The sequence below is a fragment of the Cyprinus carpio genome, chromosome A3, assembly GCF_018340385.1.
Source record: "Cyprinus carpio isolate SPL01 chromosome A3, ASM1834038v1, whole genome shotgun sequence".
NCBI lineage: Eukaryota > Metazoa > Chordata > Actinopteri > Cypriniformes > Cyprinidae > Cyprinus > Cyprinus carpio.
The window spans coordinates 34012238-34156416 of NC_056574.1; the positions used below are offsets into that span (position 1 = coordinate 34012238).

General features: G+C 38.1%; 2 protein-coding genes, 1 long non-coding RNA gene and 1 pseudogene across 9 annotated transcripts in view; 3 read left to right on the top strand and 1 right to left on the bottom strand.

The window, feature by feature from the left end:
* Positions 1–939: 939 nt before the first annotated feature.
* On the bottom strand, positions 940–3413 carry LOC122138483. The gene is made up of 2 exons (XR_006155615.1): positions 3159–3413; positions 940–2924 (listed from the first exon to the last, which is right to left on the bottom strand). It is a non-coding gene; the product is annotated as an uncharacterized LOC122138483 (long non-coding RNA).
* Positions 3399–85464, top strand: LOC109111143 (BAH and coiled-coil domain-containing protein 1-like). 7 transcript variants are annotated; one of them, XM_042731207.1, is made up of 29 exons: positions 3399–3677; positions 5848–6152; positions 39851–40033; positions 50466–50588; positions 52591–54747; positions 55049–55163; positions 55254–55456; positions 55613–55768; positions 60476–60720; positions 61291–61636; positions 62337–63197; positions 63494–63663; positions 63902–64038; positions 65133–65246; positions 69941–70055; positions 70335–70545; positions 70944–71138; positions 72373–72546; positions 72634–72893; positions 74451–74531; positions 74750–74879; positions 75007–75124; positions 77116–77191; positions 80026–80134; positions 80246–80356; positions 80800–80937; positions 81100–82313; positions 82919–83155; positions 84209–85464. In XM_042731207.1, the coding sequence occupies exons 2-29, from the start codon at positions 5981–5983 to the stop codon at positions 84416–84418; spliced, it is 8361 nt and encodes a 2786-aa protein (XP_042587141.1). In that variant the 5' UTR covers positions 3399–3677; positions 5848–5980; the 3' UTR covers positions 84419–85464. The 7 variants fall into 7 exon arrangements, with proteins under 7 accessions (XP_042587141.1, XP_042587126.1, XP_042587133.1 ...); XM_042731192.1 differs by having other exon boundaries at positions 3400–4769; positions 50463–50588; XM_042731199.1 differs by having other exon boundaries at positions 3400–4612; positions 50463–50588.
* A 47075-nt stretch (positions 85465–132539) lies between these two features.
* On the top strand, positions 132540–139523 carry LOC109077495 (annotated as a pseudogene).
* Positions 139524–143139: 3616 nt separating this feature from the next.
* LOC109077496 (GRB2-associated and regulator of MAPK protein 1-like) overlaps positions 143140–144179 on the top strand; it is a 2461-nt gene continuing 1421 nt past the window's right edge. The window contains 1 exon segment of the mRNA XM_042733292.1: positions 143140–144179. This exon segment is cut by the window's right edge and continues 594 nt beyond it. Within this exon segment, the coding sequence (XP_042589226.1) occupies positions 143354–144179 (826 nt within the window). The 5' untranslated portion in view covers positions 143140–143353.

Below are 144179 nucleotides of genomic sequence, written 5' to 3' on the forward strand. Positions count from 1 at the left end.
CATACATAATGGCTTAAATTTTAATTGGCTATTTTAATTTTAAATAATGATTATTATTATTATTATTATTATAATTATAAAGTGATAATTCATTTGGATGTTAAGGCCTTATATTTTTTCTAACTGTTATATTAAACACTAGTCCATGCAGCACAAACTTTGTACTTATACTGTACGATGTATTATAGTCTCGGATATGTATTATATATAAGATAATGTTTGAACGCTGTTGCAATCTGTAGCTGTTTATTGTTGTATACCATTTCAGATGGATTATGCTTCATGATTTTGTGTCATCAAAATCTCAAAAGATATGAAAGGGTTTTGTCCAAATCCTGTCAGCACTTCAACACACAATCCATACAATTTTATTCATTTATTTAAATAAAAAGCACAGTCTGACATTTAATGTATTATTTCCAATCAAAAACCAAGTACATTAGTGTGGAATACACATAATTTTTTTTTTTTTTTTTTTTTTTTTTTAAAAAAAGTATATATATATATATATATATATATATATATATATATATATATATATATATATATATATATATATATATATATATAACATAGATACTCATGGCAACAAAGGGGTTAACTGAGACAGTTATTTGGGGGTTGGTAAATTTTAAGTTACAGAGAGATTATTTGTACCATCCATCTAGGATTTATAAATAAATATTAAATAAAGTTTTCAGATGATCAACACTGGTAAAACTCATCTGTCATATGCAATCATATCTGATAGATCAATTTTATATCACATGCAATTGTTATTAAAGCAAGCAGAACACTGGTCTGTAAGAAGGCTTTCCCAGAAATGATTTGCCAGATGGTCTGTCCATGTTGATATTCATGTTTAGCATATAAGTGTCAGGTTATCTCAGTGGACATCTATTATTCACATTTCAACAAGAATCATGAGTGCAAAAATAATCAAATTAAAGTATTTATTGCATCCATGGTTACATATTGTATATGATAACTGCACGTAGATTTCCCACCTCTGTAATATCACACCAAATACATTATGTTTTCAACATTTCATGTTTCATCAACCATATTTTCACTGAAGAGTATAAAACAAACATTATTTATTTATTTATTTATGTATTTATTTATTTATTTATTTCATTTATCAGCAACCAATGTGGACTAAATTACCCCATGCTACATTTAAATTCAGACCTAACACAGAGAAATTATCATTTGTAAAAATGGCTTTGAAGTGGCATCATCAGGAAATCCTTTTTTCCTCTCTATGCACTTTAGAGCAGCCTTTACCAGACGCAAACACTTCAGTTAGGTGTTTGGGCCTATGCAGTCCTCTCCATTGTTTTTTTTTTAATGCATCCATTTTTTAATACAACCGACATGAATGGGACACAGACACACACACAAACATTGCTCTCTGTATGCTGATTTTTTCTTCTTTCTTTCTTTTTCTTTCTTTCTTTCTTTCTTTCTTTCTTTCTTTCTTTCTTTCTTGTAGTAACAGATCTCTGTATTAACAGTAACAATGAATTACAGTAAAACACACAAAAAAATCTGAACTGTAAAGACAAAGCAGTTAAAACTAGCTAAGCAAAGACAGACAAAGCAGGTTTTTATTTTATTTTATTTGATAAAAATAATTGCATTTGTTTTGCATAAACTCAAAATGGAAAACAATGTTCGGGCTCAATTTCCAAGGTGGACCTATTGCATGATGTAGCATTATTATTATTATTATTATTATTATTATTATTATTATTATTATTATTATATCTTAATGAGTGATTTGTAAAAAGCATTTGGTATATAAACACAAAAACGTGGTTTACACACACACACACACACACACACACACACACACACACACACACACACACACACACACACACACACACACACACACACACACACACAAACCCTTTTGTGTTTCAGAGAATCAGTTCTTGCTTCCTTGAGACAGAGCTGGACTGTCAATCAGAGACCTGTCATTTTCTTGATATTTTCTTCTTTCTATTCGTAAATTGCTCATTCTGTATCTACATATATTTTCACTACAATTCTGTACATAATTCATGCTGACATATGGTAACAACAATGGAGAGAGAGAAAAAAAATACAAGTATTAAATGTTTCTCAGTACACATATCTGTATACACGTCACTACACCACTCTACAAGGTCAGATTTGGTAGAAAAAAAATAATAGAATTTTATAGAATTTTGCCCAAAGAGCTGTGCATGAGACAATTTTATGTATCCTGTAAATCTCAAACATTATTAAGCCAAAATTAAAATAGTCTACTATATATAAGCACATTTCCTCTTAGATAAGAGCACATACCTTTCAACGAAACAGATTGAAGTAAAGAATGTCAACACAAATGATACATATTTCCTTCCCCTTTTTTTGTAACCCTTTTATATATCACAATATCTTAGCGTAGCGTTTTTGTGTATCCCTTTTTCGGTTCTGTCGGGCTTTATGCTTAATTCATCTATCGCTCAGAATAAAACGGTTCGAGTAAAGCTGATCCAAACTCTTCTTTTTCCCGTTTTTCTTCATTCTTACCGTTGTGCTCCGAGATCCGCCATGTGACTGTTTCATGTTTATCTGTTCCAGATACTGCGCAACAAATTTGAATCCTTCAGCACATCGAACATTTCTTTCTCTACGTCTTCTCGCGTCCTCCGAGTACGGCTCCAGGGCCACAGAGGGTCCGCCTTTTGGAGCGCCTTGAAACAGTTCCTTCTTATCTGTTTTCATCATTTCTAACCTGGGACGCCTTGAAACCGCAGATCCAGTTATTTCTTCCTTTTTTTTCCAGATAGCCCAATGAGGACTGGCGAGCAGCCAATCAGAGTCTTGTTTACACTCGGTGACTGACAATACACTGGCAACGTGCCAACCAATCAAATCCTCCTCCTCTTCTTTTTTTATAAAGCATGTTCATAAACCCACACACAGGCTGTTAGCGTTAAATAAACTAATGCAAACTATAACATTCAGTGCAGTTGCAATCATTTATACACTTAAGGTATATTTAAGGATCTGTCGCACTTATACAGTAATTTTTGAAAGCTCTATTTTGTTGACTTTAATAGTGTTTGTTTTCATTCGTCACATGCATTGATTAATGGCTTATTATTAAAGAAAATACATACCTGATTGACGTTGTTAAAGACCTCGGCCACACAGTAACTGGCTCCAGGTCGGAATCCTGTGCTAGCTTGCAAAGGAATATTTACGTTTTTAAGACATTGTAACCAGTCTTTGGTATTTTGCTTGAATTTGCCGCTCGCCTCATTGCTCTCGCTCTCCACGTCGGATTCCTATTGGTTACTGATTTCGACCAATCAGAACGTGGAGTGACCCCGGGCGAGCGACGCCAGCTCATTATCCTCCGTGAGTCTGACCAATGAGCGTGTGTGTTTACTCTCGCGGAGTTGAGAGGCACGAGCGGCGCCGGACAAGAGACTCGCCGTTTGGAGACTCGATTCGCGACTTCAGTGGCCTGTATAGACGCCCGATACCGGCGAGCGACAACTGCTTTAATCGCATGAGGGGAACTAGGACTGAACCACTGAAATATGCTTTTTAAAATAAGTGGCATCATTGCGCTGAATATTTTTCTTGATTTCTAATTAAAATTATTTATTGTTATGCAAGGATATAACATACCAGTAAGTAATTCATTTATTTTTTTATGCCATGGTTGTGTCGCCTTAAGCCGAATAAAATCTTCAGACACCTTCAAAAACATAATGTTAACTACCGAAACAGCACAAACAATTAAGGTTCAGCATCCAAAATGGAAATGAAAAAAAAAAAACCTATAAATGTAAAATAATTAATTTAATATATTCACTTAATCACCGTGCTACAGGCCGCATTAATACACTTAATTTAAAGATTCTAATTTATATTTCTAAGGCATTTTACGAAATGAATATTTCTCAGTTAAAGCTTGTACGGCCTTGTTAAATTTACAACTGAAATTATAAGTGATATTTTCATGAATTCTGCAATCACGCACATATTTAAATACCATCTGTATTAACATAGTTTTTGCGCATTTCTGCTCAATATTTCTACCAATGAATTTTTTTTTATTAGGCCTATTGTTAAATTAGAAATATTTTCTCTAAAGATACTGCATCGCAGTAGCTATCTGATTTGAAACATGACAAGGAAAAAATAAAAATTAAACATGCCTTATCCAAATTTCCATTTGTCATTTATTATCAGATTCAAATCGGTGTTTTACTTCGCTGATCAATGTTTATCTGTAATGATCAATTCTGATTTATTTCGGATCTGCGTGAGAGAGGCTCGATTCACTGCTTGTGACCGTGCAGCGTGTTCTCCCAGCCGAATAACACTACCGACAGATAAGCTTTAAAAATAATGTGAATGGCTTTGTGAGTTTCTATCCTTGATGAACACAAGATAGCCAGCAGAGTTATGCGGTTTGCTCACTTTGACATAGAAAGACGTGTTTTCTAGCATTTTACTTTGTGCATTGTCATGCACGAGACAAAAACAACTGCTATTTGCGTCAGGATTATGCAAAATTGTAACAACATTCACGATTCGGCTGTGGATACAAAGCATTAAGGTATACAACTGCATGCAAAAGCTAAGTTTTTAAACAAAGCATGCAGCGAGTGATTGAACGTTGTGTGCTCGAAATGGACGGCTGTTGTGGAGTGCTGGAGCTGCACGGTAATGGCTGACGGAGAGCAGTCCTCGCACGGAGACAAAAGCTGCTTGCTGTAAGGCCACCTTGGTTTGTATGCATGGCCTGCAACAGCGGAAAACACTGGATTTATTTCATTTGTATCTTTTCTGAAAATGCTGCAATTTATAGTAGTCTGCGCATTTCAATTAAGGAGCCAATTTAAACAATTCATTTATTGTGCAATTTTCTTCAAATCTAGTCTACAAGAAAGAGAGAGAGCGCACAAAAGGCTTGTTGAAGCGAACAGATAAAACAAACGAATATTAGTAGGCTGGAACTCAACACTAGATATTGTGTGTTAGGTTCTGTTAGATTTAATTGCTCCACATAAAAGCTAAAACAGGTCAAGCAGATGAAAGGAAATTGCAGTTCTTTTTATGCGCACGCACACACTAACACACACTCATGTCTTTCAGTGTATTCTGATAAAAACCAAAAATTACTTAAAATTGATTTCTGTTAGCGTGTTATTTACAGTTTATATGTTGTTGCTTTTTAATAGTTTGGTATATATTGCTATTACAAGTGAACCGATGCAATGTTTATTCAAAGTGCATGTATCTCACGATAGCTAGGCCTATGTAAAACAAAATTGACATGATATAAAATTTAATATATAAAATATCACAATTATTTTTCATATTAATTCATCATATGCATCTAATCAATGTCATCGTTTTATTTTTCATTCACACCTTGCACATGTCTTAAAAACTATGTGATTTTTTTTTTTAAGTCAGATTTTACTAATAAATGATTTGTAACAAAAACATCCAACAGACGGGGCTGAAGTCGACATCGATATCCTGGAAACAATATAGCGATGTCACTTGTCATGCTCAGTGCTCGCATGTCGTTTGTTTGCCATCATATGTGTGCATGCCTGCGGTTATAAAACATGAAGATACTATCTCATTTTAAAACATAATTGTTCTCTGTCCTGGAAAAGGTGTGCATCTTTATCTAAGGATCGGTCTCTATTAGGCCTATTCCATCACTGCCATCTATGGACTTTTCACATTCTGAGACCACGAAGCAGATGTATGTCCGCTGTGGTGGGGTGCCATACTGAGATTATAACGTCTCTTCTTTCTTTCTTTCTTTCTTTGTAGAAAAGATGATTGAGGACTTCAACCTGAGCAGGAGAGGCGCGCTTTCCACTGAAGCAAACGCAGACGGATTACAGTACATAGGTTTCATCTGATTTCCGCTTGATTTTGGATTATATCGGCTGTTTTCTTCGGAATGGAGGGTCGTGATTTCTCCGCTCCAGCACATCTCCTCTCAGAGCGGGCCACTCTAGTGCATCGCGCCGCCTCTCGCATCTCCTCCTCCGGCCACGGCTCTGTGCAACATGCGCCTCATTTTCCACCCGGGAAATATTATCCATCTCACTTACCGATGGCGGCGCATTCAGGTTTGTTGCCTTTTCTTTGATTCGCTGGCATTTCTGTGGAAGCTCAATATATAGCCTACTTTACACACTATTTCAGAGAATAGTCAATGTTCATGTTTATATCAGATCTGTATTTGATTAGGCTATTGCTTATTTTTTCTGTTAGGATTTCTTATGGTAGGCTATACACTGCTCTGAAAAACATAAAAGGTCACATCAAAGAATACACATAGCAATTCAAGAACCACTTACAGAATGTTTATTTGTTTATTATTTTTATTTTGCTTATTTTAGGTGCTACAAAGAACCTACATAGATAGATATCTATAGGCTAGATTACATTTTTTGTTTGTTTGTTATGCTTATATCCTTGCTGATTAAGTCCAGACGTAAGACTTAAAATCCTTGTGTCTGCATGAACCGAACTATGGAGGTGTTAATGTGATTTTGATAAATATGAGACGAGCACATCTCGGTTTTTAATATGAATTGTGACAGTCAGCGGTTATTGGGCATATAGCTAACAGCAAATGTTTTCTGTAAGGTATAGCCTATGTCTATAAATTGCCCTTGAAATTACGATTTAAGAACGTATTAAAACAAACGCTTTAAATAGGCCTACCAGAATGCACGTGCTATCTTTTAAATATATCCTTTTTTTTTTTTTTTTTTTTGTGCATTATAGGCCTATAGGCCTATTTATTATTTGAGTATTACCGATGGTATGTTTTAATGTTTAATGCCTAAATTCGAACTTTCCGATTATTTTAGCAGAATACAGTATTGCAGTGTTACTGTAGGAATGAGCAATTCGATTTATTCCGATGCAGTTTTCTTAATACTTTACACCATTCTTGAAGAAAGATCCACATGATCCATTTTACACTGTTCATCAATAAGGCAAAACTTAGGTAATTCACCATCAATAGACAATAATACATCTAAATCAGTTACATGAAGAACATACTTGTTTTGCACCACTGAGGCCTTAATGTTCCAAATCACAGAAATACTGCCTTTCGGTTTCTTGCATTTAGATGAATTTGGGAACAAACAGATTTAGATTATGATTTTACAATTATTTAGAATAATTATTAGGCTATAGATTTAGCCTGCTTAAATGCTAATACCCATTTTGTTACTTCTGAATCAAATATATGAGAAATATCTACAATAAGGCATTGTTTCAGAAGTTTCCATACACTCATGTACACTTAAATTTATAGTGGTAGATGTGTCCATTTGGTCTTTGGTAATGAGTATTTAGGCTAATGTTAGCTAAAGGGTGCAGGTGTGCTGTTAACCGGATATGACAGTGTCTTTTGGTCGTACACTCACAGCTTGCACCATCATGCAGCCGTGCCCTTAACTGTCATCACTGTTCAATGATTGAGACAGGTGAGGTATTGTACCTAGAGATAAAATTCGCAGAGCTCAGAGTTTTATAGCTTTGTCTGGAACATTACCGTCTCAACCATGTCTCCTGCGTGATTCATGTGGTGACATTCAACCTGTGTGTTATTACCACACCACCACTGCTACACCTTCATTCTAGAAGAGGATGGCGGAGGGCAATTTTGCATTGTCTAAGGTTGATGAAAAGCACAGGTTTTTACACTGTTGTTAGTAGAGGATGCACATTAGTGATAGAATGATATATATATTTGAGATTTTGAAATCATCGGTTGACAACTGTGCTATTTTACAGTGGACATTTTTCACTTTTCATATTTTAAAGTGAGTTTTGTTTAAATATTGTATAATATATGTGTATAAAATATGTAAATCATCAGCCATTAAAGGCGAAATGTGGAATCAAACAGATACCAGTTGAGCTGATTGGGACGCCCAAACAATGCAATGCTTTGATAGCTTAACAGTGTAATCAACCTATTATTGTGGAGAGTGCGCATATTATTCAGCAAAAAATATTTTAACCAAATAGTAAACACCTAAAAAAAAAAAAAAAAAAATCCCAAAGTAGTTTACCGCTAATGTATATGTAACTAAACAAATACCATTATTTATTTAATTAGAGTTAAGCTAAGAAATGCAAACCAAGCTGGATGGTCACCAAACCAGTTTTTTTTCTCGTTAAGCAAACGGACCGGTCAATAGTGTCCCACAGGCGTAAAGGGGGTGTAGCTGCATTAGTGGATTCTCTCTATTCCTCCAGGGACTGCCTCCCTCACGGCCTCACATGAATTCTTTACAAAGAACATGAATATTTCAGGGAATTGATGTACAAATGCATTCAGATGCAGGTTGGGATCCAGGCTCAGTGAAAGACCTTCTGTGGTGTCTTTCAGTGGCTTTATTATTCAGCTGCTATTGGACTCTGAGGCTTGTAGAGACAGAGGCTTCTGTCGCAACGCTCTCTTGGCTTTGAAACAGCGATGTTCCTCAAAGACTTATGAAATGTGGCCTCGTTTTGGAGAAAGCTCTCAATTTCACTTCTCCTCTCTCAGTTCTTTCGGTTGTTCCTTTTGGTTTGATGCTTAAGCTGGGATTGAATTGCACTTTTGTGCTCATCTGTGGGCAATTTTTATGGTGTAGCAATAGCACCTTACCTGTTACAGGAGAAGACATTAAATTAATCTCAACTGAGTGTTAAAAACGTGACATTGTCATGGTTTGGTCTTTGGAATCCTGTGCATTTGGAACTGAGATGTTGCTGATTATCACTGCTATAAGTTTTACTATTGTGCATTCTTAGGGTTATGGATTTGAATTGTCATGGACCTACATTAAAGGAGAGGCCATATCTAGAGGCCATAGAATATCATACAGACTTGAAATGTAATGTATCACGGTTAAAATTTTTCCAAAAGAGGTTTTCCAAAGTGATGCCATTAAAGAACCATTTCGGGTTCCGCAAAGAACTTTCCGTGAACAGTTCGTAAAAGAACCATTTTTTCTTAGTGTGAAAAACATTTTAATGATCTAAAGAATCTTATTCCACTATAAAGAACTTTTTTTTGCAATGGAAAGATTCCATTAATGTTAAAGGTTCTTCATGGAAGTATCAATGCCAATAAAGAACTGTATGTTTAAGAGTCTATGCTGTTTTGTCTTGAGACAATAAGCAAAAAACATAGCAACCCACTTTCTTTTTTTTCTTTTTTTTTTTTTAGGAAAAGCCAAAAAATCTAGCTATTTCTACTCTTTATGTGGCTTAATTTAAACTGTTTGAACACCATCATGACTGGTTTGTGAAGTTGTTTCACGGATCCTTTCTAGAAAAAAAATCTAATTTTAAAGCATTATATTGTTATTGAGACAATAAACATTTGGTCTCCATTTCCTCCAAACCCTTGAATCCCCTGTTCTTCTTACCACGTCTTGTCTGGGGGGTTGAGTTGGCTTCCTTTCTGCAACCCCCCACACCACAAACACACACACACACACACACACACACCCCCCGACCAGGACCATTGTTTCTGATCACAGCTTTGTGTGTGTTTTACAGCATGTTGCTCAAAGATAAAAACACACCCTCCCTCCTCTTTTATTGTCTTGGAGGGGCAGAATGTCCCTGTCTGTCCCCTCATTCTTATATCCTGTCTGGATATCCCAGCAACCCTGCTCTGTTTACAGGTTAACCCTGCTGACTGCCGCTTGCCCTTGTATTTTACTTTCCAGAGGGGAATAAATAACTGTACTGAGAGATTTTATTAAAGGGCTCATTGCATGAATGTCTCAGAAGAGGGGGTATGGGGATGTAAAGGCAGGCACACAGGTGTTTAGTGCTGTTATGAAAGCATGTCTGGTGTTTACGGCAGACCTGATGAAGGGGTTTGTTGGGAGGTATGAGGTTGGCAAGCCATAAAGTCTCTCTCGCTTCCAAAACAATCTGAGAGATAGCGGTTTTAGGGCCCACATCAAGGGCTCCAATGATATTGTTAGAAACGGTTTCTATTCTTATCCTGCATGCTTTAAAAAACATGACATCAAAATGTGCCCATTTTACGTAATACACTCACCTGCTCTCGGTGTTAACAATTCATTAGTGCACATTAATAATAAAAAAAGGTTGTCTTCATATTAATCTTTCATTAACATGTATAATAACTTGCTTTGCCTCTACAATAACTCTCCTCTCCAAACACTGTGTTTCAAATCTGCTATATAACAAACTTATCACAATCCAGTCATGAGGTGCACAAGTCTATTGATGTTTTGTTTGTGTGTATTTGTTAAGGACATGACTAGAGAGCAGATTATACAGATTATCATGGCTCTTCTATAGAAAACCCAACCTAGCTGAAACCAGCACCCCGATTTAAAGGGATAGTTCACCCAAAAATGAAAATTTGATGTTTATCTGCTTACCCCCAGGGCATCCAAGATGTAGGTGACTTTGTTTCTTCAGTAGAACACAAATGAAGATTTTTAACTCTGTCTATCAGTCATATAATGGAAGTGGATGGGAATCACGGCTTTGAGAGTCAAAAAAACATACAAAGTCAAATCCAAATTAAACCCTGCGGCTCGTGACAATACATTGATGTGTAAAGACACAAACGATCGGTCTGTGCAAGAAACTGAATAGTGTGTATATATATATATATATATATATATATATATATATATATATATATATATATTTTTTACCTTTAATTCACCGCAATGTCCGAACTGTCCTGAGCGCATTCTCAACAGCTGGTGTGTGACGCGTCTTCTTCTTGCTTTACGGCGGATCAAAGACTTATAAGCACATTACCGCCACCTATCTCTCAAATGGACCATTGACACTCTATCTACAATCTCAAATAGGAGATTATAATGTGTGTTTTACTTACTTAGCTAATTTGACAAAACGCCCCTTTGATGACATTTTGGGACATTATCATTTAATAATAAAATAGGACTATACACGTTAAAAATCTGTAAAAATAGGGCACCAGTGTGCTGTATTATCATATTTAGTTTGTTCATATTTACTATATTTAAAATGGCACTGTGCCACACAGCCGTGGCGTCCCCTCACGCTGCGGGTCAGGTGGGCACTGCAACCCTACACAAAGAAGACAAGTATCACATAACCTGTATCACATTTTACACTTCAGCAGAGGAAGCTCACACTTCCCTTAACCTACAGCAGCTTTCGAAGAATAAGCCATTAAACAAGACAAGCAAAAAAGATGTTTAGTGGACCTGCAGGTGAAGGGACCCATCTCTTTCTCCCCCTCCGTCTGTCTTCCTCTCATCAGGCGGCCTCGGGCCAGCCGCCGCGTGTGGTTGTGCTGCATGTGACAGCTGTTAGACATTATAAACGGCTCAAGCAGAAAATCCAGATTATTTGTTTTTAATTTCAATTTTATTATTGTAATCTTTCTGAAAAAAAAAAAGAGCAGAGAAAAGCATATTGTGTTTTGGATGGAGGTGGATTGTGGGTCTGTGTGTAAAGGGGTGCTTCCTGACCTCAATCATGTGTCTGCCTCATGATGGAGCTCTGAGAGCTATCATATTCATCACAATAATGTCCCATTAGTTAACAATAGTTGATGCATGAACTAACAATGACCAAGACATTTTCTTACAGTATTTATTAATCTTTTTTGATGCTAGGAATAAAAATGCAGCTGTTCATTAGCTCACGTTAGCTCAGGTCCATTAAATAATATTCACTTTTTAATTTTGCCAATGCATTAGAAAATGTTGAAATTACCATTAACTAAGATTAATAAAAGCTTTAGAAGTACTTTTTCATCCATGTTAACTAATTTAGTTAACTAATGTTAACAAATACAACTTTATTGTAAAGTGTTACCATTATGGTATTTTAAAACAGAAACAGTTTACTATAAATTTTATAACTTACACAAAGGAAAACTAACAAGTCTGCTGTTTGGTCAGTGGCAGGTAAAGTTACAGCAGGAGTCCGCGTCTCTCTCGTCTCCCCTGAGCCCATTGAGTTATAACAGACCAACTTAAGCGTGCTTGAGTTTGGTGGGGGGTAATTGAGAATGAATGGAGGAGAGTGACATGAGAGTAGGCAAAGCCTCCATCACCATTTGATTTGATATGACTGGTTATGTTCGGCTGTGAATAGTTAACTATTAAAAAGAATAGCTGAATATAAGTTCTAGGATAAAATATATTGAATATTAAAACAAAGTTATTATTTGGAATAAATGTAAAATGCTTAAAAGCACTTCATGAGATTCATACTTCGCTTTAATAAAAAGAAAATTGATTACATTGTTAATGTAAAAATACAAAATAGAAGTGTTTTTTTATTTTTATTTTATTTTTTTCTTAGTGTATGTAATGTTTATTTAACCAGAAAATCTTAACAGGACAACGCAACAAAACCTAAAAAAAAAAAAGAAAACTTTTTCAACTTTCCCTCCTCATTTCAGAACACCACGGCACACCACTGAGAGGTTGATTACCTCAAAAAAAAAAAAAAAAAGGTAAATAAATAATTATATTAAAACATAAATTCTTAATATTTTGACTCAACCCTTAGTTTGTACAAGAAAAAAAATCTTGACAGGTGTACGCAACACAACCTATATTGTCCCATTGAATTTAGTATTTTTATTTGTAAAGTATTTGTATTTGAATGAGTCTTTTACTAATTGGTTGTGTGTGTCATCAGAGCGACAGACTTCACTGATACACTGTACTGAGTAAGAGTTGTACCGTTAAATATATATGCTGCATTCTTTTCAAGGATGTGTCGGCCCTATTGTGCAAAAACAAAGATTAGCATCAGAAATTCCAATTTAATCAGTCTCGAGGGAGGCTGAACGCAGCTGCCTGTGTCTCAAATGCACAGCGACTTGTTGCACTCGGAGGGAGTGTGTAGAATGCATTGTCATTGCTTGTCACAGACACCTTGTTTGGAAAAAAAAAAGAAAAAAATGTTTTTGTAGTTTTTGCATTTAAAATAAGAATATAATCTGTGGAATGCTTATAATCATACTGACAAATAATTTTATACTTAATCGCCTGAGATTAATTCTGATGAATAATCATGTAAATACAATTGCTGTATAATGCATTAATGAACAGAATGCTTCTGTAAAACTTTCGATTTACTGTACATTGTTGTAAATCATCTGTATCCATTTATGAATTCAGAAAAATGCATACAGTACATAGTATACATACTGTATACTACATAAATCGTAATATGCATATCCTTTGTCCTCAGTGTGCCCTATAGTGCACACTTTGACCACTAGGGTACACTGCCTCCTCTTTCTCTCTCTCTGTCTCTCTCTCTCTCTCTCTCTCTCTCTTTCTCTCTCTCTCTCTCTCTCTCTCTAGCTCAGATCAGTAAGTTTTGTTCTGTCAGATGGGAAGTTACAGCGTCGTTCTGTTTATAAATAACAAAATGCGGGCAAATCTGAAATAAAGCCTTAGTTACATGTTTGTATTCACTTGTTCAATATTCTTTATTTCTATTCTGAAAACCTTTGGACAAATAATTTTACACTAAGATCATTTCAAAGCAGCTTCACATTAACAAACAGAAAAAGAACAGTGTTAATGTTGAAAAATTCATCAAATAAGAAACAAGTTTGAATTCATTTATAAGAAGCTCTATAGTAGACAATAGTGACATTGTTCAGCTCAAGCCAGGTTAATGTTGATTTAATTCAACGTTAAAATGTTGTTCTCATCCCATAGTGTCAGTGCAGTTAAATTGTTAATATTACTCAATATAAACCCCTCCAGTGTAATCCACTCCAATTTTCTTCCTGAAATGTAAGAATCTAGTAAGATTTCTTCTTGAAATTTGCAACAGTGGTTTAGTTTGAGACTCTGAGCTTCTAGGATGTGTGTGAAAAGCACATAGTTTAGTGTGGAGATGGTTAAAGAGGTTAGTGCGAGGGATTAGAATTGTATAACATCGATCTAATATTAAAGAGACAGCTGCGGTGCAGGAGTTAATCCTGTGCTATGGGGCAGGAGTGATGATGATTCCTCTCTGGAGGCCGTGGGGAGATCTAGGCTGGATTTATGGCTCTGAGGGTGTAACGTGGTGGGAGCGGCCCGTGCCGGGCCTGCCTGGACTGATCAACAACCCCCCAACCTCTCCACCTCTAACTCACTGTGGCAGGTGTTTTCAGTAAACGGCTGCGGGTCCAGGCGCAGAGCCCACTGTACACAACGAGAGCCAGGTGTCAGCAGCTCCCTCTATCTCTCTGTCCACGATTATTTGACATATTTTACAATATTGTCAAAACACCAAATACAGATTATATAAGATTAATTAAGTGAATTAATATCATGCGAGAACGAATACATCTCTTCCGCAACTTTGAGGAATTGCACATATTTTTAATTTTTAGATACACCAACCTCAGGTTTTTCATTTTTAAGAAAAGGAAATCATAAAAAAATGTGTGTGTATGTATATATATATATATATATATATATATATATATATATATATATATACGCGCACTGCAGTTCAAAAGTTTGGGATCAGTTTGGGTTTTATTATTTTTAATGTTGTTTGCGAGGTTTCTTATGTTTATCAAAGTTGCATTTATTTGATCAAAAATACAGTAAAAATTTTAATATTGTGAAATACTATTAGAATTAAAAATAATGGTTTATATTTTAATATACTTTAAATTTATTCCTGTGATGCAAAGCGGAATTTTCCTCAGCAATTACTTCAGTCTCACATGATCTTTCAGAAATCATTCTAGTATGCTGATTTATTATCGGAAACAGTTGTGCTGCTTAATTGTTTTTTGGAACCTGTGATACTTTTACGAAGTTCTTTGAAAATGAAAAAGAACAGCTTTTATTTAAAATATAAATCTTTTTAAACAATATACACTACCATTCAAGAGTCTGGGGTCAGTACGTTTCTTTCTGTCCTTCTTTTCTTTTTCTTTTTTTTTCTTTCTTATGGAGACCTGCACATGACATGCAGGAAAAAAATAGTAGGCTAAATCGTGCGCATGACTTACTATTTTGTTCCCTCGATTTATAAATCGTGCGCACGATTTACTAATTCATTCCCTCGATTTGCTAAGTTGCGCACACGATTTATAAATTGAGAGAACAAATTTATTGAGAGAACAATTTATTTATTTTTTCTTGCATGTCATGTGCGGGGCTCCGTACTTTATTTATTTTTTATTTTTTTAAATAATTTTTTTTTTTTTTTTCCAGCAAGGATGTGTTAAATTGATAAAATTGATAGTAAAGACTTATATTGTTAGAAAAGATTTCTATTTTGAGTAAATGCTGTTCTTTTAAACTTTTTGAACAATTAAGGAATCTTACAAATTTATCTTAAGAACTTATTTTTCTAGAAAGCTTTCTTTGAATCCAGTTCCTGATTTTACAATATTCATGAAATTGGATTAAAAAGACTAAATTACTGTTTATTTCAGATGCCATCTCACAACAATGTAGCATTCCACTGTTTGAAACATGTATCACTGCATACTGTTTCACTCCCTGTTTTTGAATAGTACTCAGTATACAGTGTTTACTGTGTGGTATTCAGTAAGTAGTCAGTTAGTATTCCTCTTCAAACATAAGCCTGGCTTTGGGAGGGACAGACACTTGCTTTTGGTCTGTTTGTGTTTGTGTGTTGCTTGGCTCTGAGTTGTGAGTTATGTATTAGTCTCAGGACAGCGGGCTGCTTCCTGTGAGATGGCGATAATTGCAGAGAGGTCATGCTATGATTACAGGCTGTCTGATGCTCTGATGTGTCGTCGTCTTTCTCTGGCGGTGTGTCAGTAGCTGAGAAGTGGCTGAGAGCCTCTGGCCATTCCTTTGTAAAGATGGGTGTGTGTGTATCTATTTGCGTGTGTGTGTGTGTGTGTGTGTGTGTGTGTGTAGTGTTTTGTTCCTTTACAGGCTGTTTCATCTCTTCACTTTTCAGCTTGTTGTCCCACGTAGCCAAATCTTTGACTGAATGGTGAATAGTCTGTTCCATATTACAGCTTATTCTGGCTCATTTAGACGCGAAGATACAAGTGACTGACATGGAAAACGAGCGATCAGTCACAGTTGGTTTTGTTTTTATTTGCTGTTTATGGGTGGATTTATCTGAGGTATATTATTGCACAATAAAAGACATTTAAATAATGATGCAGCAGTTTACGCAAACTATTTATAAGACTCTTTTAAATTGACAATAAGTGCAGACAACTTCATAGAAGAGTGTAGAGTTATAATATACAGAGTTAGTTTCCATTGTATCTACCTAGTTAAAAAAAAAAAAGTTTGCCTGTTAAAAAAGTTACATGTCTTACAATTAAGACACTCAAAAACTGACATCATCATGGGAAGACAAGTTCATTTTCTCAAAAACTTTTTAGCTACCAAATTGATTGTAAAAAATTAGTATATTTTAATATATTATTATTTATATTTGATTATTTTATGCTTACTGCAGAAAATAACAAGATCACATGAAATGTGTTTTAAATTGTTTTTAAATAAATTTTTGCTGTGGAAAAAATGGAAACACCTAATATAATAGTAAAGTAAAAAAATATACAGCTTATATAATATTAAGTTTGACTGTTCTTTTATTCTTTAAGAGTTATACTGTTTCACAGAGAGTACCTTATTCTTTCAGCTTTCAATAAAAGTGTGTGTTTGTGTGTGTTTATATATATATATATAATATATTAAACCCGTTCCACAGATTCTTCCCAAAATAAGTCTTCATATTCTGTCTGGGTCAGTTTATCAGTTGAGACAGACTTCTGTGAATGAAGTAGCATTAACACATCTCTCAGAATGACACGGTTCACCCTGTGAAACTTTATGATATTCCATCAAATTTTGTGATCAGAATAGTTACACAGTGCTTGATCCTTTCAGAAAATGCTTGTCTCTACCTTTATGAGAAGGCTGTAACTTTAATGTGAATTAGACCTGACCAGTAAAGTGTATTACCTACAATCATTGGCTCTCTGGAGAGATCACAGGCAGCTGCCCAGGATCTTGTCCTGTCCCCTTTAGAGGTCATTCCACAGCAAAATGTGTCTTTTAAAATTTAAACACAAAAAAATGTGACTGAAATCATTAGCAGTCAGATTTTTGGTAAACTGAACTAAAAGACAAACCTTGTTAAAGGGACAGTTCACCCAGAAATGAAAAATTCTGTCATCATTTACTCACCCTACACTTGTTCCAAGTCTGTATACGTTTCTTTCTTCTGTTGAACACAAAAGAAGATATTTTGCAGAATGTTGGTAACCAAACAGCCATTGACTTCCATAGAATTATTATTATTATTTTTTTTTTTTTCACAACTTGTTTTGTGGGTGAGTAAATGATGACTAAGGGTCTGAGGCACACAAATATTGGATAAAATACCTTTTTGGCATTAAATTAAATACATTTATGTAGGGAACATTGCTCTCCACAGCTACCATGAACATCATAAATATTAACCATAAAGAAAAATGATAGCACTTTACAATAAGGTTCATTAGTTAGCATTAGTTAACTACTTTAGTTAACATGAACTAAGAATGAATAATACTTCCACAGCATTTATTCATTCTTAGTTCATGTTAACTAAAGTAGTTAACTAATGCTAACTAATGAACCTTATTGTAAAGTGTTATCATTTTTCTTTATGTTTAACCACTTGACCAAGGCCGATGGAATTTGGCATTTATTCATCTTAGTTATTGTAAATTTTAACATTTACTAATGCATTATTAAAATCAAAAGTTGTGCTTGTTAACATTAGTTAATGCACTGTGAATTAACATGAACTAACAATGAACGACTGTATTTTCATTAATTAAAATGAATAAAGATTAATAAATACTGTAATATATGTATTGTTCATTGTTCATTCATGTTAGTTATTACATTAACATTAACTAATGGCACATTGTTGTAAAGTGTTACCAGAAGAAAAAAAAAAGTGTAAAAATATTGCACATGCCAGATTTGAAGCTACATCTCCGCATGAGCATCACTGCTTAACATGGATCTGAGTCAATAAAGCAATGTTGGCTTAACCCCTAACATCTACAATACTGGTAAAGCATACAAATCAGTATAGAACAGAAATATTTTATTTTTTATTATACATAATAAAAAATAGAATGCAATGAAGGTAATGCTTTAGTTTAGGGTCAAATTCTCACTATTAACTAGTTGCTTATTAGCATGCATATTACTAGCATATTGTTTGTTTATTAGTTCTTATAAAACATGTATTAATGCCTTATTCTGTATGAGCATATTTTAGATCCCTTAACCCTACCCCATACCTAAACTTAACAATTACCTTACTAACTATTAAGCAGCAAATTAGTAGTTTGTTATAGTGAGATTTGGTCCCCAAACTAAAGTGTGACCTAAAGGGTAAATACTGCTGGTGTTTCATACTGTCCTTTAGTCTGAACTGCTTAGTAGGGGCTTTTTATCTTACAGAGTCATACGTCTGTAAGTCTTATTCTGTGATCCCTCGACAGGTTTGGTGCTGTTGTAGATAGTGGTCGACTGATATGGGATTTTTAATGGCCGATGCCTATGCCGATATTGTGAAATCAATCTGGCCGATATAATACATGCAATCACAGTTAATGAGAGACATGCAAAAAATTTGGTGAAACTAAATTAACATGTATTATGCATAAATATTTATTTAAACTTAATTAAAAATGTAAACAATTGTTGTAACAATTAGTGCAACCTTTCCCTTTCTTTTGCTAAAACATCTACCAAAAAAAAAAAAAAAGTTGTTTTAAAGGTTGTTTTAATTATAGTATGGGATAGTTGGTTAATAATAAATATACATGTCTCTGATCTGTTTCGTTTTGCTTGTCTGTTTCATTGTAAAAATAAAACAAGCCCGAATTCGTGTAATTACATGCTTGGTTATCAGCATATAGCAATGTTAAATAAGACCGGAATCATGGGCAATCAAATACAGCGGATATTCCTGAATAAGCATATAAAGGAATTCAAACATATTATTATTATTACTTGACATAGAGTTCTCATGTCGACCCAGCTTTCATTATGGAGTGCACCAACTTTTGAGTCCACCAGTCTTGTTTAGAAGCACCCAAGAACAACACGCTATCTGAGGAAGAGCCAGTAGCGGGATTTTTGATTGTTTGTGTCTGTTGTGTCATCTGTGTCTCCCAATGGAGTCCAGCAGATCTGATGTCTCATGGTACATTTGAATAAGACTTTGCTGAACGCCGGAGTGTTATTGTATTTAATACAACATAGCCTCACGTTAGAAAGTGAATGACGATTGGTCATTTTACTGTCTGTCAGGTGCTGGCTTCAAATCTGAGTGGCTTGTCTTAAAGAGGAAGCATAAATGCACGATATGGTGTCATAATCTGTTTTTAAAAACATTGACCACACAGAAAGACTTATGGGCAGATGCCGATATTTTAAAAAAATCCAAATATCGGTCGATATATCGGCTGCGGTGTAAAAAGTGTAAATGTGTATGTAATGTGTATGTAATGTTTCCGCAGATACTGACAGTCACATTGACAGGTGGGATGTGTTTGGAAAGCGAGAGCTTACTGGCGTGCAAGTGTGTCCATATATATATATATATATATATATATATATACACATACACTCACACAAAGATCTCAGTCAGTGTTTTTCAGTAAGACACACTTATACTGCCGCTGAACAGATGGCCTCCTAATGAACACTCTTATGAAGTGCTTCAATTCTTTATCATTAGTTTACCACATGGCCACAGTTACAGTGTGACCGAATAATAAAGAATCAAAACATTTTTAAACAATATCTAGGGCATGTTGTAGTCCAGATTAAAATGTAAAAAAGTTTGAAAATAAATAGCCGTTTAAGTGTAAGTATTCAAGTATTTAGTGATGTGGTGAACATCATAGCGAATACAAAAAAACTGAATGGCAGTTTAAATCATTTAAATACGTTTCAGAAAGTAGTGCAGCATACAGCAGTGTTTTGCATTTTAACCAGTTAATGGGAAAAGTATTCTTTAAATGCATTAAAAAAATCTGAATAATATGTAATAAATAATTATTCACGGTATAAGTACCCACAATAACAATATTTCGCATGTTCATTATCATATTACCAGCACATATGAATACTGCATTCAATTTCATTAAAAATCTGACCTGGGATGGATTGGACCTCTGTCCTTCTTGTGTTTGTGTCGAAGATGCAGATGTATTTTACTGTGATGCTTTCTACTATACATTTTTAAAAATAGAGGATCTTTATTGGCATTGATGGTTCCATGAAGAACCTTTAACATTAATGGAATCTTTCCATTGAAAAAAAAAAAAAAAGTTTCTTACACTTTACACTCTTTAATTAAAAATACATGTTAGCCTGCAATGCCAAGGTCACGGGTTTGATTCCCAGGGAATCACACATACTGATAAAAAATTTACACACTAGAATACACTGCAAGGTGCTTTGAATAAAAGTATCTGCCAAATTAATAAATGCAAATATAATCCATGAAGGTGAGTTGCATGTGCAGTATGTGACATCTGTGTCTGTCACCTGAACTTGTAACGGTTGCTTTTATGTGACAGCGTGTGTGTTTGAAGACGTGCTGCTCTGAAACACTGCTATAACTGTGAGTGATTTTACGAGTGTGCCAGAACACCCCGCCAGCTCACGGTTTCCTGGCGGGCCGGGTGGCTGTTCCAGCACGCTCCATCTGGGGAGAGTGTGCATCATATGCTGTTTAAATCAGTGTGCCTTTACAGTTTGTGGTGTTTGTGTGTGTGTAATGGTCATACAGTATTTTGTGTTCTTGCAATCGTCAGTCCCCAGTCCCCATTTGGTGGCTGATTGGAAAACTTAAAGGGTAATTCCCTTTAGAATATGAAGTTTTATGAAATGTGTTTTGTTCCCTGCTATTTAGCATCTTTTTGTTGTGCACATGGTATGCAACAGCAAACAGTGCTATATCCAATTCACAAGTGAATGACTCTTATCAGCCCTTTCTTTTAAATGAGTCATTTTTCAATGACTGATCACCTTGAATCAGTGTAACCATTGACTCATTTTAAGCTTATTCAGGCCCAGTTTATTTGGTTATTAGGTTAAATTGACTGTAAAGAAGAACTTGTAGCGTAGAGTGGGTTATGTGACAGCATAAATTTGTACCTAAAAAACATCAGGGCTGTTAGTCACTTAATAATCATGTTTGAAACACACATTGACAAAATTTACCCATATTACTATTCTTTTGGGGACATTTGGTCCCCATAATGTAGGAAATACCAGGACCACACACACACATTGTACACAAGTGTATTTTAGCAGATCAGTAACTCTGTTTTGATCAGTCAACACCCAGAGCCAGAACTATCTGTTATATAAATAATACATAACCAGTAGCTTAAAGTTTAGGGCTGTGTGTGATTTAGTGGAGGTGTCTATCCACCATTTGACTTTTCTTGTCACATTTGCTGCTTCTTTCATGTTAGGACATCTTAGAAGGTCTAGTTCTGCTCAGTAGCCTTATATTACCCTGAACACTCATCCTGCTGCTGCACAGACACTTCTGACTTGACATGAAAGGCAGCTGAAACATGTTGTTCTGCTTTGCTGCGTGAGAAAGCTTGTAGAAATGCTACATCCCCCTCACCACTCATTCTGCTCTCCATCTCATATTCCCAAGATCCACACCAGTGCTTTTGCTTTCCTTCCAAACCCCCTGTCAACACTCAGCCAGTTCAGCTGACATGTTTTATGGGAATAAGGTCTCCATGTAAAAGAGGCTCAGCTAATACATGCTAAGCCACACCTTCAAAGCTCCGCATTTACTGTAATGCCTGTGGAGGGAGACAAATTATGATTTAAGATAAATGATGCCAGCTCTGTGAGTAATCATCTGGAAAAGTTGTGTTTTTAGGGTCTGGGTAAGATCATTTTAAAATTAAAAGTTTCTGGAGAGAGCTCACACCTCAGCCATTTATTTGCAAAGGGACACTTTCATTTGCAATCCTTTTAATCATAAAAAAGGATCAAATATAGATAGATCATCTTTGTATATCTTTGTAATTTCATGATTACTTTGTAATATGCTTAAAGTGTAAAAATATAATTAAGTACTTTATATGTGCTTTAGTAACACATTTAAATAAGTGTATTTTTTGAAAGCATGACAAGATTACAACATGATTTAAAATGTACTCTTAATTAAAGCATTTCATTTGGCATTGTTGCATGTTATTATATAGTTGAGTGTGTTAAGAAACAATTATGAAAGTGTACTATCTATTTGTTTCTGCAACTACAGTTTTTTAATAGACTTTCAAGATTTGAAGAACACTACAGTTGCGCACAATACAATTAAGTGCACTTCTTTTCAGAAGGGATGTCATGATTATACTGGTTAGATATTGTGGTAAATTATTAAAAAACCCTACTGTGAGCAGTTTTAGGGAAAGTTACTTTTAAAAGTAATGCATTATGTTACTTTTGCATTGCTTTCTGTCACCTGGGTTGGGCTTGCAAATGTTTTTATTAACAAAAAACCCAAAGGTTATATTTTTGGCAACTGTAAAGGCCCTTTCACACTAAAAGTGAAATAAATAAGCCACAGTATGAAGGAAGTGCTTCTGCCTCGGCAACTCACTCCCAATTTCTCTCAACACGGGGACAGGAGAGGTGTCAGTGAATTAATGGGAGAACAAAGTAACTTGCATTACTTAGGCTATTTGAAAAAGTAACTCAGATATGTTGTAAATGTAAAAATAATGCATTACTTTACTAGTTACTTGGAAAAAAGTAATCTGATTACATACCTCAGGTTACTTGTAATGTGTTACCTCCAACACTGACTGTGAGTGTGCATGCAGTGTTCATGTGACGCTCAAAGTGGTCTAAGAGTCTAAAATAAGTTGCTTGGAAAATGGATAAATGGATGAACCATTCTGCTGAAATTAATAAGACACTCTGAACAAACTTTTAAGAATAGTGCATTTGCTCAACTCGGTTATGAGGCTTCCCAACACAGTGTGACACTACATCACTGCTTATCGGAAGAAACTGTGTGTGTGTTTTAAATCTTTATGCTTTGATTGCAGTAGCAACCTCTATCCTCAAGCACAGATGTACAGCATCTGTGTTTTGCTTTCTCACTGTCTCAAAGGACGTTGGCTAGAAACCTGTTCATTCTCAAAAAGAAACTCTGCAAAAACATACAATAAAAATTGCTGAAAAGTTCACACAAGACACACAGCGTGAGGACATGATTGTGCGCTGACATCACAGTAGGAATCTGTCAACTTGTAATCAATAAAAGGAAGAACTTAAGTAACTCAATGTGATTATAAATTCAAGTCAATTCAAAAACTTTTGAATTGAAATGGAACCGATTGTTAACCCTGTAACTGTGATGTAAAATTAAATTACTTGCAGCATGATTTTAGATATCTTGCCCACTCCTACTGTACCCATCTAGAGCAAAAACCTCTCAACAATGGGCCTGATTTATTATTATTATTTTTTTTTAAATTCACGCAGCCTCAACCAAAAGCACTACAACCGTTTTTACAAGCAGGACTGCTTTATGTTTCTCTTCATTTGCTCCTCTTCCTGCTGCCATGACCTTCTATCACTTCTACAAACTGCAGGAAACACTCCTAAATTTGCTCATCCTCCAGGCCCTGTTCAGGCAGATGTATAACAGACTCTAGAATGGCATTCCATGAATGACCAGCATCTGTCCATAGGCAGCATAACTCAAGTTTAATGCAGGTTCTGGCAGATGCAGCTCATGTTTAGTGTGTTGGCTGACCTTTAGTTAGTCACCAGGCAATGGGTAGAAGAGAAAAGATAAAGGTGGGGTGTGCTAAGTCATACATGTTCATTAAGGAATACAGCATCAGAGAGAGTGTGGAAATTGGTCATATTATACTAAATTACGATTAGCCCCTGCCTGAAGATTTTGTAACTACACAATTATACACCAACAAATCCATGTCTTTCTCATTTCATTAAATGAAAGTAGATGCAACTGCAATGCAACCATTAGCAAATATGGCAACATGCAGGGGAAATACTTTCATGGGTGCTCAATTGAGCAACAGCCATCGAGATGAATGGGAATGCTAACGGATAGCTCTCCAGACCTTGCAAGAAACCTTGACTATAAGTGAAGTGTAGGAGGACAAACTAAAGCTGCACGTTACAGTTCTTTGTCGTACTGGGACTCTGATTTATGTGGATATGACAATAGAGTCTACCAAGCCTCTCTCAAACTGATGAATGAGCCAGCAGGGCCCAATACAATGAGAGAGAGAGGCATTTGTAAAGGAAAAGGACTTTAAAAGTTGAAGGTTGATAAGAAGGAGGTGGAGAAGGGAGGACAGGAATGGGAGATGGAGAGAGTAACAAAGGAATTATGTAGTGGAAAACTGAGCGATGGAGTTGCAGAAGAAAAAGACACATGAAAGAAGTGAAGAGGAAACATAAAGACATTAAAGAGTAAATTAACCTTGAAGACACAAGAGCTCACAGGAGTAGTGCAGAGTAGATTTATATAGCGCTGCTCCATGTATCATACATTATCCATACAACAGCCTCTCTGGAGATTTTTACATTTAATAAAAACTAAAGTGACTGCAGCTGTGTTTATGTGGATGTTTGTACGCTCAGTTTAATCTCATGAAAGCCGGTCAAGAACTGTCAAAAACAGTCAAGTCTTGCTCATATGTTGCCCCAAAATCAAAAGGAAAAGAAAATATATAAGAAATAGTTTTTTTTGCATAAACATAACTGAAGCCTATAGATTTTTACACTGCAGATATGATTTGTGAGATTCACCCACTCAGTCTATTTTAATGAAACTGAGTTACATACAGCAGTGCAAGCTGTCTGGTTGTCCAAGGTTACCAGTTTTCTTAAGCTTATTGGTCGCACAGCTGAAAAAGACCACCCAGTTTTTGACTACAGGGGGACCTTTGATGTGGTGAGGGCAAATGTGTGGGCCATGGGTTTGAAGCCCTCTTAAAACACACTTTAACAGCCTCCAGAGTGGCGTCAGTGTATGTAGTCAAAGGCTTGAGTTACACACACGACTCTATTACATTGCACTTTTCTTGCACACATTCAGATCATCTGATCAGTTTATTGGAAGAAAAATAAGTATGCAGTCTGTACATTACACTAATATAGTCTATTTTTCAATTAAACACAGTTCAGGAGTAAAAACAGGGTAACACTTTATTTTAGGCTCTCTTAACTAGTTGCTTATTAGCATGAATATTAATAAAATATTAGCCATTTATTAGTAGTAATCAAGCACATATTAATGCCTTATTGTACATCCCTAATCCTACCCAATAACTAAACTTAACAACTACCTTACAAACTATAAATAAGCAGCTAATTAGGAATTTATTGAGGGAAAAGTCATAGTTAATAGTGAATAAGTGTTCCCTATTCTAAAGTGTTACCAAAATAGGTAATGGTATTTCCATGGGGCTCCCACACAGTTGCTGTACCTCGACTCTAGAGATTCTTCCTCTCTAAAAATGACATTAATTCTCACCCCCGCATGCAATGAGAAACTGACAGATTGAGCAACAGCAGCCGAAACAAACCAGATCCGTTAAAATTTCCCGTACTTTTTCCATACTAGTCATGTGAAGTCCCGTTTGGGTGGAATAAGTGGCTGGATATGGGAGCTCTGTCAGTATTGAATGCGATGACTCAAGCCCAGCTCAGTTCAAACAGACGGCAGCTCTTAACAATGGATCAGAGACACATTCATCTCTTGTGTTCTTGGAGCCCCAACTGAGAACCCACACCACCTACATAGCACTACAGCCGTGCCTTCAGCTTCAAGTCACGCCTGTGAGAAACACACCTGACAGCAGTTTACACTGTTCATCTCTGTCCAGAGCTGTGGTTGTTCAGGGTGAGCATGAGGGTCTTTAACAAAGGATTATGGTAGTTGCCATTTCATGACATACTCTGGGATGGTTTTCACCTTGTTTTGAACGATTCCATGAAGTCTCTAATATCACTGCTAACTGTGCCTTGTCATTTGATTTGGTTTAAAGCAGGGATATTCCATTGAATTTCCATGAGGTACAGTCTCGAAGACTCCATTCACATCTGGTATTGGGCAATCCAATCAACCAAAACACCAAAACACAGTAAAGGGCTGTCTATTTATCTGCCAAGCCATTGCGCTTAAACAAAAGGTGCTGTATGTAATTTCTGAACTATACTAAAGCATTAAATAAACCATTATATGTTTGCAGATATTTAAGAAACATGGTAAGTTCACATACTTGAAAAAGAAAACAATGCTACGGTCAGTTATTCAACTTTGAAATGTGTTTTCCGTGTTGGAATGTCCGTTTTTGCTTTGGTCTTTGTGATTCTGCAAACTGACAATTTACCCAATAGTAAAAGCCTAGACATCCATATAAAAAGCTCTATAACTGTAGGCATATTAAAATGTGGCATATTAAATTAATTAATTGACTTACAATGTGTAAAGCACGTCACCATCCGTTGTCAAATGTCCTCAATCTGAGCTTCAATGAGGAAGTGGGGGTGGGAGAAACAACGTTTTCCAATATTTTGAATTTAGACTGCAGTACCCATTTCAACTGCTAGCTGTCAATATTACATACGGCAGCTTTAAACATTATTTGTGGTTTTAAAACTAGATAACCACCCAACTGAAGACTTCACACAGCATGCAATGACAGCATGATATAAATAATTATTATTATTAATATTATTATTTTTAATATTAAAACATATAGACAATGGAAGGTCTGTTAAAATGTATATACAATGCAAGAACAAATGCACAGATTCAAGATTTTGAGATAATGCCAGATATTTTATGTCACCTATTTACATTCTCATTGTGTCTCAGTATAATGTAGAAGGACTGTAGTGTTATATTTTTTATTTTATTGTTGAGTTCAGAAGTACCTGTACTTTTAACATTTTTAATGCATATCAGTGTCTAATATGTATTCATCTAAGTCCAGTAGTGAGAAAGACTGTCTCATTAGTCAAAGAAATAAGCTGAAATAAGCTTTATGGGTCTGAGCATCTCTCTGAAATTATTTTCCATATCAGCACCACTGCAGATTTTCTCTCCGTTGTGCCAATGGGAAGCATCATGGGAAAGGGGAGCAGATTGGATTGTAGGGATATGGGCTGACACAGCTGTGGGCGGCTCTTTATATGTGTGTGAGAGTTTGAGAACGTGGTGGATGAGGCGGAACACAATCTAAATTTTGTGTCACTAAAAAAGACTGAATTTTGAATTTGAATTTTTTTTTTTATATATATCTTCATATTGGGATATTTTCTGAGCCTGTGTATTTCATATGTTTTAGTACAACGGTGTGAATAAGAGAAAATAGTCAAAGTAACATCAAGTCCTAACCAAGTTTTTGGCCTACCCTGTTGTGACATGACAAGCATAATTTTGCCAATAGTTTGGCTTCTATCTTTTCTGCTCAAAGTAAAATCTTTCTGGTCCATCTGCTGTGCATTTCAGCACATTAAACATTAGATATCATCTGACTGGCTATGCTTTTGTCACTTCACAGAGCATTTTCAGTTAGGAAAGAAATTATTTGATGCTGGCAATTTCAAGTTAAACTCTAAAGGCAATCGAATGGATGTTAATAATTGTTAATTGAGTTCAGACTGTTTGCACTGGTTGAATTGCAATTATTAACATCCAGACAGTTCAATTCAATTCAGTTCAATTCAAGTTTATTTGTATGGCGCTTTTCACGATACAAATTGTTGCAAAGCAACTTTATAGAAAATGAAGTTTCTATAATATATTTAGTAGTAGCTTATCAGTTAATAGGGCCTTTCATACCGCTTTAGTTCCAGAACTAAATGTACAGTACTAAAGTACTGGGACAATTTTGCATGAACTGTTTCCCAGTACCATTTAAAGGGTTGCATTAGCACCGACAGTGTGTACTAGGACCTTACGTAAGCCGGTAGACAGCGACGTCATTTGTGCGCGGCTTTCAACAACGTTAACAAAGAAGAACAACGTTAACAACAGGAGGATGGAGGACGCTGTGATCGGAGCTGTGTTTTTGTTGTTTCTTGCGGGTTTCACAATAATGGACATGGAATGTCGACGTATACGTAAAGCGATTGAAAGAACGGAGGACTAAGAATCTCCAACGACAACTGGCAGTGCTACATTTGCCTACACTTCAGTATATATATATCAGTATCAGTATATATATCAGTATATATATCGCTGTTCGTCATACTTGCGAAATAAGTTGACACAATATTTACAGTATATTACACAGTGTTTTAAATAATGGTGGGTTTCGAACGTGTCTGGCCAATCGATGTCTACTTATGTCACGGGTAGTACCAGTTGTGCTGGTTAGACCCTGCTCCGGAGTAGGAGCTAATTTGGTTCTTGAAAAAGGCAGAGGCAAAGGCAGACTAAAATCACACCTTGTTCCTGCGGTGCAAAAACACCCAAAAGTGGGTAGTTCCACAATTAGTTGTGGTACTATGGTACTATGAAAAGGTTCCTGCGGTCCGAAAGGCCCTATAGTACATATGACAGAAACGTAAGGAAAAACCAATTAAACACGTAATCAAACAGACAATGAACACTATTAACAGCAATTATTATATGATGCAATCAAACTTATAGCAAAATTTGATAGATCTGTATGTTGTTTCAGGGTTGGAATCATCTGACGTCTTCTGAGGGGTTGCATCGCCTCTTTTCAGGTGTTCTGGATCCAGACTGAAACTTTTGTAAATCCTAGTTAGCCCGTGGCAAAAACACAAAAACAGATAGAGACATAATTAGTGTAGCTACTGTTCCAACCAAGCAAAATAGATTAGTTTAACCCAAGCTAAAGAATAATAATGTGCATTTGATCAGATATGACTGCAGTACAAGTTTATGAGATGCATTATTTGAATGCTTGACTGAAGAGATGTGTCTTTAATCTAGATTTAAGCAGAGAGAGTGTGTCTGAACCCCAGACGTTATCAAGAAGGCTATTCCAGAGTTTGGGAGCCAAATGCGAAAAAGCTTTACCTCCTTTACCTATCTTAGGTACTACCAAAAGTCCAGAGTTTTGCGACCTTAGGGACCATGACGGATTGTAGTGTGGTAGAAGACTAGTTAGCTTTGCAGGAGCTAAACCATTAAGGGCCTTATAGGTAAGTAATAATATTTTGGAACAGATACGGAACTTAATAGGTAGCCAGTGCAGAGACTGTAAAATTGGGGTAATATGATAATATTTTCTTGACCTGGTAAGGACTCTAGCTGCTGCATTTTGGACTACCTGTAGTTTGTTTATTGAGGATGCAGAACAACCACCCTGCAGTGCATAACAATATGTTATGATTCGCAGAACTAAGGAGGATAAAAGTATAAAATTTCCAGTTTTCAAGTTGTCTAATAAGAGTCTTACTGTGTGTGTGAAAGTAAAATACCTTGGACATTTCATCACTGAACGCATGACAGACGATGAGGATATTGAAAGGCAACATCATAAGATGTATATTCAGGCGAATATAATTTTACGTAAGTTTAGTTTCTGTTCAGCTGAGGTGAAGGTGTCACTTTTTAAAGCATATTGTACAACACTTTATACTGCTCATCTGTGGTTCTACTATAAAACATCTAGTTTACAGAAGCTGCAAGTAGATTATAATGATGCAATGAGAATTTTACTAAAGAGACCTAGATGGCATAGTGCAAGTAAAATGTTTGTTAATGAAAGAGTAATAACTTTTATTACTGTTACGAAATCTTATGTATAGATTTATCTTCCGGCTAAATGCTTCAAAAAAACAACAAGGTATCAGTCAGAGCTGTGGAGACATTGGTATTGTTGTATTTTGTAACTTTTTATTGTGTGTGGTGGATGCTGTGGGTTGTATATGTTGCCCTATTGTCTTATTTGTTTTGTTTTTTTATTTGGACCTTGAGTCTGTAATAAAAGATTGATTGATTGATTGATTGATTGATTGATTGACTGACTGACTGACTGATTGATTGATTGATTGATTGATTGATTGATTGATTGATTGATTAAATAGTCCAGTCTAGAGGTCATGAATGCATGAACTAGCTTTTCTGCATTAGAAACAGGTAACATGTTTCGTAGCTTGGCAATGTTTCTAAGATGGAAGAATGCTGTATTTGTAACATGGGAAATATGATTTTCAAAAGACAAGTTGCTATCTAATATACTGTAACACCCAGATTTTTGACAGTATAGGAAGTAACAGTACATCCGTCTAATTGCAAATTGTAATCTACGAGACTCTACTTTTTTTTTTGGTCCAATAAGTAATATCTCTATCTTATCTGAATTTAATATGAGAAAATTATTTGTCATCCAGTCTTTTACATTTTTAACACACTCTGTTAGCTTAGATAATTTGGAAGTTTCACCTGGTCTTGTTGACAGATATAGTATCATCAGCATAACAATGGAAACTAATCCCGTATTTTCTAATAATATTACCAATGGGCAACATGTATATTGAAAATAGCAGAGGAACTAGGACAGATCCTTGTGGCACTCCATATTTTACTGGTGGTAATTGAGATGACTCACCGTTTACATAAATAAAGTGGTAGTGATCAGACAGGTAGGATCTAAACCGTCTTAAAGCCTGCCCTTGAATACCCGTATAGTTTTGTAATCAATCTATGTATATGGCATGATCTATGGTGTCGAACGCAGCGCTAAGATCAAGTAAAATTAGCAATGAGATGCAGCCTTGGTCTGACGCAAGAAGCAAGTCATTTTAACTAGTGCAGTATCACAACTAAGCAGACACAACAAACCCAAAAATCTTAAAAAAAAAAATATTTTTTGCAAGAAGGAGCACAATTAAGCAGACACAAATTTTTCAGAAATTTTAGACATAAACAGAAGATTTGAAATGGGTCTGTAATTTGCCAGTTCACTAGGATCTAGTTGTGGTTTCTTAATAAGAGGTTTAATAACCGCCAGCTTGAATGGTTTTGGGACGTGACCTAAAGATAACGACGAGTTAATAATATTGAGAAGCGGTTTTTCTGCTACAGGTAACAACTCTTTCAGTAATTTAGTGGGTACAGGATCTAATAAACATGTTTTTGGTGTGCGATGAGTGAAGCTGAAGCATTAGATGCTGTAGAATCTACATTTGTTATTGTATTTCTGATGTTACCTATTTTATCAGTGAAGAAATTCATAAAGTCATTACTATTATACTGTGAGGGAATATTTAGATCGGGTGGCATCTGGTTATTTGTGCACTGTGCTAAATAAAAACCTTGGATTGTTTTGGTTGTTTTCTATGAGTTTGTGGATATGCTCGGCCCTTGCAGCTTTTAGAGCCCATCTTAGAGCCCATCATGTTATAGCTGAACATACTGTTTTTCCACGCAATTCTAAAAACTTCCAAGTTAGTTTTTCTCCATTTGCGCTCAAGACTCAAGTTTCTTTCTTGAGAGAGTGGGTATTACTGTTGTACCATGGCGCAGTACCTTTTTCTCTTAAACTTTTTCAATTTGATGGGGGCAAAAGCTTCTAATGTATTAGAGAAGATAGTGCCCATATTGTTAGTCATTTCATCTAGTTCATGTGTATTTATGGGCACAGAAAGCAGTTGAGATAAATCAGGCAGTTTATTTGTGAATCTGTCTTTAGTGGTTGGAACAATAGTTCTTCCTGGATGATAACGCGGAGCCATATAGTTAATATCATTAATACGCAGCATGCACAATATTGACTGAATGGTCAGTAACATCATCACATTGAGGTACGATATCTATATCAGTAAGATCGATTCCATGCGATATAATTAAATCTAGCGTATGATTAAAACGATGAGTGGGCCCGGTGATGTTTTGCTTGACTCCAAAAGAGTTTATCAGATCAGTAAACACAAGTCCTAATGAATCATTTGTATTATCAACATGAATGTTAAAATCTCCAACAATTAGTGCTTTATTAACAGTAACCAATAGTTCTGAGAAGAAATATGCTAATTCTTTTAGGAAATCTGTATACGGCCCTGGTGGTCTATACACAGTAGCCAGAGCAAGAGATGCAATAGATTTATTTAGCATATCTGACAGTGTAACATTAAGCAGAAGTATTTTGAATGAGTTAAACATTTATCCTGTAGACAGCAGTGATAACACACAGTATATGCACAGTCATATGTGATTTAGACTTGATTAAATTCGCTATGTATGAAGGCTAAGTGAAACACAAATGTACTGGACCTATCCTCCCCATGCAGGCAAAACTAGTCCTATCGGAATACGACATTAGAGATAGTTTGTGCTACAGCTGTAGACAGCTCCACTGATAATAAGATTTTTCTAGTTTTGTTGCGCTGTGGTTCTCGCTCTCGGTGTAGACAGGATGCTAGCTGGTGGTGAAGAGTGGAATTTAATAAAGTGAGAGTGGGATGAAAGAACAACATTAGGTGTTTGGAGAGAAAACAGTGGTTAGTGGGAGTCCACTCCTCTCTGCGCCAAATGGCAAGAATCTGGCGTGAATCGCGGCTCCTGTGAGGTGATGTATGTAGTAAAGCTTTCGGGAGGCTAAGAGTGAACCGACATGGCTTTATTTGGCTGATTCTGTATATATTTTGGCCAATGTCTTAGCATTTAAGATGGAATTCAAAAGGATATTTAGTCAAAAAATTAAATCTATTTATCTATTCATCTTATCATCTATTCATCTTCATGTCAAATCATGCATGTCTTGTTTTACCTCAAAACTTTTCCATAAATGTCTATCAATCCACGAAAAGGACATAAAGCACTGTAAATGGAGTCCGTACAACTCTTACTGTATTTCCAAAGTTTTCATGTCATACGATGCAGTGTTTTCAGTGATTGCTTTTCAAAAATGTGATAATAAACAGACAAGACATTTTTCTTTTCGGAGTTGTCTTTGCTAGCTTTGTGCAAAAAAAAAAATAAGATAGAAATTAATAATAAAAATAAAAAAAGTAATCAGGTTAAATCATTCTAACAAAGTACTCTCTGGATTAAGCAAAGTGGTTACAGAGTTAATGTCAACTTACTGACAATAAATGTATTTTCATTGCACTTGATTCCTTGAGACATCATGTAAACAATTGTCTTATGCCGTTTAAGGGATTCAGAGAAAGCAGTAAAACACATCTGTGTTTCTGATGGATAACACAACTCCTGTGATCGTGTAAATGCATAGACAAGAGTTCTGACCGGTTTTTGAAAAGTATGTATGTTTGTGGGATAAATAAAATAACTGAAAAGTGCAGAGAGAGGTGCTTATGGTAACATAGCATGACTCAACATCCTGCAACATCCCATAAAATTTGTATTGGCAGAGAAACTAAAACAGATGAACTGGCAATTTTTTTTTGAAACCCAAGTTACTCAATATTAACTACTTGTTTGTTGAGCTGTTGTAAAAACAATATGTTATAATATATAAATAAATTATTATATAATATACTGTATCTAATAGTATACAAACAATATATTATTGTGCTGTTGTACAAAAAAAATCCACAAAGCCTAATGCTATTAAATCCCTGAAATAAAACAGCATGGACTGCCTATTTCTAATTTTTGAGAATCTGGAGTGGAAATGCCACTGCAACTGTAGAAAGATCCTAATAGACTCAACTTACACACACAGTCCCAGCACATACAACCTATGCTCTTCTTGAAAGTTATCATTGTTTGAGAGAGGCTAGACTTCCTGTCATGGCACTGCTCAGTCTGCCGTTATTTACCGTTCCCATAAAACGTGTCCTCAGCAGAGCTCGATATCCAGACAGCCATCCATTAGCCTGTTTGTCCGTGGTTTGAGCCCTTATCAATGAGGTATCCATGTGCAAATAGACCTTTAGAAATTATGGATTAAAATAAAAAAAAAAGCTAAAGCCCAGTGCACCCCAGGGTGAGGCTTAAGGCCTGTTCACACCGGGACGAATTTCGCGCGCGATATTCGCCGACGTTTAACGCCTCGTGACTAAACAAAGGGCGCCAATGTGAGTGTGCACACCGACGCGAAAAACGCCACGCGTAAAAGCGTCATTTTTTAAAAAAAACGCCTCGGGTTCGTTTTTTTGGTTTGACGCACCGCGTCAAAAACTATACGACCAATGAGAATGGCGCTTTTGCACACGTGTCTGGAGCTTCTGAAGTTACAGTAAAACACAACTTGGGGGCGCTCAAACACAAAACTGTCTTGCTGAGCACACATACCTAACGGCGAAGAAGATATACGCCAAGTAGCGTCTACACTGCCGGGAAGAAATAAGACGAAGAAGATGCAAGGCAAGATGAATGTAGAGTTGCTGGTCTCGTTGGTGTCGGAACACAAAGAACTATATGACAAACGCGACAGCGATTACAAAAATCTTGATAAAAGAGAACTAGTATTTCTAGTATATCTGTTTTACATTAAGCGCCATCTAATGTCAGGGAATGAATTTGCATGTTCACTCGGCTCATCGTCAGCGAAAATCGCTTGGGTGTGAACACAAAAAACGCGTTGAAAAACGCTGGTGAATAACGCGCGCCGATATTCGTCCCGGTGTGTACGGCCCTTTACACAGCATGTATTATTGCACATGTTCCTGTAATGTCTTTATCATACTGACAGCTGTTTTGTTTTATTGTTTCATTTCTTTCACACTCGGTTCTTAGGAGTTCAGCAAATGGCTATTAGGTCTCCCTCCTTTGTCTGCTTTACAAGCATCCCTGATTAGGTTAGTTCTCTCAAAAATCCTTTGACAAACCTATGAATTTTTATTCCATTAAAAACAACAGGTTTTGATGCCTTGCTCAGTGGTCTCACCTCAGTCATTGTATTGAGGGTGGAAGTGAGCATTGGACATTCACTCCCTCCACCGACAATTCCTGCCAGACCTGAGATTCGAACCCACAACCTTCAGGTTACACATCCGACTCTCTAACCATTTGTCCACGACTGCCCCAAATGATTTGAAGTCATTATTTATTAGAAATCTTCCCCAACATTATTGCTTTTGAATCTTATTTCTGCTTCTGCATATTAAAACTTCACACATGATAACCAATTGTGTAAAGCATCATTGAAATCAAACTTGCCAGGACGTGTCCTTATGCATCATGTTTCAATATGCTTGTACTTTATGTTATTAAATAGATGCACTTGCTATTTGGAGAGTTTTCAACCCACATAGAGACTTGTGTTGACTCACTGAGGTTTTGTTTGATTTATCCCCATCTTGTTTGCTCAATGAAAGTAACCAATTAAGGCTAAAATTCTCGTTAGTTTTGGTTGAAGCTATGTGTCAGTTCAGTTTACATTAGACAAGAAATCTTGGACAAGAAATACTTGTCACACAACCCTCTTTGATTTTGTGTTTCGTGGCTAACCACCAAGCCACTGTACAAACACTGGCTGCCACCTCACACACACAGCCTTGATTTCACCACTTCCTCTGCCCTTATCGTTTTGTAGCTTTTTCACCTTACCCTATTCTTCTCTAAGTAAACACCCTTCTCTCTTGCTCTCCTTTCTCTTTTTTGCCAACACCCACGGACGGATCTATACTCAGCTGACAAGAACGCACTGAGCACTGAAGTGTTGGAAGCATGTGCAACCCAAACCCTCCTCTTCCCTTTTTTTTCCAAGTGCTTTCCTTTTCTTCCCACATGAGTCCTGGAATCACTCCAGCTTGACTCACTTTGGTACTGGTCAGACTGGGACCGTTGTCTGACCGAACCCCTCCAATTTACATGCTCACCCACTCACCAACTCACACACACACGCACTCATCCAGATTGGCCCCTGAGGGTCCCGCCACTTCCTGCTCTGCACGTTCCTCCTGCGTTGTGAAACAGGAATGCCATCCCAGTTGTCTACAAACCAATAGGATTGTTTGGCTACCAATTCTTCTAATGTTTTCAAGATGGCTTTGACTCTTATAAGGAAATCCCCCCAGTTTAGTAGCCATTTGAAATTCCTGCTCCTTTTTTACAGCGAGGAAGTGTTTTCTGAGTCACGGGGCGAGAGCCAGTCATGCGCCCCAGTCTGTCCCAGGCTAGGGAGTTTAGAGGAGCGCTGGTGGTGTTAGCTATCAGTACGTGAGGATTGTATGAGGTGCTGAGGCTCTTGTGAGAGTCTGAGGTTCTACTTTCTTTGACTCCACATCTAACATCTGTTTTCTATAAACCGTAAAGAACAGAGGACTCAAGTGACTCTTACGGGATGTTTTTACTGGGTAAGTCAAAATGAGACTATTTCCTCACTGCTGAAATAATTGTTTGCTTCAATTCTGACCACTGTAGTCTGTAGTGTGCAGTTTGCATGGAACACAGTGGTTACTGAACAAGGACAGCTGTTTCTTTAGTACCATTACTTTTTCATTAGGCACCTCCATGTATTACCAGAGAGCTGATTAGACTATTTATATACAGTTTCCTCTCCAGTTGTTAGTTGTGTCATTATTTGGTGTTTTTTTTTTTTTGGTGCAATGTAGATGACACAGCTGCTTTGTTTGATGTCAGTCAGCATGATGTCCTGAATTACTCTAAACTGTTCCGGCAGTATTTGCAACCTGCATGTTCATGTGTTAACCACTTTTAGACTCTACAGAGGGATAAGCAGTAATTTGAAAAGTTTGAAAAGTGTGTGTGTCTCTGCTTTCAACAGTGACGTGGTATGCGTCCATGGTTAATATGAGCAATCCAAGCAGTGAGTCCAAACTGACGATGTCATGTCTAAGTGTTACTTGCCGCCTTTGACACAGCCCTACGATCAGTTATTGCTCTCTAAGGCTTCACTCCACCAATAGAAGACAAACTGCTCAACTTTCATCAGATCAGTGTAAAAGAGCAAGTTACCAACACCCCAGACCGGCTCAGCCCACAGAGCGTCTGGTTTGGATGAGGCCATGCTGTTCTCACTCATCTCTCCCGTTCTTACCATCCCCATGACAACAGCACCATCAGACGCCTCCCTCTGAGCTGACTAGGAGCTGAATGAATCTTCCTGCCTCCGTTAACGGGTGGCAGGGCCATGGCATCCACTGTGGCGGCACATGAGAACCAGTGTGTACACACAGGACGTGCCAGGACCCCGCTGGTTATTACAAGCCTGTGGGTGTATGTGCGGTTCCTAGGGATTCATGGGTTTGCTTATTTGTGTGTGCGCTGATGTCGGTAGTTCTTCCATTCTTTTAGGATATAATAGGATTTTTTATAAAAAAATATATAATAGGATTAATCTTTACTGTCAGGGATCTGCACCGATTAGGATGCACATGACCTGGCTGTTTCTTAAGTTTTTATGGTAGCACCAGACTGCCATGACCTAAGATGTAAACAGTGTCAGGTCAGAAAAAGGTACACCATGAGTGTTGGCTTAGTGGAGCAGAACCTCGTCTTGTTTTTAATAACCTGCTAAATAAACCCCTGGTCTGTGTTCTCACACCCTAAAACTCAGATCCACTCCAGAGCTCGCTTTCATTGGCGACCCCAGTTGGCCATGTGTTTACACCTCTACCTCAGGAGCTTTTTCTTGAATAGAACATCTGCATTACATACCATATTAGCATTTTGAATGTTTGGCTGAGACAGTGACCCTGACTTGGTGTTTGTTCTGACTACAACTTGTCCAGACCATTTCATCAAACAACAGGTGGGTTTATGCTGATTTAGGATTATGTAGTTAATGCTAATAGGTGGGGCATGGGGAGTGGTAAAGTCTCTGTCCTGTCTTTCATCTGCCCAGTGTCTTGGTACGGGCCGCAGTTGTCTAGTTGGATACTGTGGAGGGCAGGACAGAGAGAGGGTGGCTGTCTAAAGTTTGTAATTACAATACTCCTCCAGTTAGTTCATAAGAAGGCCACTTCCACTTCCTTCCACCTCCAGTAACTTAAGAAGATAAATGTCATAAGATCCACAGGTAGAAAACTGGGAGACCAATTAAAACCATGCTTAATCAGTGTGTCTTTCTCTATCTCTGTCTGTAATGAATAATACTCCATCAAGCTGTTACAAGGCCGTTCGTCTAGCTAAGTGCAGGCAAATGCAAGGTTGATATAATTCTAGCAGCTATTATGAAAAGAGGCTAACAGGGTTACAGTGAGAGCTCAGAAAGGACTCACTTATTTTTCTTTTTTGTAGTCATGATAAAACATCCTTGTGTAATTATGATGCAGTCTAAGGCCAGGACTACAGGATTTACGATGTCAGCCTGGAGATGTAGAGTCAAAGGTTAAAATGCTGATTTACTAAGGCTGTAAATTCTGTATAAAGTCTTAACTTGTTTAGGTCAGGCTTTTGAGGATCTCATCATGCTAATATTCTCTCCAAATCAGTGTTTGAGAATGTGTTTTTGCAAATACTTTGGACCCGCAGAGAAAAACATACTGACGTTCTGAGGGGTGTGTGTCAAACTGATACTGTAACTCTGAGGTCAAAATGCAGTTGAATGCTTTTTGGATTATTCATTATAGAGCGTGTGAGAATGAGACTGGGGATGCTGGAAAATTCCAGCAAAACAGAAGAAGGTATCACAGCAGAGAAGACTGTTGATGTAAATGAAGAAAAAAAGATAGCAGGGTTCAGGGCGAGACTGAGGGCGTGAGAATGAACGACTAAAAAAAATAGGATAATGGAGAAAAGGGGAAAAAATTTGGGAAGGGAATTCAGAAAAGAGAGAAAAAGAAAGGAGAGACAGATAGGGTGTGCATTCATCTGTGAGATGAGACATCTGTCCAGTGATGACTTGATGTATCCAAGCTCGGACTCTGATGTCCCAGTGCTAAACTATATTATGTATGTGTGTGTATGTGTGCTGAATGGGTGGTGTCCACTCTTGGTTGTGGAGAATGAATGGATCTGGCAGACATTACCAGCCAACCTCTGAGCTTACCAGACATGCTCGCAGGGCACAGGCAAGTCAGTATGATATTTGTTGCTTAAAAAAGTAACACAAAAACTTCAAACATGCACACACACACACCATCTTACAGACCTTTACTGAACAGAAAGCTGCACAAAATAGATATTAATTGTAATAAATCTAACACTATATTCTACTTCCTCTTAATTTCAGATTCATGTGCCTCTAAACCAGGGTTGTCCAAACCCTACCAGGAGGGCCGATTTCCTACAGAGTCTAGATCCAACCCAAATTAGACACACCTGAACCAGCTAATCAAGCTCTTACTAGGCATACTAGAAACTTCTCAGCAGGTGTGTTGAGGCAGGTTGGAACTAAACTCTGTAGGACACAGCCCCTCCAGGACCGAGTTTGGGCACCCCTGCTCTAAATGAAGTAAAGAAAAGCAAAAGGTGGCTGGTTAATGAATATGCCGTTCTAATGCCCTTTCCTGTCTAAGTTGGTGGCTCTTAGTCAGAATATACAACAATGTGGACTAGACCAGTGTATCCCAATCGAGTGTCTCTACTGAGCTGATGGGTTGAATCAGGTGTGTTTGATTAGGAAGAGTTCATAAATGTTCAGTGTTGGTGTGCCTCCAGGAACACGGTTGGGGAACACTGCACTAGACTTTATGCTGATAATCAAATTCCGAACAAGTTCCAAGAGTAAGCCAAGAGTGTACAGACAATAGGAGTTAATTAAGTCAGTTAATTAAAACACGTCTTTGATTCTTTTATGTTCAGATATGTGTACTGTCACTTGCTACAACACAATGTTCACGTACCAGTCTGCACACCTAACCACTTCACGCTCCTTCCCTTCTTTACACAGGCAGTGGACTGATGGGCAACTCCTCAGCCTCCTTCATGGGGACGTTCCTGGCCAGCAGTCTAGGCTCTCCACCCTCACACCCACCACACCCCTCCAGACCACCATCCTCTCCCTCCTCTCCTTCTTATCGTGGGGGTCCTCACTCCAGCGCCTCTCAGATCTGGTTCCCCCACTCACATGAAGGTAAGATGGCTCAGATCCACTCACCTGCTCATCTGTCTGTCTGGATATGTGTCCATCTATGTGTGTTGTGCCTCTGGACTTTCTCATCAAGAGGAAGCAGCTCTGTCTTTTTTATGCTCTGTGAAATGTGCCGCCCCAGTGGTTTTCGACAGTGCAGAAAGGGTACAAAAGTTCAGCCAAAAAATCTTGTGGTCTGTGATGTGCATCAACAAGAATTTATGTGCGCAACATACACACTCAGACACACACAGAACATTGGAGGAAGAACAAGCTAAGTGGTCAACAGCGTCGCAGCTGTGGTGTAAAAGTCAATGTGGCTTTTCCCACCATGCCTTATACTAGCTTCGCCAGAGTCTGAGCCACACCCAGCCCCCAGCCTGCCAAATCAAGAGCCGGCCACCTCCAGCACTGACTCCAGATCCCTACAGATGACAGACTACTACAACTCCGCAGAGAGAGCAGTGTAGAGAGACAGAAAGAGTAGGAGATGCCCAGGCATGCCCAATGCCACTCGGCACTTATTCACACATAAATCCCCTCCGGGCCACGTACAAATTTGCCAAACAGTCATAAACCATTAGGAGTTCATCCGTGTGTTGTTTGTGTAATCCACAAACTCAGCCTCTCTGAGCACTGCACAATCCCCATGCTGGTTAGCACTATACCCCAGTCTATTTTCACTCTCTTCTCTCCATACCCTGCTTATGGTATGGTGGAAGACAACCCTGTTCCATTTGAAGTTCACGCTAGGATGAGGTGTGTGGAGATGACTTATCTATTTGAGCCTTCAATCAGCATGAAGTCAGGTCCATTTTGAAGATATTTCATGTCAAGAACCACCAATTAAAAAGGGTAAAGTTCAGTCAGGTAAATTATACCATGCGCAAATACTGAAACTTGTTCTTTCTTGCTTAGCGATTAAAGCCTGTGAACCCTGACTCCAGGAAATTACACAAAGCCAGCCAGTCAGAATGCAATTTTGTGAAACCTCTTCCCATTTTTTATGTGCAATATACATCAGATGGTCCGTGGGTGTTCCATCTAAGGATAGGACTAGTAGAGGACTAACTCATGGAAAGTCAAGTGAGGACTACCCAAAAATTGGCCATATGTGCATCATGCAATATAACAAAATGTGCACAACCTTCCAGGCCATGAAGAGATGAAAACCCAGAGATGTTGGTTTGTTCCTTTGGCCAATGCTGCATTGATCATTTTCCTAAAGAAGCTGGGCACTTTTAATAAGAATGATGATAATGATTACGTTATTAAGTAATAAGGCTGATTATGAGTGGGATTATGATAGCAAGCTGTTATCTGTATTGCAGTTTAACTGTGCAGAATGTGGTGTGAAATTGATTGAATCCTGGCTTGCCATCAGCATCATTCAGCTCTCTCCTCTTTAAGATAATTGCAAATTGCCTTTTCTTCAGTTTGCATGAAAAAGCAAGTGATCAAAATGAGAAGCACAATTACCCAGCCTATTTTCTGCACCCTGTGGGACGGAGTCTCCCATCTGCAGCAGCATAAGTGGATCTACAAGAGTACTTTGGGATATCCTAAAATTCCTCAACAACTGTGAACAGTTTATTACAGCACTATCATGAACGTAATTTATTTCTGAATATACTGTGTTTTTTTGAAAAGTATGATTCTCATCTCATTCATTGTGACAACTGATATTATTGATTAAGGAATAATATCAAGAAGACCATATCTGTTGCCACTACTGTACATAAGTCACCCATATTTGAAATGCAATTAGCACTCTGTACTCAAAAAAAAAAGTTGTTGAACGAACTTAAAAAAATTTGAGTAAACTTTTCCACGAAATTTAATTAAATTTTTCCACCAAAATCAAATTAGTTTGAAATGATTTGTTGTAATCTTGTTGTATTAACTTAAATTCCTTTAGTCAAGACTACAAAAAAAAGATTGGTCACTCCTACTAGATAAATTTTTGCCATGCCTAATAGAGAAGATTATGTCAGGTTAACTACTCTGAATTTTGTCATGCCTACTATATAAAATAATGCAATGTTAACTACATTAAATTTGGTCATGTCTACTATATCTAACAATGCAATGTCAACTACATACATTTTTGTCCTGCCTACTAGAAAAAATTTTAAATCATTACACTTATCTAACTTGACTCTACATTTACTTCCAAATGAAAGTGAAATACTTGTGTTCTATTAAATTAAAACCTTTTTAATCTATACCTATAGTCTACTGTGAAGAAAAAGTCAATATGTTAAAGTCGATACGTTTTGTAAAAATCTGTATTTAATATATTAGAACATTTAACCTTGCATGTCTTCTTGCTTACAACTGCATATATGGCAATTAAACATGCTCACTAAGTTCAAAAATGACAATGCAATTAAAACATGAGCATACAAGAAAATATAACAGCATTTTATTTTATTTTGTTTTTTAAACATGAGATTAAATGAGTGAGCCAATTAAATGAGAGATTGAGAGACTTAATCACCTCTGCTCACAGTGCAAAAATGCGATACAACAAGAACACAAGCATACAAGAAAATAAAACACAGCATTCAACAAAGGGATCCTCAAACACAGCACTGCTCACACCTTCTAAGTGAAGAGTTTTGTTTTCAGTGCCTGTGCTTTGGCAGACAGTTTATGTGAGTCCAGCTCCAGAATCATTTTTGGAGCACCTTAAAAGTGTAATGGAACTCCTGTGGATAAGTAAGATTTAAAAAGTATATTAGTCCAAGTAGCATGGCTGTAGCCAATACTACATTACCTAAACCAGAGAGCACCTCCACTCCTTCCAGTACAATGCCGATATCTTCAGGTCTTCTGTTGCATCAGCAAATTCATGCTTTACAACACAGATCCCCAAAACGGTCTTCTTGATGTCCGCTTCAGTGCTCGCAGGGTCAACATCCTTTGGGAAAAAATAAAAAATTGTAAATGTATGGCATATATATAAAAAAAAAATTAACACTTGCAGAAATTATGCCGTTACTATACAGCATGTGACTCATATTCTAATGGTCAGTCTGTAATGTAAAATCTTTTTTCTTGTTTTAGACTTGTGGACTTCAATGGAATAGTTCTAAATAAATTAATAAATAACGGTACAGTATTGCAATAAAATGTACTATAATGTGACACTGAAAATACACATTTTTGGAGAGAAACAACCAAGTTATTTTTAGTGAACTACTCGACTTCCATAGCACATTCATGCAGCCACTTGAAACGAGCCATTTGAAAACAATGCTATGGCCTTCAGTCACCAGATCACAAACCAACTCAACACCTTTGGGAGACTGATGAGTTACACTTCATAAAGGAAAATAATACAGTGGCTTTGTAAATATCACAATAATTAATAATTATGCTACCTGAAAATCACCAACTATCACTCAGTGTCTGTTTAAATTGTAAATTCCAAATTAAAAATTCAACAATTAATTTAGACTTTTTTTTGTCAAGAAAAGAAATTAATGACAAATTAACAATATTAACAAATTAGATTTTTAAAATCCACATTCTCGATTTCAATCAAAATATTTGAGAATGAAGAACATGTATGAATCAGTTTCAAGAGCCATACATACTTCTTATTTCAAATCAATATTACTTATCTTTAACAAAAAGCTGGACAATTAAAACAATCGCTGACAGCACACCCCTCCCCCATTCTCTGACAACCCAGCGGTTGAGTTACTGAGCACAAGCTTTTTTCCATTTTCTTAAGAACAGCGCAGTCCTTGGCACCGCCAAATTGGTGCAGCTCTTTGCCAAAAATACAGGTTTGTGTATGTTTAATTTCATCTATAAAATCATTATGCTGTAAGTCACTTTATTTTCAAACCAACATACATGGATGCAATGCCATTCACCTAAACGAGCGCCTTGCATAAAATAAATGACTATATTCCAGAACAAACTTAATGTAATTACTTTTTATGTTAAAGGTATAGTTCTCACAAAAATGAAAATTAGGTCATTAATTACTCACCCTCATGTCATTCCAAACCCCTAAGACCTTCATTCATCATGGGAACACAAATTAAGATATTGCTGATTGAAATCCAAGAGCTTTCTGACCCTGCATAGACAGCAACACAACTAAAAAGTTCCCAGGCCCAGAAACATAGCAAGGACAATAATAGTCCATTTGACGTGTTCTTGTAGCTTTGCAAAATAACATTTGAACCACTGATGTCACATTTACCAATTTACCAATGTCCTTGCTGTGTTTCTGGGCCTGGGAACTTCTTAGTTGTGTTGCTGTCTACAGAGGGTAAGAAAGCTCTTGGATTTCAATCAAAAATATCTTCTTCATTTGTGTTCCGTTGATGAAAGAAGGTCTTATGGGTTTGGAACGACATGAGGGTGAGTAATGACAGAATTTACATTTTTAGGTGAAATATCCCTTTACTGTATGTTCTCGGAACTGTATACTGTTTATTTATGGGCAGGTTTAGTCACAGCATCTTTCATCTATGAGCTAACAGCAGGATGGCAGTCTAAGGTCTTATACCTGAATTACTGTTAAATATTAAATTTTTACTTCTAAAATGTTTGTTATACAAATTTAAATGTAGGCAATATTGTGTACATGTTAAAATATAAATTATACTGTACTTAAAATGAAATAAAATATGCTGGTCATCCTAGAGATGACCTTTACAGCCCTGAATGTCAGTGGAAATCATGTCAACTAGATGCGCCCCAGAGACAGATCCCCTTCCAAAGACCACGTCAACTAGTCAGTCATCGGGACAAGACCATGGGAACCAGACAAGTCCTCAGCACAATCTGACTTGTGTTACAGCCTGGAATTAAACTGCTGGTTTCATCTGGCCAGAGAACTGGCCCCCTGACTAAGTAAAGTTTCTCCCAAAGGGTTTTTATTTCCATTTCTGTCACCAATGGAGTTTTGGTACCTTGATACTGCCAGCTTTGGCTTGCTTAGTTGGGGATGCTTGACTTATTGCACAGACACTACTGGAAGAGAGCTGAACTGGATGATGACATCACTGAATAATCAATGAACTGACTTTAGCTATATATTAAAAAATATATATATATATATTGTATTGTTATTGTCCTCTTGCATTATCGACAAACTATTTTCCTGTTTAATTATGCTGCTTTGACAATTTGTATTGTATAAAGTGATGATATCACGTAAACCTAAACCAGTGGCTGTGTGGAGTACAAAGGTTTAAAGGGAAGTTAACATCAGTCATTTAATTAACATCTTGGCTTTACAATTTACTCAATATTTTAAAACTAAAAAATTGACATTAACTGTTTCGCTGTCTGCAGTTTTCTTTTGATATTAAAATATATCAAAATATAAAGTATACACATACATATACATATATATATATATATACATTTGACACAACACCCTCCAATACACATCTCTGAGCCCTTATGCATTACAGAGCACTATATCAATAGCTTGTATTAAAAAGCAATATAAAAAAATGAAATAAAAAAATAAATAAAAATGAAGTAACAATACAACCTGAGACATTGGCACCATCACATCCTGAATCCTTTTTCTAAACACTCCACCCTTTTGGTACACACTTTTAGGAGATCATCAGAGAACCGATTCAGTTGGGACAGGAATTTGGACTGTAAAGGAAGGGTTGTGATCCGACGAAATTCAGCATTTATCTGAAGACACAAGTTACAGAGGTCTTGTTTATGGGCAATTCAGCAAAGAGAAAAAAAGTTTAAAATGCTATATAAATTCTACAAAGGAACAAAAAAAAATAAAAATAAAAATAAAAAGTATTTAGTACAGAGTCAGGTTGCCAATTTATTTATGACAGAAATCATTATTGTCGATTTTTCCTTTTGATATATTAATGTCGATTAATAGAATAACATTACAAGCGCTTGGAGAAACGTAACGTTAGTTCTGTCACGAGCACGCGAAATCAACAAGCGGTGACTAATTAAGGCTTTGATTGGCTGCTGCCCGCTTTGATTGGCATCTCAATCATTTTGACAATGACGAGCGAGATATATATATATATTCATTCATGGTACTGAATATACTGCCAGGGTTTTCTGTCCTCTCTGTTCCGCGAGTCTTCATGCTATTTGATACTTTTATTAAAAAATGAATGATTGAACATATTAACGACTGCACCACGTGCTGAGTCCTGAAACCTAACATCAGCTACGAATGACACGCTTAAGAGCTATTTTCATACAATTCTTATAGAAAAATTACTTTCTGGTATGCAACAAGATATTAACAAAGCATATTCTAATTAATTTGTTAATTAAATTAGATGGATGGTGATAGATTAAAAATGACCACTTACCCACCTCACATGTTCACCGTTGAACAATCCAGCTGCATCACAGTTTCCGTTGATGACGTACATCCGGTTAAGACGAACGAAAAATATTCTTGTTGACGCAATTAAAAAAAAATGTGTAAACCTAATTTTTTTTACATTACATTGTTTAAATTTAATAAAATTAAGTTGGGACCATTTTTCCCAAGAGTTGTGTTGTATGAGCTCGTTTTAATTAATGAAATTGAACAAAGAGCAAAAATCATTTTTTTGAGTGTGTGGTATGTTATTGTCCTAAAATTTTCGAAATCATGATTTTTTTTTCCGCCCCAGTATAAATTTACTTGACAAGCAAATTGAATATAATTTGTTTTTCATAGAATATATCTTTTGAGTTTATTCAAGCATATAACAAAATGTAAATATGAAAAAAATTGCCAATTTGCAGCAACTCCTAAATCACAGTTTTATGCTTTTTCTGATTACTGTGATGCTGAAGGTCACATCAGATGTTATTCTGAAAACTACAAATATCTTAATGACAAATCACCATACTGTATTTCCCAAATACTTTTTGCATTAAAATGCGTTACATTAGCTGTTTTAAATGAAAGTAACGTTTTGTAGTAACAAAATTTGATTAAGCTGGTATTAGCTTAGTAAGAATAAACTTTTAACTTCTGCAAAACTGCCCTGAGATCATATGTGATTCGACTCTCAAAGGAGTTCATTGCAAATGTATCTCATGATTCATGACCACATAATGCCCTAACAGTGCTTATAAAAGCAAAAGCATACGTTCTGATCACTTCAACCCATACACAACAACTATATTACACTTGTAGAAGGGGGGAACTGAAATACAGAAAACGCAGGGAAAGCCCAGCAGGCATATTGCCAGCTGGTCTGTGTCCAAAGTACAGCTTTAACTGTGCCAAACAGAGGCTGCCATCCGCTTCTTTTTCTTTCCTACCCCATTTTTTCACTGAAATGACTGAGTGCTTGGCTGGGCAATCTGCAAAAATCTCTCTAAATTTCTCCCCTGAATTGAGAACCAAACTTAAGAATCCCGACTTGCAGTCTTACAAATTGTGACATATATCTAAAGTAATTTGACTCCGTGCTGTTATGCCAGCACACATTGCTGCAAATAAAATTATTTTAAACAACGAACAATACAGAATCACCACAAACAGTTGCAGTTTGGCCACCAGGTCCCTGGTGGTGGACGAAGGGCTTCTGTCTCTTTATAGCCCTCATGCATCACTTGTTTCATTTCTCTCAATCCAGTCATGTCTTTTTTCTGTCTGTGGAATGCAAGCTGTCCTCTCCTCCCCCTCCTCCATTTGCCAGGCTCCACCACTTCCTTTCAATTAGCAGTACTGATGAGTACCATTCACCTCCTCCTATCATCCTCTCTCTTTCTTCTCCACCCTCTGCCATTTTTGAACTGCTCTGTCACTTCTTCTCAATTTGCAATCTCGACAGGTATCTTTATCTGCCCCTCTCTGTCTCTCCTTAAACAATTTACTCGGAGCTATTTAAAGATGCATGCTAGTATGCGCTGTCATGAGCAGACACAGCGAGAACGATTGGCTGTCCATGTGAACAGGAAGATTGAGAGATAGGATTAGCAGGAATGTGCAAATTTTGCTCAATTAGCATTTGTGGACGTTTCAGTTCTCTTCAAAGAATCTGCCTGCGTAATAACAACTTTATTGTCTGGGACTTGGCTTATACAATAAAGTGCTTTTAACTGGATTGAGCAACAAAAAAAGGCTCTTATTTAATTCACAAGCTGAATTTTGAAAGATATTTGCCACAACCCACAAGCTGTTCAAATGAAATGAAAACAGGAAGAGGGATTCACTGAATTGTAACTTAAACAAATTCAGCAAAATCACAAAGTCCAACACAAAATAATTAAAGAAGACAGTAGAACCATTCACCACATTGTTTTCAGAGAACTTAAATTCTTACATTCTTACAACTTAAATTCTGACATCAAAATTAGATTTTTTTATGATAAAATATTGTTAACATATTAAATATATTTAAATATATCTGACATATTTCTTTTAGTATTATTTGTATAATTTAAAAAATGGATAATTCTTATTAATAATAATATTTGTAAGTAAGTAATAAGTAAATCAAACTGTAAAAGAAATGTAATATTTTTAGTAGTTCCAAACGATTTATACTACTTCAGATTCCAATTTTAATTCTAAATCCTGAATTCAAGCCAACAGCCATGAGCTATTACCAATATATCTGTGCAAGGCATTTGATCTTAAGGTTGCTCCTGGGAGACTGAACCTGTAATAAATTCATGGCACGGTTCTGTGGCGAAACCATTTGAAAGTTAGGGAAACAAATACTACCGGCATGTTTTCCAAATGTATTATGGTCCTGGTATATTCTTCATGCATTGTTTAGGTGCAGTGAGCCTCTAGCTCTTCTTTTTTTTGCTGATTTGGAGAAAAGCCTTCAAAGTTTTTTTTTTTTTTTGTTCCTGTAAATATCATCCTACCAGTATTATTATCAGTAGCATCCTACTCAGATAAGTATGCATGTGCTGCATTTGCTGAGTGAGCTGGTGTCAATCATTTGCGGACAGCTGCCGTCTCTGTGAGTGTAACAGTGTTAACAGCATTAATGTCAGCACTAAGCAGTAAAACCTGCCTCATCTAGCCTGCTGGCACAGCACCTTCCCTTGTCCCGGCCAGATTAACGGCTGAATGTGCAGTGCAATGCCCAGCGGTGCCTGCTCACCTGCCCAAAGAGGCCTCTGCTTAGCACTGAGCAACCAGTCACTATCGGGGCAAACAGACGTCACTGTGAAACAGGATTACGCTGCCAAGTGTCACGCACAGAAATACACAAAGACACCAGAGAAACAGACGAAGACTGATTTGCATAATGCAAGCTTGTATCACACTTTAACTTAACCCACAGAAGTAATGTATTGTTCTTTTTTTTCCATTCTTAAATGAATTGGCATAAATAAATGTGCTTATTAATGCTGACAGGTAGTCAGAGTTAAAATGGAGCTTGCAATTATCACCTTCCTCTGTGTGGAAGAATTTTCATTTTTAGGTTGAACTATCCCTATAAAGACTGGACATAGACCAATCAAGGCAGATTTATGGCTTTTTCAAGCATGTCTGTTTGCACGAGACTACTACTATTTACTACTGTTGTTTTTTAGGGTATTTAAAATACACAGTTATCTTTACCAGCCTGAGAACACACAGTGTGTATAAAAATAAATAAATAAATAAATAAATAAATAAATAAACACACACATTATAACATCAAGGTTGCAGCAGGTTAACTATTTTTGGTCGATCAAGAAATATTTTCTGTTCCTCAGTAATGTAATGTACCCTGAAAAAAATTCATAAATATCACTCTCGTCTAAGTATTTTAAATGTCACAGTCATTCAGAACACTATAATTGTCCCAGAAAGTTATAAGGCTAACATTTATCAGGTTAAAGTTTACTCCTTTACTAAGCTTCAAAAGCTAGTGCTTGAAAGGTGTTTGGTTTTCTTGTAAATTCTTTCCCCATGGCTTTGTTGTGTTAGTCACAGATTTTGGAGAGTTGAGACAGCTGAAATAAAGTTGATCTTTGGTCTTTTTCTCAAACCACCACATGTCCTGCTGTGAGGAGTCTTTGCTTATTGTTTTACTGTGTTATCTCTTACCTCAGCACTAGGGAACCATATGTTCAGGAGACAAAATTCATCCATTACTTCAAATCCCAAGACTGAACTTGTCTTGTTTGCATTGCAAACCCAAATAGGAATGGCAAATATGACATCCAAAGCCTGTGGTTATTGGTGAATATGGAACACCAGCTGCATCGGAACAGGGGGATTAGATCCGGACCAAAATGCTTATGGCCACAAGAAATGTGGCTCAGTGAATATTGTCTTGTTATCAGAGCTTCCCTTGCCTTATTGCTTTCTCTCCTTCTTCTCACTGTCTTACTTTCACTTTTCCTTCTGTGTCTACAGTTCTCCCAGACTTCATCTCTCTAATTTTATCTTTCTGGATGTTTTTACTTATATGATGACAATATTTTTTCTTTTCTTTTTTTTCCCCAACAGCAGTCCCAGGGTATCCTCGCTTCTCAGGGAGTCTAGCCCACACCTTTCTACCCATAAGCCATTTGGATCACCATGCCAACAGCGGGGTCCTCTATGGACAGCATCGTTTCTATGATACACAAAAAGGTGGGCAAAATGACAATTCTGGAATGGACAAGCCTGTTTATTTCAAAAACCATTATATTTATTATTTTATATGGAGCTCTACTTCTCGGTTGTAGCCTCCAGATATATTAGTTCCATAAACTGACCCTTAACAAAGGCTTAACCCTCTGGAGTCTAAGGGTATTTTTGGGGCCTGGAGAAGTTTTGTCATGCCCTGACATTTGTGCTTTTTTCAGTTTCTTATAAATATCTAAATGGCTAAAGTCTAATCTCACTGTAATCAGCACAAACTAGGCTATAATAATATGTGAGCAGCATGTATGTACATGATTGTGTTTTTGAGAAAAAAAATGTTATGCGTGGTTAGTGAAAAACTAAAAATGTTAAATCACTTGAAAAAGGCAATAAAACACATACAGAAAATTGGTTCCCAGGAATTTTGAGAACTGGAGCTAGTAGCCTAGAATTTTTTTTTTCTAAATGATGTGAAAATCATCTTATTTACTCACTTACAGAAAACAATATATTGATTTAAATTTTCTAAGACACTTTTTGTTGGTAAAAGTCATATGCGAGTAGGCGTCAACTATCATGAATTCACACCTGAGAAGACAAAGGCCTGCATAATGAGCTGCATAATGAGCCATTCAGTCAGCTGTGTCACTGAGAGGGATGAGTTACAAGAAAGAATGTGAGGACAAAATAAATCTATATAATTTTATGTTTGTAGTTTATTTAGAATATATTTAATTATCCCACAACATAATTTAATATTCACTTGTGAGTGCAGTTAAACAGTTTATTAGGAAAAATCAAAGCTGACTTTCAAATTGAATTTTTTGCATCATTACTCCAGTCACACAATCCTTCAGAAATCCTTTTAACAATCTTATTTTCTACAAAAAACATTTGTTATTATTATTATTATTATTATTATTATTATTATTATTATTATTATTTTTAATGTTGAAAAGAGCTGAGAATATTTTTTTCAGGTTAGGTTTTTTAGGGGGATATAAATTGAAAGAACAGCAATGATTGTTACATTTGTTACAGTTACATTTATTGTTACATTTATATTATTTACATCAAGCTTTTGAATGGTATAGTAGTGTATATTGTTATTGAAACTTCATAATATTCCACTTGATTATACATTTAGTCAGGAATTATAGTTTGAAAAAAGTCTTTGGAAAAAGTCTAACTAGTAAAATGTTTACACGTTATGTGAAAACTAGTACAAGTATATAAATAAATAAGAGACTTACTCATGTTTATGAACTCTACTGAATAAAGTGCTTCATTCTTTTTTCTGAGGAAATCCAAATCTCAAATCCTCAACCACATCACATCTTTTTGGGGTGAATTATGTCTTATTCCTCTCATCGCGAAGCAAACAGTAAAATAATAAAAACTTGAAGAACAGTCTCGCTGCGTTGTCTTCTGTTGTGTGGGCGTATTCAAAAGCAGCGCGCTTCAGTGAAACATTTGAATCTCAAAAGCGCGCTCGGCGCGGGGGCGTGGTCGCATTAGAAGATAATGAAGGGAGACGTGAAAAACGGACATCGCGTTGTTTTCATATGGATTACTTTATCACAGAATATTTGTTTTCAGCAGCACTTGTTTAGTTTAAAAGTAGACATGTCAGGCTTTCTATAGATATCTCTCTCATGTCTCTGTGTTGAGTATTCACTGAGTTACAGTTCATTTTAATGACGCATTTGTATCTGAAGATCAGCGCAGACAAAGGCTGCAGACAGCACTCCTTGTTTGTTATCTTTATTTTATAAGTGCACAAAATTTTGTTGTTATTATGTCTGTATACAAAAAAAAGTAGACCCTTTACAGATTCGATTGATGTATTGCACTTATCTGTACGATCAAAACTGAAAGTGTAATTTAAGTTCTTTTCGGGGTTATCAGGAGAAAATACCCCAAAACGCGTATACGCGTTAATCGACTCCAGAGGGTTAAGTTAGTGTTGATTTAAATGATTAACAGCCCTATCTGATCTGCTTCACAGAGAACTTCTATTTAAGAAGCCTACCGTCCCAGCCCCCACTCATCTCAGCCAATCACAACATTCAGTCCATGTCAAGGGCAGGATCAGGACAACCCCAGGGCTCATGCAGCAGGGAAAGAGATGCAGGAAGTGGGATGAGCCTACAAAAGGGCCTTAAAGAGCCTAACTTAGACAGAGGTGTGGTTTCAGCTGCAAAAGATAAAGACAGGACTAGTAGTAAACATGATTCTAAAGATCGCCATCACCACCAGCTACCCCATCATCACTCCCATCAACCCATACTCCACCCACAACACACAGCCACTATGGAAGAGATGAACAGCAGGGGACACAAAGCCACTCTGCCTATGGAGTATAAGGAGCAGCCACAGAGCATGGGAAAGCCTCTTAGTGCCTGTCTGCTCACTGGAAAGATGCTAAATGGAGACCATGGAACTGGGGCAAAGGGCTCCATGACTACTTGCGGTGGGGATGGGATGGGTAGAGGTAATGTAGGGTCCAATAATGTCCAGAACAGACACGTGGGTGGTAGCACTAATGGCCGCTGTGGTAAAGAGGTGATAAGTGGGGAGATGCGGATCAGTGAACAGCCTCCTACAGAATGTCTGGAGCGAGGACAGGCACTGCAGCATTCTTTGCCCTACACAGTGCCTCCTCCGCTGCCCATGGCTGCTGGAGGGGGGCATCCAAGTGGCTTCCACTGTCTGCAGCTCCATCCTGGCCACCCCCATCACCCACACCAAAACCGCCTCTCACACCATCACCCTGACTTTCTCTGCCCTCCACCACCAGCCGCTATGGGAAATCCTTCATTACATGATAAAGGAATCAATAGTGGTGGCTGCAGAGACCCCAAAGTGACTGGAGCTACATTTGTTCCATCTGTTAACCACCTTGGGGAAAAAAACGGAGTTCCCTTCCAGATGGGCAGCTCTGAGTGCCAGGGGGTTGGGAGCGGAGGGAACAGTGTCAAGGACAAGGCCGTGGAAAAGAATGGCAATGAGGGGCATCATGGTAACTGGCCAAGGAAACAACACCATCAACCTCCAACCCAGCAACTGCATCCCTACAGAAAAGCTGAAAAGGCCCCTGACTGGATGCACAACCATAACCACCACCATCACCTACAACAACAACAACAACAGCAACAGCAGCAAAGCCATTCCCAGCAACACCAGACAGTACGTTCCCGCAGTGCTGACTGCATCAACAGTATGGAAACAGACATCTTCAGATCTACACTAACTCAAGAGACAAAGACTGTTAATCCTTTACCCAGCCAAGCTAACACCAATTCCCAGCCCTACAGAGACTGCTCACACTCCGGGCCTCCAACAGTTCCCTCACCTCTTGCTGGCAAGACCATGACCCAGCACACTGGTGGAGGAGGCAACGGAAGCTGCTCTATGCAGCGAGATGGACAGAAGGTTGCCCGCATTCGACACCAACAGCACAGTAGGGCTGGCCCTGATACCCCAGGCACAGACATGGCCCATGCTAATGGGAACCAGGAGATGAAGCGGAAGATGGAAATGTCTCCTTACAGCTACAACAACAACAATGCGCAGCATCACACACATCAGCAGCCATCAGTGCCACAATGGGCCATGCAAACTCATCACATCCATTCTGAAGAGAACCAGCACAAAGCTTACATGGAACCTAACAGTGGAGCTGCCAACAACAGACCGCCCACACAACAGCAGCACCAGACTGCAGGAATGGGCCCTCCTCCTCCACCTCCTCCCCTTCATCCAGCTCCTCCTCAAAATCAGCAGGAGGTCACAAGCTCACAGGGAGAGAACAGTGCCATGAAGAACCTTCTGAAGTACAGCAACCAACAGCCTCTTCTCCTGTCCCAGAAGAGCCCATTTGGTGGGCTTGGGAACCTCAAAACAGGGCCTAATAGCACCAGCTGCTCTATTCAGGGAGGCAAGCAGACCCTACCCTCCAGGAAAGGCCAAAGCCATGAAAGTGAGCGAGCTGATTGCGGTGGACGTGGCCGAGAGATAGGAGATGCCCCACATGTGGAGGGGGAGGTGCGACAGCCTCCGGTAGGGATTGCAGTTGCTGTGGCAAGACAAAGAGAACCTCCATGCCAAGCATCAGACAGCCACCCCAGCAGCCGACAGGGGCGTGTGCACTCCACTATGAAAGGTAAGCTTGACCTTTGATCTGTCAGGGCCTTCCTACACAAACAGGGACACAGAGCAGTTTGTTTATTCATGACCTCTGGAAGACTTCACTGATGACAGATAAATAGCAGAACTTGCCAAGACCCAAAGAGGACACAGCTTTTCCCTCTTACAGCTGAAAATGCCGATGCAGGGGGAGAGAGAGCACACATGCTGCTGTAGAGAAAGGCTGCTCAGCAGCTGTTTGCATGCTGAATGCCAAAGACAGTGAGAGTTGCAGATGAGAGAAAATCACTTATGTAAATTTGTTAACCATTTTGTAGGCACTCCACGCTCCATGTATCCTTCAGATTCACCAGGAGAGGAGGAGAGGAAAAGGACGAATGCAGAACACATGGGCCACCGGTGCCTAGAGCGAGAACGAGACGTGTATATCAGGTGAATGATCCACCCCTCACACACTTCTTTTTCACTTGTGACACATGCTCAACCCCTGACCTTTCACATGTCTCCAATCTGGCTTTGCAGGGATAACAAGGAAAGGGTGGAATTTGCCCACATCCATCCCTCTAACAGTTGCCATGGTGACCTCACCTCTCATATCATGGTGCCAGGTGGCACTTCCATGCAGTCGAGCCAATTAGGAGACCCAACTACACATACACACTCTGCTCACCACTGGATGCCACGGACCGGAAGTCCCTCCCTCTGGATGACAGGTCACTCCTATGGTCAGTAATGTTGAGTAAATGAGTCTTCAGTCTTTTTCTTGTTCCCTTTTTGGTCATTGTGTGGTTCATATGTCATATTTCTGCTTGTACTAATAAATGTATGTTTTAAAATGTATAAACTTTGTTGTATCCTTAAAGTTTGTTTATGTTTGGTAGGTATTGGCCACACAGCTCTGCATCAAAATCTCCCGCCTGGGTTTTCTGCAGCTATGACTGCCCCTCTTCAGCAAGTTGTACCCCTGCCCCAGGACCCCTCCACCCAACTGGTGGTTCTTCCCAGTGAGCCTGCCACACACCCAGCTACTCACCTTGGTATACCATGCTGTTTTCTGCCTAGTATTCTCATTTTCTCCCATATCCTCAATTTATATGCCCTGCTGAGCTTGACCCATTTGTCAGATTTAGCATTCATTCTTTTTGTGAGTCACAGAGCAGCTCTCATGGGTTTCTACCTGAAGATTTTACTGTCAGGTTGCCAAGCCTGAACAATTATGCTCTTATTACAGTGATTCCACTCAAGTTTATAAACTTATTGTAATAGTTAGCTTTAAACCAAGAAACTGTACGACTCAGACTACCGACGATCTTGTAGTGTACACACTTTGAAAACATGCTCTGTCTAGTTGCAGGCATTACAGTAGATTTTAGATTTTCAGACATCTAGTCGACTGGTTTCAAGGAATGAGAGAGCAGCTATGAATGACAGCCTATGAAACTGCTAAGATGAAATAGGAAAACCTGCAAGAGGAGAGCACACAATATACAAACAATTGCACAAACTGTTTCCTGTCAACCACCTGCACCACCCCCACATGGTCTGGGTCAGGATGCTTTCACCACTCCCCTCAAAGCTATTGCTATATATGCTCTAACACACGCTGACGTAAGAATATCTCCCAGCCTTATAAGTCTAAACAGGCCCCTGCTCTGCAAACAGGCTGTGAAATCTAATTATCTTCATGTCTTCGAAGGCACACTTATTTCCGTGCTCCACAGGAATTCCAGCTGAAAGGGGAAGTGCATCCACAAAAGCTTTCCCCCGGGAAACATTAGTTAAGCTGGGTTAATGTTCCAGAATAAAGGTCCGTTATGCGTCAAGTCAAGCACAGGGGTGGAAGAGGAGGGGTCAGGCTGAACATGCACATTAGTAATGCTATGTGAATTTGGAAAAGTAGAAAAACACATTTGACTTGCGGAGGCAGGGGCTGAAGATGTGTCATTGTGGATGTGCACGACTGGCTTTCTGTTTCTGCCAGGGGAACGGCAGGAGTTTACCCCTGACATGGGAACTGAGAAGTCGCCTAGACTACATGCTGTAGCTTGGGCCCACTGTGGTTTTCAGAGAAGGGGATTTTTCAAGGGAGTGAATGTAGTTTGTCAAATACCAAGCTTCTCATGCTAATATTTATTCCAATGGGAACTTCTTCCATTTGTACACTTTCATCTTAATCAAATTATTATTATTGAAAGCATGTATCATTCTGTGCTCACATGGCTGCACATTGGGGTTAAAGACTTCTAGTGTGAGAAAAATTGAGGGAGGAATGTTGTAAGTGTGAGAAAAGTGGTGAACAGGGAGCAAGACACTGAAAAGAGCGTGGGAGTGCTGGTTGATGGGTCTCTCTCCCATTCACTCAGTGTAGGCCAGAGTTATTATATGGTGCTTTTCCACTGCATGGTACGAAATGGTACGATTCGGTACAGTTCACTTTTGGGGGGGTTTCCACTGGGTACAGTACCTGGTACCTGGTACATTTTTCCAAGTAAAACGTACCATTACCAAAACGTGATGTGTAAACACTGCTGATCACTGATTGGCCGGAGAGAGGTGTCACTACCTGCGTCACTGAATTTGTGACACAGACACAACAGAACCACTAGATTTAAATCAGCACAGCCAGCGAAGGATCGAAGCAACTGTTTTGAATGAGCACACACGTTTTTTAACAACCAAAAAAATGGCTGTTTTGTTGTCTGTTGAGGAAGTATAGACGTTCCTCTCGTTGATAGCAGAGGAGTGGATCCAACGAGAGCTTGATGGGGTGACACGGAATGAAAACGTTTGTTAGGAGTCACAGCAGTAGAGGCGGTGCAACTATAACGACATGTGAATAATCCCGCCCACTCTAAAGCGGTACTAAAGCCGCCTTTCCACTAACCCAGACAAGCCGTGCTGTACTGAGCCTATACTAGGTGCTGATCCACCATCTGGTCTGGATACGTACTGGATCCGGGTGACTGCAGTGACCATCTGATCTGGATACAGACTGGATCTGGTGGCTACGGTTACCTTGGAATAAGAAAGAAAGAGACTAATATTAGTGTAGATGCCATTCTTCTAACCATGTAGCAAGTGCATTGTGTGTTATTGGAAGTGTTCCCAGTTCCGGTTGTCCTAATTAATGCAGCCTAAAAATCCTTTAACGGATTTGAATATTACAAATGTGTTAGTGTGTTATGTGTAAACCAGGTTAAAGAGATGGGTCTTTAATCTAGATTTAAACTGACAGTGTGTCTGCCGCCCGAACAATGTTAGGTAAGTTATTCCAGAGTTTTGGTGCTAAATAGGAAAAGGATCTGCCTCCCGCAGTTCATTTTGAAATTCTAGGTATTATCAAATTGCCAGAGTTTTGAGAACGCAGCAGACGTGGAGGACTATAATGCAATAAGAGCTTGTTCAAATACTGAGGTGCTAAACCACTCAGGGCTTTATAAGTAATAAGCAAGAGCCAGTGCAGTGTTGACAGAACCGGGCTAATATGGTCATACTTCCTGGTTCTAGTAAGAACTCTAGCTGCTGCATTTTTGACCTGCTGCAGTTTGTTTATTAAGCATGCAGAACAATCACCCAATGAAGCATTACAATAATCTAACCTTGAGGTCATGAATGCATGAATTAACGTTTCTGCATTTGTCATTGAGAGCATATGTATTTTGAGATGGAAAAATGCATTTTTACAAATGCTAGAAAAGTGGCTTTCAAAGGAAAGATTGCTATTGCTAATGCACTTCCATTAATGCCAACAAAGTTTTCTAGTCTATGCAAAAGAATGTTGTGGTCAATAGTGTCGAATGCAGCACTAAGATCCAATAGCACTAATAGAGAGATACAACCACGATCAGATGATAAGAGCAGGTCAATTGTAACTCTAAGGAGAGCAGTCTCAGTACTATGATACGGTCTAAATCCTGACCAGAAATCCTCACAGATACCATTTTTCTCTAAGAGGGAATATAATAGTGAGGATACTACCTTTTCTAGTTTCTTGGACAGAAAAGGGAGATTCGAGGTCGGTCTGTAATTGACTAGTTCTTTTGCTCAAGTTGTGGTTTTTTAATGAGAGGCTTGATAACAGCCAGTTTGAAGGTTTTGGGGATATATCCTAATGACAATGACAAATTAATAATAGTTGAAAGAGAATCTAGAGAATCTAAGACTTCTGGAAGCACCTCTTTTAGCTTAGATGGAATAGGGTCTAACACACATGTTGTTGGTTTAGATGATTTAACAAGTTTATACAATTCTTCCTCTCCTATAGTAGAGAATGAGTGGAATTGTTCCTCAGGGGATCTATAGTGCACTGTCTGATGTGATACTGTAGCTGACGCATGCATGGTTACAATTTTATCTCTAATAGTATTGATCTTGGAAGTAAAGTAGTTCATAAAGTCATTATTGCTGTGCTGGTGGGAAATGTCAACACCTGTTGATGCTTTATTTTTCGTTAATTTAGCCACTGTATTGAATAAATACCTGGGGTTATGGTTGTTTTCCTCTTAAAGAGACGAAAAGTAATCAGATCTAGCAGTTTTTAATGTTTTTCTGTAGGATAGGGTACTTCCCACCAAGCAATACGAAATACCTCTAGTTTTGTTTTCCTCCAGCTGCGCTCCATTTTCCTGGCTCCTCTCTTTAGGGTGTGAGTGTGCTCATTACACCACGGTGTCAGACTGTTTTCCTTAATCTTCTTTAAGCATAAAGGATCAACTGTATCTTAAATGCTAGAAAAGAGCGAGTCCATAGTTTCTGTTACATCATCAAGTTCTTCTGAGCTATTTGATATGCTGAGGAATTGAAATAAATCAGGGAGATTACTTACAAAGCAGTCTTTTGTGGTAGAAGTGATGGTTCTACCATAATTGTAACAAGGATTAGAATTTACAGTTTTAGATATATGAAGTTTGCACAAGACTAGATAATGATCTGAGATATCATCGCTTGGCTGCATAATTTCAACACCATCAACATCAATTCCAAGTGACAGTATTAAATCTAGATAATGATTTCAACAATGAGCCCAATAGAGTTAAAAATGTCTATGAATGCTGATCCCAATGCATCTTTTTCATTATCAACTTGGATAGAAAATCAGCAAATTCTTTAATAAATTCTGTATGGTGCTTCCATAAGTGGAAGTCAATGGTAACCAAAATGGTTAAGTAATCAGCATTTTTTTAAACATCTTCTTTTTTTTGTTCAGCAGAAGATAGAAGGTAATACAGGCTTAGAAATATATATGGGTGAGTAAATGATGTCAGACTTTGCTTTTGCTTTTTTTGAGTAAACCATGCTTTTAACATATCAGAAAGGGCCCTTGTCTAATTGGGAAGTTATTTTTTATTATTATTTTTTTTTTTTTTAATAGAGCACATCAACAGTCAGAAGTTGACTAAACTGAATAAATGCACTAAACATAGTGCAATTTTTTGTTTTCAATCTCTTGCTCAGTTTTATTTTTCATGTAAAAAAATAAAATTCACTGCTAATTTTTGTCTTTATAGATTTCATTAGAGAAAATATCGTCAGCGTAGGCTGTATTTGCATAAGATGTGGATAGTTGTCTCATCGGTATAAGTATGTCTGTTTGTAAGCAGATGCAATGCATATGTTTAAGTAGTTCAGGGTAAAGTTGATGATCTCTATGTGAGACTCTATGTGAGATATATTAACATTCTGTTGCCTAACATGGCCTTCCCCATGATCCCACATATCACTAACACTTCTATTTCTCTCATTAGATGTGATGGAGCAGCCTTGTCTGTGGCCCCCAGTCTACAGGGCCCGAGGGGCCCACTCCCACATGCAACATCCTGCTGTTTATCCTCGCTCACAGTTTCTACGGCAACAAGAGCTTTATGCTCTCCAGCAACACCAGCAGCTGCAGCATCAGCAACAACCCAACCATCACACGCCACCACCTCCATCACACAGAACAGCAAACAACATAGACCTGCAGCAGAGAGCCTCTGCTGACAACAGCCAGGTACACACAAATGCACAACCCCTCATTTAACCATTGTATAGCAGAGTGTACAAAATGCAGTGGTTTAAAAACAGCTGGGCTTCCAAATGAGCTAATGCTTGACACCTGATACTGAGGAAGGAAGCACTCCTTTCCATGGAACTAGACAGTCATTTTTGTGTGCAGGGGAGTAAACAACATTTGGAGGCAATAAATCATGAGTTTCATTTAAAAAATGCCCTTATAAAACCACAAATGCTCCTTAGGATCCATAACTTCATCCAATGTCCAGTTACAAAGAAATACACAACCAAAAAGCATCCAACAATGCACTGTGGCGAGACTGGGCCAAGCACTACTCTTCTTGATTGCAGGTCTAAATAAATAGATCTAAGCAAGTAGGGCTTAAATCAAAACCTGATTCAGCAAAACAGGGGAGCCAAATTGCAATTATGTTGATGTAAAGATTGCATGACCTGGCAGACTTCAGAATATCTTACAGTTTCCTTTCATTAACCACACTGCCCAAAACTCATTTTGGGTGTTGAATTCTCTTAATGGACTTTCCCTTCTAATTCTTTCAATGCTTAGATGCAAAAGAAACCAGAAGAGCAGAGCATGGAGCTAGAAGACATTCTGTCTGACCCCAGGACTCTCAAACCTGCTAAGTGCTATGTCTACGGCCCATCCAACCGGGCCTCCTCACCTACCAGAGGATCCACTGCCCACTTGTCGCCCTGCTGCCAGTCCCCTTGTATGCGGCCTCATCCTAAAAGCACACCCTCTACTCCTTGCCCCGCCCCAAGTCCAGTAGCTGCAACACCCCGCTCACCAGCCATCAGCCCTTCTCCATCAAAGTTGCCCAAAACCGTTGAGTCCCAGGAAAAGAGGGTGGAAGGGCAGCCACCACAAGACTATCCTCAATCCATGGAGCCTGGTAAGGAGTTATTCCCCTTTACATATATTAGAAATGCAATGCAATGTTTTTACTTGTTGACTTGTATAAACAATTTCTGTCTTAGCGTCATGTCAAGAGGTGATCTGGAGTTTGTGTGGTTGTTCATTCTAGTCTTTGTCTGCTAAGGTGCCTGCTTTAAGTCATTTTGTCTCATAAACACATGTTGGTTGTTATTCATGCTGAGCCCCTCATGCAGCAACAATCTTTTTTTAAACTCTGTAGCTCTGTGTGGGTGGCTATATAGACAAGAACACGATTGACTAAGCTGCTGATAGATGCAGAAAATGGCTGCCAGCTTAGCTTCCCAGCGCCATCACATAAGTAACGATGAAGTAACACCTAGTCCAGACTCACCCCCACCCCCCAGCCCACACCCTCTTTATCATCATTAACACCTCACTAACTGTTACAACGTGCCAGAGGGTACAGCAGTGTCAGAAGTAGAGCCCTGTTTTACCTCAGAATTACCCCCCTTTTAACAGCTGGACTTCTTAAAGTTGAATCAAGATCAAGACATTGTGTCCGTGTCATGTGGAATGAAATGTGTTCTTGTTCAGACCTCTGATGCAAAGCTTATTAAACATGACATGCTTATAAGGTTGTCAAAATTAAGAGGGTTTTTTTGCTGATATTTTTTAAATGCTGCAGAACTGAACTTTGTTTATGTTCCCGGTCACAGATTTGCCACCTGGATATACCTATCCAGAAATCAACATGGGATATAGGAATGGCCCCACCACTCAAGTACAGCTAGCAGAGCCTGCTGATCTGGAGGCTGTTCAGACTGAACCTGTTGAGCACCCTCCTCCAGCTCTCTCCAGCTTGGGAGAGGGCCTAGAATGTCATGCAATGGTGAGGCCACTCCAAGAACCACAAGAGCCAACAATGGACGTTGATGCCACTAGTCTGGTCGAGGAACAGCCTGAGGGTGTGTTTGTGCAAGGAGAGGATGTCGAGACAGTCATGGCCATGGGCTGCTGTGAACCCGTAGAAGCTAATCAGGAAAAGGAGCACGCAGAGAATATTTGCACACCTGCTGAAGTTTCAGGCTGTGAAGTGGGACATGTACCTACCCTATCCTCTACGGAAGTAATCCATCAAGAAGTACCAGTTGTTACCTTCGAGGAAGAAGTGGGTGTAGATATACCTCCTCAAGAGACTGAAGACACTGACACACTGAAGGATCAGAGACTTCCACAATCACGTGTCTCTGATTGTTCACTCAACCAGCTGCCAAACACCATGACTCAAACAGAGGTTAAAGTTGTTACTGAGGAAGATCAAGAGAAAAACTGTTTGAAGGTTCCATCTCCAAATACTAATACCTGCTCCCAGAGTCTCAAAACAAGTTACTGGAGTTTGGAGCTCCTGATTGCAGCAGCCTTCTGTGGGGACTGTCCTCCTCCCTCTCCACCTTCCCCTTACCAGTCCCAGAGATGCTGTGGCCTACTCAACTCCACCTATCACGGCATGGAATTGCTGAGTGAGCTGGCTGATCTGGAACTGCAACAGTATCACCAAAGTTGTGGTAAAACTCAAGGTACGTTTGGAAAAGTTTGCAGTGTCAAAAACGGCTACATTTGTTTAAAAAAAAATAAAAATAAATAAATAAATAAATATATATATATATATATATAGATATATATATATATATATATATATATATATATATATATATATATATATATATATATAAATTAAGACATAAATTAGACCTTCATTTCAGCCTTACCTATAATTTCCATTTCCTGCTACCAGATAAACAGCTAATTCGTCTTATTTTATATGGTAGATACATACAAAATTCTTGTTGTGTTTCTTTTTTCTTCATCAAAGGAGAAGATCAATGGATTTTTGACCTGCAGAGTCTTGCTACTTTGGCAGCAGCTCGTGCCCTTGAATTGGGCTCACAGGAGAGCAGTACCACAGATGCTGAGAAGCAGTTTCCTGCACGAAGAACTCTCAATTTGCGCAGAAAATGCAGTTGGACGCCTCGCCATGAGCCGGTAATACATCCTTGTTTTTTTATGTTTTTTTCCTCGTATAAATTTTCCTTGTGTAGTTCATAATATATATTATTAAAGATAAGCAAACACTTGAATACATGAACATTTACTCAGTTTATATATATAACAACAGAACATAAGAAATATGTTAGTTGCATGCTACTTTACAACAAGTGGTAGTGAGGTCATCTAAGACTAGAGCAACTAAGCGAAGGGTTGTTTGATTTGGTTGCTCCAGGTTTGCCCAGTGAAAGGTACCATGGACAGTATGGATGGACAGGAGTTGGCGATGCGGGTGAGGCTAGCAGAGCTACAACAGCTTTACAAAGAGAAGCAGAAAGAGCTGGCCAAACTCCAGAGGAAACATGATCATCAGTAAGCGGCTATTCCACCATCACAAAACATTGTCTGAACACACAAGCGCTCATAGGTGTCTTCCCTGAAAGTCAAGTCAAGTCACTGTACTGCTCGGTTGCTAGTAAGCGTTCCTAGTTATGGTTGCCAGTACCCTAAGATGTCATTCTATTCAAAAAATATTTACCTGTCTGAATCGTTATAATTGTTTTGCAGCTACGTTTTGCGACAATAGTAGCGCAGAAAGTATGGTCACACTTTATTTTAAGGTCCAATTCTCACTATGAACAAATCATTAACTATGACTTCTGTTTCAACCGAGCGGCAACCTCCCGCTCTCTCTCGTGAAGGCAATAAGGAAGTGACTAAAACTGCAATTCATCGACTGGCCGCTTGAGGCTGGCTGCAAAAGTCAGTCCCATAGACTCCCCATGTTAAAATGCCCAACTTTACAGCAGAAAAAAACATGTTTACAGCCTGGTTCAAAAAATGATTTTGGTCTATAAAGCTAATTTTGCCCTTCATGACAACTGTGAGGGGGGTGAATTTTTTTATAACTCATCCCTTTAAATTATATTAAGCCTTAAAGTTCTGCATAATTAAGGGCGTGGCCACTTGAGTGACAGGTGGATTGCCGCTGCTGACAATGCCGTCGTGCTAGGTGGGCGTGGCTTCAGCAACCAGGTCCTAAATTTTTTGCCCATTTTCGATTTTCTGGGAGAGTCGCGCGGTGACGCGCTGCCAAGATGGCGACGGCCCGCTCTGCACACTTTGAGCTATAAAAACCGCTATTGAGGAGTCTATGGGTGATGTCATGGACACTACGTCCATATTTTTTTACAGTCTATGGTTTCAACAAACTCCTAATTTGCTGCTTATTAATAGTTAGTAAGGTAGTTGTTAAGTTTAGGTATTGTGTAGGTTTAGGAATGTAAAATACGGTCATGTTGAATAAATGCTTTATAAGGGCTAATAAACAGCCAATATGTTAATAATAGACATGCTAATAAGCAACTAGTTAATAGTGAGAATTGGTCCCTATACTAAAGTGTTAACGAAAGTACACACTTCATAATGAAGCATGTTTATCAAAAGGTAACCATGTTTTTCTTTAGGAAAGAGGAGACTCCTCGCAGCCCAGCACGTCGAGGCCCTGGTAGACCACGCAAACGAAAATCAGTCCCTGGTCTTGGCTCCGGGGCCCTTAATGAACCCCAGAAAAAAGTCAAGTAAGTATCTCCTGGTTCCCTGTCTTCTTAGCCGGCATTTCTCACACACACACACACACACACACACACACACACACACACACACACACACACACACACACACACACACACACACACACACACACACAGCAGATAAGCCTTCCATATCAGCACAACCCAGCAGTCGACTCCACAAACCATAAACAGGAAAAAGGAGACCTCAGATGTGCAAGGCTGCTGGCTGTGTCTTCATATCTCCTTGCAGTATCCTAAGTCTGTGTGCATACACTGTGTTTGCGCTTGTCAATAAACTTGTTCTGTGTCTGCCAGTCGCTGATGTGAGTGGCATGACTATCCTGCAGCAGCCAGGGGGATTCAACAGGCTGTGGATGTAATTAGAGCGCTGTGAATTCTCCTCTAATCTATTTTATTACCAGGAATGTGACAGATTCATGTCGTTTAGCACTTGGGTCAGAGCAGGCCAGGAGAAGAGGAGGTCATGTTGACACATGCATTCTTACACTGCAATTAATTAGTGTGTGAGTGTGCTGTTGTGGAGGACAGTTGCCTGTGTAGAGCGTAGAAAAAAGGCAGTTCGCTAGATTTGGAAACATAGCACATATAATAACGACTGTTTGTGATTGCACTGTTTCTCGATGCCTGCTGGTGTAGAGAGGATCTGTTAATCTCTCTCCAGAGCTTTGAGGATTGTTATTGACACTCCAAACACCCCTAAAATCTCTTTTTATCTCTCTTCCTCATTGTGTTCCGGGCCTTCCCACTGTCATGTCCTCCTTTCTGTTTCTGCCCGCCTTCCTCTGCCCTCATGCCAAACAGCCGCCACAATGTGATTCCATATGACAGTGACACCCAGACGCACGGGCAGACAGCCAGGGCCCCTCACCAAGGGCAGTGTGTTTGTGTGTCTACTGTATATAAAAGAGGGCAGTGTGTCTAGTAGCATTTAACAGGCTAGCAGCCAGATCTTCATTGTGTAGAACAGGGATATATTTCCATCCCAGTGAAGGTCCAGACAAAATATACAGTATACTGTATATATAAGAGTGGTTAAACATTTCCATCTGGACACTAGTAATGCTTTGTAAAAGGAGAAAAAAACTGTCAAAAATAGCCTGGATAGTGGGTCCTCAGAGCCAAAGGCCAGTGGGTTCTGAGAATTTTTTTATTTAAAAAATAAAAATCATCAGTTGATTCCAATTAGATATGAATATTAAAAAAGATAAGATCAAATTTTTTGTCAAGCTATTATTTTTTTATTTTATTTAGATGCATATGTAAGGCAGAAGTCCATTTGACAGAAAAAAAAGTCAAAATAAAACTCCAACATTTATTCCTTTTTCACAGACATTATGATTACAAGGGCTGATTATGGTTAATCTGCGAGGTTAATTAAAGCCTTGCACATTTCTGTGTTATGACCTCAAAGCATGTTTACCATGTGCTTGATTTGTAAACTAATACACTTAGTGTACTTGCTCAATAGCTCCTCTGGTACAGCACTGTGATGTGGAGTCCTGTGAAACAAGTCACGATAAAAGCGCTCCAAGACTTAAAGACAGAAGTATGTTAAACTGGCATGATTTCCTCAGCAAATGGATATTTATGTCACATTTGAAATAAATCACTGTACAATTCAGTACCGCAATACGTACAACCAACGTGATAATTCATGTTCATTTGTTTCAGATAAAACTGAACATGCTTTTAGCACCACTCACAGAATAATTCACTTTTAAAGTGTCAAGTAACATGCAAAAAGCAAAGTAATATCATTTAGTAGGAATGTCGCTACTGGCACAAAATAACAAATTCTAAACTGAGGGCAAAGAACGGAAGGTGAATTTATTTATTTTAAGAGGAATAAAGTTTGGGACCAGAATCCGTAAAATTCTTAATTGTGCTTTTTTGGTTTGTTGTATGATATATTTTGTTGTTACTGCTGCTGATGGACTCATGTGTAACACAGTGCAACACTGCAGTGCATAATGAGAAGCTATTAACAGACAGGTTCACACGTACATTGTTTTCTCTAGTGCAGGTGACTGCACTGAGACATTGTCACTTGCTGCTTTCCATTTAGCCTCTTGTGATTGAGGGCAGTGGGTCAGTAGGTAATAACACTAGCTCACATCCTATGTGTATGTGTGTGCGTATGTGTCTGACACTGTATCTGTGCTTAAAATTCCTTGCAGTGATGTTCAATATGTTTGTATGTGTGTGTGTGTGTGTGTGTGTGTGTGTGTTTGAGAGAGCTCTGTTTAATTAGCCGCCGAGAGCATGCACCAGAGGGAGGGGCCATGTCACATTGTGTTTGTCAGTTCGTCTACCTCACGGGGAAAGAACACACACTCCATTGCGCCCTCTGTCCCCTTGCCTGTCAATCACACACACAAACAGCAACACAAACACATTCTGTTCTTGTGCGCACATATACACACTGATAGGCTATTTGAGTGTCAATAGACACAGATGCATTCCCATCACAAAGCACAACCAGTCTGATTCTATCCTGCAGGATAAATCACAAGAGATGTCTTTAATATCCCAGGACAGTAATGAGTTTAAATGGAGATCAAACGGAGACATTGACCTTTCCTGTGAAAAAGACCCCAGAAATCTCACAATTTTCGGAGATCTTAATGACGTCCCAAACTGAGTTCAGATTTACCAAGAAGTCAAAATCATCTATAGTTGTAAGTTCTGTTGTTACCAATAGAGTTCAATGGAACTTACGACCATAGTTAGCTAACAATGCTTTTGTGAAACGCACCCCATAACATTATTGTTCATTGGTGTGGATGCTAATATTGTTATCATTATTGTTATCTTTACTCTTATAGTTCTTGGTGTGAAACAAAGTTGATACTTAAACACAACTAAGATCCCCATTGTGTCTCCTGAGCTTTGACAGAGCAATCTCAGAGCAAAACAGCATGTTCCCATGGGATTACATAAGCAGAAGCACATTGCAGCAAACAAAATCTCAATTAGTTTCCACAAAGACAGCCTCTCTAGAGATGTCTAACGGTGATTAAACAGCTCACGTGACTGACGGCACTCTAGCGCTTAGCTCTTTGCTGGAGGATGGAAGGTAATCTTTTGTCTGTGTGCCGTCGGTCTAGCGTTCATTCGGTCTGTCGGGCAGGTTTCCAGGCAAATTCAAGAGCATTCTGTCCCTGCCTGCATTCAGAGCCGAGGGGGACACGCTGCCTCACTGATATGGAAATACAACTGCGAGGGCTCTGATATTCACCAAGAACAATAGCTTCAAACATGCAGTGCCCTCAAACGTCTCACTCTGTCTTTTCAAAGCGACTGGCCCCTTTTTTGTAGCAGAAATCTCCCCTGATAATCCATGCAGGGCTTTTTATTTGGCAACTGCCTTTAAACAGTGGCGGGATGGCCGTCTGATCGCAGTTCCTCAAGCGTGAGGTGTGGAGACCATGCTATTTTAGTTCACTATTTCGATACTCATCAGAGGAAGAGCAGGCAGTGATTTGAGCCCACTGAGAGGCAGTTCAGCCTCGTTCACGCTCTGATCCATCCTTCTTGGTTCCCCTTTTCATACCGACACTGCCTGAGCTGTAGGGGTGTTTCGATCCTGAATGACTTAGTGATTTTAAATGGGTATTTTAAGTGAACAAATCATTCCTGTTCACTTCTGTTCTAGCTTTTTTTGTTCACTAAAGTCTTTCCTTTGAAGCGCCTGATTTCAAGACTGATAATAGCATGAGACTGAGTTATAAAAAGACTGAGTTAGCTCAAGCTAACAGCATTATAGTGCAATTTCTGAAAGAGGATTTTATTAGTTGGACCTACAAATTTAATACACTCAGTAGCCACCCAGATCCAGTCCAGATGGTGGATCAGCACCTAGAGACGACCTCTACAGCCCTGAAAGTCAGCAGAGACTATGTCAACTAGACAAACCCTGAAGACAGATCCCTTGTGAAGACTGTGTCTGCCATCGACAGAAGACCACGAGAACCAGACGAGTCCTCTGCTCAATCTGACGTGCATTGCAGCCTGGAATTAAACCACACCCTGGAATTAAACTGGCCACCCGACTGAGTCTGGTTTCTCCCAAGGATTTTTTCTCCATTTCTGTCACCGATGTAGTTTTGGTTCCTTGTCGCTGTTGCCTTTGACTTGCTTAGTTGGGGACACTTCATTTCTGCCAACATTGTTGACTTGACTGCACAGACACTATTGAAAGAGAACTGAACTGAGCTGGATGATGAAATCACTGAATCAACAATGAACTGACTTTAACTGATAAACTGACTGTTTTCTATTGTCCTCTTGCAATATCAGCATATGTTTTTCCTGTTTAAAAATTCAAAACTGCATAAACAAAAACATAAATGTAAAAAGACCTATATAAATAAAGGTTACTTGACTTAACAATCATCACTAAATGAGACAGTGTTTTAAATCTGAACGATGGAGCAGTGCTGAACAAATTGGGACATTTTTGTGATAATTGTGTTCTATTTAGTAAATTTTACTAAAGGACGATAAGAAATTTGAACAAATCTGCCGAGTGAATGATTTAATGACTCACAAAACACAAAAAGACAAACAGCGATAATGATGTAAAGGATCTGAATGGACAGATTCTGGGATGAATCAAAATATCCACCACTTCTGAGCTGCACTGACTGTAGCAGCCTCTGTTTTTCTTTGATTGACAGATTGGTGGGGGCGGGGCTAAGTCCACTTGCAGAGGAGCAACGGGGAGGTGGAGAATCACAGAAGAAGAAGAAAAAATTGTCCAATCGAGGATTTAGCCGTCTCAGCTCTACACAGGTCAGTATCCACAAATGAGTCTTTTCCTCTCTTGTGTCCATCAGCCAATCATCAATTCTTTATTTATTAATCAGCTCATGCTTTTTTATTAACCCTTTGCTAAGCTTCACCGCTATTGGCTACTATTGCTCTAACGGGATTGATTTGGAGATGCAAACTAGCTAGATTTTGGGGGCATAGCGAAGGAAAGTAAAAGTAAAAAGTTAAAAAGTAGCCCAGAATAAGTCTTAATGTTGGTCATATCTCCTCAGTACATCTATTCCTATTGTTCTTTCTTAGATGAAGTCACAGTGTTATCAGAAGAACAGCTCCCTTGATCAGCACATAACACAGCTCAAGCAGAAGGTCCCAGGTGGAAGACATACGTCTGGAGCTGTGTCAAGAGAGTTTTCCTCAGCCTCTAAGAGCCTGTACTCTGGCCACAGTAACTCCAAAAGAGATTCCACACAGCTCAGCACAGCCAATGAGTCTGAGAGCCTTAGCGACACAGGTAAAACCTATCTTCTATAACGGCATTGTGTCATATCATCTGTCATGTGGCTTTAACAGACAAAACTAAGATGTTGTACTGTAACAGTAAAGAGCAAAATATGACTTACCCATAACAACAAGATAACCTAAAAGTAAACCTAAATACATAAATGTTTACAAACAAAACTATTTTTGTAGGTAAAATCAGGAAGAAATTGCTCCTTAAGCTAACAAATAGCAGGTTACCTCTTTTTACAGTGTAGTCTTCCGGGTACAGAATAACCAAAATGCACAATTCTAGTACTGAAATTCTAAACTTTCTGACTAAATGATGGAGCCTAACTCCATCATGCCCTTGCGATGCAATCAATGGCCGTTTTCTCTGATGTACTTGTGTATGCATGGAATTATTTCTAGCCACGAGTGGGGACAGCGGGACACAGGAGTGCTGGAAGAGGCATGAGCCAGTGGCAGTTAAAAAAGAAAGGAAGAAAAGTCCTGGATCAGCAGCTTGTTTGCAGCAGCCAGGGGCCAGGATCCCGCAGGGCAGGGGACAGGAAGTGGATGAGGACGGGGATACGTCCCCCCCTGAGAGTGAGTCCTCTGAGCAAGGTGAGAGTCAGCCAGTTTGTGTCATCTGGGGAAAGTAAGAAAAGCTAGTGAATCTTTCAAATGTGTCACAATTATTCAATACTCTGAGTCTGTGTTACCACCTGTCTTGGTCTCTGTGCCTCTTCTCTCTGACACAAATGCAGTTGATCTCTTAAATATTTCTTAAATGAATGCTTGTGCCCCTAGTGGCACCGGGAAAAGTTGTAAGTAAGCGAGAGAGCAGTGTGTGTGTAATGGAAAAACATTTATGTGCGTTAGGGACCGTTCACACAGAATGCGCCTTTGCATCTACAAAAAAAGCCAGATTCAGGGCTCAGGAATTATTTTTAAAAATTGACAGCGCAGAATGACTCATCTGCCATATTGCCACCAAATAAAACAGTTGCCATGACAACATGCTACTGTAAAGAAAAGCTTCCAACACTTGCCCCGCCTCCGGTGTCTTCTGATTGGTCCAAACACTGATGAGCAGCGCTGTGTGTAAAAGTTGAAATTCGTTTAAATGCATTTTAAATATGTGCCAGTCATGTGCGAGATGCTGCAAAAGACACTAAACATGAGAGCAATGGTCATACACATCTGTCTAACGTGTTTACATGGAAAAGTAGCACATTGGAATGGAAAAATTTGTGTGAACGGCTCCTTAGTCTAGTGTAACCAGACTTTTGGTCAGGTCTGCTTTATTTGGTTCACTTAGACAGGAAGAGATTATCTGACTAACATGTAATGGAACCAAATAAATTTGTTTTTGCTAAATTTGTTTTTACATGTCATTTAGGGGTGGGTTTATCAAAAAAACAAACAAACAAACAAACAAAAAAAAAAACAATACAACAGTAATAGACTGGCATGGAAAAAAACGTGCAAATCTAGATTAGCAGAGAGTTTGAGGGAAATGCTCAAAAATGTGTGCAGACTTTGTGATCAAAAATTTTTGTCAGTCTAAAAGTTTATATATCAATTACTTCACTGCTGGGAAACAAAAAAAGTATATGGAGTTGTTTCCATCGCTGTCTAGTCTACTTGCTATTTCAGAAACCTCCTGAAAACAACACTATAACTCATTGTTTTATATGACATAGGAAAGTTTGCACAGTAAAACATTATCAAATTAGATCAAGATGTAGCTGTATGTCAACTATTTCTTTATAGTGATTCCAACATATTATGTTTGGATATTTATATTATAGTCAGATGTGATCAGCCATACTGAAATGTCATTTTCATGATACAGAGGAAGATGAAGACGAAGGCAGTTATGGCAGTGAGGAAGGCCAAGACATCAAAGCACCGACGTTCAGGGATCTGCCATTCAGTCCAGCCATTACAGGCCCCTCCACTTTCTCTGTTGTCAAACTGGAAGCCAATCAGAAGGCAAAGATAAAGCGGGAACGGCAAGAACTTTATGGTAAAAGCCATCAAAAAGCCCAGTGATTGGCACACCTCACCTGTGTTTTTTATTCAAACCCTTTTTATTTTTGTGAAACCCATTCAGGATCTCAGTTTCGGGCTGTAGAAGGAGATGTGAAGGTGAAGCGACGGTCCCCCTGTAGATCCGTCCCCATCACTGTCTCCAAACCTTCAGGTGTCAGAAGGCGACCAGGCAGGCCCAGACTGCAGGACAAACGCTGGCCTGGGATCACCTGCAGGCCGGGTCATTACAGAAAGAGTAGCAGCCTTCTCTCATTTCCCAGAAGCAGCAGCAGCGAGAGGCTGAAGAGAGCCACTCGGAAGAGCTCAATGCTGAAAGCCACGGTAAGCAATGTGAACAGAGCATTGTATCGTGACACAATAGTTTTCATAGTTTAGGAAGTTTGAGCGCTTATGCAAAAAATCCAAAAACAAATAATGTAATACACATTAATATTTTAATCATACAAAAAAATAAATGTATAGAGTTGTATATCTGTATACAGAGATATGCATCTAATAACCTCAATAACTTAATAATTAGTGGTTTACATTACAACAAAATGCAAAGAATTAGAAACTTCTAGGCTATAATTTTTGCACTAAGTACAATTGTGATGTTTAGTGAATGCTGTGAATTTGAAAGTTTAGCTATAACACCACTTTTAAGTGGGATTGTGATTACTGTATATTACTCATTTTGAGTGTTCTAGTTTTACTACTACAATACTGTGTATTTGTTAAGAGTGGAATTGTATAAGTGGAATTGTTTAAATTTGTATAAGTGGAATTATTAAGAATTTCTAAAGACATCTTTTAGTTTGCATTAAGTAAAAAAAAAAGCCATGGCTTTTAATTAATAGGAACCATAGAAAATATTAGAGCCCAACCGATATATCGTTTAACCGATATTATCAGCTGACATGAGCTTGTCGCTGATGTATCGGTATCGGCGAATATGACACATTTTTTTTTACAGAACATATAATGCAGATAAAATGCTTCTGAATGGTGTAATTACTTAGTTTGTCCATTGTTTGCTACTGGTACAGTGTAGTGTAGAGATGACAGATGAGCTCAAACTTCACCCGGCAGTAGCTTGTTTGCCCCACACGGTTACATTGTTTAATTTTTTAATTCAAATTATTCCACATTTGAGTTATCATTGCAAAAAATGTTTATGTAAATATATTCTGTTTATATAGGCTATATACTGTATTCTATATACAGTACCAGTCAAAAGTTTGGACACACAAATGGGAAGTGCATCCAAAGTTTTGACTATACTGTACTATAATTTAGCCTACACATAAAGAATAGTGACCGATATATCGGTATCTGTCTTTTTTTACTTCCTAATATCAGTATCGGCATCAGCCTTCAAAAAAAACCCATATCGGTTGGGCTCTAGAAAATATATTTAGTTATTTTAACCTAGTTATTTTGTAATAAATATAATAGCTTAGATTAGTTCCAGGCATTTTACTCCTTAAAGCATTGCAGAGCTATTCAGTTGTCAAGCACGCACATTGGATTGATTTTAATAACATGAAAGTACTTATAGTGTGCACCTAGCTCTAGGTAAACACAAGTATTGGATCAGTACTCGGTATTGGGAGATAAGCCAAATTAAATGATTGTATGGGGGACAAAAAGCTTAATTGGGACAACCCTAGTTGTTAAGTCTTATTTACTAGAATACTTATAGTTCTGTTGGTGTTATTTTATAGTTTTAAATAATTCATTAATTTTCCAAAAAGTAAAAAAAAAAAAAAAAAAAAAAAAAAGTAATTAAGATTTAGTAGTTGTCTCCAAATTGTGGACTGGTTGCATACATTTAACTCTGATGCCCATGACTGTCTGCAGCTTATCTTTAAAGGTTTTTCTTTTACCTTAATTTAGAGGAGAACTTACTGGTCGGCCGAAGCCCAGTCCCAAGACAGTGATGATAACGCGAGCACTCGGAGAACCAGACTTCGAGAGGTACACACACAAACTCAAGCATTCACAACTTTTGGTACATTTAACACTTGTCTTCTCTTGCTGAGTAAGAAGCGACTTCATGTAAGGTGATGTTCATACACACTGTCATTTAGTCTGAAAAAGTGAGGACATTTTTTGCTGAAAACAGAGAATGTAGAAAAGAGTTTCCCTCCATTTCCTTCAAGCAATTCACTGCCTGCGCTGTTTCTGTGGTTCAGTCTAAAGGTCGAGCAGTCAGCCGTCTAATGGAGAGTTTTGCAGCAGATGAGGGATTCCACTTGGGTGAGGACAGTAGCTTCTCAGAGGAGGACGAGAGGAAGGTGTCATTGAATAGCAGGACTGCTCCAGGTAAATGGATACTTAAGGTCTGCAGCACAGTAGTGATTTTACCACAACTGACAGGTGTTGTCAGGCATGATGTTAATTCTTTGGTTACGTAAAATTGTATTTTGAGTTGTTGCTTTTCATCTTGCAGTTCCTCCTAACTGTATTCTGACCAAAGAGCTCCTGACCGATGGACTCAAGGTTCTGATCTCCAAAGATGATGAACTACTATATGCTGCTCGTCTGCAACCCCTGGAGTCACCTGATGTGTATGTGTACTGTATAATACACACAAACTCCCTTTCAAAATATTTATATATATATATATATATATATATATATATTATTTTTATTTTTTTCAAAAAAAAATAGAATATATCAAAAAAAAATAGAATATAATTTTTTTATTTTTTTTGTGGGGGAAAATAAATCTCTGGACTTTTGCAGAATTGTTTTAAATATGTTACAGTAAAATGGCACAAATTCATTAAAAAATAAGCCCCAGTCAATAATGACCAAAAAGATAAAATATTTTTACCAAGAGAAACAAGCAAGGTGTCATAAAACTGCACAGGGACATGAAGGCTGATTTGTGTTTATTGATGGGTAATCCAAAGGCAAGATCCAGAAACAGGCAGAAGGTCATATACACAGGCAACCAGTCCAAAAAATAACAGGGCAAAACACAGGCAAAGGGTAATCCAAAAGACAGACAGGGAAACAAAACCAGGAACCAAGATACGGGAGACCTAGGAAACAAAGCTTAGAATTGCAGTACAGACACATACAAGACTTAGCAATTAGAATGACAAAGAACCAGGCTTTTAGAAGGTGAGTTAACAAGGCTAACAAGACACAGGTGCAAACAAGAAGTGCTGGTGAGTGTGTGCAAACAATTATGGGGAAGGCAGTCCAGGATAGAGTGTCAAAGGTATGGGATGGAGTGTCCTCTGGTGGCTATCAAGAGCACTCCAGCTGATGAACGCGACATAGCTCCCCCTTAAGGAGTGGCTTCCAGACGCTCCTTAACAAGAACATACTTCTAAGTCTAAGGTGGAGCAAAGACGGAACTTTGCTATTATAAATAAGATGAAACAGATGCAAAAAAAAAAAAAAAAAAAACCCACACAAAAAGCAAACAAACAAAAATAAAAAAACATTAGAACAATTAGCCTAGAAACAAATAATGCATTACCTTTACCATTTTATATCTAAAGCATTCATGTACAAAAAACAAATAATCAAATGTAAAAATAACTTAAGTGTGTTCATTACAAACTACAAAAGCAGTTCAGTGAAGTGCAGTGAGTGATTCCCTCTTTTCTTTTGTTGTTAGATTAAATTATGATACATGATACTAGAGGTCCTACTGTAATGCACAGATCTAATATAAAGTTACACATCAGATGTTCCCCCAACAGTTCCCCAAGTGTTCACTTAAGACAGAACATATCACGTTTGTGTAAATACTGAAATACTGTAATTCTGTATATGTGTGTCAGTTCGAGAAGCGAGCGGTGAAAAGGTTATCCTCTCAGAAAATTTACAAATAAAGATAATTTCAGATGTCTAATTACCACCTGGAGCTTTTTTTTCACAGAGGATTTTTATTTATTTATGTTTTTGCCTGTAGCTCAAAATAGCCTGTGCATATTTACACTCATTTTGCCAGCACGGGTCACATATTACGTCATTAAACAGTGAAGAAATACCAAATTGTCGCAATTTTTATGACATACAGAACACAATGCCTCAGACAATCTGATCTGCCTGTTTACATGACAGTCGCATGGGCACATATCTGATTTAGATCCAAAGCCACCACCATACAAAACCACCATTACTGGAAGGGCAGCGGAAAGTGGTAGAACCTCTGAGATCACTGGGCCTTCCGCTCGCACCGACATCAGCAGGGAGTCCTCAACACTGGACATTAGTCTTGCTTTTGGGAGGTATTGCACCTATCGTAAACTCCTGTTGCCAAGACATGTTGATTGACGTTACCCCAATAGGATTATGCTCACTACCACAGTTAAATGAGCAGTGATTATCACCCACTAGTTTCCCACAGCCCTTAGCTGGTTGAAAAAGTCAGCCTGCATCACTTCCTCTAAGCCCTCTGTTCAGCAGTAAAAGTGTCGCTGAAGAGAATAAGTCACAGCCAATGAAAGTGAGCTCTCCGTAGGAGTTTGACACGGATAGCCAAGCATTACACACACTACTGAAAATAACTCCTTTGTACTTTCTGCTCTCTTTCCAGCTACAGTATTGTTATCGACGGGGAGAGAGGAAACCGACCCAGAATCTACTCCCTGGAGCAACTCTTGCAGGAAGCTGTGAGTTTCCCATTTACAGCAAACAAATCTTCCTACGCTCTGAGCTTTGGCCTCTCAGGACCCACACACATCACCACATCCTCCAAAATCCCCTCTTCCATTACAAAGCAGCACAAAACAATGTCCTCTTTCCTGAGATCCCTATACACAATGTCATTTCCTAAAGTACTGTTTCCAGCACACATTTTGTCTCACTTTTCTTCACACCACTTCAGGCTCTACCCCGTTCGCCCCTTCTCACGTACAAGACTGCACTTACATCTGCAAACATTACATACATTACTTTAGACTTTCCATGAAGACGGTACACTTTGGTGTCCCAACACTTTATAGGGAAGAAATGCCATGTTTTTGTTGTTGTATGAATGATTAGATTTTGTATAACATGAAATTAAATAATGCCCCAAATAATGTTTAACTGATATTAAATCAATTGCAGTAAAAAAAAATCCTGCTCGTCATTTATTGTAAGAAAAAAAATTAGCAAACAAACATTTTTTCATTGGGAAATATACATTTATTACAGACCAACATTGGTTTATCTAGCTCTTGCTGAGTTAAAGGTACACAGCACATCTTTATTCAGTGAGCACTAGGCCCTTCCAGCACCTTCATATCTTCTGAAATCCCACAGCTACCAAAGTGTTTCTGAACACAAAGGATGCATCTTCTGTGTACACCCACTAGAAGTTATATTCTCCATCCACTTTAGTTATATAGATTATAACAACATTACCGTTAACAACAATAACATTAACAATTCTAAGCCAGTGGACTGTAATTACACAGTGTAAACCGCAAGGCATTCTTGGTGTCCGTTCAGTTTTGCTTGTAACCTGTTTCCTTCGTGTTTGTGTTGGGAGAGATCAGTGGTGTTGACTCACTTGTTTTCCACATTTCTAATAACATCCTGCAGAAGGATCAGTAGCACTGACACAGTTCACTTCTTTATATACTCTACAGCAGTGGTTCCCAGTCCTGGTCCAGGAGAACCCCCAACACTGCACATTTTAGATGTCTCCCTATTCAAACACACCTGAGTCAACTCATCAGCTCATTAGAGAAGACTCCAAGACATCAAATGTGTGTGTCAGATAAGAGAGACCCCAAAAATGTGCAGTGTTGGGGATTCTCCAGGACCAGGACTGGGAACCACTGCTCTACAGTATATATTATGCTATATATATATACATTAGTATTTCTTTTTTTGTGACCAGTGGCAACCAATGGATAGTTACCTTCAGGAAAGCTAATTTGTAAATCCAGTGTTTTTACAGTGTACTTATTGAATTTGTCTTGCACTTAATATCTTTTAGCCATCATTCTATATATTAACATACAGTGGGTATAGAAAAGAATCACCCCCCTTTAAAATAATCACATTTTGTTGCTTTGCAGCCTGAAATGAATATGGACACAGTTTTTGTTTTATCCAGCTGTATTTACTCAGTGCAACTTATAACATCCAAGCAAAAGAGACACCAACATGTCAGAAAAAAATTAAATGGAATAAAAGAACAGAATCACTGAGTTGGAAATGAATGCAGTCACGACTGAGGTTTGCTAAAATGTACCTTGAAGATTCTGAGGCAGATGAGACTAAAATGTAATTATTTGGCCTCAACACCAACCAATATGTCTGGCGGAAATCCAATACAGCTCACCATCCAAATAACGTCATTCCTACCGTAAAGGTGAAAATATGCTGTTATGGGGGTGTTTCTCTGCAGCAGGGACTGGAGCACTTGTCAGGATATAAGGAAAAATGGACGGGGCACGACAGTGACCCAAAGCACACAGCAAAACTGAGCATACATTTGTTGAGGAGAAAAGGGTGAATGTTCTTGCATGGCCTGTCAGAGCCCAGACTTAAACCCCATTTTAAAAAATCTGCGGAATGACTTGAAGACTGCAATCCACAAATGGTCACCATCAAATTTAAATGAACTTGAGCAGTTCTGCAAAGAAGAATGGGCAGATATTGCGTCTAGATGTGCAAAGTTACTAGAGATATATGCCAACAGTCTAAAGGCTGTAATTAAAGCAAAAGGTGGTTCAACCAAACACTGACACAAGGGGGTGATCCTTTTTCCAACTTTTTTTTTTTTTTCTGCCATGTTAAATAGTATTCCCTAATTTGTCTTTAAATGATCTAAAAGCATATAATCGGCTCTATCCATTGAAAAAGGTGGTCAGTGCAAAGATGGTCATTGTAAATTGTTCATACCTTTATTTTCTTTTCTTTTTTTTAAATCAAATTTTTTTCTGGTTGGGTTTCTGTCTCTCTCTCTCTCTCTCTCTCTCTCTCTCACACTCACACACACACACACATACACACACACACACTTGTTATTCAGCTGTGTGTAAACACTCTGCAGCAGCTGTCTCTAATTACACCGAACTTCCACTTTCCAGAGTGTTCCACTCCTCCATGTACCTTTGACACCAATCTACAAGCACAACCGTCCAGCTTTACATCTCTTCAGTCAGAGAGCACCTGTTACCATAGCAACAGTAAATTAAAGAAACCTGAAAGGCATTTGAGCTGAATGGGGGGATCTGGGTGCTCTGTTAGAAGAGAAATGCTGCAAACCTGCAATCACAGTCGCTCCATTCACACACTCCTCATTATTACTCAGCAAGTTAGTGTTTACCACACCTCCGCTTCCGTTGCTTTCAGCCCTAACATGCTGGCATGAGATAAGTGCTGCTTTCATAAGAGCCTCACTGATTGACTTCTGTGTGTGTCATTTACCATCTTGGGAGTCCAAAACCACTTTCACTGGCATTGCCTGACAGAAGTTTGTTCCTGTGTGTGTGTGTGTGTGTGTTAGGTACTGGATGTACGCCCTGACACTGAGGCTGTGCTAAAAGAAGGGACTAGAGTGTGTGCTTACTGGAGTGAGCGCTCACGATGTCTTTACCCGGGATTTGTGCGAAGGGGTGAGGCATAGATATAATTTTCTTTTTCCTAACTAGCACTTAACAATTCAAGGATTAAAGAGCTACTGTGAATTGTTTCAATTAAATTAACTAGTTCTGGTGGTCTTCTAGGTGGTGATGAAGGTAAACCTGGTGGGGTTATGGTGGAGTTTGATGATGGAGATAGAGGGTGGATTTCTCTCTCCAATATTCGCTTTCTCCCTCCCGATTACCAAATCCAATGTAGGTCCCACTTTGTTTTTTATATTTCTACCTCACTTGACATTCTGATTAGAATCTGTCATTATCTCTGTTCTAAAACCTAGTCAGCTACCTCTGTCTACTGTCTAAACAGGCAGCATCATACCCTGCAGCGAAGACAAACATAGCATATGTTGATTTGGGTGATGTTCCCTAAAGGCATCTTGAATAGATTCATCAGCAGTTAACCAGCTTCATTTTGCCTTATATGGAATGAATAAAATACATGTTGCCTTAGATTTCAGCCATAACTAGGTATCTTAGAAGTTGCCTATTGTCACATGGTGCCTTAAAACACTGTCTAGGTTGGTAGCGCACTAGGATTTGGAACTGAGCTTCTATCATTGATTAGACTTCACACATATTTGACATGCATTGTAAAGGTCAATAAAAAAAATTAAATTACACCTCCTCTGCCCTTTCAGGTGCTGATGTGAGTCCTGCACTCGTCTCTGAGGGGCAGCTTCACAAAAATAGCTCCATGCAGGAAAACAAGACTCTGAGTGAAAGAATGGCAAATACAGGCAGATTCAAAGCTCAGGAGAAGCCCGTCAGAAGACCAGGTATGACTTTTCCACAATAAACCACCAGAGACCATATTTTACTCTTTGTCTTAAAACCTACAGTAGTAGGCTGCCTACCAAAATGTCCAAAAATGCTGTCCAAGACTCTGTGAATGTTGATCATCATCAAGTTTGTTATAAATGTTTAACATTTCTTTACAGGGAGGCCTAAAGGTTCAGGACTAAAAAAGTCTCTCTCAGACAGTGTAGCCAAGAACTCAGCACCTGCTGTGACATGGCCATCAGTGGCTGCATCCAGAAAGAGAATGCCTGTTAACTTTTTTCAGCTCAATGGATCAGCTTCGAAGAGGGCTTTGAAAAGCAGGGTGGCAGAAACATCCTCTCGACCTTCAGTCTCCATGATGACACCATCCAAAGGCCTCTTTAGCAGTAGCTCCTTTGAGGTTGACTCCTTTAGCAGCATAGCTAATGGTTATTCATCCTTTGGCAGCCAGACATCTGGGATTTCACTGGAGGGCAAGAACACTTCTTATGGTCAAAAGAAGAGGACAGGGAAGCCAGCACCACCTCGGGGCAAGAAAGCCGAATTTCTAGTCAAATTGGACCATGAAGGAGTAACATCTCCAAAGACTAAAAACAGTAAGGCTCTCCTGTTGCTGGGAGCCTCCGGATTTGGCTCCAATGGGGTGGGTGCTTTGCCCAGGGCTGAGGCTTATTCACACCCAGTTCTTCTGGTCAAGGACAACAGGAAAGGAGATGGCTCACGAGCAGAGCTCCTGCTAAAAGGGACAGCAGTCCAGAGGAAGCCTTCTCCATCATTGCGCATGAGTGAGTATGGAGACTTGAACCTTGGGTACCACAGGGACTGCCACAGCTCTTACTCAGACATGGATGAAGAAGAGGAAGAAGTGGAAAGGAGGACTGGCCATGCAACACTTGCTCCTGCCTCTGGAGGTTTGAGAACAGCTGGCCGTTTTCTCTCACGCATCTCAGTCTCCTCGTCTTCCTCAGGTTCTTCCAGCTCTTCCAGCTCAGGCTCTCTCTCAAGTTCCAGTCTATGCTCTTCTGAAAATGACTCATCTTATAGCTCAGAGGATGAGGAAAGCTCCACGCTGTTGCTCCAAAGCTGTTTGACCCCCCACCATTCTTTGCTCCAGACCCCTGAACCCTCTGTGGGACTCCCACGGCACTCCTTTGTGGCCAAAGCTGTGGCAGTGTCCGGTGCCAAAGGTGGGCATAGCAACCACAGTAATAACAGCAAGTCACAGAAGAGGAAAGAGTGTCCCAGTTCACTCTCCAAAACCTCTAAAGATCTGGTTAAGAGGCAACGGCTTCTAACAGACCAGACCAAACCCAGAGTGTCACCCATCCTGCCATCTAGACAGCTGTGGAGGTGGTCAGGAAACCCCACACAAGTGAGTCAGTGTTGAAAAGATAACTGCTTTGCTCATTAATTTAGTAACTGGTGATCCCATTGATAACCAGTTTAATGTGCAGCATCAGTGACAAGTCGTCCTAAAGTGTATTACCATTTGTTTTTAGATTCTGAGTACAAATAGAAAGGCTTTTGGTTTGGTATTAACCATTATAGTTAACCATTACTAATGTAAACATTGTGCATACCATGCCCCAGCCAGTGGTGTGAGTTTCTAATCCGTGACTATGTTTGATAAGCTGTTTAGTGGGTGGCTAACTATAGTGCAAATGATAACTCAGGAGTGACCAAACTCGGTCTTGGAGGGCTGGTGTCCTGTAGAGTATAGCTCCAACCCTAATCAGACACACCTGAACCAGCTAGTCAAGGTCTTACTATGTATACTTGAAACGTCCATGCAGGTGTGTAGAGGCAGGTTGGAGCTAAACTCTGCAGGACCGAATTTGGTGATCCCTGCAATATCTGATTGGAAACAATCATTATTTTACCATTATCTTTTCACCTAAACTTAACCTTTAGCAAATGAAATAATTGTTGTATGCAAGCATCTGCAAAAAAAACCTAAAGCTCTCTTTATCACATTAGCGCCGTGGATTTAAAGGAAAGGCCCGGAAGCTTTTCTACAAAGCTATAGTGCGTGGCAAGGACATGGTGCGGGTGGGAGACTGTGCTGTGTTCCTTTCGACTGGGCAGCCTCATCTGCCTTTAATCGGCCGCATTGAGAGTTTCTGGGAGTCATGGCAGAGCAGCATGGTCGTGAAAGTCCAGTGGTTCTACCACCCTGAAGAGACCAAGCTAGGCAAGAGACATCGTGATGGAAAAGTAAGTATCCTTACTGGGGTACTGTCAGTCACAATGGACATTAAGATGATTATGCTATAAATATTTGATTTGAACTATGTTAAAATAAGCCGAGTTACTAAATTGTACTCAATAAATCAGTACCGCAACTGAGAAAATTATACAGTATTGGTAGAGGTTGCTTATCTGTATTATACTCCACCCCAAAATGAAAATTTTGTCATTAATCACTTATCCCCATGTCGATCCAAACCTATAAAAGCTTCGTTCGTCTTCAGAACACAATTTAAGATATTTTGGATAAAAACCGGGAGGCCTGTGACTGTCCCATAGACTGCCAAGTAAATAACAGTGTCAAGGTCCAGAAAAGGTATGAAAGTCATTGTCAGAATAGTCCATCTGCCATCAGACGTGCAATCTGGGTTATATGAAGTGACAGGAACACTTTTTGTAAGAAAACAGCGCATCCTTTTGTCGCGGATGATACAGAAGAGCATACACAGCATACGGTGATATGGAGAGACACAGAGGAGACTGTTGACAAAGGAATTGTTGAATAAAGTCATTATTTTAAATTTCTTCGCTTACAAAAAGTGTTCCCGTCACTTCATATAACCAAGATTGCATGTCTGATGGCAGATGGAGTATTCTGACAATGACTTTAATACTTTTTATGGACCTTGACACTGTTATTTACTTGACAGTCTATGGGACAGTCACAGGCCTCCCTTTCATCCAAAATCTTAAATTGTGTTCTAAAGACAAACAAAGCTTTTACGTGTTTGGAACGACATGGGGGTAAGTGATTAGTGACAAAATTTTCATTTTAGGGTGGAGTATCCCTTTAAATAAGTCATTCTGAACCTTCGATTCAGTCATAAAACCTAATTAGCATTCATTAGCATTGTAGAAATGGTCAAATTTGCACCCAGATAAAAATTAAAGTTAGGAGTACTATTCAGTGTTTGTTCTCATGTCAAGTTTTGACAGTCCGTACTGAAAAGCTGATATTATGAAAATGACAGCAGGTAAGCGAGAGGAAATGTAAATTATATTTTTTTTCATTGTTTTTAGCATGCTCTGTACCAGTCATGCCATGAGGATGAAAACGATGTCCAGGCAATCTCTCATAAGTGTCAGGTGGTCACACTTGAGGAATATGAGAGATTGACGTGCAACAGGAAGTCTGAAGGGAGCTATCATGACCTGTACTACATGGCCGGCACTTACGACCCCACCAGTAGCCAGCTGCTCACTGCAGATGGAATGTCCATTCTCTGTTAGCACTGTACTTGCTTGTCTGCGTATACTACTGAGTTGTCTTTGGTCCAAAGTCAGAGATGTCGCACTGCTAATAAGAGACTGGACATTCTGAAAGAGGACCAGCAAGTAGATTACCACCCTCATACCCATAAACTCTGTCTACTCTGGGGAGATATGTGCATGCTCCTCCTAGCGATACCTTACAATACAGTAGATGCAGTTTATCCATGGTCCTAATTCTGAGGTTTTCTAACAGACATATTGTGGATCTAGTTTTATATGAACCGTTATCTGATCTTAGATCACCAAAGCAAAACTCTTGGTTTGGAGAACATGGCAGGTGATTATGAAGACTTGAGCCATGTTGTAGGCAGTGGTAGTGTGGGGGCGCTCTGTGCACGTCACTTTCATGATTCCAGGGATATTTAAGTACATTTAGATATATAAATATATAGTATATTAAGTTCATTTATATGTATATATAGGGAATTATTTCCTATCAAGCCATACACTTCAGTACCTCTTAACATGTCTTTTTATTCAGGTGTATATTGTACAGGACAGGTTGCTGGTAGGTTTTTTTTTATGTGTGTGTGTTTTCTTTGTTGTTGTCTATATGTAAATATTCAAAGCTATTTTATATAAGTGTAATGTACAGAGGCTTATCTTACCCTGTTCTGATGGATTTATTTTTGTATAAGTGGGTGATATAGTAGTTGTTGGTTTCTGTGAGAGGGTGGACTGATGAGGTATGCATTGCACTGCACACAGCCTGCTGATACAGTGAGAGAGGAGTCGTCCCTGCCCTGCTTTCTCTTTCAGAGAGAGGGGTTACACGGGGCACCATCCTTTCATTGGCTGCACTTTGGGCATTTGTTCCTTTAATGTCTTACTTTTTTTTCTTTTTTGCTTATGTTTGCAGACTCAAAACACTTTAATGTAAAAAAAAAAAAAAAAAAAAAAAAAACAAAATGGGTACTGAAACCTTAAAATATTTCTACAAATTTGACATCAGTGGTTAAAATGAATCAGATTTTGAAATAAGGCTACAAATAAGGAAAGTAAAAGCAAGAATCTCATAAAGAAATGTCAAGGTAATTTTTGCATCAAAATCATGAAGAAATCTCAAAGCCTGAATTTAGGACCATTCAAACTGACACATAGTGACATTAAAGGAACACTCCACTATCTTTGAAAATAGGCTCATTTTCCAACTCCCCTAGAGTTAAACAGTTGAGTTTTAACGTTTTTGAATCCATTTGAACTCTTTGTTCATTTTTGAGCAAGATGCTAACAGTCTAATCAGATTCAATGATCTATGCTAAGCTAAGCTAAAAGTGCTATCGCCAGACCCGGAGATCGGCTGAATGTATTTGAAAACTGTAAAACTCAACTGTTTAACTTTAGGGGAGTTGGAAAATTAGCATATTTTCAGAAATAGTGGAGTGTTCCTTTAAGCACAATGTCATTCTTATTAGCATAATACAGTAATGAAAATCTGAAGGTCTGCCTGGACACAATGATTTTTTTGTTCTTGGCCTAATTTGTGAGATTCACCTTAAATACTGGTATATAATACCAGAAAAACCTGAAAAAGAATTACGACGTGTGTTATTACTGTATCTGATGCATTTTTTTTTTTTGTTTTCAAATGCATCCTGCACTGTATGTACATATTTCTTTGCTTTTCAACAAAGTTTTTACTGCATTTTTAACTTCGGCACCCATCAAAAGTGGTATTTCTGTTAATGGTGAAATACACCTGATTCTTTATCTTAGTATCCCAGGGTCAGGGCACTAAAAGCAAGGGATTGTTAGAGCACTAGGCACAGCTGGAGTTCATAGAGAAGTTGGTGTACAGTCAGACTGTACTCCATGCACTCATTTGTTCACTGTGAGGGACAATCGCATTCATGCATGAAGGAACATCCACTGTTTGAAAGGCTCACACAATCAGAGCATTCTTCTTTTGTGCCAAAAATAGTAATTTCTGATTATGCAATCTTCACTGTATTGTACAAGTATATTTTTTATGTTGTTTTTTTTTTTATCATTTGTGTTTATTTATTTACAGTGTTACTGTTTCATTACAAACCAATAGATTGTGATGAAAATGTCTGTGATCTATTTGACCCAAAAGTGTCGTACTAACGTGCATATGGCTTGAGCTACAGTCAGACCTTCACCTCTTGCCACCCCATTAACAACAGCTTCAGCCCTGCAGGGGAAGTGATGTTATTCACTGACCTCTCCATTTCCTCCGTTTACCTCCATCCTTTCAGATTTACAAAGGAACTTCCAGAATGTCCCCATTGCCACATTTGGCCTTGTTATTTGCTTATTGCAGTGAGTCTGAATGAATAAGCATACATGTGGCTATATGTTTGGAGTAGCATACTTCTCTTACTGCTGGAGTATATAATATGTATACTGTACACAGCATCCACATTTTCTGTATGTGTAGAATACCTGGATGACTTACTATGCCAAAATGTGCAGTATACATAGAGTATGGAATTCTGTATCCTACAATGCAATGCACTCAACTTGACCTGTCATTTTTAGCGTGACGACTGAACAAGTAGCTCTCTCTCTCTTTCTTCCCTCATTATTTGATCAGAATGCCAGATGTGAATTATACATAAAATTGGACATTTATTTTTAATGATTTTTGAAAATAATAGGCAGTAAACAGTATATATTGCGCAGTACTATACTACTGTTCCATTTTGAACATAGCCTGTGCTTATGACTTGTTCCCTATTAATAGTTTGATATTATGGATGTTAGGATTTGTTTAGATTTATTTAAAAAAAAAAAAAAAAAAACAAACAAACGTAATCAGAGCAAGGTTTATATAAAAAGGTCCATGTGTTTGTGTGTGTGCCTTTTTGTACTCTGCCTTTATGTTTGACTGTTTTGACACAAGAGGGCACTGGATAGAGTTGTGAATGTACTTAGCATACGTTAAGCATGCATATTATCTAAGGATCTGTCTGTAAGTCACACAGGCTGGTTACAATCTCCTTTTCAATCGGGAGAAACGTAATTAATGTTCTCAAATGAAGGTCAAATGTGTTTTGTTTCGTAGGGAACAAGGGTATTCAGGTCAGCACGTCTGATATGTTACAAGAGCAGGTCACTTGTTTATGGCAAAGGTGCAATACTACTTTGGCTAAATATTTGAAGGGCACTTAGCATTTCTAAGATTTTTGCAAAGGCTGGTGGGTAACAGGAAGTGATAAGGAGGACGCAGGAACGTCTGTCCTATTAAGCAGCTTTCTTTAAATGCCGCAAGGCATGTACTTAATATTCCACTTGTCCAAGAATCTCTGATAAAAATTAGATGTTCTAACTTTGTTAAATGAAAAATGATGTATATCTTTATATGTTTATTTTGTTCCATCATATTTTTTTCCCCTTTCTTTGCTTTAAAACATTGTAAAGATTGTACATGTGTAAAGTAAGGTTTGATTTTGTGGTAAACATTTTACAAAAAAATAAAAAATAAATAAATAATAATACTTTATGAGTATCAACTGTAAACGTGGTTTAGTATTACATTTTTATAGAGGGCTTATGAATAAATATCACATTAAAAAATCCTTGGACTTTGGTTTAATTTGACATATCTTGTTTACAAAAAAAAGAAAAAATCAGAGAGACTTTTATTGGTGGTGTACATCTACAACAAAACCAGGTACATTTATTATTATTAAATAGTTTTTTATAAATGAGTCAGTTTTTATTTAAAGTTGAGTTTAAAAGCCAGTTCACTTTCCTTGTGTGTGTGTGTGTGTGTGTGTGTGTGTGTGTGTGTGTGTGTGTGTGTGTGTGTGTGTGTGTGTGTGTGTGTGTGTGTGTGTGTATGTGTGTGTGTGTGTGGAGTCCAGAATAGTCTTGAGTAGCCAGACTGACAGCTGAAGGTCTGGAATCCATGGCAGCGTTCTTTGGCCAAGGCCCGCCCATGAGGCCGTTTGACCGACATGTCAAAAAAACCAATCACAGTTTGTTTAGTTCAGCGGCATGTTTCGGGGAGTGGAAATGTCGCCACAATAACAGACTGGTGTGTAAAACTCTCAGACGTATTTTAAAGATTCTGTGCCATGAACTTTAAATATTTCACATACTTTTGAGAATCCAGCATTTAGTTAATTCTGATAAGCGCTCGTCGTCACAGTTGTAAACATGATGGCTTTTCTTCTTTCATGAGGGGATTTGGCACCACGGCATCTTTGTTTCCAGGCGGAACGTTAAAGAACGCGACACACTTGTCTCCTGTATATCCTGAAATCCTGTATAATTCAACCAATCCGATGACGACTTCGAAACTCCTGAAGTGTTTCCACTTCGTTTGAGGCTAAGCATCAGATGTTCAGCCAATGGTCCGTGGATGTGACATCTGAGGCTGAGACTAGGTTCACAATATCCCCACAATGATAGTAATACCTGAAAGGCTCACTCTTATTGGGACAATTTTGGTCCCCATGAGGAAAGTTTATAAATCATGCTAAATCATGTTTTTAGAACATGCAGAATGTTTGCTGTGAGGTTTGTGTTTAGGGTTAGGGGATATAATATACAGTTTGTAAAGTATAAGAATCATTGTCTTTGGACAGTCCTCATAAAACATGGAAACCCAACATGTATGTGGTCCAGGTATTTCCTACATTGTGGGGTTCAAATGTCTCTACAAGGATAATAAAAACTGAAATTTTGGACATTGTGGAAAAAAAAAACTGCTTATCAATCAAACTAAATTATGAATTTTTTTTTATTTATTTTTTTTATGTAAAAATAAGTTATGTTTTCTGTAAAAGTTAGACTTCTATATTTGTCTCATAAAACACAAAAACCCAACATGTGTGTGTGCTTGGCAAAGCTGATAGCTGTCCCACCACAACCACATCCAGAATGGTGAATCTTCTCCAGGTAAGCTGGCTGGCTCACATCAACGTAATGGGTGGAGACTCTTAGAAAGAAAAAAGAAAAAGAAGACAAAAAGTCACAGCAGACACTAACATTAGCAGATCTGTGTCTAATTACATTTTGCAATGGTATGGTCATTTTATGGTGACAGAAAATTTACTAATAGTAACTGTTTTATAATAGATAATCAAGAACAGTTTATTAACTGTATTACAAACAAATCAGCCAATAAAATCTGCCATGGCAAGCACATCTCCTAATAAAGCATAACTATAACATTACACAAATCCTATGAATAAAATACAGTTATTGTGGAAAAGTTTTTGCCCCCTTCCTGGTTTTTTATTTTTTATTTTTTGCATATTTGTCACACTTGAATGATTCAGATCATCAAACTAATTTCAATATTACACAAAGATAACCCAAGTAAATACAAAATGCAGTTTTGAAATAATTATTTAATTTATTGAGGAAAAAAAGCTGTCCAAACCTGGCTGGCACTATGTGCAAAAGTAATTGCCCCCTAAATCTAATAACTGGTTGTGCCACCCTTTGAAGCAACAACTGCAATCAAGCATTTGCAATAACTGGCAATGAGTCTTTCATATCGCTGTGGAGGAATTTTGGCCCACTCTTCTTTGCAGAATTGTTTTAATACCGCCTTATTGGAGCATGAATGGACCGTTAAAGGTCATGCCACAGCATCTCAATTGGATTTAAGTCCGGACTTTGACTTGGTCACTCCAAAACCTTCATTTTGTTTTTCTTGAGCCATTCGGAGGTGGGCTTGCTGGTGTGTTTGGGATCATTGTCCTGCAAAAAAACACAACCGGAAAAAAGCTAAACTTCACAAACTGATGGCTGGACATTCTCCTTCAGGATTTTCTGACAGAGTGCAGAATTCATGGTTCCATTAATTATGGCAAGTCGTCCAGGTCCTGAAGCTGCAAAGCAGCCCCAGACTATCACACTACCACCATCACGTGTGACTGTTGGTATGATGTTCTTTTTCTGAAATGCTGTGTTGCTTTTATGCCAGATGTAATGGGACAAACCTTCTGGCAAACGTGAGATGAATCTTTGTGTTCTTTTTGGTCAGCAATGGCTTTTGCCTTGGAACTCTCCCATGGATGCCGTTTTTACCCAGTCTCTTTCTTGTTGAATCATGAACACTGGCCTTAACTGAGGCAAGTGAGGCCTGCAGTTCTTCAGATGTTGTTCTGGGTTCTTTTATGACCTGGATGATTCGTTGTTGTGTTCTTGGAGTAATTTTGTTAGGCTGCCCACTCCTGGGAAGGTTCACCACTGTTCCAAGTTTTCTCTATTTGTGTATAATGGCTCTCTGACCATGGTTCGCTAGAGTCCCAAAGCCTTAGAAATGGTTTTATAACCCTTTCCAGACTGATACATGTCAACTATTTTGTTACTCATATGTTCTTGAATTTCTTTAGATCGTGGCATGATGTTTTGCTCTTTAAGCATGCTTCACTTTGTCAGACAGGTTCTGTTTAAGTGATTTCTTTATTCAGCAGCCCTGTCAGTAATCAGGCCTTGCTGTGGTTAGTAAAATTTAACTCAGGTTTCTAAAATAATGTGGTTAATTACAGTTCTTTCATGATTTAACAGGAGGGGGCAATTCATTTTTCATACAGGGCCAGGTACGTTTGGACAGCTTTTTCCCTTAATAAATGAAATCTTCATTTAAAAACTGCAGTTTTTATCTATTTGCATTATCTTTGTGTAATATTAAAATTTGTTTGATGATCTGAATTTTTTTAAAGTGTTACAAATATAAAAAAATATAAAAAACAGGAAGGGGGCAAAAACATTTTCACAGCACTGTATATCATGTTTCATCATATGACAATTTATGCCTTATTAATGAAGCTAAAACCATCAGTGGCAGTGACTGATTGACAGAAGGTGGGACCATATTTATTGGTGAATAGATTTAAACAAAAACAGAATGCAGAATGCATTATAAAAACTAGCTAAATACATGATAAAAAAAAATGACATTCTGAATAAAACTATTTTGAATTTTGACGGTTAATATGTAATGTCCACTGTTAAATATTTAGCATATTTTACATGAATAATTAAAAAAATTGTCACATATATATGCAGTCAGTAATACACTGCTGTGGTAGAAAACAGTTATATTAGACTGGATTTAATTAATATTTATTTTTACTTAAATCTGCAAAGTAAAGTTTGCTGCAGACATGCACAGGTTTAGATTCGTGATTCCACATGTTTTCAGAGCAATCCTTTTTTATAAAAAATGACACAAATATATTCAGATATTCAGCTGTGGGTGTTCTTTGCTTTATTTGAAGTGTAAATATCTCTTCAGAGTTGACACTGAAATTAATGGTACTGTAATAATAGTAAAAAAAGGTTTGTTTTTACAGTAATAAACCATTTTTCCACTATATGTTTCTGGCAATAGGAGCACATTATCTATTCGATTTAAAAAAAAAACTGTTAAATGTTTCCTTTATGTTCTCTTCATTTATTAATTTTTATTCTTAACCCGTATTACTTTCTTTTATGGAACATGCAAGAAGATATTTTGAAAAGTTCCTGGTTCTCTTTTTCATGCACTGAATAAATGATCACAAGTCTCTCAAGCCCAAAAAAATGACAAACAAACTCCACAGAAGTCCATGTGACTAATGACAAATGATAAAAACATATTCATAGGTCTTCCATATCAGATCTGGGTTTGGAATAACATGAGGATGAGTAAATAATGGCAGAATTTTAGGTGAAATATTAATTTAATTAACATTTTACCATTAAATGAAGCAGGCGGCAGGATACTCTAATGGCAACTGGTGCCTAATTTGTATTTATTCATACAATCAGATTTGTATGTTTTCTTATGATCTGCTTATACCCCATTGGTGGTTAGGTTTAAGGATGGAGTTAGTTTGTATGAATTCATATGAAATTTATGTGTACAGTAATATGATTTCTCATGAGATCGGGTTGGGTATATTTCATAGAACCACTGTCTACTTTAATTATAAATACTGACTAAATAAAAACTAACACAATTTTTTATTTAGTGTTTTTAAGAGACATACCTTACCCCTATTTATTTCAGGTGCATTGCCGGTTGTCTAATGGAGAAATGCCATCCAGGGCAAATATCACATCTCATAAATGTCTCACCCTCTGTGTGACCCTGTTGGCTCCGGGTGTGCACAGGGGTTCTGAGAGCTCAATGAGGTGCTACAAGACATGAACAGGACCAGTGCACGGTTTACACACTAACTCAACTTTAATGGGAATTTAATGATCTCTTGCTGGAGGACTTGCTCCAGAAACTGGAGCTATAAGTACAGCTGGAGCAAATGCTGCAGATGAGACAAGAGTGCTGTTTGTGCGCACTTCAGAAATCTTTTCAAGGCAGTGAAACGTAAATACATTTTATTTAGCTAAAACTATGTAAACTGTCAAATTTATAAAATAGAAGAAAGCTGCTCAACTGTGTCATTTAGGCACAGTTTTTTTATTTTAAAGTATTTTCTAAGGAAATATACATGACTAAATCATTTTTTTTATATAATTTATAATAAAAATTATCATAATTATTCACATAAACTTTCATTTTGTGTGTGTGTGTGTGTGTGTGTGTGTTTGTGTATGTGTGTGTGTGTGTGTGTGTGTGTGTACGTGAGCATCAGGCAGGACTCTGTTCCAGTTTGGTTAGTCTAATCCACACCTCTGCTGCTGATTGCTTTAGACTTGTACTGTAGACATAGATTTGGTTTCAGCAGTACTAACAGCTTTACACGAGATTACAGAGTCTCTCAGCTGCATATGTTTCCTCTCTGTGTAAAGCAGTCACTTATACAGTGTCAACTCCACAAATCTCTGTTATTTCCACCTGTTAATGCCACTTAAATTTGCTATGTCTGGATTGAGACAGTCCAATAAATTGTGTCCCTGCATTTAAAGCCAGTGCACTCTGGATCTTGTTAGTGTTGCACTTAAAAGAAACTTTTGTTGAAAGTCGCAGTGAAATGAAATGTGCAGAACACTTAAACAGCAGCACTTACTGTGTGTCTAACCCTCCTAAAAAGCTTTGTTGCAATACTTGTGTGAAATACTCCAAAATGTAGCTGTTCCTATTTCTTTTATCAGTTTCATGCATGCAATGTTTTAATGAGCTCATATTAAAGAATTTGCTATTTTAATGTCCATAGACACATTATATGTTAAATAACCCATCAAGTCATTCTAAGAGTGGTCTTGAATGAGACCTTTGTTTGGTGCTGCACACGGCTGATGTTGATTAGGGAGTTCCTGTTTTCTGAGCATTAACTCTGACCCAGCGGCAGTGCTTTGAGTGGCCCCATGGGGGTGCCATGAGGCTCTGGAGCAGAAAGGATGACTGCACATCATCAGTGAAGGTTATCAGGGGAAATTAAAAAGCCATGGTTGTCTGTGGGCTAATTCCAAATGCCATTTGGGTCTCTTTTAGATGTACGAATCCCTTCAAGAAGAGTTTATCCACAAGGCTGTTAGCTAACTGTACTTACAAGACAATTGCTTTAATTGCCTCATTGTATCTGCTTTGCTATCAAGGTAATGATTCAAAATACATTGATGTATGGCTTTGTACAGGGTGTAGCAAATGCACACAGATGCACACTGCATCTGAATAGGCATACTTCCCTAATGTAGTAGGTGGAAAACAATACAGGTGCTGGTCATATAATTAGAATATCATCAAAAAGTTGATTTATTTCACTAATTCCATTCAAAAAGTGAAACTTGTATGTTATATTCATTCATTACACTCAGACTGATATATTTCAAATGTTTATTTCTTTTAATTTTTATGATTATAACTGACAACTAAGGAAAATCCCAAATTCAGTATATCAGAAAATTAAAATATTACTTAAGACCAATACAAAGAAAGGATTTTTAGAAATCTTGGCCAACTGAAAAGTATGAACATGAAAAGTATGAGCATGTACAGCACTCAATACTTAGTTGGGGCTCCTTTTGCCTGAATTACTGCAGCAATGCGGCGTGGCATCGAGTCAATCATCAGTCTGTGGCACTGCTCAGGTGTTATGAGAGCCCAGGTTGCTCTGATAGTGGCCTTCAGCTCTTCTGCATTCTTGGGTCTGGCATATCGCATCTTCCTCTTCACAATACCCCATAGATTTTTCCATAGAAGAACAGGGATACCATGGTCCTTAAACCAGGTACTGGTAGCTTTGGCACTGTGTGCAGGTGCCAAGTCCTGTTGGAAAATGAAATCGGCATCTCCATAAAGAGACCATTTAAAGGCCTTTACAGGTGTTTTGAGTTAATTAGCTGATTAGAGTGTGGCACCAGGTGTCTTCAATATTGAACCTTTTCACAATATTCTAATTTTCTGATATACTGAATTTGGGATTTTCCTTAGTTGTCAGTTATAATCATCAAAAATAAAAGAAATAAACATTTGAAATATATCAGACTGTGTGTAATGAATGAATATAATATACAAGTTTCACTTTTTGAATGGAATTAGTGAAATAAATCGACTTTTTGATGATATTCTAATTATATGACCAGCACCTGTATATGAAAGTGTAGAATGTTGAATTCATACACAATTAAAAAATAAAGGTTCTTTATTGCCATCTATGGTTCCATGAAGAATCTTTAACATCCATGAGAACTTTCCATTGGACAAAATGTTATTTTAAGAACTGTTCACAGAAAGGTTCTTTTGGAAACTCAGAAGGGTTCTTCAATGGCATCACTGCGAAAACCCCTTTTATTTTTAAGAGTGTAGTAAACAGTTGGAAAAAAGTACCTGGATGATGTACTACTTCTGGCGTGATCCTGAAGCGCTAATACTGTACTTTTTTACATACGTTTAACAGACTTTTTAAAGGTCACAAAGTACTTATTCAAAAAAAAAAAAAAAAAAACCCTACTTATTACTACTTAGTATGTGATTTTGGCTTTATTAGGCCCTTGCTTTTGGGCTATAGACCTGAGTTTTCTGCTAAATGAACTAAAGGACCATGAATGACACTAAAGAAAACAATCTTGCTTGAAGAGAGAGAACTGACAGAAAAGAGATAAATACAGGAAAAAATGGAAGGCATTAACTACTGTTTATATATGTATTTTATGACAGTAAATTATGCATATCATCCCTAACCCAATCTATGTATGTTGTTAATTAATATTAGTATATATAGAGATATTTATTTTGTACAGTTAGTTCCAGTACTCAAATCAATTCAAAGATTGCTGATATGGCATCATGGGAAACATAATTCCATGCATTGTATACTGGATATTTTGGCAAATGCATAACATTATACCGTATGTATTTACAAAATTTGCATAGTGTGCACAGAGTACTATGGATATAATAGTACCAATAATAATAAAGGAAGTAGTTGATTTGATTTAAGCAGTTTTTCAGTGGTGTTTATCAAGGCTTGTTTGTTTGTTTGTTTTATGAAGGTCACATTAATACTACATAGATTTTATTGTTACCCTTGTCCCAGATTGATTGATTTAAAACTGTAAAAACAACTTTCTGGGAACGTCTAAAGTCAGACAGATAAACACATCACATGACCATCCATAATCATCAGTGATGCTTATTGGTTGAGCAGAAACTTGACCCGTCCGGTCATGCTGAGGTTGATTGGAGATGATGGAGATGGTCCTGGTGCTCTTGCAGGTGTGTATTATGTTTATACCACATAGAACAGCAGCCTCCTGAAGACTGGCTGTATTTGCACAGCACTCTGGCAGTATTTACTCAGGATTGCATGGCTGTAAATAGCTCAGCGAGAGAGAGAGAAAGTGAGAGAGAGAGACAGAGAGAGAATGATAGTTGCATACTCTCTCCTAAAGCTCCTCTTCTCAGGTATTTTTATTAGCTGCTGTGATGTCATATTCACATTTACATTTGGACAGCTGAATTAATTTAAATAATATTTATATTATTTGGCTTGCTAGCAAAGATTTTGTTATGAATATTTAATTATTTATTCAAAGACAAGTATCAAAATAAATAATGTGAACAGAAATCACTATGAAATAGAAATGAATATGAATACAAATATTATTTAATATATTATATTAATATCATTTATATTGAGAAGAAGAAAAAAATTACCTTGTGTATATCACTTTACATCTGTTCTGTTATAGGATCTTTTTTTTTCTTATTTCCAAAAAGCGTTTAAAAGGCTTAAAAAAATCAAAATAAATAAATAAATAAATGCTATCCAATGGTCAGCTTGTATTGTTGAGCTAGACTGTTCTCGCTATTAGCAGCAGGGTGTGTGTCTGTGTGTTTGCACGTGTGTGAGCAACTCTTGCTGAGTCAGTAGCAAAGGAACCTGAGAGGAGGTCAACAGGCTTCTGAGACAGAGAACCAGACATTAATCTCCTCACAAAATCCTCAATACACTGTGTTCATGTGTGCTTGCACTGGAGTCGAGTGAATTTGTCATATCATAAGAGTTAAAATTTTGTGGTGACGAGTGACAGTGGCTGTTAGCAATGCAGTAAAAATAAACAATGCAAATGAACAGTGAAGCAAAGCAGTGCCTACAGATGGGTTTGCAGACAGCGGCGCTCATATGATCTGCCTCCTATAGCAGCTTGTCAGCAGTGAAGCAATCATTTTTAGAAGAATCATGTTTATTTGCCAAATTCCTAGTAATAGAACTAATTTGTCTTCTCCCATGCTGATAACAAATCTTCCAATCAGAGCAATGGTAAAACATGTTCTATTCTATAATGAAATTTTAGCTGTACATATATAAAACTCTTTAACGGTAAAATATTTTTTTCAAACATTCTTCTAGAACCAAAGCAGCTGAAAAAGTCTTAAAGAATAATGTCAGTAAGTAAGTAAGTAAACATTTATTTATATAGCACCTTTCAAAACAAAGTTACACAGTGCTGTACAGTAACAAAATACCAGAAAATACCATCAATATAAAGAAAAGCCATATGATAAAAACAAGTCTTAAGAAGAGACTTAAAAGAGGATACAGTAGTAGCCTGCCTAGTATCCCTAGGCAGGGAGTTCCATAGCTTAGGCACTCGGATAGCAAAAGCGTAGTCACCTTTTGGTCGAAATTTTGGGACCATTAATAGGGCCCTACTGGAGGATCTCAAGCAGCGATCAGGCTCATAGGGAATTAATAAATCACAAATATAGGCAGGAGCCTGACCCCTCAAGGCCTTAAAAACAAGCAACAAAATCTTAAAATCAATTCTAACACTCACGGGCAAGCAGTGAAGAGCAGCAAGAGTCACTTTTCTTAGTACATGTTAAAAGCCTAGCATCAGCATTTTGAATCAGCTGCAATCTTTGGAGATTGCTCTCGTTATGGTTGCTAATGACCTACTGCTTGCAGCTGGCTTGTACTCCGTTTTATTCCTTTTTGATCTTAGCTCAGCCTTTGACACAGTGGACCATAATGTCTTGATCAACTGTTTAAAAAAAATACGTTGGTATCAGAGATGTAGCTGTTGGTTGGTTTATTTCTTATTTGTCAAATAGGTCTTTTTCCGTAGTGCCTGGAGATGCCTCCTCTTCTCGTGCTCCTTTATTTTGTGAGGTCCCTCAGGGATCTATTTTGGGTCCCCTTCTGTTAACTATCTACATGTTACCCCTGGGTCAAATAATGTGCAGCTATGGCACCGAGTTCCACTGCTTTGCAGATGATACACAATTGAATGTCCGGGTAAAGCCTGGTATTACTGATACATCCAATATTATGTCATGCTTCATCGAAATAAAAAATTGGATGTTGAAAAATTTTCTGCAGTTTTTTCTGCACCGTAAAACAGCCCCTTATTTACATCCACATTTAAGGGTGATCTGCATTGTAGAAGTAATTTTAAAAAGCACAGAACTGGTCGATCATTCCACAGCATACCCTCTTATGTATGGTGACTGATGATGTCATAGTTGTCATGGTAACAGCAGCTAAATGTCGCCACACAAGGGCCTTCTAACATGTACGCAGAGGCCTAATCACATTGTAGGAGTTCTGGAATTCGTCCAAGCCATTATTCTTTCTATCCCTATAAATTCCATATCTTCAGTCGGCACTCACAGAATCACTGCAGGTGATTGTGCTGCACAGCTCAGATACACCCACCACATCTGCGTAATGAGAGCACTTAGATCTGCTCAATAGCTCATTGTGAGATGCTTCACCAATCCTTCCGCTTGTTTCTCCTCCCCCCTTTCCTTAGCTCTCTTTCTCTCTCTTAAATTTTCATGTTGGTTTTAGTCCAATTCACCTCTTGCCTGTACTTGTTCTATCCAGGGTCAGGAATTAACCAGGGTCCGGGTCAAATATGTCACTAAAAGTGGCACGAACACACCAGACATTAAAAAAATTGAGGCAACGGATGCTGAGTGGTCAACTAAGCATCGTTATTTTCCACAATAAAATAACAGACCCAACCCACCCACATTTATCTATTGCAGTGAACCAAATCCATCAAACAACAGCAACCCCACAGAGGCGAGTCCTGTTGAATGTGGAACTAGATTGAAGTGCATTTTGACGGGGAGCAACTAAGGCAAACACTTCCAACAACTCCAACACTTGAAACAACAATTACTTCAACATTTTCTGTGGGAGTAGAGCCGTATAATCTACACAAACAAAAAGACTGTAATTATTTTAATTTTAACATGTTTCATGTATCAACAGCTGTATTTGACATAAATGGATGACATTCAGTGTGGTTTTGGGTTGTAGTAATTGGGCCCAATGTGATTTGTGACTGGATGTAATAGGCGCATTATCAAAGTAGTCTTTATTGACTCAAAAGGATTAAAGACAAAAGGATTTTGCAAAAAATGCAAATGTATGTTTTTGTTGTTGCTTGAATATATCAATCTGCATATATACACTTTTTAATAAATATTTAATTTTTTTTACATTTTATAATATTGCATAAATAAATGACACCATTGTTGATACTGATTAAAAATGATTAAATAAACAAAAGAAAACAAAAAACAACCCATGGCACAAACTTTAAAACAAACTTTAATATGGTTACAAACAGTATATCCTCATAAAGAAAAAAAAGAAGCACCTGAACACCCCAGGGTGCAAATATTGCCCATTAATGAAAAAGTTTTGGGACACCCATTACTCTCCTCTGTCTGTGATAAATGATCTGTCACTATCATATTATCTTTCTCAGTGTCTGTCTATCTCGCTCTTATCCTTCTTTCTCGGAGTAGATTAGTGGGGCAGCAGATGGGGTTACTGCCCAACTGAGACACACAGGTGGCTCATTCAGAGCAGAGTGAGAGAGTTGGGTGAGGACACAGACACTCACACACACGCGCCACACAGGAAGTTCCCTGCAACTGCAGCCTCACACACAAACCACAGAATGAGCGATGTCCTCCCTGCGGTGTGTGTTGGGTTTGGAGGGGTGAAAAGGAGAGTGCTGTGTTTCCATAAAACTGCTGCTCAGTGCGAAGTGTAAAATAGGGTCAGCTGTTGCCAAACCCAGAGCACCGTCTGCCAAAATCACTAAACACGTCCAAACCACTTGTATTCAACAGATCCAGAGTAACACTCACAACCTCAGTCTCTGACAGAGCTATTGCTGATAAATCCATATTGTGGAGCATCTGTCAGCAAGACAGAGAGACACAAGACAGGAACTTCCAGATAAGGGGTTCATTGACAATGGAATAGTAAATGAGACAAACGGATGAGCAATGCCGAGTAAGCTGAGAAACAGGTGAATAATGATAAGGTCTTAAGTGTCCACAGCGGTGATAGCATGAATGACGGATGCAGGTATGTATAGCACAGGTAGGGAGCCAGGTGAATTGTACAATATAGTACAAAATAGTACAATACAGTTTTATTTCTTAAAAGTATGCAAGTGTGATGAAATATTCAATTGTTAGAAAATGAATGCGTGTTTCTAGTTCCTCCTTATGTCACTGATTAAGTACTGTATCTTTCTTAGAAACAGCACATTCTGCTGTTATTAGTACAAAAAATATGCTTTTAATTCCTTCATCTGACAAAGAGTAGCAATGTTCTGAATTACTGAAAATTAATGCACCTACATCATTATTCAGATATTTTAGAATATTTTACTGGTGGAAACAAAATACTTAACTTATATAAATGACATAATTAACAGAACTTCACAGCACAGGAGCTAGAAAATAACAAGTGAGTTGTCAGGCAAATAAGATCAAAATTCAATTTGGGAATTTCATATTTTTATATTGTACAAACTCTATTTTCTATTGCCCTAAACCTAAACCTACCCCTCACAAAAACTTTCTGCAATTTAGGTCCCCATGGTGACACAAATCCCCATGAGTTGGTGTGTATTCAGGTTTAAGTCCCCACCAGTGTAGAAAAACCTGTACACATTAGTGAGGGTTGAGAGGAGGACTGGAGCCGCTGTGGAGGTCTCTTCTCTGATTTACAGTGTACTTCTGAAGGACTTAATGACTACAGTGGCTGCCAGCTCTTAACCCTTTGAGACTCTGAGGATAATGTAATGTGATCCGCCGTCCCCTTTTGGGCAGCTCACACACACATGCACATTTGTTAAATTGAGCCCTGACTTGCACCACCTGTACGCTGTCTCAGGGCATGAGATGAGGGAGAATGTGATGCCATCTCGCCTTCCTCACACGCACACTGCCACCAACTGACCACAGCTACAACTGCACATCGTGACATTTACCTTAAAGAGATCATTCACACAAAAATGTATTTCTGTCCTCATCTATTCACCCTTGTGCCAAACCTGTGTTTTCTTTTGCTGAAAAAATAAGATATTTTGAAAGAAGCTAATAGCCAGACCTTCAACAAAAGAAAGAAACTCGTACAGGTTTGGAACAACATGAGGGTGAGTAAATGATAGCAGAATTTTTGTTTTTGCATTAAAGAACTATAGCATTAAATGAATAGTTTGCACAAAGCACAAAGATGCACGTTGGGGTCCAAACTATATAAACATCACTGACACTGAAAACAATAAGACATTTTTCAAAATATCTTTTTGATATATAAATATATAGTTATATATGTATATATATATACACACACATACACTCAGTGCTGGGTAGTAACTGATTACATGGAATCTGGATTATGTAATCAGATTTATTTATTTATTTATTTTTAAAGTTATTCTAATTAGAATATATTACATTTTAAAATGATCATAATCAGATTATAGTTACTTTTTTCTGGATTACATGATTTCATATTATTCACACACTGATGGTATATTATTAATAATTTATTGATTCTTCTTTTTTTCCTCTTTTCCTTCTAATAAATCCTACTGTTATATACAATTAATTTAATTAATTTGGGGGGGGGGGGGGGGGGGGGGGGGGGGGGGGGGGGGGGGGGGGGGGGGGGCACCACTCAAGCAATTAGACCAGACCATGTGTGAAAAAAAAACCTTTTAATGTTTAAAATCTTTTAATGTTTGTTCATATAAAATAATGTGATTCCCAAATGATTTTGTCAACTAAACCCCTTAAAATAAAATATTTACTTGAAATATCTCTGAGGAAGTTAATATTTCACAGTGTCATAGTGACATGCAGGTAAAACATAAAATATATATATATTTTTTTTTTAGTGTTCATGTCTTTAATTTAGTTTTATTTCACAGTTTTTATGATTGAATTAATTATTAGCTTTTTAACAACCAACAAACCCACTGCAGCTCTTACATTAAGCCCAGTTTGTGAAACCCTGGTTTAATGTTAATGTTTAATGCATTTTATGATGGTTATATAATTTTATAAATATATTTTCTTTCTCTTCGGTTTTTTATATAAATATGTTAGCTTACTGTTAAATTCAAAGCAAGTTAGATTAAAAAAAATAATAAAAAAAAAATAAAAAATCTAAGCAATCTAAAAGTAATCTAGTCAGAATACATAACCTAATATGAGTAACATAGACGATGTTACTAACAGTTTTCATCGTGTAATCTATAATCAGTAATAAACTACTAATGGAAGTAATCTTCCCAGCTCTGTAGACACTACTATTCAAACGTTTGGTCTCTGCATCCAACTGTCACCTTAAATTAATTTATAATCCAGTCCTCACATACTTTTCCAAACAAAGATATTTACTCTTGGATTAGTTTGGTCAGTAACTAAGGAAAATGTTGCAGCACTACTGTATGTTTCCATAGTACATAAAGCTCTTTTTTTTTCTCGATAGTCCACTTTACACATTCAACTAACTATAAGTAACTTTGCAACTACAAGTCAAGTTGTAAGTTGAAAAAGTTAATTATATTCAGTAGACTGTTGGGGGAGCATCAAAATAATGTAGATATTAAGCAGACAGTCTACTAATACTCTAATGACTGCTAGTTGACATGTATTTGCAAAGTTACTTATAGTCAGCACAATGTCTAAAGTGGACTATTGAAAAAAAAGAAGAAAAAAAAACATATCTTTGATCTCAAAAGATCAATGATGTAATTCCCCATGAAACGAGAATTCAAAATGATTTCAGTCTAATAAATTCTATTTGTAATGTATACAGCATTGAATATGGTTGAATGGCAAACCTATTGTTGCCACTCCAGAATCTCAGTGTAAAGGGAATGTGATGAAAGGCAGATAATGTCTTTTTCAGAGCTGACTGCATCTCAAAGGGCTTAATGCCTCAGCAGTGACCAATCAGAGAAGGTTATCTGCTCCTCACCCTGAGCTGAGCATGTAATTCTTTCTCAGGGGTCACGGGTCGCACTTTCTGTTTGCACCTTCACCATGCTCATGTCCTCTCTCTGCCTCTGTCTCTCATTCTCTCGATCATCTCTTTCTGTGCACAGCTGCACAAACAGGAAGGGACTGAGTCAAACAATCAGCTCAGGGATTAAAAGTGCCCTTATTAACCTTTGACCTTTCATGCGGCTATTTTTAATCTAAGCTTGCAGATGTTCAGTTACACAATGTTGACGTGAAATGGAAAATGCAACCAAATTGTTTTTTTTTTTGTTTGTTTGTTTGTTTGTTTTTTTACATTCACTATACCAAAAATGGTCTTTAAACTAAAAACTAAAGGAGTCGGTGGATTTTGTCCCCTCACTGGGCCACTACTTGAATGCAATCAAAGACAGCTGGAATCATCTGTTAAATGGCTTTTATTGGAAAGATGATGGATCCCTAGAGCACATAAATTAGAATTACACTGGCTCTGGGAGAATGAAGCATATTCTGGTTGAGACACACGCCAAACCATTGTGCCCAGCTGCCAGAAGGAAAGCCTGCCAAACACGTTTGTAAACCTCCAAAAGTCAGACAGCTATAAAGAGAGACATGAGAGCAGAATCAGCCATGGCACTTTCTGGAACAAATAAATGTACACTACAGTATATTGACAGAAAGCACTTTCCTAACACTCCATCTCTTACTGAATGGAGCCCTACATTTACTTGAATACCTTAAATCCACATTTTTCTCAGAGATAAATTACATGATTTAAAAAGCACCACAGTATTTAAAAGAATAGCTCACTCAAAAGTGACAATTCTGTCAGTATTCACTCTTATACATATACATGTATTCACATTATACATAAAGGCCTATACATTTTTTTTTCCTGTTTAGCATAAATATTTTCTTTTTCATACAGTAAAAGGAAAATCAAAATGGAAAAAAAAGCACCATAAATGTGCAATGATATAGCTTTGTGTGAGGAACAGACTAAAATTTATCTCACTAAACATAGGCATGCCAATGCCACTGGGTTTCATCGAGCTCAACCTTGTTACAAAATATAACTATAGTGGAGGAAAATTCAGTCTGTCACTCACAAAGCTGTATGCTTCAGTACTTATAATATAATAGATAGAAGCAACTAGATATCATATAGCTGATCCAGCTCAGCTAATAAATTAGTGCATTGGGTCCCACTTCCTGTTTATATAATATAATATAATATAATATAATATAATATAATATAATATAATATAATATAATAATATAATGTGTGTGTGTGTGTGTGTGTGTGTGTGTGTGTGTGTGTGTGTGTGTGTGTGTGTGTGTGTGTGTGTGTGTGTGTGTGTAGCACACCATGTCTTTGTTTACTACGTTTACTCTTGTTTTTATTCCTGATTTGGGACGGTCTGTTTTATTGAATTGACTTTCCGATTTGACACATCTGCTTTTGTTCTTTAGGTTTAAATTACTCTGGATTGCTCTGTTCCCTGTGCTTTATCATTTTGATGTAGATCTTCAGTCTAAGTCCTTATAATTCATAACTTAAATGTGCTACTTTATGGTGCTTGTTTTCTCTCTCTCTCTCTCTCTCTCTCTCTCTCTCTGTGTGTGTGTGTTTGTGCTCTTCTACAAAGAGCATAAACATTCAGCAAAACATCTCTGTGTAAAATCTGTTATGTCATGAGGGAAAATGATAACAGAATAATTATTTTAGGGTGAACTATCCCTTTAAGAGTATGTAGGCCTGACAGTAACAAATAATACAGAACAAACACAATAAAGAATCCTTCCTTCCTGGATGTTTACTGGTGTGTGACACCTTTTTAACATGTATCCTTCTTTATTCACCCCACTTCACTCGCACACATTAATTTTACTTCATGGCACTTGTTCAGGAACACTGGTCAAGCGTTTGTCAGCAATTTCCTTTGGGTGCACATCAGAGCTCTGATCCTGGTTTCCATCTCCACGGTGGATAAAACTGCCCACATTGTGACTAGCCTGCCGTATTTATCATCAAGTGTATAAATCAATCGTTTTTACCACCTCTGTGTGTGGGAACTCAGTAAAAGTCATCAGAGAGAGAAACACATCCGGTGCGGCCGAGTGGAATTTATAGTGCCTCGTTGGATTATGGGAAGGATCTTGGACACCTGACTCCAGCAGAGACCTTGAGAAGGGGGTCGGAAAGAAAGTATTGTTTCTCTCTGCCTGCCTCCCACCTCTCTTTATCCCTTTCTGCCTTTTCTCTATTATGCAACTCCTTTAACTTTGACTATTTTTTGGCATCTGTAGTCTCAAGAGTTGATTTTTAACAAAACTAACAGATTTCATAAAACTCATTTAAAAATCCTTGATTTATTATTTCTACTTATCAGTTAGATTTTTTTATACATAGATTGTATTGTTTTACTCTTGTTTCAGAACCAGATTTACAATTTTAAAACAGAAATTTAAATGAAAATATTACTATATTTTGTAAAACTATAATCAAATAATGGATAAATCATTTCAATATTTATTGTGTAAAATCATGAATATTATACAAATTTGGAATAAATCATTGTTTTAAATGAATAACACTTAATAATGTACAAGAAATAAATACATAAATGTGCTTGAGTCTGATATCCAGCAGAGGTAATGTGTACACTGGCCCTTTAAACGAGGCTTGCTGGGAGTTTGGCAGCCTAATGGATGCAAGTCCATTGTGCTAATGGATGGCAACCTGAAAAATGGCCTTATCTGAAAGGTCCAGGACTGCTATAAATGAAACAGCTGCGTTATGCACATTTATCTGTGTCCTGGTCAAAGGAAGAACCTTAAAGAATCTATTTGCTCACTAGAGTTCTCTCTCACACAATCAGTGTCTGTCTGTGTTTATAGAAATGTGTGTGTCTATGGCTTCTTATAGGGTTTCTGTAAGGATTGAATATATGTAAGCTTATATCGATACCTTGTTATGTGATTAATCTTACTGTATATCAATATAATGGCAAACAGATATAAAAGGATCTCTCACATGATTGTGACTTTTAATGCCTAAGTAAACAAATAAAAGGGTTGTTTGATATAATTTCATCTGCAAGTGACATTTATTAGCATTGCTACAGAAAGGGCTTGTAACACAGCAGTAACTCAATGCATGTGTCCCGTCACAGGAGGCTGTTTTTCCCCTGTCAGCAGTTTGTCTGGATGTCTTGATTAAGAGTCGTTCATAAAAAGAACAGGTCATAATGGAGTCAGAGTGGAATTCCGGTTTCCTTGATTTGATCAAAGACTGAACAGAAAAATGATTGTTTTGGGTGGACAGTCTCATTCATGAATGCACTTTATTTGTACCATGTGATTCTTGTCAAAAACACTAAACCATAGTTAAAATTCATTTTAGGTCTTCCTGTGGTAAATATCTCACTATCAATATTCAATCAAGCTGTATGTTTTTTTTTATTTATTTTTTTGTATTTTTGGGGATTGTTCTCATTTTTTTCTCAATTATACAATGCATATTGCTAAATAAAAGCAAAGTATAACAGAGTCTGCTGTTAAAGGTTTTGTAGGCTGCACTGCCCCCATCTGGTCATTAAAATACCAAAATACTCAAAAATACTAAAACACTGCCATCTACTGGTCATTAACAGTTTAATTACTATATTGTGAAGTAAAAATGAAGAATGTGTAAAGCTACTGTCAGCTGAAACCACTACTGCCTCAATCTGTCTGTGTGTGTTAACCCTCTATGGGGTATTTTTATTTTATTTTTTTCACCAAAACAAAGAAAGAATAACCTACTTGCATTGATGAAACAGTGCAGCCTTTAAAGAAACCAATAATGTACCATTTTAAGCCACATTTAACATTTACTTACTCAATTACTTCACTCAGTTTGAGTTTGAAGGACATATAACCTGCTCAAACCTCTCAATATTCTCTAAACTATCAGAACTAATAACATAGTATTTTAGTCTGGATACACCAGACTTAAGTTTAAAGTAGTTAAATTGTAATTGTTTAATTTGACATTATACTGTAGACAAAATACAAGTTTTGTTTAGTTTTTTTGCTGATGGATTGAGTAAACTTATTATGAATTCAATTTAAATAAACAGTAATTAATGAATATACTTATTTTTGATATAATTCACTTTAATTTCTTTAAACAACTGAGCACCTACTGTATATACAAACCTATAATCGAGTGCCCCCTTTAAAAACTGCTCTTAGAATAAAAGCCTAATAGACAGGCAACTTGAGGTAAAAAGTTGAAAACAGAAAAGATGTACATTTGGATTACAAATCTGATGAAGGTGACATGCAAATACAAAAAAGCACAAGACACTTCAGGAAGAAAGTAAGGCGGTGTGTTCAGGTTGGCCCAGAATCACTTCCAATGCCTAGAGTGACACTGTCAGATCAGATTTTTGGCAACTGTAAAGACCCTTTCATACCAAAAGTGAAATGAATATACCTCCAGTATATTAATATACCTCACTTAAAGGAATAGTTCACCCAAAACTGAAAATTGGCTGATGATTTATTCACTCTTTAACAAACCAAATCACACTGTTAATGCAGGCAGCAGAACTGAATGCAGTTGTTAAATAACCATTTAAAAAGTGACATAATATCATTGTGACATGTATGTACAGTGACAAGTATCAATAATGGAAGTTGAAAATGTAACTGTTAAAGCATGAAATAAGATCCCACGAATCAGGGAATTTGAATTTAATGTGGGAGTATTTTTAGTAAAGTTATCATTAAACATGTAACCATTCAAAATAAAATAAAATAAAATAAAATCAGCCATTTATATTTATGTGATTTAGAGATGAAGGCCATAATTCTAATGTTGTCCACACGAGGGAGCCACAGGATATCAAATCCTTTAAGATCTCAGTTTAAAGACTGTGGAAATTGTTCAATAAATTGACTTGAAAAAAAAATTAAATGTATTCATTATATTTTCATAAAGTTTAATAAATGCCAATTTAATAATCATGCAAAAAATGTAATCTCCTAAATACTTATAGACCATTATTTTTTTATTTGAATTTTAATGGTATTGACAACATATATTTCAAGTTGTAACACATGACTGAACGTATGTCCAGTTTATCTATTTTAATATTGTGCATACAATAATACTCCCATAAAGACTCATATTTCACTTGAAAACAGATGTACATTGGATATCATCTACACAAGCCCATTGTGCTTGGACCACCGTGATCGCCTCAAGTTAAAATGGATTGTTTTAGTTTCACTGTGTCACAGTGTCACTGTCCTTCTGGACCTTGAATGTGCAAGTTGTATGGCTAACTGTAGAGGGACATAAAGCTCTCCTATTTCATCAAAAATATCTTCACTTATGTTCCGAAGATGAACTAATGTCTTACAGGGTGAGTAATTAACAACAGAATTTTTCATTTTTGGTGAACTAACCCTAGACTCCGCCTATGGATCCAACAGGATATCTGTGATAGGCTATAGTTGGCAGTCCTATTAACACAAGTGAAGAAAGATATCTTATTATCTGAGAATAAAATTACCTACTTGATTAAGTATTTTAAGTAATTCAAATACAAAATAATGTCTCTCAGAGTATTAATTTACAAATTACATTAGATTTTTTTTAAATACAAATGACAAAATACTCAAAAGTAATTATGTATTTTAAATACATTAATTAAAATGCTGCCCATCTTTCACACAACATGATTTCAAATATGAACAGATTTCTAAAACACTAGTCAAGTCAAGTCAGCTTTATTTATATAGCGCTTTAAACAAAAAAGATTGCGTCAAAGCAACTGAACAACATTAATTAGGAAAACAGTGTGTCAATAATGCAAAATGACAGTAAAAGGCAGTTCATCATTGAACTTGAAAGGCATCATACACTTACTGACTTTGTAAATATTGACAAAGGAAAACTGGCCATACACCACACAACTGAGGATCACACACTACCAGACTTTCAAGTTCCGATCACAACAAACTCATGCAGAAACATGCACCCTGTTGCTAGGAAACATGTGTCAAATGAAAACAATGAGCTCTAAAATCGGCTGAAAATATCAAAAAGTGTTTGATATTCTTTGACTGGATGGAATCATGGTCTGAAGCTAAAAAAATCTGTCATCATACACTACACGTGATATTCTATGTAATCTGTCAACCCAAATCTGCAGACTGGCTCTGACTTTCAGCAACTAGCATCAGCTTCTCCAGACTGTAAATCAGCAGGATATTGGGGCAAAAATTGTGTAGTGTATTTCAGCCTAAACTTGAATTACCTATTTGAAAAATTAACTCAGATATTTTCTGGGTTCGAGTCTCGGGCCAGCAATACCACGACTGAGGTGCCCTTGAGCAAGGCACCGAAGCCCCAGCTGCTCCCCGGGCGCCGCAGCATAAATGGCTGCCCACTGCTCCGGGTGTGTGTTCACGGTATGTGTGTGTTCACTGCTGTGTGTGTGCACTTTGGATGGGTTAAATGCAGAGCACGAATTCTGAGTATGGGTCACCATACTTGGCTGTATGTCACTTTCGCTTCACTTCGCTTCGCTTCTTGTAAATGTAAAAGTAATGCATTATTTTACTAGTTACTTAAAAATAAAAAATAAAAATCTGATTACGTATCTCATGTTATTACCTCCAACACTGGTGTGCACACTGGATTTTATCTGGCCTGTTGGTACAGAGAAAAATGCTACAAAAAAAAAAAACACTACTGAGGTACCTTCATGTGATCAGTGTTTGAAGGCAACATTGATGCATTCTTTGCTGCCTATGATATCCCACAATCCTATGTGTTCAGTTCTGTGACAGTTCAACTAAAAATTAAAGATGGCATCTGGAAAGTCCTGGTGGTGGTCTGTTTGTGTGTATAATGGTATGATTTGACCAACTTTTTTACTTTTGATTTCTTTTTAGCTAGAAATTTTTGTTATTGTCGTAATTATATATTCAATAAGTTGTCACCAAAGCTATTTTCTGGTAGTTCATCTAACCTTTATGCTGCCTCAGAAGCCTTTTAGAAATTAGTTTGGGAAAGTGCCTTCATGTGCAAATGCTACCTGTAAACATTGCCTGATTGGATAGTGAGGCCACAAGCCAGCTGCCTAAAGGCCCGTTCACACCAAGAACGCTAACTATAAAGATAACTATATTCTGTCCACACCAGTGGACAATATCATCTGTTTATTCCAAGCACACGCTCGTCTGCCACTTTAAATTCTCGAGCTCATTATGGCAGGATTGATTCTGATTGGCTGTCTATGTTTTTATCATTCATCAGTTTGGAAAAAAAAAAAAAAAACATTCTGAAAGTGATTCCAATGATATCGTTTCTCTGTGCCTTTTATTGTTATAGCTGTGGTGTGGACTCTGTCATTCTATTGAGAACGATTTTTAGAACTATATCATTATCTTCATAGTTATCATCATTGGTGTGAACAGGCCTTAAGTGTCCGTTTACATGAAAATGATGAAATGACGAACGGTGAAAAGTTTTTTTCCTTTGCATTTTTCTTAAATTGCAAATGGTGAGGATTAGTCCATCAGGGAGTTCTGAACTCTTCTGCAGTGAGGAGGATAGTACTTCCTTAATATCTCACACTAATGATCATGATGGTGAAATTGTATTCTGTGGATACTTCCATCAGATCTGTAATCTCTCAGGTCCATATGCTAAAATGTTAAGGTTCATCATGCAGGAGCCTCAAATGTTAAAGTTTGTTTTATTGCGTCACTCACAACCTAACCACAAGCTCTACTCTTCAGCACAATGGTAACCACAAAAACTCTTTTTAAAAGACAAATTCTTTTAAATGTCAAACATAACTGAATGTCTTTTCCTATACTAAAAAACACATAAAACAGCACCTAATTTTAACATTTACTCTCCTCATCTAGTCCTATGCAAAGCATGCATGAAATATCCACCGTCCAGTTTCAGGCAATTCAACAAAAACGATTAATGTAGTACCAACACAAATGGATTAAGTTTACATTTCACAAATTTAATTTAATTTGATATAATAAAATTGAGTGCAAGTGACAACTGAGTTAAAACTAAATAAAAGATTTGTTTCACTTTTGCCCATTTAATCAAGTAAAATTCTTTTACTTTTTTTTTACTTTTACAAACCAGCATATATAGAGTTCAGTTATTAATTTAGCAAACTGTCTGTCTGTGTCTGTGTCTGTGTCTGTCTGTCTGTCTGTCTGTGTCTCTGTGTGTTTGTGTGTGTGTGTGTATGTGTTTTTGTGTGTGTGTGTGTGTGTGTGTGTGTGTGTGTGTGTGTGTGTGTGTGTGTGTGTGTGTGTGTGTGTGTGTGTGTGTGTGTGGACACACACAGAGAGGTGGACACACAACACCTTCTGAAGGTGAAGCACATCCTTCCCTATCTTTTTTTTTTTTTTTGGACTCTAGTCATTTGCAGTCATTTGTTTTACAAAATCTAATCCTTGGGATTAGAAAGGAATGATTTGAATGCACAATGATTTTAGGCACAATGCCAGAGGTGGTTTTCTGTATTTTCATATAACTCATCTAATAATCTTTGAGTTCTAATAGTTTGAGGTGGGTAAATTCAAGAGAGCACATAAAGAAACACTTGATTTCCAATCCAGTTCTGAATTTCCATGAAGTTTTGACCAGAAAGCTCTTTCTGCAAGGCATGCAAATATGAAATTTGTACAACCATAACAACTGGTTGGAAAAGCATGAAAATAGCCTTTTGCCTTTTTTACGTATGCACTTTTGAAAGTTGTACAGTTTAGCAATGGCAGAAAATAAATTTTCCGTTTAGTGTTTGTGCCATTTTTTTTTCACATTACATAACATTTGACACATACTGTGTAACAGGTGTGACAGCATGCATGTTTGCAGTTGTTCTATTAAGGGTCCATGCAGCAGCCCAAGCAGGCCAATAATTTCAAACGTTAATGAACAATTATTATGAAATGTTAATGTAACATATACTGTATAAGCGGGGTGCAAACAATCAGCCACATGGAGCTATATTAGAAAACATGGGTCTTTAATCTAGATTTAAACTGACAGAGTGTTTCTGTCTCTTGAACAACGCTAAGTAGATTGTTCCAGAGTTTAGGTGCTAAATAGGAAAAGGATCTGCCGCCTGCAGTTGATATAGATATTCTAGGTTTTATCAAATGGCCAGTTTTGAGATCGCAGTGGACGTGAAGGACAATAATGCAATATGAGCTTGTTCAAGTATTGAGAAGCTAAACCATCCAGGGCTTTATAATTAATTAGCAAAATTTTAAAATGTATTCAATGTTCAATAGGGAGCCATTGCAGAGTTGACAGAACCGGGCTAATACTGTTTGGTTGTACTTCCTGGTTCTAGTAAGAACTGTAGCTGCTGCATTTTGGACCAGCTGGAGTTTATTAACCACGCAGAGTAACCACCTAATAAAGCATTACAATCATCTAACCTTCTGCATTTGACATTGAGAGCATAGGCCATAATTTAGATATAATTTTAAGATGAAAAAAAAAACCTTTGGTTTCCAAAGGAAAGTTTGCTATCAAATAGCACACCTAGGTTCTTAACTGATGACAAAGAATTAACAGAGCAGCCAAGTGTTAGACAGTGTTTTAGGTTATTAAATGCAGAGGTTTAGAGCTGAGTATCATCAGCATAACAATTATAACTAACACCATTTTTCTTGATGATATCTCCCAATGTAAAACGTAAAAGCAACAGTCCTAGTACTAAACCTTGTGGTACTTGTGATCAATATGATACCTCATTATTCAGGTTTTGGGGACATATTCTAATGACACTGACAAATTAATACTATTCAGAAGAGGATCTATGAGCACCTCTTTCATTAGCTTAGAAATAGGGTCTAACATACATGTAGATTTTGATGATTTGACAAGTTTATATAATTCTTCCTCTCCTATAGCAGAGCATGAGTGGAATTGTTCCTCAGGGGATCTATAGTGCGATATTGTATCTGACGGCTGCATGGTTAGAATTGTATCTTTAATAGTAGCAATCTTGGAAGTAAAGAAGTTCATAAAGTCATTACTGCTGTGTTTTTGGGGAATGTCTGCATCTGTTGATGCTAATAAGACTAAAAGTAAGCAAATCTAGCAGTTTTTTCTATAAGTTGAAGTACTTTCCCGCACATGCAAATATGAAATACCTCTGCTATTGTTTTTTTACAGATGCGCAACATTCTCTGGGCTTCTTTCTTTAAGGTGTGAGTATGCTCATTATACCATGGTGTCTGACTTTTTTCTTAATCTTATTTAAGCATAAAGAAGCAACCGTATCTAAAGGGCTAGAAAAGAGAGAGTTTATAGTTTCTGTTACAACATCAAGTTTTTCTGAGCTATTGGATTTGGTTATTGGATTAGGAATTGATACAATTAGGAAGATTATTTACAAAGCAGTCTTTTGTGGTAGAAGTGATGGTTCTGCCATATTTGTAAAAAGGAGAGATAACATCATGCAGATTTCAGCTCCGACCATAATCTAACACACCTGAACTAGCTAATCAAGGTGTTCAGGTTTACCCTTACAGGCAGATTTATTTGAGCAGGTTGGAACTAAGGACTGCAGGATGGTAGCTCTTCAGGAGCAGAGTTGGAAATCCCTGGGCTAATAGCTAAATTACTTCCATCTACATGTTTGAGAGTGCCTCTAGATACATTATGGAATTTCATTGTGCATTTTAAATTTATTTATTTATTATTTACAATTATTTACATTACTTTTTTTTCAATTGCTAACAAGCATTTACCATTACTTAAAGTAGTTTTTCTTAGCAAAGAACTCTTAACACAGCAACACATCGGCATCACACAATTATCCAAATAATTAATTCTCTGGTCAAAACCACATTTTGTTTAATAAATACAAACTCTACTTTTCAAAATGCTGATTACCTTTTTCTACATATACTAACTCTATCAAAACACAGAAAACCCAATTCAAAATCAAGTAATTTTGTCAAAACATTATCACTACTTTTCTATCCAACAGGAACACACTGACTGTCATAATACTAACAGTTGATAATTTATAATTTACACAATAAATAATAGTTTAGCATTCAGATATGTTACATCACAAATATTGAAATATTATGGAATATTTGGATTTGTGCTGAATGAGAGAGGTAGGATACATGAACCCAAAGCTTCATTTTGCAAAAAGTTGAGTGCACAAGCCTTTAAAGTATACTCCTTTGTCAGTCTGTGATAGAAGCATTCAGAGTCAGCACATTTGTTACAAACAGGGTTGCATTGCTGCGGGCAATACTACCCAAATAAATACAAGAAATAAACAAAACTGTTACGGAACCAGTGAGACAAGAGACATGCGGATCCATCTGTTAGCTTTATTTCTAAACATGGTCGTAAAACAGGCAAGGTTCTGACAATGGCAACCAGGACAGGGCAGAAAACAGACAGGACAAAACAAACAGGCTAGGATCAAGACACGGATAAATCAGGCAATGAACAGGACTAGACTAGATTTGACTGGTGGTTTACTGGTTTACTCTGGTGGTTTTCGTGACACAGAACAATACATTTATACATACATTCAAATAAACACAATGAAATAATGACCCGCTGCTCATACTGATAAGTAGACTATGCCTACACTACCCATAATTCCTCCTGATTGCATGAAAAAGGAAATAGGAAGGCCACACTTACTCTTAAACACCCCCCCCCCCCACCAGAATCATGCTGCAGCCATGAACCCAAAGTATGGGATTCTGATCCCATACCAGAGACAAAAGGTAAGAAAATGAAGTTGGTAAACTATAAATAAAATAAAGAAAGAACGGAAACTTTTGGTGTCTTTTTTTCTTTTGTCTAATGTGCACCTTAGACTAAGAAAAATAACCCAAAGTGATTTTTAAACAATAAACATTTATACAAATGATAGAATGAAGAATTAGGGGTAACATGAGATCTTCACAATCCCCCTCCCGACTTACACAAGCATTGGTATCTTTCATTTTGTCAATCCACTGGAGTGCTCTATGATCCGTTTCAACTACAAAATCTTTTCCCAACAAATAGTATTTAAAAAATCAAGAGCCGATTTCAGTGTCAAACACTCTTTTTTCAATGACAGAATACCTTGTCTCTCAAGGATACAGTTTCCTACTCAAATAAGCCACAGGATGTAACTCATCTCCCTGCTCTTGTTTCAAGACAGCTCCCAACCCCACTTCAGAGGCATCTGTCTGAAGCACAAATGTTTTCTCAAAATCAAGACTGTATAGCACAGGATTAATCACTAGTGCATCCATCAAATCCTGGAAAAACTAGTATGTATTGTTCCGTCCACCGAATTTGATTTGGGCCTGACTTCCATGTCAAATCTGTGCATGGAGCTGCCCTATAGTGGCAAAATTATGTATTAACCTCCGATACCACCCAGCTAGTCCTAAAAAAAGATCTGCTTTTTTTGTACTTGGAACTGGGCAGGTCTGAATAGCTTGTATCTGGGGTTTAATAACACCATTACCTAAAACATAACCCAAGTACTCAGTCTCCCTCTTGGCTATTGAACACTTGGCAGGATTGATTGTCAAACCAGCATCCTTAATTTGCTGAAACACTGTTGCAAGATGATGAAGATAAATCTTCCAGCTGTCACTGAATATCACAACATCATCAAGATAAGCCACTATAAATTCATGCAAAACAGCATTCATTAACCTCCAGAAGGTAGGGGGAGCCCCATGCAGCCCAAAGGGAAGGACTCGGAAATGCATAAGACTTGTAGGGGTACAAAAAACAGTCAATTCTCTGGATTCAGGAGCCAAAGGCACCCAGTACCCTTTACATAAGTTTATTGTACTGATAAATTTGGCTTTTCCCAACTTCTCAATAAGCTCCTCAATATGGGACATTGGAAAGGAGTCAAATTTGGGTACTGAAATTAAGTAGCGAAAATCAATACAAAAATGCAAACTTCCATCCTTTTTCGGTACTAACACAACTGAGTTACACCATTCACTTTGAGAAGGTTGCAAAATGCCCATCTTCTAACCTCTTCAGTGAATGCTGACACCATCTTTTCTGGAATACGATAATGCATTCTTTTCACTCGAGCATTAGGTTTCAACACAATTTGATGCTGAAATGAGAAGGGTACATCCAGGGGTACTCTTAAACAGTTCTGGATCACTTAACTCTTGAATTTGTTTTTGTTTTTCCTGTTCCCTTGATAATTGTTCAAGATTAACTGAGGAGGTATCCTGACTTACAGATAGGTACTGTTCTTCTATCTCCTCTTCATCTTCCACTAACCGAATCAAATTCACACTTGCATACTCTTTCTGTGAAAACCATTCTTTCAAGAGAGTGATATGCAAAGTTCTATTAGAACGGGACCCACCAGGACTTGCAATTTCGTAAGTTGCAGGTCCTAACTTCTTGGTAACCTTAAATGGACCCTGACATTTACCCAACAGCTTGTTCTCTTCTGTTGGAAGCATGATTAAAACCTGCTGACCTACAGTACTTCAAAGGACCGCTGCCTTGCTTTCCTGTCATACCAGCATTTCTGCCTAAGCTGTGCTTCTTGTAAGTGTAAGTGACATTCACCTTACTAGACATCTGTGAACTTTGCTCCCAGGACTCTTTCAATAAAGACAGAGGACCCTGCACATCATGGCCATACATAAACTGAAAGGGAGAGAAACCTGTAGAAGCCTGTGGAATTTCTCTATATGTAAATAGTAAGTAAGGTAACCACTGATCCCAATCTGATCCTGCGTCACACACAAATTTACGGAGCATTTGAACAAGGTTTTGATTGAATCTTTCTACTAGACCATTGGTTTCAGGATGGTAAGGTGTGGTTTTCAATACTCTTATACCCAGCAATTGATAAACCTGTTGCAGTAACTTTGAGCCTACAGTATCCATGACTAGTCATTGGAAAGGCACCTCTATTACTGGCAAAGCCATCAAGGAAGCTTTTGGAGGACAATGAGGGGCACTATATTGGTGTTCTGGACACGTCTTACAAAACTCAGCTATATCTTGGGTCATCCCAGGCAAGAAAAAGTGTTTACTGATTTGATGATACATTTTACGACTTCCTAAATGACTGTCCCAAGAGATGGAATGCCCTATTTTCAACACCATGTTGCGCACACTCATAGGAAGAACCATTTGTTGTCCGTTTTGGGTCTTACAATGCAGAAGTTCATTCTCTGGACAAAAAGTAGAACCTTTAAAGAAGGTCATTTCTCTGCTTTGCATTTTCTGTCATTCTAGAATAGATAGAACCAATCAGTTTTCTGAAGTTCAGACATACTGGAAGGGATTTGCAACTCCAAATTGAGTTTTTCTTAACCATCTCTATCTATTACTTGCACCACTGTTTTCTGAAACTTGTCTAACCTCTTCTCTGCTTTAGCCTTCACAGGTTTCACTAGATGAGTTAGAATATTATAGTCATAAAAAGGAAGGCATTTCAAGGTATTTGTCTTATTCACCTCCTGGCTCTGTCTAGACTTTGCACAAGTTAAAACCACATGACAGGTATTACTTTGCTGCAATAAGTCCATTAACACAGGATCGTGACCAGTGATCACAGGATATGGCAGTTTTAGTGCTTACCCCACTTTCATCAGGTAGGATTGCTCATTAAACCCTAAATACATTTCTGTGACTGGATATGACCATTTTTCACCATGGATACATTTAACCATAACAAGGCAATCGGTTTCCACAGAACATTCAGATACAAGATCATTCTCTACCAGAGTTTGAGTGCATCCTGTGTCTACCAAAGCTATGACCTTTTTACCATTCAATTCTACAGGAATTTTGACATCACTGGGCATTGGAGTAATGCCAGGTTCAGGTATTATCATCAATGGAACATAACAGACATTGGTAAGGTTTTTATTCAGGTTTGGACACATTGGTTTCTTATGGCCTATCTGGCCAAAACTAAAACACTTAATAATCCCAACTGTGGTTAAGCTAGATGTTTCTGTTTGTTTCACCAGTCTCTCACCAATACTCTTACCCCCTTCTAGCAGTGAGGTTGTCTTGCTGGAAGAAGGCTTGTCCCTTGCGGTCTTCCACTGAACAAAACTCCAAGGCTCAGTCCTTCACCTAGCTGCCACAAAGACATCCGCCAGCCTGGCGGCCTCCTCAGCTGAGGATGGATCATTCTCTCTAATCCAGGTTTGCAGTTCAGGACACAACATTCTCAAAAACTGTTCCAAAATGATAGTTTCTGCAACCTCATACAGTGTTTTCTGCAGGTTTCACCCACTTGTAGAACAAATCCTTCAACCGAACGTGCAATTGTTTGGAATTTTTTCCGTCAGCTCCTCCATGGAACGAAACCAATCACAAAGTTTCGCTGTACACCAACGACTGCACCTCAAAAGACCCCTTTGTCAAGCTCCTGAAGTTTGCAGACGACACCACACTCATCGGTCTCATCCAGGACGGTGACGAGTCTGCTTACAGACAAGAGGTTGAGCAGCTGGCTGTCTGGTGCAGTCTTAACAACCTGGAGCTGAACACGCTCAAAAACAGTGGAGATGATCGTGGACTTCAGAAGAAACCCCCCTGCACTCCCCCCACTCACCATCATGAACAGCACTGTGGCTGCAGTGGAGTCATTCAGATTCCTGGGAACCACCATCTCTCAGGACCTGAAGTGGGACAATCACATTGACTCCATTGTTAAAAAGGCCCAACAAAGGCTGTACTTCCTTCGCCAGCTGAGGAAGTTTAACCTGCCACAGGAGCTGCTGAAACAGTTCTACTCAGCCGTCATTGAGTCTGTCATGTGCACTTCAATAACTGTGTGGTTTGGTTCAGCTACAAAATCAGACATCAGAAGACTACAGAGAACGGTTCGGACTGCTGAAAGGATTATTGGTACTCCCCTGCCCACCCTTCAAGAACTGTATACATCCAGAGTGAGGAAAAGGGCTCAGAAAATCACTCTGGATCCCTCACACCCAAGTTACCCCATCTTTGAACTCTTGCCATCTGGCCGGCGCTTCAGAGCCGCAAATACCAGGACAGTCAGGCACAAGAACAGTTTCTTCCCCCAGGCAATCTACCTCATGAACAGTTAAATGTTCCCCACTTATACAATAAAAAATGTGCAATATCCTTATATTTATTTGTTACCCCTTCATCCTAGTACATCCCTGCATCTTACTCAATCCAATTCCATTATCATTTATAGCACAATTGTTTATACACTTATTTATCTGCACAGGGTTTTTATTTTTTATTTTTATTTTTATTTTTTTTTATTTTTTTGACTGTGTGTTGTTGTCTTTTGTGTACTGGAAGCTTATGTCACTAAAACAAATTCCTTGTATGCGCAAGCATACTTGGCAATAAAGCTCTTTCTGATTCTGATTCTGATTCTGATTCTGATTCTGATAGGTCTCAGCATAGATAGAGTATATGGCCTCTCTCACCTGCCCATAGTAGGTCGCTTCCTCCACATCCAAAGCCACATAGGCAGCATGGGTCTTGCCAGTGAGTAGAAGAACTAGTCGAGTGGCCAAATCCTCGGGAGGCCATTTGCACACAGTAGCAATTCGCTCCAAGATAGTCAGATAATGCTCCATGTCATCCATCTCACTGAACTGCTGCATCTTTGGCTCTTTCAATGGACCTCCAGCAGTTGGATGTTTAACTCCATCAGAATTTCTGGAAGAAGTGCCTGGACCCTCACTCTACCCTAGTGGCGGATTTCCCAGTGAGGTATGCTAAACTTACTTCTCCCTGCAGTAAGTGAAACTGATGTTGCAAGGACTTCCATCTTGTTTCTTGTCGTGTATTTTCTTGTTTCTGACAAATTTGTCTCTTTGATCCAGCAGGAATTTCTGGAACATATCCTTGAGCTCAGCAATATCCTTAGAAGAACTCTCAGGGGGAACTGGCTCTGCATCTCCACTAGCCCCTTGTAGTTCTTTCCCATCTTCTCGGGGGTCCATCTGCACTGGTTTCTCAGTATGTGCCTGTTTTGGTGCCATCACACCTGAAGATCTGACACAGCAAGGCTCCTCTTCTGGAACATCCCACCGCTGCCACCATAATGTATTGATGGCCGCTTTCAAAGCACTGCTTCATGAAGCTTTGAAATCTTTGTGAATCATTTGTTTCGAAACAGTGGTTTGGAGCGCGTATTAAAATGCCAAAGTCACGTGATTTCAGTAAATGAGGTTTCGTTACATCATAACTGTTTTGAAACATTTCGAAATTTCCATAGTTCGCCATATAGGGTGTTGATCTCCATAAACCCGTGAATCATGCAAGTTCACTGAGATCGCCCTCCAGCAGCAAACCAATAAATTGGTAAATGCCCAAATTTTAACGAGACATTTGTGTAATTTAAAGGATGTGTAGTAGTTAATAATCTCTTACTGGCCCGTCTAAACAAGCTCTCCTTAAAACAAACAAAACCAAAAAAAAGTACAAAAAAAGTAAGCATTTGCATTGGGTTTGTAAAAGCTGTTTTGTGCATGGTTTGACATCCATTTTTGTTGCATTTACCCAGATGTCGCTAATGCGCACTGCGTTAAAAGCTTCAAATAATGAACCGGTTTTGGCACAATTTCATGAAAGCCTCAAATGGTTCAGAAAGCCTTGATTTCCCATCACTAGCACTAACTCCAACAGAGGAAGTGTGCCCTTTCAAAAAAAAAAAAAAAAAAAAATCATACATAAACACACAAATAAACTCATCAACTGAATATCAAATTCAAAATATTTTTTTTACAATCAATACTACCCAAAAAATAACAAATAAACAATTAAACAAACAAATGCATTTATACATACCCCAATTTTACAGTCTCTGCACTGACTACCTATTAAGTTCCGTATCAGTTACAAAATATTATTACTTACTTATAAGGCCCTTAATGTCTTCTACCACGCTACAATCCATCACGCTCTCTAAGGTCACAAAACGCTGGACTTTTGGTAGTACCTAGGATAGCAAAGTCCACTAAAAGAGGTAGAGCTTTTTCATGTGGCTCCCAAACTCTGGAACAGCCTTCCTGATAATGTTCGGGGTTCAGACACACTTTCTCTGTTTAAATCTAGATTAAAAACACACCTCTTTGGCCAAGCATTCAAGTAATGCATCTCATAATTTTGGACTGCAGTTATATCTAATCAAATGCGCATTATTATTCTTTAGCTTGGGTTAAACTAATTAATTTTACTTGGCTGGAACAGCAGATACACAAAACATGACAATATATGATTTTCTGCTTTGCCAACTAGGATTTACACAAGCTCCAGTCTGGATCCAGAACACCTGAGAAGAGATGATGCCAACCCCTTAGAGGACCTCAGATGATGCTAACCCAGAGACAACATACAGAACTACAGTACTACATTTTGCTATAAGTTTGATTGCATAATTGCTGTTAATAGTGTTAATCATCTGTTTGTTTACGTCTTTTATTGATTTTTCCGAACATTTCTGCCGTATGCACATAAACTGACAGTCATCGCTGATAAGCTACTACTAAATATTGTAGAAAATTTTCTGTAAAGTTGCTTTGCAATGATTTTTATCATAAAAAGTGCTATACAAATAAACTTGAATTGAATAAACTTGAATAATTTCTCCTGATTGCATGAAAAAGAAAATACCACACCTCCACAGAAGGCCACACCTCCTCTTAAACCCCCACCCCCGGAACCATGCTGCAGCCATGAACCTAGAGGAAAAGGGTAGGAAAATTGTTAAACTATAAATAAAATAAATATAGAAAGGAAACCTTTTTTGTCTTTTTTACTTCTTTTGTCTAATATGCACGTTAGACTAGGAAAAATAAGCCAAAGTGATTTTTACAGTTTTTTTCAATTGCTAACATTTTCAAAACACTATACACAATTAGCACAACATCAGTCTGTTGTGACCATACCTTTAACACAATTCATGTTGTTTTCACACAATATTCAGTAAATTAACAAGTTTCTAAAATGCTTAAATTGTCTTTTCACATATAACTTTAAATATAGTGTAAAGCCTCTACTTCTGCAACAACAGCAACTCAAAACAAAAAAAATCTCTATATAAAATACTGTAACAACTGATAAGCATTTTTAAGTAACAGATCACTAAAATATTTAGAAATAGCTGATTCCAGTCTTAGTTGGAGGAATAGTCAGGTGTTGATGCTCTTTCCATTACATCAACATAGAGGAAAAAAGACCTCTCTGAATTGGTTTTGTGGATGCAGAACAACACAAAGAAACAGAGAGAGAAAAAATAATGCCTGGGAGAAGGAGAGGAATAGTTTTAGGAGGGAGAGGAGTAGTTGGATCAGAAGAAGATAGGTAAGGGAGAAGAAGAGGTAAGGGAGGGGATAAGAATGTATGCTGGACTGTGCATTTTTATGTTTGTTTGTTTGTTTTTCCCTCTTACACAAGTGGAACCTATGAAAGCTTATTTCTGCCATGGAATATAAAGGGTAAAGAGTAATTGTGACTTTGTTTCATCTCACAGTTCTGACTTTTATTTCTTGCAATTGTGAATTTATCTCACAATTCTGATAAAGTCTGAATTGTAAGTTGTAAACTCGCAATTCCAAGAATAGAAGTCCAAATTGTGAGATAAAAAGTTCACAATTACCGTTTTTACTTTTTTATCCTGTGACGGAAACAAGCTTGCATAGTAACTAAAGGCCATGCATGTTGTAATTTTTGTTACAGTTCCCTTTCAGTTGGTCACTCTTGACATCACGTCAGATGACTGACAAATTAGGATCCCTACCAAAAGGCCACATATACTGCCCCTTCCAGTGTCCCATGGAAGCCACCTGTGCCCCTATTTTTAGGCGCAGGCCAGGGCTTACCACAAGGAGACCAGCTACTGCTGCTATGGCACTACCCACTAAGTACTACTGGATAACACTGGGAAAATGTACCTGTTCCACTTGTATCCACCACCTTTTTGGATACAATGAAGTAGGGGCTATAATGCTCCATCTTCAAATCGGCTGGAGGAACCGGCTCTATTGCATACTTCGCCAGTAGGACTGCGATCTCTGCCCTCAAGACAGGAGTGGATGCCACTGTACTTGGGGGGAACGCCGGGCGAACTGAATCGCATAGACGAGGCTGATAGTCTGCAGAAGCCAGAGAGATGGGCTGGATAGTGCTAGCCAGGCACCCAGATACCGTGCAAGCGGCACCAATGGAACCACTGCCATACCCGCAGTGGGGCAGCGAGGTGGAATGCAGGGTGAGTGTGCAGTGCAACGCTTACCTGGTTCCACAGGTTGGCAGAGGCTGCGTGAGTAGGGCCTTCGTTGGCGCTCTCGAACCGCCCGCTGCTGCCTGCTGGCGAGGAAGGAGGATGAGTGTAGTCTGGTGTTAGTCCGTCCGTGACTCTCTGTACCCTCCTGGGACCTGCTCTCTCATCGAGATTTTCCAGATTCTCCACCTAGCCCTTCTCCTGGGGAGGGAGAGGTGCCTTCACCATCCCCCAAGAGTAGCTTCCTCCTTCTCTGGGTCGCCCGTCCCAGGGTCTCTTGCTCTTCTGCTCACCAGCAGGTTTGACAGGGGCCCGGATGGGTTGGGCGGCCTGCCTACGCCCAGCTCCATGGCGCCTCTTGCTGGAGGCTGCTGTGGATGTGGCGCGGTAGCGGGGGCAGACGCGGGGGCCGACCTTGGGCGACGAGCAGGCTGTGGTGCTGCGGACGGGTGGAGGCAGCAGCTGCCTTATGGGGCAGGGTGTGCACCTCAGTCTGCTTCTGTGCAGCAAAGAGCTGCTGGGCCAGGCTATTGACTGCATCTCCGAAGAGGCTGGTCTGGGACACAGGGGCATCATAGCACGACCCAGTGACCTTTGTCGCTTGTAGTGCGAGGTCCGTAGCGGAACGGAGTTCTTGAGAACTTCTGGGTCCTGACTACCCTCTTGCAGGTCCCTCAGTGCCTTAGCCTGAAGAACGTGCAGTAACGCCATAGGATGTAAGGCTGAGATAGCTTCCCCCCAGGCTGTATAAGCATTGCTGGCCAGACGAGTACCTACAGACCCGGGAGGGGAGGCACGGTTTGCCCTGCCGGGTTGAGGCGGTATTAGGACACAACTGCATCGCAACCAACCGCTCCACCAGGGGGACCCCCATATACCCCCTAGCTGCACCCTCATTACGGGTGGTGAGGGAGGAGGAACCAGCAGATCAGTTTCCGGCAGTAAAAGGTGCCGTCCATGACCTGGTGAAATCCTCATGCACTTCTGGGAAAAAAGGCACCAAGGCGGGGTGCTGAGAACCAGCACAAGCCACCCCGAGAAACCAATCGTCCAGCCTCGAGGGATAGGGACGCGGTGGAGATTTCCACTCAAGCCCTACCCTCTTGGTGGCCTGGTAAAGCATAGCCATTTTTTCTGGATCTGATTCAGGCATTGCTACAGTCCCGGAGGACAGCAGCACAGCCGAATCTTCCTCTCCAGATAGTTCCAGCTCACCCTCCGATGCATAATCGTATTATTTCCTTGTACGCTGATGACATTATCTTCTATATTTAGACCATTTTGATTTGTCAATAACCAATATAATTAAGGAATTTGACCACTTTAGTAGTTTATCGGGGTACAAGATAAATTGGTCCAAATCTGCTTTAATACCAATTAACAATGTTAAAGTTAACTCTCCTATCCCCTCATTCATTCCTATTAAAGATTGTTTCATTTATTTGGGTATTACCATATACAGGACATTCATAAATTGGCAGAAACAATTTTATTAATAATTTAGGCAAGATCAGAAGTGATACTCAAAGATGGAATAATCTTAAAGTCTCTCTTCAAGGCAAAATCTCCACCGTCAAAATGAATTTGTTACCTCGGCTTAATTTTCTTTTTTCTATGTTGCCACTTTCCCCTCCTCCAGGTTACTTTAAGGAGATCAATTCCATACTTTCCCAGTAAATCTGGAATGGTAAACGACCCAGAATAAAACTTGCCACATTGCAGTGTCCTATACTTTCAGGAGGATTGGCTGTACCAAATTTTGAATTATATTATTTATCCTTTCAATCTAAAGCTTCATGGAGAGTAATCGAAGCCGACAAGGTTAAACCACATAGGCTCCAAGATATTTTATTTGCTGGCACAGGAAATAAAAATGATAAATATAAATTTGGCCCTGTTGTGGCCAATTCTATTAGGATCTGGAAAAGGGTGGAACACCTGATAGGAGGACCTTTCAAATTTTGTAACAACACACCCTTATGGCACAACTTAAATTTTTTATGTGGAAATCGGCCATTTGTCCAACCCTCTTGGTCTAAATTGGGCATAAACATTTGCGGTGACTTATATGATAACCAAGGACTCTGCTCATTTCAAGAACTAAGAACTAGGATTTGTTTACCAGCATCATCATATTTTGTCTTTTTTCAGTTACGGTCTGCTCTCAAGGCCTATGGAGTTCCCTTGGCATCCCCTGTTTCCTCTCATCCTATGTGGGATTGGATCGCACCATCCTCTTGTTGGCCATCTGTTTCTTTAATATATAGGAAACTTAATGATCACACTGCAAATCCTCTTTCTATTAGACATATATGGAATCATGAATTAACAGATATTGACTTATCGGTCGACTGGGAGAGGGTGTGGTCTAATCTAATCTTAACTTCTAAAAACTTGGCTCATCATCTAATCCATTTCAAAGTCATCCATAGAGCATACATAACTCCTTACGACCTATAACTGCCATATCTGTAACATTGCATCATCAGGTACTTTTCTCCACATGTTTTGGTAATGTCCAATTGTTGTCAACCTATGGACACATGTGAATTCTGTTTTATCCTTTTTACTACAATTTTATTACATGTTTAATCCATGTTTATGTCTTCTCAATGATGATTCCAACTCCTGTATAAGTTCATTAAAGAAGAGAATGTTGTTTGCTGGTTTTACAATAATACAAAACTGGTTTACTCCTCACATGTGTGCAAAAACATTTTGGTTTCACAGCCTCCTTAAAATAGTGACTTGTGAATATACAACAGCACGAATGACCAGGGCTAAACCTTGTATCATTAACATGGCAATGTTATTCTACCAAAATTTTGGATTATATAAAGGAATGACTATAAAAAGGTGTTTTTTCTCTCTCTTCTTCTTTCAGATTGTAAAAATATTGATATGTCTGTTGCTCCCCCTTCCCTGTTTTGTTTGTTTGAATGGATGTTGTTTTGTTGAATCAAAAATAAAAATGAAAGTTGATCATAAAAAAAAAAAAATACTGATATTACTATCTTTGTGGAGTCATTTGGTCCCGATAACGTGTAGGATTTCTAACACACAAACACACACACACTTAATACAAAAAACAATTAAAGAAAAAAATCAAGAAAATTACACAGACAAGCCTTAAGACCAGCCCCGGACTAAAATGTAATTCTGAGCTGCTTCAACTGAAAGAAAATTGCACTGACTGATCTTCAAAAATATCAGTGCCTTTGTTTTGACTCAAGATGTACACCAGTAATGTTTTTTTCTAAGGCATGTTAATGAAAATTACTTAAATGTCCTTACTGAACTGTGATCCTGGCTTAGTCTAAGCCCTGTCTGTGAAACAAGGCCATTAGTTCTCAAACCTTTACTAGCGCCAACATTAAACAGGACCAAAATCTTACTCCAGCATTAGTGAATGCAAGTTTGACTAAATAAATGAATTAATTCATTAAAAAAAAGGAAAGAAAAGAACTCCAAAATGGACTTGCTGGGTAGTGTTGTCTGTCAATATCCCAGAAGCTCTCCATCGGCAGTAAACTTCAAATATCACGAAGCTGCACACCATCTCTCCACAGTATGTGTGAATTGGAAATGTCCTAAAAAGGCAGGAAAGTAAAACAAAAAATAAAATAAAATACCTTGAGGAAAGAAAGAAAAGGGAAAAACCAACCATTGTTATAAAACATATCCAGTCATTATAAATGGTTCAGTTGAGTGAAAGCAATAGACACAACTGCAGTCCAAAGTTTATATACACCTAGCAGTATCTGCAAAATGTTATTAATTTAAGCAGTAAGAGGGTAGAGAGGTAAAATCATTAAAAAATTGCAATTACTGCCCTGATGAAGCAGTATATTCTGCAAGGTGTGTGTAAACTTTTGACCACTTCTGCATCACCTAAAAGGTGAATTACCTCAATCATCAGGGCAACATCGTAATAGAAAGCTGGCAGATGTTGCTTCACACTTCCCATAAACAGTAGAATTCCACTGACTACACCATCTTCCATGCCCCATCTCCTTCAGGAATTCTATCACCAATAATCAAAGGGAGCAGACTAAGCAATGTAGCATTTTCATGACCATTGCCACCAATTGTGTTCTTTCCAGCAAATGTCTTTGGGATAGGGTGGGGTTTGACAGCCTTATCTGTTTGCTGGTATGGAAATGATAGAATTCTTTTGTTTAAATACTCAAAAGTGAAATATTTGGAATGAATCATCTCCCCCAATACACAGGGCCAGCTCTACAGGTACAATGCCCTCAAAAAAGATCACGAAGGACATCAGGTGGAAAACCAGTGATAGTATGAAAATACTCTAACCTCTGGCTCAGTACACAATCTCCTTGAACACCAAACTGGTCCTGATTCTCCCCAAGCTCCACAGCATGTAAGTCACAGTCATGGCTGGCTTTTGTCCTCAGACTTAACTTTGACACTGGGCTTTAAAAATAGATAAAAATTTTACATACATTTATTATTCCTACTTTACAGGGAATAAAACAACTTTATCAATTACCAAAAAAAAAAAAAAAAAAAATAGATAGATAGATAAATATCCCAAAATTTATTTTACATTTTATTTTATTTTTTACTTTTTTTAAATCTGCCTTGCAAGCTTCTCTCGCACATCTTCATGAAGGATGTTCTTGTATTTCGCACAGCTGGCACAGAAAAGCTACTGTCCTCATCCTTTGATTTGTTACCTTTAAAATATATGATGATTAGAGGGGGTCTCTAAATGCACAGGTGGGAATATATTACTTGCAAATGGAAAAGATTCAAAGCAGTTAAAATCCATAGGGATAGTGACTTAATATATAGCACTTTTAGCTTGTCATGTGTGATCAGGGTGAGCTGACTGGGCAACAATTCATTAAAAAACTTCTAAAATTATCTCTTCAGTACAGGTCTGTGTTTCCACAATGTAACTTATCTCCAGTAACAAAACTGAACTGATCCTACAAAAAAAAAAAAATCCATATAAGTACAAAAATATTACATATTACAAACACAAGCAGTAACAGAACATCTCACTCTTAAAATGCAAAGAGAAAAAAGCATTATTTCTAGAGGTGGCTGATATATATAATATTACTGGGTTGTTATAATATCGATTATGTTTATTATATATTACAAGATCGGCTCTTTGAAATTTTTAAATAATTTATTTAAAATAAAATATTGTATTTTAAGAAGCCAATTTTTTTGGTCCACACATGCAATCATATTCCGATATCAGAATGCAGTCAGAGATAATTTACGTGATTAATTCATCTCCCGAGTTCATATAGCAAGAGCTGCCGCGTTATGGTGAAAGCCGCACGAATGGCAAGAGTAAATAAATATAAAAAAAAGCTTATATCAAGATATACTTACTTGATTCATCGTCTGCAGTACATAAAGTCTCATCTGTAATCATCCAAAGGTGGCGCTCCGTTGCTCTCTTCTTGTTTGTTCCCTCACACATCGCGATTACACAAACACAGGGGCGGATTTAATGAATTGGGGGCCCCAGGCAAATATAGGAATGGGGCCCTATACATTTGCACACATTTACCTAGATCAACTTTGAGGTCCTTTTTTGTCGTGATGCTTGCTGCTGCACAATGGTGCCACATTGTTGTGTCCAATGTTTCCAATTTTTTATGTACATGTTAAAATAGGATTCCTTCATTAACATTTACATTTAATCATTTAGCAGACACTTTTATTATTTCATGTTGTAGACCATGAAATAGCAATTGATTAACCTCACAATTGAACCTTTTTTCAAGAAAAGGGGATCAGAAGTATAAATTACTATATTATTTAAAATGGATTTATGTGGGTGAATTTTTGCATTGGTCTGAACAAAAACTGCAGACTGGATTATTGAAAATGCACATTCATTCTCTACCAGTAGGAGGTGCTTTTGGAACGTAAGAAATATAGTGGTTTCCCCGATAACGGCTGTAAACAAAGCAGTGCTCAGCTCATAAATGATCCTTTATCAGGTAAAATGAAAATGCGATCTAAACTTTTCTGAAGACTAAAGGTTTCTGAGGTTCATTCTGAATTAGTGAGAATGAGAAGAGTATGAAAAAAGTATACCCTATAATGATGAGTAAAGTCCACTGACGAGTTACCAGCGTAAGCCTACATTTAATTTTAGTCATTTTAACTTAGGGCTGTCAATCAATTAAAACATTTAATCGTGATTAATCGCATGATTGTCATGAGTTAACTTGTGAATAATCGCAACTTAATTGCACATTTTTATCTATTCTAAATCTAAATGTACCTTAAATTAATACTTTTCCCTCGGTTTCACAGACAAGGCTTAAGATAGTCTCAGACTAAAATGCATGTTTGAGCTGTTTCAGCTGATAATATCCCGGGACTTTACGTTTTTAATACTCTAATCAACATGGGCATGGACAAATACTGATGCTTTATGCAATATATGTTTATGAGTGAAACCATAGTTAACAGAGCATGAAGTTCTGTTGTCAGACAACGGGATGAATATGAAATAGTGACTGAAACGCGACCCATTAAGACTACATAAACAGCTCTCCCTTCCAATATGTTAATCTGCACAAAAATCCCGATTTATAGTATAATCGTGCCGTTTTCTGATAAAATCAAATAGGCTACACATAAGATAAAGACACTAGCTGTGCTATGATTTCGACTATACTTGCATGTAAAATTAGAGAAGCAACATATATCTGTGTTTTAACTGAAAGCGCAGCTCCTTTCAGCCGCTCGCTGAACAGAGCGGACGCAGAGAGAGAAGTGTGTGCGCGCGCTGGGAAAGAGAGACCTTGCGCTCGTGGGGCAGTCAGCTTCAGATGCATGCTATTTTCATTTGCTATACACAAGAGGCACGTTCAACTCGGAAATACAGACGGTTGTCGTGGTAACAAAACACCGTAAAACAGCAACCGTTCGCGTGTCCGCGCTTATTGCGCATCTCCTATATGAAAAGCATTTTAGGGGGCCCCTGGCTTTTTGGGTTTTGCCTAATTTTAAAACAAGAAAAAGAACAACTATAAAAAAACCACACAAACATATGGCGCACGGTGCATTTTTCAAACTCTGGTAAAGTAGTGCGCTGTCATGACGTAATGTTTTGGCGCATGTGCATTAAACAAAAGAGACACTGCGTGGTTGCATATTATTTCAAGCTTTCCATTTCTATTCAAGTTCAAGTTGTTCTAATTCGTTGTGTAGTTAGTCCAAAGACTATGGTTAGACTCATTCACCTAACTAAAAGTCATTTTTACAGTGAAGAGTAGCCTATAATAGAAACCAAATGTAGGCTATTTGAATGCAAATTAATTTGGTTTAGATTTGTTAAACTTTTGCGTCTGAGACTTAGAACAACATAATGATATTGCAAGTATTCTGTACACAGATGTAAATTACAGTACTATTACATACCAATACAGTAGGCCTACTCTTATAAATGACAATGTATGTCAAATATTATGTATAAAATTAAACTTTTTGGAGTTCATAGCGCAGAAGCTGGTAATGAAAATTTCAACAATAAGTTTTATTGGAGTATACTGTATAAGAAAGTGTATTGAAGTTTATTTTTTATTAATTGCATTAACACACATAGTATAAATTATAGACTAAACAGTCATACATTTAAAATACATTAACAAATGTAATTTTGGAGAAAACACTTAAGTTGAACTTAAGTTGATTATTGCACAGGTGTGCCTTAGGCTGGCCACAGTAAAAGGCCACTCTAAAATGTGCAGTTTTATCACACAGCACAATGCCACAGATGTTGCAAGTTTTGAGGGAGTGTACAATTGGCATGCTGACTGCAGGAATGTCCACCAGAGCTGTTGCCCGTGAATTGAATGTTCATTTCTCTACCATAAGCCATCTCCAAATGTGATTCAGAGAATTTGGCAGTACATCCAATTGGCCTCACAACTGCAGACCACGTGAAACTACACCAGACCAGGATCTCCACATCCAGCATATTCACCTCCAAGATCGTCTGAGACCAGCCACCTGGACAGCTGCTGCAACAATCGGTTTGCATAACCAAAGAATTCCTGCACAAACTGTCAGAAACCGTCTCAGGGAAGCTCCTCTTCATGATCGTCATCCTCATCGGGGTCTCGACCTGACTGCAGTTTGTCGTCGTAACCGACTTGAGTGGGGAAATGCTCACATTCAATGGCGTCTGCCACTTTGGAAAGGTGTTCAGAAGGTGTAGAAGCTTGCATTCTACAAGTGAACGTCGCTTGATTGTGCCATCCCAAAGAAGCACAAAGTCACATTTACGGACTTTTAAATTAAATGTTCCCTCCTGGTGGAATGACCTGCCCAACTCAATCCGATCAGCTGAGTCCTTAACCATCTTCAAGAATCGGCTTAAAACACATCTCTTCCATCTTTATTTGACCCTCTAACTATTGCACTCACTATTCTAATTCTATTTAAAAAAATAAATAAAAATCTAACTACCTTTCTAATCTTTTTGTATTCTATCTATTTTCTTTTCATTTATTATACAATTATAAAAAAGACCTCTAACACTAACTTGCTCTATTCTTTTTCTTTTCTATATGTTTTCTTTTTATTTATTATATTATTTAAAAGCCCTTGCTACGTGTACTGTGTTTAAGCTAACTGAGACTTGTTATAGCACTTATATATCATTGCTCTTTTGTTGTTTTTGATTGCTTCCATTGTCCTCATTTGTAAGTCGCTTTGGATAAAAGCATCTGCTAAATGACTAAATGTAATGTAAATGTAATGTAATGTGTTCCTTTCATGGATGAATTCCGGTTCTCACTGTACAGGGCAGATTTGTAGCATATTTGAAACCTTGTAGTGTCAGTAATAGGGTCAGTAATACCCTTATAAGGACACAGATCAACAGGTGCTGTGTGAGAGATCATACGTCATGATCATCTGTACCTGAGCTACAGGTTAAAGAATATATATCTGACTAGGAAATAAGCAAGGTCAATCTGTATTTAAAAAAATAAATAAAAATCTGCTCAGAAAATATGACATTACCATACAAATGCAAAAAGTAAAGAACAAATGTTCAAAAATAAAACAATGGGACTGAAAACTAGGAGAGAGAGAAAGAGGGAGAGGGAGAGAAGGAGAGAGGGAGAGGGAGGGAGGGAGGGAGGGAGATCTGCCCGAGGACAAAAGGGAGGAGTCAGAGATGTGGTGTGTATGATGTCAGCAGCTTGTTGGATTGAGGTGCTGCACGCTGCTGACTTTAATCCAGGCTGATTAGGAAGCAGCAGACAGTCACCTGTGTGAATGCAGAGAAGTAGCTAATGGTAAACTAGTGTAGCCTGGGACTACTGCCCTTAAAATAAAGAATCCAACACCAGGAAACTCACAAAGAAAACAGCCTTAATCTGTAGTTGAGTCTGAGTGGACAAGGAAAGAAACGGTCAAGAAACTTAAAGTTCAGAGCAGGGAAGAAACTTGAAATGACCTTTTAATATCATCGGAGGAGAGTCAAGGGCATATTGTCGTCATTTCAGCATTCAGCATTCTGCAATACAAAACATCTAAAACAATCCTTTGGCAACCACCTGGTCACAATGTCAACAAATGGAATAAGTATGGCTTTAAAGCTCCAGTTTGGACTTATAAATTATGAAAATCGTTACCTCACGGCAGAGGCATTTGGGTTCAAGGTAAATGCATCTGGAACCAGCATGAAGAAGAAACAGATCTGGACCCTGGAGCAAGACCAGGACAGCCAGGTGATTTTCTTGCGCAGTCATCTCGGACGTTATCTGGCCACAGATAAAGATGGCAAGGTGAGCTGTGAGGAGGAAGTGCCAAACACATCTTGCCGTTTCTTGCTTGTGAAACAGTCAGATGGACACTGGGCCTTGCAGTCTGAGCCGTATTTGCGCTATTTTGGAGGCTCAGCAGAATATCTATCCTGTTTTGCCCAGACCATTGGAGAATCTGAACTATGGGCCATGCACCTTGCCCTTCACCCACAGGCCAACCTGCTAAGTGTATCCCGCAAGCGTTACGCACGCTTGTCCACTGCAGACGACGAGCTCTGCATGGACAGCAACATCCCCTGGGGCGTGGACTCCCTGATCACTTTGGTCTACCTGGATGAGAAGTACAGTCTGAAGACCTGTGACAACCGCTTTCTCAGCAATGATGGTAGGCTGGTAATGGAGAACAGACCTACCACTAGTTTCACCTTAGAACTCAAGTCTGGCAAGCTGGCCTTTAAGGACCGTGAGGGCAAGTTTCTCTCACCAACAGGCCCCACGGGCACCCTGAAGTCTGGCCGCTGTTCAAGGCCAGGAAAAGATGAGCTGTTTGATCTGGAAGAGAGCCACCCACAAGTTGTTTTCCAGGCAGCCAACAAAAGATATGTGTCTATTCGTCAAGGTAACCAATGATTATACATTTGTTAGCACGTGGTGTCATGGTCATTATTATTAAAACTGTGGTTCCCAACCCTGTTCCTGGAGGTCCCCCAACACTGCACATTTTGCTCCTTTGTCTGACACACCCATTTCAAGTCTCAGAGACTCTAATAATGAGCTGATGAACTGAATCAGTTATGTTTAATTAAGGAGACATCCAGGAACTTGGCTGGGAACCTCTTGTCTAAAACAGTCATTCCCAACTGTGCTCCTGGAGATCTACCTACCTGCAAAGTAGTTCCAACTCTGCACCAACACACCTATCTGTAATTATTATGTGCTTTTGGTGATCTTATTTGGCTGGCTCAGTTGTCTTTGATCAGGGTTGGAGTTTGTAGAAAGATCTCCAGGAACAGGATTAGGCAACCCTGGTCTAAAATGTATAGGCATTCAGTAACATGGCTGAACATAACAAAAGTGGATTCTTGATGTGGTCAATCTACTTTCATAAGATTTATCTTGGTCCTCTCAAAACTGATAAAAGTTTGTCTGCTGATGTAGTGCTAGAATTATAACACACTGTTGTCTGATTAGTTGAATGCAGTCAGACATACTTGTCATAAAATATCCCTGGACTTTTTGAGATAGACATGCAACATTTCCAAAACCGTACAATGTAGTCATTTCCTGGATGATGCATGTACACATTACAGAATCACAGAAAGTGAAAAGATTTGCCAAATTTAATTATCTGTGTGTGAAGCAACCAATTTAATTTGTCATAACCACTGTGTGTCTTCAGATTAAAGCAACCTCAAATGATTTGTCAGACATATCCTTTTTCACATATTTAAAGAGACTGTTCACCCAAAGATAAATTAACATTTTTGAAATTTCAAAAAAGACACAAAGCACCATAATGGTAGGCAAAAAATTGTATATTTGATATTCTTCACCTCCAACTGGCTGTTATGCAACTGGATCAAGTAGGTGAGCTGATCTTCAAAAGTGGAGTGTAATTTGTCAACAAATCATGTTTCATGAGGATCAGCTGATTCCTCGAAAAGATCAGACTCAAATGAATGTCAGATTGGATGCTTCTAATGAATTCAAGGGCTAGGGAAGATATCCCTATTCTTGAAATATGCTGTAGCCCAGGGGTTCCCAGTCCTGTTCCTGGAGATCTACCTTCCTGCAAAGTTCAGCTCCAATCCTGATCAACCTGAACCAACAAATTATGATATTCAGGAGCACTTGATAAATGCAGACATGTGTGAAACTTCCAGGCAATTGTGTTGGGCCAAGTTGGAGCTGAACTTGGCAGCATGTTGGCCCTCCAGGACCAGGATTGGACACCCCTGCCATAGAAGAAGGTCAAAGTGCTTTAGAACAAAACAAGAGTGATAACTGTAAAATTGAATTTTGGTGTGAGCTATCCTATTGCTGTCAATGAATGAAACTTTCATTTAAAAAGGTTGACAAAATAATCTCTAGCTTCACATGTGCTAATAGAGTTTGTTGGGAGTCCTATAGGATAAAACATACCTATTGAGTCCATTGCCACTTTTCAGACAGTTTCAGAGTAAAGAGCTGGACATCTGTCTCTTAGAGTCATTCTGGACAAATAGGAGGGTGATATTTGATACAGAGGGGGAAAGGACAAGCTTTGAACACAACGAGTCATTATGATAAATGCTTTTCATTCTCATAGCCAAATATTTGCTAGCCCTTTACTGCTTTATAATATAGTAGAATACATCATTAAATTGCTTACAATAATGAATATCTAATAATGCAATGGTTTTCCACTACTTGGTTGTAGAACCTTTATAAAGGGCATTAGCTGTGTAAACAACATCACAGACTACACAGCTGAAATTGTAAAAGGCTGAATCTGTTTGCCTAAAGCTGAATGTTTCTTCCACCACTTGCTTATTAAGCACCCCTGTGCTTTTCTTTTTACCACTGTAGGAATTATAGCATTACGCTGCTGGGTTGAGTGTTAGGGATTACTCCAGTAAAAGGCTTAAGAGACAGTCAAGGGATATTTCTGAAGCATCTAATTTGAATCTCACCCCACACAATCTGGTAACTTTGATTGGTTGAAACAGACGTAAGTTTGCTGGTAATGTTATTTAAACCACAGGTTCAGAGAGAGTGACAGAGATAAACCGGGTGAATACCGGTTTAGTGGGACGCAGACAGGCACACTGTAAAACAGAGCACTGAGATGAAATTTTCAATGAAACCAATGAAACATCTGCAAAAATACCAAAAACACTTTAAACAAAATAAAGCAAAAAAATGCATGCAAATCCAATTTATCTCATTGATAGGCATTCAAAAGTATTTGTGTATTGTGATGAAGACTGAGGTTGTAAATGGGATGCAGAATTGTATTTTGAATTTGACAAGCAATTCAGCCATTAATTTGCATGCAAGGAAAATAAATACATTAATAATAATAATAATAATAATATTTTGATTTTAAATATTATTATTATTATTATTTTGATTTTAAATGGTAGTCTGAAGTGGATTTTCAGATGTTGTGAGCTAAAGAAGAGGCTAATAATCACAGGAGGAGACCAGTACAATCAGCTGTCAGTTTTTGGGACAGAGTTTTACATTCAACAACCCAACACACTGTGTTTGTGCAAATACTGTTTGCACAGTAATAATGTAAATAAAAGAGGCATCAGCTGCTAAGAAGCCATGATAATTTCTTTGTTTTCAGGTGTTAGTATCTCAGCTAATCAGGATGATGAGACAGACATGGAGACATTTCAGATGGAGATTGATAAAGAGACTAAGAAGTGCATGTTCAGAACCAACGGTGGAAATTACTGGACACTCGTTACTCACGGAGGGATTCTGTCCACAGCCACAGAAGCGTAAATGTTTCCATTATTATCACAAATTACAGTAATTTTGATGCATTTCATAAATTAATGTTTATGAAAATAGTAAAATATCTTTATTGTGTGACTGATAGAGAAGAAAACACCATGTTTGACATAGAGTGGCTGGGCCGACGAATTGCTTTGAGAGCAAACAATGGAAAATATGTCTGCACAAAGAAAAATGGACAGCTTGCTGCTGTGAGTGATTCTTTGGGTGAGTGCACACAAGTTATGACTGATCTGTCATTACTGAATACCCACTTAACATGACTCAGATAAATCCTTGCATGTGTTTGGCAGGGGAGGATGAGCAGTTCATGCTTAAGCTGATTAATCGTCCAATCCTGGTCTTGCGTGGGGAGAACGGCTTTGTGTGTCACCACAAAACCTCCAATACATTGGACTGCAACCGCTCTGTTTATGATATCTTCTCATTGCTTTTCAGTGATGGCGCATACCAAATAAAAAGTGAGTCATATTGCTATTGTGTAAGCTGTAACTGAGCAGGGTTTCACTGAGCAGCACACACTCTTCTGGGCACATATTTGCAAACATCTGATGAATGTACCTATGTAAATTTGTTTTTTTTATATACCACAGGTGGAAATGAAAAGTTCTGGTATGTCTCCAGCAGTGGTCTGGTGTGCACAGATGGGAATAAACAAAACTAATTATTCTCTTATTTTATTTAGTGTAGTACGGGACGGCATCAAATCAAAAAACAAAATGGCAAGTACCTGCGTGGAGACCAAGGAGGCACGCTGATGGGCGACGGGCTCAGAGTGGATGCCTCGTCTCTGTGGGAGCATTGAGTGCTGTACCAGAGACCCATAGAGACACAAACACAGACTCAAAGAGTAACAAAAAGTTATCCTCCTGAAACCTGTTCAGCCAAAGACTTGTCAGCAACACTTTCTTCATTGACTTTCTATATTTAATCTTTTTTGTGTGTTTGTAAGCATGTGAAATATCTGTGGTTTTATTTGTTTCTAATACTTAGAGGTTCTCAACTTAGGCCCTAGAGATCCACTGTCCTGCAGAGTTTAGCTCCAACACTAATCAAAACACCTGCCTATAGCTTTCTAGTGATCCTGGAGACCTTGATGAGCTAATTCAGGTGTGTTTGATTGGGGTTAAAACTAAAATCTGCAGGACCTCGGGGGCCAGAGTTGAGAACCCATACTATGGAAGTTAGTGCAGGGGTTTCAAACCTGTCCTGGAGGACCCCCAGACTTGCACATTTTGTCTCCCTCATCTAACACACCTGATTCAACTGATCAGCTCATCAGTAGAGAATACAAGACCTGAATTGGGTGTGTCTGATAAGGGAGACATAAAAAGTGTGCAGTGATGTGGGTCCTCCAAGGACAGGTTGGTGTCCCCCTCTGCTTCATAAGATACTTCACAACCTGATACTTTACTCTGCCGATTTTTTAAATGAATTATAATTAGGTTGGTTATTGAGGCTGTTAAACTGCTCAGTTGAAATCTGTACTACCTGAAGCAAAGTTCTTAGATTCTTATGAAATGAATGGTACTTTTGACCACTGGTTCTCAGTTCCAATCCTGGGGACCCACCGCTCTGCACATTTTGTCTCCCTTAATTAACACACCTGATTGAGATCATCAGCTCATTAGGAGAGAGATCCATGAATTGAACTGAATGTGTCAGATCAGAGAGACAGACAGAGTGGTGGGAACCCAGGACTGGAATTGAGAACCACTGAGGCCTAGAGCAGAAAATGTTCCTGGACTCCACAGACCTCCATCAGGGGGCAGTTGGAAATACTGGTTTACGGGTCCTGCCCCCATGATCCAGATGGCTTCATTTGTGGAATAAAATAACAACAGGTGATGATTGATGTTTGGTCATGTCAGACACTGAACTATTTTAAATATTTTAAATCCCTAAACATATGACAGGCTTACAGGTTTTCAAATATATAGCACAATTTCTACTATGGTGAATGTTTTGAGGTGTGTACTTCTGTGGGTTTACTTTTGCATCTGTCCAAGAGTTAATAATCTTGTGATTAGACATATTTTGTCTTAATGTAGTTTCTAATTATTTATTTGAATAATAACAATTACAATTGCATAAATAAATCAGATTTAATAGTAAATTGCTTTCTGTAATCTCTCAAATAATGTCAGATGGTCACAGCATTAATAAGAGATCGGCCTCTAAGCACTCTGGCTAAAGAAACAGAGCAGTGGAGTGTTTTCAGACCAGTGCTGCATCATCATTAGTTCATGTTTCTTCAGGAAGTGAGTGCTATGCTATGGAAGTGTGCCTTCTGCTAATTCACAGTCATATATACAGGTTAAACCTGGGCAAATTGAGGGGATTTTTGCTTAGTTTGAGCAAACTGGAATGTTTATGAAATGTGTTCAAAGTTTTGAGAAATGTGTCTGTTTTAATAACGGAATGATATGATGTATACTGGGGCCAATATGTATACTGGGTCAAATGTATACTAAAAATGGAAAAGTTAATAAATCAATTGCACTGCAAATACCAAATGTACGAAATGCTGACTATGCCACCCCTTTAAAGTATGGGGAAATGAATACTCAATGGGAATCGAACGCGCAGGCTTGTTACCATGAAGGGCAAAGAGACATGGATATCAGTATGCAAAATATCTATGAGCTCTTTTACAAATTGCAATCCACACTCCATGCTTGAAACACCACCACCGGGGTACTAGAACAGCTAGCCTCCCAAATCAGTGGCCCTGCAAAATAAAACAACACAAAAGACAACAACTAAACAATGAATACACTAACAAAAAATATACTAGAACTTGAATGGATAAGACAGAATCAGAATCAGAAAGAGCTTTATTGCCAAGTATGCTTGCACATACAAAGAATTTGTTTTAGTGACATAAGTTTCCAGTACACAGAGACAACAACACACAGATGAAAAAAAAAAAAAATTTTTGCAAATAAATGTAACTAAGCATCACTTACAAGAAAGAAAAAGAAAGAAAAACACAAAGCAAAAAGTTCACAACAAAATAAATTAAAAAATGATCAGGGTCAAACTGAAATTAAACCTTGCCCTGGTGGTGAAACCATTGCTCAGTTTGTTTCCTATCAGAAATATTCAACATACTTCCAAAAAATGTCTCGGTTACGTACAGTATGTAACCCTCATTCCTTGAAGGAGGGAACAGAGACATCATGTTGGTTAATGACTGATGAATAGGGATCTCGCCAAAGAGACCAATCCACTTCGAGTGTAACTAAACGACCCAATGCACACTGACATGCGAATATTGCATCCAGCTGCCGCTGATCACACTTATAGAGTATAAGAGGCAGCAGGTACACCACATTCATTCATTCATGCTTTCGCTGAGGAGCCGAGCTGGTGACCCGGCAGCTCAGCAGTGGTACAGCAACTGTGGCATCTGGACGTGACGTCTTTGTTCCATTCTTCAGGGAAAAAAGTGAGTGAGTGAGTGAGTGAGTGAGTGACGTGACATACAGCCAAGTATGGTAAACCATACTCGGAATTTGTGCTCTGCTTTTAACCCATCCAAAATGCACACACACAGCAGTGAACACACACAAACCGTGAACATACACCCGGAGCAGTGGGCAGCCATTTATGCTGCAGCGCCCGGGGAGCAGTTGGGGGTTCCGTGCCTTGCTCAAAAATGCCTGCAGGTCCCCCACCCTCTTAATCGAGGCCAATGCAGTCAGAAGCAAGGTTTTCATAGAAAGAAACTTCAACTCGACTGACTGCAAAGGCTCGAAGTGGGCAGTTTGTAGGGCTTTTAGCACCAATACCAAATCCCAAGAGGCCAGGGAGGAAGGCTTAGGAGGATTTAACCTTCTGGCACCCCTAAGAAATCTGACGACCAGATCATGCTTCCCCACCGACCTCCCCTCTATGGGGTCGTGATGGGCTGAAATAGCAGCAATGTAAACCTTAAAACACATAAACACATTGCATTACATCTAGGGTTGGGAACCAAGAACCGGTTCTTTTTTTTTTAAAAGAACCGGAATCGTGAGCAATTTCTAAGTTTCGGTTCCAAAAACGGTTCTGGTGCCACTAAACTGCATTATATTTGTCCCATATTGTCATTAATATACATACTGACTTCAACTTGGACCACTAAATAAATAGACAGCTATTGTTGTGTAAGTATGAGGGTTAGATTATTTAGTGTACAGGTCATTTCAAGAGTGATATACAAAGTGATAGAAAATATTTATTTTCATGCATTTTAAGGAATTTTAAAAATGTGGAAACCACTCACTGCATCACACCATCTCCTTACTGCATTATTATTAGTAAAATAGGGGCTTTATGTAGTGTGTGTATAAATGGTTATAAGTATAACAGTGTATATTTCATTAATTTAGGGAAATTAACAAGTGTCTTAGCCCTCAAGGGATTATTTGACCAACCAGCTTATTCCTGCTTGAAAAGCATAATGTTACTGATAGTTTAAAAAACATCAACTTTGAAGCACGTGCTGATTGATGGACTAGCATTACTCAACATTACTTACTACCTTCCAGCAACACTACATTCAATTAAGGTAAAATAGTAAAAAAACAAAAAATATATAATTTAATATAAATCACAACCGGAAAATTTGTATACTGTAATATATATGTTGAATTTTGACATTGCCAACCTTTAAATTAAGTTGACAGTAAGTAATAAACAGTATTGAGCAATGAGCATTGAGTAGTTGAGTATTGTGCATTTTTCCTTACCACTATTTTTTTAATAGTTGTTTAATGATTTTAATGGAACCGGAATCGGAAAACCAACAATAAAACAAATAAACACAACAAACCCTTATTACACCAAATACACACAATAATGTTCTTTTTTTAGCAACATGGTATGACCCTTTTTAAACTTTTAATTCCATATAATCAAGCCCTAATTGAAAATATACAAATGATTTTAACAGATATAATTAATAGCTTGTGTTAATGCACAACACTTTTGCTGCTATTGAGGTGTGATACGGGTAAGGTTAGGAACAGGTTTGGTGGTATGGATAGGTTTAAGTGTTGGTTAAAGGGTCAACAGTGCACAGGGGTTAATTTGATGAATAGTTTAAACTTTATATTGGCTACTGCAAATACATGAACAAATTATTAAAAATGATGTGTTAAGACGTGTCAGTAGGGTAGATTCAGGTCTTTAGGGACACTTTTTGCCATTGAGATGACTGCTCATAAAGGTATCAATGATTAGTAAACATTTGCAAATGATGAACAGTTTCCACTTTAGATTGGGTACTGCAAAAACATGAACAAATAATTAATAGATTATTTGTTAAGATGTGTAAATAGAGGTCTAAACAACAAACAAAGACCAACAAATGAAGATCATATGAACTGAAAGTTTACTGACATTTGAAAGCATTTCAATTTACATAACAGTAAATAATCATATGTTAATCATTAGGTAATGTTTAAAAAGTACATTAGTAAACATAATCAAAAACATTATCATATTTCTAGCTAAGTGAATATACTGTATATTAATTAATGATCTGTGAAGTATTATATAATGTTTAATGATTTATAAATGAAAGTTATTATAAAGTGTTACCAAGAAGGTATCTCAACTGTATCACATAGCTTCAGTGATAACTGCACCATTTTAATTCTCTTTCATTCATTTTTATTCTCTTTTATCGAAACAAAGACTATCGAAAGTACCCATTCTTTCCATTGAGAATACACAACACATTAAATTAAACACCAAGGACATTGTGGATGAACTTGCAGAAAGAAAGGCCCGGAGAATTAAATTAAATTTACATTTACATTTAGTCATTTAGCAGACGCTTTTATCCAAAGCGACTTACAAATGAGGACAATGGAAGCAATCAAAAACAACAAAAGAGCAATGATATATAAGTGCTATAACAAGTCTCAGTTAGCTTAAACGCAGTACACGTAGCAAGGGCTTTTAAATAATATAATAAATAAAAGGAATCAGATAAAATAGCTAGGTAGTTAGATTTTTTTTTTTTTTAAATAGAATTAGAATAGTGAGTGCAAAAGTTAGAGGGTCAAATAAAGAGGGAAGAGATGTGTTTTAAGCCGATTCTTGAACATTCACAAGCACTCAGCTTCTCAGATTTAGTTGGGCAGGTCATTCCACCAGGAGGGAACATTTAATTTAAAAGTCAGTAAAAGTGACTTTGTGCTTCTTTGGGATGGCACAATCAAGCGACGTTCACTTGCAGAACGCAAGCTTCTAGAGGGCACATAAGTCTGAAGTAATTAATTTTGGGCAAAGGGGTGCAGAGCCAGTGGTGGTTTTGTATGCAAACATCAATGTGTTGAATTTTATGCGAGCAGCTATTGGTAGCCAGTGCAAATTGATAAACAGAGGTGTGACGTGTATTCTTTTCGGCTCATTAAAAATTAATCTAAATAATAATAGCCAATAATAATAGCCTAATAAAAATAATAAATAAAAGCTAATAGCCACTTCAGCTTCAAGATCGCTACGGTCTGGATTCATGGCATTTCCTGTCAGTGTAAACAGACAGTCGGCTGACATGGCTTCACTTACAATGCACGACTGCCATTGAGTAAACAAAAGGACATCTAACGAAGCTTTCTCCATGAAAGAGCCCTTCTTCACTGCAGATGCATGCTGCGGTGGGTTAACGTGCTGATGTTAGCAAGCTAACATGGACCTTGGATCAATGCTCTACAACAGTTTGAAAGATGTAAAATGGAGTACGACGACACTACCCTTGGATAGACTTGTTAGTGCCTACAGACTGCTGCAGATTGTAAAGCTGGACAGCGTGGAATCGGTGGAAGGGCTGAGAGAAAATGACTACCTCTTGATTCATTCATGCCGGCAATGGACCACAATTACCGCCCATAGCCTAGAGGAGGGCCATTATGTCATCGGACCGAAAATCGAGATCCCTGTCCATTATGAGGGCCAGTTTAAGCTGCTGGAGCAGGACAGGGACATTAAGGAGTCAGTCCAGTACTTAAACAGCATGGAGGAGGTGGCCAAAGCATTCCCTGAGCGAGTTTATGTCATGGAGGAAATAACCTTCAATGTCAAGATGGCATCAGGAGAATCCAATGAGGACACGGAAGTGTACAACATCACGCTGAGCACTGGGGATGAGCTGACACTAATGGGCCAGGCTGAGATCCTCTATGCCAAAACATCACGAGAAAAGTCACGCTTCAACACAATCTTCAAACGCATCGGCAAGCTCAACTCCATCAGTAAGCTTGGTCGCGGAAAGATGCCCTGCCTTATCTGCATGAACCACCACACCAACGAGAGCATCAGCCTGCCTTTCCAGTGCCGTGGTCGCTTCAGTACCTGCTCCCCACTGGAGCTACAGATGCAAGAAGGAGAACACACTATTCGTACGATTGTGGAGAAGACCAGGTTACCTGTGAATGCCATGGTGCCCAGCAGCCCGCCACGTAATCCGCATGACCTCCATTTGATCCGTGAAGGCCACAGATACAAGCTGGTCAACA

Bases quoted from the DNA above. Each gene is read 5' to 3' on its own strand.
- LOC109111143 (XM_042731192.1), top strand. From the start codon at position 5,981: ATGGAGGGTCGTGATTTCTCCGCTCCAGCACATCTCCTCTCAGAGCGG. The intron at 72,547-72,633 runs GTAAAAGCCATC...AAACCCATTCAG, and splicing joins GGAACGGCAAGAACTTTATG to GATCTCAGTTTCGGGCTGTA. The intron at 80,938-81,099 runs GTATGACTTTTC...ATTTCTTTACAG, and splicing joins GAAGCCCGTCAGAAGACCAG to GGAGGCCTAAAGGTTCAGGA.